The following is a 139941-nucleotide window of genomic DNA, read 5'->3' on the forward strand; positions in this document are numbered from 1 at the left end:
AATAGAAAGAAAAGAGAAGAAAAGGTTTCTCTGTTCTCAGCATTCTCATCCCAGGATGAGTTAGTAAGCCCTCCCCTATGCTCCTGTAACACTTGATTTGTCCTTTAATCATAACGCTTGTCATTCTTTTTTTTTTTTTTTGAGACAGAGTCTCGCTCTTGTCGCCCAGGCTGGAGTACAGTGGCACGATCTCAGCTCACTGCAACTTCCGCCTCCCGAGTTCAAGCAATTCTCCTGCCTCAGCTTCCCGAGTAGCTGGGATTACAGGTGCCCATCATCACGCCTGGCTAATTTTTGTATTTTTAGTAGAGATGGGGTTTCTCCATGTTGGCCAGGCTAGTCTCAAACTCCTGACCTCAGGTGATCCACCTGCCTCAGACTCCCAAAGTGCTGGGAATACAGGCGTGAGCCACCGTGCCCGACCCGTGCTTGTCATTCTGTTCTGTAACTGTTTGACTTGTCTCCCTTATAAGGCTATGAGCTCCTTAAGGGCCACCATGTTTTTATTTCCATTAATACATTTAGTACCTAATATAGTGCTTAGTATCTAGTAGGCATTCAGGAAACTACATGCTTATTAAGGAATTCAATGAATGAATAAATAGCACCAAACATTTACTGGATTCCATGTGTGAGGCACATGGTGAAGTCTTAAACTTAATCAATGTATTGAGTTTGTGAAAGGAAAATAAAATCTTGGGATCGCAAATTCACTATGCCAAAGGGAAAAGTTAAGCTTGGGAACTGAGTCATGCAGAAACTGCCTTCTTTTTGTTCCTAAACAGATAGCTGTAATTTCACAGGCTTACATTATCTTATGTAAAATGTAGATCTATTGAGCACTAGATAAATGCATAATTGACTGCCCCCCATTCCTTTCTTTTCACATGTAAAATATGAATTCACTGAGTGCTAATCAAAGCCTCCAAAGAATATAACTGTTTGCTTCACTGCCTACCCTCCCCTTTCTTTTTCTTTCCTCCCCCTCCTCCTGCCTGCTCTTTCTCCTTTAAATATTGAAGTCCTCGGCCAGGCGCGGTGGCTTATGCCTGTAATCCCAGCACTTTAGGAGGCCGAGGGGGGTGGATCACGAGGTCAGGAGATAGAGACCATCCTGGCTAACACGGTGAAACCCTGTCTCTACTAAAAATACAAAAAAAAAATTAGCCAGGCATGGCGGCGGGCGCCTGTAGTCCCAGCTACTCAGGAGGCTGAGGCAGGAGAATGGCGTGAACCCAGGAGGCGGAGCTTGCAGTGAGCCCCGAGATCATGCCACTGCACTCCAGCCTGGGCGACAGAGCAAGACTCCGTCTCCAAAAATTTATATATATATATTGAGGTCCTCAAAACCCTCTTTGGAAAAAGCAAGGCCACAGATCCTACTGCAACATGGCTCTTTTTCTCCAGGTGCATCCTCAGCATCCTCAACCTTGGCAAAATAAACCTCTAAATTGATTGAGATCTGTCTCAGGCACTTTTTGGTTTATAGGTGTCTATAATATAAATAGTATCTGGCCAGATACTAAAAAAATTAGTAACTCCAGGTGCAGTGGTTCATGCCTGTAATCCTAACACTTTGGGAGGCCAAGGTGGGATCACTTAAGCCCAGGAGTTCAAGACTAGCCTGTGCAACAAGAGGAGACCCTCTGTCTCTACAAAGAAGAAAGAAGAGAGGAGGAAGAAGAAGGAGGAGGAGGAAGAGGAGGGAGAGGAGGGGGAGGGGGAAGGAGGAGGAGGAGGAGGAAAAGGAAAAGAAAAGAGGAAGGAAAAGAAAGAATGAAGAGGCCTAGATTTGGAGAAAAAAAAAAAAAAAAACTCTGAGAAAGCACCTGCCTAACCTCCCTCAGGAGACTCTGGTGAAAAGCAAATGTGATAATACCTGTGAAACTATTTTATAAATTGAAAAACTATACAAAACATCTAAAGAGAAGCAATAATGTTATTTCTGCCCTTCTTAGGTTATTTCAGAACAGGAATGGTATAAACCTGAAGCCTACCAAATAATCACTCCTTTCCTGAAACATTTTATCAATTTATCCACTTCTCCAGGTGCCCCAAGTTAGGTGTCTCCTGAGATGTATCTTGCAGAACTCAAACTGTTAATAAAGTTATAATGTCAAAGTACCTATAACATACAGTAAAGGCCCTCCTCACTCACACACAAAGTCTCTTACAAGAAGCTTCTTCCCTGATATTGCACTGGCTTTCTGAACAATCCTCCATCTACAGTTTTTCCCCTTCATACCGATTCTGCGTTTTATCATTAAAATAATCTTCCTGGCCAGGTGCGGTGGCTCACGCTTGTAATCCTAGCCCTTTGGGAGGCCAAGGCAGGAAGATCACAAGTTCAAGACCAGCCTGGCCAACATGGTGAAACCCCGTCTCTACAGAAATCATCTGGGTGTGGTGGTGTGTGTCTGTAATCCCAGCTACTCAGGAGGCTGAGGCACGAGAATTGCTGAACCCGGGAAGGCGGAGGTTGCAGTGAGCCGAGATCACACACCACTGCACTCCAGCCTGGTGACAGAGCAAGATGCCATCTCAAAAATAAAGACAAAAATAAAATAGTCTTCCTGTATCATAGAATCATAAACTCTCTAGCTAGAGAAACTCCTCTACGATCACATGATCCAAACTTCTTACTGTATAGATGAGGGATCTAAGGTCCAGAGAAATTAAAAGAATACGTGGCCAAATCAAGGTCATAATATGAACATCATTACCCTTCTCAAAAACCTTCAGATAAATTCCAAACTCCTTAGCACGGCATTCAAAGCTCTTTACAACCTGACCTCAACCCACCTATTCAATCTCATCTCTCTCTCATATCCCCTACAAGCCCTTGGTTCCAATCTGTTTTCTTCCTATCCTCTGAACTTATGCTACTTGGCCTCATTCTGTTCTTTTTCTGGAGTGTCCTTCCACCTTCCTCTCCAATCTTTGCAGGTTTGCAACACTCACTTGTTCAGAAAGCCTTCCCTGGCTTAGCCCGTGGGGCAGCTCTCATAGCTCTGAACTCTCAAAGCCTTCATGGTCCATGACACTTGTTGGCTGATGTTATTGCGAAAGTTTCCCATTCACAATAATTGCACCTCAGATAAACCTCATTGGCTACAATAACACCATTGCGCACAACCAGCCGGTATTATGTTACATGCATTCCCAACATTGTGATTTACATGATTTTCTATCTTATTACCTCTCACCCCATCTAGACTGCAACCTCCTTAAAGGCAAGAGATTGTACTTTATATTTCTCCACAGCCCCCAACTGCACCTAACCTGTGACTGTGAGCATTTACTGAGCACCTATAATGTGTAAGTTGCTGTTCTAAGGCCTTTGTGTATGTGATGTCATTTGATCCTCATAATTCAGCCAGGCACAGTGGCTCATGCCTATAATTCCAGAACTTTAGGTGGCTGAGGTGGGAGGACTGCTTGAGCCCAGCAGTTTCAGACGAGCCTGGGCAACATAGAGAGACTTCATCTCCACAAGAAATTTAAAAATTAGCCAGGCATGGTGGCACACACCTGTAGTCCCAGCTACTTGGGAGGCTGAGATGGGAAAATTGCTTGAGCCTAGGAAGACGAGGCTACAGTGAGCTGTGATCAAGCCACTGCACTCCAGCCTGGTAACAGAATGAGACTCTGTCTCAAAAAAGATCCTCAGAATTTTCTCACAAATGAGAAAAGTGAGGCTCAGAAAAGAGTAAACTGTCAAGATCACACAACTTAACTAAAAAGTGTCAGAGCTATAGTGAAATGCAGGTTCCTCGGCTTCCAAAAAAACATTTAGCCAAAAACCATGCTGCCTCTAACCCAGTTGGTGACTTGAATGGGACAGGTGAGCCCGAACTGCTCAGTGACTGACCAAGCCATTCACAAGCCCAGGCAGAGGGCCAAAGTATACATGCCAAAGAATCAGAGCAGGCTTGATGCTCCCTTCCCCTGAAGCCCAGATTTGGGTTTCCCCAGGTCCCTGCAGGGTCTCCTTTGTTTCTTGGCACTGACTCTTCACCTTGTGCCAATTTAGGCAGAGGCCCCACTCTGTTCCGCAGGTAGCTTATCCAGGAGCCCTGACCAAATGGGTAAGACAGCAGGATACAAAAAGCCAGATTCCTCTGAAGCAGTGAGAAAAGTGATTCTTGAGCAACTGGCTCAGTGGAAGGGAGCCCTTTCCTATGGCCACCCTGGTCCTGTGTTTTCCTTTCAGGGCCTGTTAGGCAACTTTGGGATTAGAGACACAAGACTTTTGCCAACAAACTGTGTCTAACAGAGTTGGAGTGTAAAAAGCCCTGACATCTTGCAAACCCCGGGACAGCGGGAAGACCCGTCTCTCTCCTGCCTTGCCCTGACTGAGGGCCACATCCTCCACGTGCCCATGGGGAAGCACAGCTTGGAAAACAGGCTTTTCTACCCTGGTGGCAACAGCTGCCATTTACTGCCATCAGTTATTTAATAACTTATTGCCAAGCTCTATACCTGGTGCTTTAAATGCTTTGTGTTTTGTGGGGGCTTCCCCCCCCCCAAAATCCTTGTTAACATTCTGTGCACTATAGTCCAGTGCAGTAGTTAAGGACACAGGCTCTGAGGTCGGGCTTCCATGTTCAGAATCCCAGCTCCACAACTTAAGAATTGTGTTAATGTTGGCATGCTGCTTAACCTCTCTATGCCTCAGTTTTCTTATATGAGAAATGACAACTACAATAGTACCTGATTCCTAGAGATATATGGGGATTAACTGTATTAATAAATATAAAGTGCTCAATACACTAGCTATTATTATAACTATTACATGGTATCATCTTCATTTTACAAATGTCGCAACTGAGCCCTAGAGAGCTTAAGTCAGTTGCCCAAGATCACGCAGATAACAGAGAACAAAGTGGATTGAAATCCAGGTCCAGTCTGCCTGACTCCGAAGGCACCAAACACCCAGTGCTTGAAGTCTCTCTCTCTGTGTCTCTTTCTCTCAAGCTGAACTATACTTACGGAGCTGTTGGGGTGGTTAAGGAGCTACAATAGGACCCAAGTTAGAATTAAGTTCCCAGGGTTACCCTGGAGAAGTGAAAATATGAAGGGCCCAGAGCTGCCATTAAGAATGTGGGGTTTGGGGCCAGGCGTGGTGGCTCAGACCTGTAATCCCAGCACTGTGGGAGGCCCAAGTGGGTGGATCAGCTAAGGTCAGGAGTTCGAGACCATCCTGGCCAATATGGGGAAACCCTGTCTCTACTAAAAATACAAACAAAAGTTAGCTGGGTGTGGTGGTGGGCACCTGTAATCCTGGCTACTAGGAAGGCTGAAGCAGGAGAATCACTTGAACCCAAGAGGCAGAGATTGCAGTGAGCCGAGATCACATCATTGCACTGCAGCCTGGACAACAGAGAATCCATCTCAAAAAAAAAAAAAAAATGTGGGGTTTGGGCCAGACGCAATGGCTCATGCCTATAATCCCAGCACTATGGGAGGCTAAGGCAGGAGGATCACTTGAGCCCAGGAGCTAGAGACTAACCTGAACAATATAGCAAGACCCTGTCCCTACAAAAATAAGTTAAAAAGTTAGCCACATGTGGTGGCACACACCTGTGGTCTCAGCTACCCAGGAGGCTGAGGTGGGAGGATCGTTTGAGCCCAGGAGGTTGAGACTGCAGTGAGGTGTGTTCACACCACTGCACTTCAGCCTGGGTGATATAGCAAAACCCTGCCTCAAAAAATAAAAAATAAAAATAAAAAAAGAATGTGGGGTTTGGGCTGAGCACAGCAGCTCAAGCCGATATATAATCCTAGCACTTTGGGAGGCTGATGCAGGAGGATCACATGAGCCTAGGAGTTTGAGACCAGTGTAGGCAACAAAGTGAGACCCTGTCTCTACAAAAAATTAGCCAAGTGTGGTGGCATGAGCCAGCTGCTCTAGAAGCTGAGGCAGGAAAATCACTTAAGCCCAAAAGGTCGTGGCTGCAGTGAGTCATGATTGTGACAGGGTACTCCAGCCTGTGCAACAGAGTGAGACTGTGTCCCAAAAAAAAAAAGAATGTGTGGTTTGGAAAATTTTCACTCATCCTACCCCCAGTGATTTTACACAAGTGACATCAGGCTGAAATGATATCAAAAGCAGTATTAAAGGGGGAAAGAAGTCACAAAAGGGCATCATGAAGAATTAGAAGAATGGGAGAAAACAGGGAAGGAAGTCCCAGCTGCCACTGCCTTTGTGCCTCTGTGTGGTGGAGGGGACAGCAGCTTAATGTATGAGCCTCCGACAAAAATTTGGCACCAGTTGGTCTGAGCATGCCTTTTTTATTTTTTTTATTTTGAGACAGACTCTGCCCTCTGTCACTCAGGCTGGAGTGCTGTGGGGCAATCATGACTCACTGCAGCCTCGACCACCAAGGCTCTAGTGATCTTCCTGCCTCAGCCTCTCAAGTAGCTGGGACTACAGGCATGTGTCACCATACTCAGCTAAATTTTTTGATTTTTTTTTTTTTTTAGAGATAAGGTCCCGCTATGTTGCCCAGACTGCTCTTGAATTCCTAGGCTCAAGGAGTCCTCCCACCTCGGCCTCCCAAAGGAATGGGATTACAGGCATGAGCCACTGTGCCTGGCCTGAGCATTTCTTGTGCATCTTTCTCCACAAATGCCCATCCCTCCCTTTTTTTGAGATGGAGTCTCACTCTGTTACCCAGGCTGGAGTGCAGTGGTATGATCTCAGCTCACTGCGACTTCCACCTGCTGGGTTCAAGTGATTCTCATGCCTCAGCCTCCGGAGTAGCTAGGATTACAAGTGTGCCCCACCATGCCCAGCTAATTTTTGTATATAGATAGATACCTATATATATAGATATCTATATCTATCTGTCTGTGCATGCATGTGTGTATGTGTGTGTGTGTGTATAAATATATATATATATATATATATATATATTTTTTTTTTTTTTTTTTAGACAAAGTCTCACTCTGTCACCCAGGCTGGAGTACACTGGCAAGATCTCGGCTCACTGCAACCTCCTCCTCCTGGGTTCAAGCAATTCTCCTGCCTCAGCCTCCTGAGTAGCTGGGATTATAGGAGTATGCCACCTCGCCCAGCAAATTTTTGTATTTTTGGTAGAGATGGGGGTTTCACCATGTTGGTCAGGCAGGTCTCAAACTCCTGACCTCAGGTGATCCACCTACCTCGGCCTCCCAAAGTACAGGGATTATAGGCATAAGCCACCACGCCTAGCCTTAATTTTTATATTTTTAGTAGAGACAAGGTTTCACCAAGTTGGCCAGGCTGGTCTCAAACTCCTGACCTCAGGTGATCCACCCACCTCGGCCTCCCAAAGTACAGGGATTGCAGGCATGAGCCACCACGCCCAGACTTAATTTTTATATTTTTAGTAGAGACAAGGTTTCACCAAGTTGGCCAGGCTGGTCTCAAACTCTTAGAAGCAATCCTCCCACTTCAGCCTCCCAAATTGCTGGGATTAAAGCTATGAGCCACCGTGCCTGGCCCTGCCCCATTTAATAATGCCTAGCATCCTGGTCTGAATGGAGAGAAGTAATTATAGTTCCCTACGGACTCCGCAAGGCTCAAGTTGCCCTGCCATCTCCCTACTACTGTTTGTAAGAACAACTAACAAATCCCATTTCTGGTCCTCCAGGGAACATACACTCATTCTCCACCTCTGGGTGTGCTTGAGGCCATGCTGCTGTATCTGGAGAACTGAGGGGCAAGCTGAGAGATAACTGCAGTTGCCACCCCCACCACATTCCCGCCACAGCCTTTCTTAAAGAGCCCAGTGTCTTGCCTTCCCATGGACACTGTGTCCTAAAAGGGAGAGTCAGAAAGTGGCAAGGGGCTGGACTCACATCCCACTCTCCTGTGTCAGCTGCTGCGTGTCTGAGCTAGCCTGTCTGATTCTGAGAGCTCCCAAAGGCTTGCAAGAGAGACAGTTGGGTACTGTAAGAATTAGCCCCAGAAGGCCATGTTCAAGAAAAGACAAACCATTTGTTCCTGAGGAAAGAGATCCTATTTTATTTATCTGTTTTTTCTTTTTTTTCTTTTTTTGAGATGGAGTCTCACTCTGTCGCCCAGGCTGGAGTGCAGTGGCGCGATCTCAGCTCACTGCAACCTCCGCCTCCCGGGTTCAAGCGATTCTCCTGCCTCAGCCTCCCAAGTACCTGGGATTACAGGTGCCCGCCACCACACAAAGCTAATTTTTGTATTTTTAGTACAAGTGGGGTTTCACCATCTTGGCCAGGCTTGTCTTGAACTCCTGACCTAGTGATCTACCCGCCTCGGCCCCCCAAAGTGCTGGGATTACAGGCGTGAGCCACCGCGCCCAGCTTATTTTATTTATCTTTGAGAATTCAGCACCTGGCCGTTGTTAGATACGTGAAAAATATCAGTGAAATTTAATTGTTTTTAAAGGGCAGAATGCCTAAATGTTGGTTAGAAACAAGCCATAAATCTGACCAGTTTCCTGCAATGTCAACGTGTCGCCAGTTTTTCAGGAACAGGATGATACCTCTGTCACAGAAACGATCAAATCCTCTAGGTCCAACTCATAAATCCAAGAGTGTGATGGCTAAACAACCAACATCTGATTTCTGAGAACTGACCTTGGACTATTCAGAAGGTCTGGGAATTTCATCCTCCACCTCCTAATCCCTCACATGATTCATACCCAGGAATAAAACAAGGCGGATTTCAGACTGGATTAAGAAAATTTCTAACATCTTATCCAGCCTCTGACAAGTTACCAGGACATTGCACAAAAAGCAGAAACATAAAGACAGCAAGCCCAGCTCCTAAATCACTTCCTCTCAGCATCAGCACATCAGCAGCCACTGATCCACATTCTGACCCACACGCATGCACCAGACACATGTAAATACACTCACAAAGCTTCACCTTAAACTCTTAAGTAGCAGTGACATACAAGACATTATCACAGCACACAGAGTCTCACATGTGTTACAGGAGCTCCCCAGACAATACTAACCAAACCATAAGAATATAACTCCGCCTACCCTTCACCATATCTGTATGAATACTGGGAGCTGGAGCATGCACATGTGTCTCTCTGTGCCCTGGATCTGTCAGGTTCTATGGAAAAGGGGAAATATGAAACAGAGACCCTGATGGCTATGAAAAGAATTTCCTGCTATTTGCTTCAAAGACCTGTAGGCAGGAAACAGTTGGGAAATCTATCAAAACAATCATAGCCTACGCTAGAAACTGAATATTAGAGAGGTAGGCAGAACAGGGAGGGAAGTCATGTCATTACTGGAACATGAGAAGTCTGTGCAATGGCAGGGAAGCTACCAACTGGCCTCCTTCCCCAGAGCCAAAGGAAGCTCCTGCCTCCAGACTGTCCTCACCACACCCACAGTGGGCCTCTTCAGCCCTCAGAAACACAGAGCTATTCAAGAAAAAATGCAAATAAAACTCACAGCTTGTTCCTTTTGGGGGAGGGAGGCACATGTGACAGAAAAAGCAGCATTCGGGGCTCCGCCACACCTGCCACAACCTACCTACCACTGCTAATCACAGAATCAGAACTTGAGAACACAAAGATGATCTCACTCAAATCCAACGGTTTACAGATAAGAAAACTCCCGTCCAGAGTGAGCGAGTGACTTTCTCATGGTAACAAAGGAAGTTAGTAGCTTAGCTGACACAGAACAAGGCCTCCTCACTCCCAGCCCAGAGCCTTTCCCTCACTTCTGGATCTTCCTGAGGCCAGAGTGTGTGAACGTCCCCAAAACTGAGCTGCATAAAACTCTCTGATGTCCTCACCCAAGGCAGTGGGTATAACTGGATTGGCCCTCCAAACTTGCTAGTGGATGAGGTGGAAGCAGAAAGATTAATACTTCCTCCTGTTTGTCTGTCTTGCTCAGCTCAGGGCCCTAGGGGAGTCACAAAAGATGAGGACATATGAAGACTACAGCTGCAGGTAACAGGATCCCCGTTTCATATCCCAGGCTGCAATTCCACTGTCCCCCATTCACTGCTCTCAGCAGTCCCCACTCTTGAGCAGACTGAGGTGAAGCAGCTAAACTTCATGTCACTCCACCTCCATGGCAGAGCACGGCAGGCCCGAGAGAAGTCACAACTACAACTGCTCCCCTCCCAATGCTCATCGCCCAACCGAGCACCAAACCACATGGAGGTCCTTAGCTGGGAAGTTCCCCAACAGGACAGAGAGAGAAGTGAAACCCATCTCAGGGGAGAAAAACAAATGAAAGGCAAACGTAAGAGATGCTGCCTCACAGTGCCTCCTCTGATATAAAGGCAAGTGCAATTTTATCCATTCTTGGTCCTCCCACCCCACCCCTCCAAGAGCCCAGAGAAAGAAAGAGAGCATGGACCACATTATTGTTTTGGGTTTTGTTTGTTTGTTTGTTTGTTTGTTTGAAACGGAGTCTCACTCTGTCGCCCAGGCTGGAGTGCAGTGGCGCGATTTTGGCTCACTGCTACCTCTACCCCCTAGGTTCAAGCAATTCTCCTGCCTCAGCCTCCCTAGTAGCTGGGATTACAGGCATGCGCTACCAAAGCCTGGCTAATTTTTGTATTTTTAGTAGAGACGGGGTTCCACCATGTTGGCCAGGCTGGTCTCAAACTCCTGACCACAGGTGATCTACCTGCCTCGGACTCCCAAAGTGCTGGGATTATAGGAGTGAACCACCGTGCCAGCCTACATTGTTAATTTCACAGAGAAACAAGACCCAAACTGTGGTGACTGAAGAAGCCAAGATTCCATTTCCTTCCAGAACCAGACATTCAGCCTTAAATCAGTAGGTCTCAAACATCAATGTTTGAGAAATTCTTCTTTCAGTTGGCCCAAGTGACAACTATAGATCTCAGGGTTTTCTTTGTTTTGTTTGTTGTTGTTTTGAGACCATCTCACTCTGTTGCCCAGGCTGGAGTGCAGTGGCACGATCTCGGCTCACTGCAACCTCTGCCTCCCAGGTTCAAGCAATTCTCCCACCTCAGCTTCCTGAGTAGCTGAGAGTACAGGTGGACACCCCCATGCTCAGCTAATTTTTGTATTTTTAGTAGAGACAGGGTTTCACCATGTTGGCCAGGCTTATCTTGAACTCCTGACCTCAAGAGATCCCCCGCCTCGGCCTCCCAAAGTGCTGGGATTACAGGCATGAGCCATCGCGCCTGGCCTAGATCTCGGTTTTTTTTTGTTTGTTTTTGAGACGGAGTCTCACTCTGTTGCCCAGGCTGGAGTGCAATGTCACGATCTCGGCTCACTGCAGGCTCCGCCTCCCGGGCTCACGCCATTCTCCTGCCTCAGCCTCCCCAGCAGCCAGGACTACAGGCACCCACCGCCACGCCAGGCTAATTTTTGTATTTTTAGTAAAGACGGGTTTTCACTGTGTTAGCCAGGAGATTGGTCTCAATCTCCTGACCTTGTGATCTGCCTGCCTCGGCCTCCCAAAGTGCTGGGATTACAGGTGTGAGCCACTACGCCCGGCCTAGATCTCGGTTTTTAATAAACATCCTCAAAGATTCCAATACAGATGATCCAAGGACCACTCTATGAGAACTCCTACCCTGTTGCTTTCCCCAGCATTCCTGCTCTCAATCTGGGAGTCAACCTGAAAGTTGACACTTTCTGTACCTGAGCTGCATTTTATCTATGTCTTCGTTAGAGGTAAAAGGAAACAAAACAAAACAAAAAAACACAGAAAAGTCCAGGCGCGGTGGCTCACACCTGTAATCCCAGCACTTTGGGAGGCCGAGGTGGGCAGACCACGAGGTCAGGAGTTCGAGACCATCCTGGCCAACACAGTGCAACCCCGTCTCTACTAAAAATACAAAAATTAGCAGGGCGTGGTGGCACGTGCCGGTAGTCCCACCTACTCGGGAGGCTGAGGCAGGAGAATCACTTGAACCTGGGAGGCAGAGGCTACAGTGAGCCGAGATTGCACCACTGCACTCCAGCCTGGGCGACAGAGCAAGACTCCATCTCAAAAAAAAAAAAAAAAAAAAAAAAAAAACAGAAAAGTATAGAATGTACTGAACTACCCTGAACTGCTGAGTAATTAAGACCACATGCTATATAGTCCCCCAGGCGGCCTGGCTTCATATTCTGGCTCCAGCATACAAGCTGCAAGGCCCTGGGCAAATGACTATACCTCACTCCCCTCATCTGTAAAATGGGGCCAATAAAATCACCCGCCTCGTGCTGTTGTGAGGATCAATTGAGGTAATCTAGTTAAAGTGTTTAGCACACTGCCTGGTATGTACTGAGCACACAATATTTGTTGGCCACTCATTGTATTATTAGTACACAATATTAGTTACACTAGCTGTGTTAGATGTACTAATTGTAAGCATACAATATTTGTTGGCTATTAGCATTTAATATTGTCATATAAACATATAAAACTCATTACTCATTACACCCAGGCCGGGCACAGTGGCTCACGCCTATAATCCCAGCACTTTGGGAGGCTGAGGCGGGTGGATCACCTGAGGTCGGGAGTTCGAGACCAGCCTGGCCAACGTGGCGAAACCCCTCTCTACTAAAAATACAAAATTAGCTGGGTGTGGTGGCACACGCCTGTAATCCCATCTACTCGGGAGGCTGAGGCAGGAGAATCACTTGAACCCGGTAGGTGGAGGTTGCGGTGAGCCAAGATTGTGCCATTGCACTCCAGCCTGCGCAACAAGAGCAAAACTCTGTTTCAAAAAAAAAAAAGAAAAAAAAAAAACTCATTACACCCAAGAGATTGGATAGGCCAAGTAATTTTTAAGCAGTAGAGAGCCTTCCAAGGAGACGTCTAGATCTAGTAGCCTGGCTTTTGGCTTCATCCTTCTAAGCTACTTCTTCCCCTTTACCCTCCTAGTCTCACCTCTCCCCCTTCCAACCCACGGTCACAGTGTTCTCAGCAGAACTGTACATTTGCGTTGTGCTTTTTATAGTTTATAATGAATGCTAACATATTTTATAGCATGTGTTTCACCTGCCTCCTCTTCCCTATTATCTTTCTCCAAAAGTCGTTCCTTCACTCTCCTCTTTTCACCTCTCCATTCATTGATTTGCAGTCCCCACTGGTAGTAAATATGTGACCCCTGGGCTAATAATACCTATCCAGCCAAAACCCTGAAAAATCACTCTGATCAGAGAACAGGGAGGGAAAGAGTAGAACACAGCCATGAGCTTGATGCAGGAGAGCAGGTGTGAAGTTACCACAGAGGCAGAGACCCCCCCAGCTCACTCCCTCTTTCCTCTTCATCCTCTACCACTCCCTGGATCTAGCCCCAGCTGTATTCTTCCCACTCCCCACACAGTAGTTCCACCTGGATGGCCCATAGGCATCTTATCTAACATCCAAAACTGGGTTTAGCATTTCAGTCCCTAACCAACCTAGCCCCGCCCTTATCTTGGGGCTAATGACATCTGGTCCACCCAAAATCCCAAACTAGACACAGCTCAGAGCCATCTTCAGGCCCCTCCTTCCCATCTCCTCCCCTCTGGTCACTCACAAAGACCTCCAACTCTTCCTCAAATGGCTCATGCCTATGCCCGTTCTTCATGCCCTCTGATTTCTCACTTCAGATCTGAGTCTCTCATGTGGACTCTCCACAGCCACACTTCTCCTAGAGTATGTGTCCTGAGACACAGGTCACTTCCCACTTAAAGCCTCTGGTAGTTCCACACTCACAAGAGTCCAGACCCCTTAAGCTGGTGGTCAAGACTTTCACAGTCTGGCAGGACTCTGCCCTTCCTGCTGTCAAAGAGCACCAAAACAAGACTAGGACAAAAATATCCACCCTCTCCACTCTTGCCTAAAAGGCCAAAGAGCACATAAAGCCTGAGAGTTGGTCCCTTCTCATAAGGACATTAGCCAAATTGATTTCTTCCGAGCGTGGGTCCTTGGGCCCTGAAGGAATGACATAGATTTCAATGAGGAAGAGGAAAGAAAATGCATGGCCAGAGCAGTCAAGCTGTAAGGGCTTGAGTTCATCTCAAATCTCATTTTGCAGAAGGCACAGCTAAGGCCTAGATAGGCAAATCTACTCATTCAAAGTCAGAGCTCAGTCACCAACACCAGGACCCAGGTCCTGGCCCACAATTCTGCTTCTTCTGCCAACAGGCCTAGAAGACTCTCTCAAGAACAACTGTCTTGGATTCTCACAGCTTTCCCCTTTCTGTGGTCACAACTCAGGACTCCCTACCCTGCCCCACAAGCCTGCAGATTCTGAGATGACCTGGAAGGAACAGAACAGGAAGGTGTGAGCTTTGGCACCAGTTCAAGGTAGAACTGTACGGGCCAAACACAGGGCCTTTGATTATAGAAAAAAATAGGCCCATTGTCTTGGTGGGTGGAACCAAAGCATAGCAGCATCTAAGAAACCAGTTTCTTTGTGTCCAGTGACGAGGACTTAGCCCTAAAATATTAGGGTGGGGAGGGAGGAGGGGTGAAAGGGACACACACTTTAATAAAATAGATTAGCAAACTAATACAGGAACAGAAAACCAAATACTGTGTCTTCTCACTTATAAGTGGAAGCTAAATGAGAACACATGGACAGAAAGGGGGGAACAACAGACACTGGGGACTACTTGAGGGTGGAGGGTGGGAAGAGGGAGAGGATCAGAAAAAAAAAAAAAAACTGTTGGGTACTAAGTACCCGAGTGACAAAATAGTCTGTATACGAAACCCCTGAGTCACAAGTTTACCTATATAACAAATCTGCAGGCCAGGCACAGTAGCTCACGCCTGTAATTCCAGCACTTTGGGAGGCCGCGGATCGCCTGAGGTCAGGAGTTCCAGACCAGCCTGGCCAACATGGTGAAACCCTGTCTCTAATAAAAATATAAAAATTAGCTGGACGTAGTGGCTGGCGCCTGTAATCCCAGCTACTAGGCTGAGGCGGGAGAATTGCTTGAACCTAGGAGACGGAGGTTGCAGTGAGCAGAGATCGCGCCACTGCACTCCAGCCTGGGTGACACAGTGAGACTCTGTCTCAAAACAAAAAAACAAAAAACCTGTACATGGAGCCCTGAACCTAAAATAAAAGTTTAAACTATTTTAAAAGAAAGAAAAAAAAATAGAGGCAATTACAAGAGTTCTTATCCCTAGGTTGTCTTGTTTCCTCACATAGTGCTTATACAAGGTCCTCTGATTCCCCCAGGATCTAAGAGGGCTGGGGAAAGGTGTGGCTCCCTGGAGGATAGAGGAATCAGTAAGAGATTTAGATGGCTCCATTATGAGGCTATTAGTAGAGAAAGGAGCCACTCTATGTTTCCGTAATTGCTAGTAAAGAAAAACAAAAAAAACAAACTCAGGGCTATATACCCACCCCATCAACAAAGGAAACAAACCTTCCTCTTAAGTACAGGTGACCTGTTCCGGGACTAGGGCCCTGCCCACCTCAGCATTGTTAAGAAATAATAGGAGGAAAAAAGCAGAAAAGGCTGAGCCCTAAACAACAGATTTTAGGAGCACATTCTTCCCTGCCACCAAGTCTGCAACTACTTCACGTTGATTCCAGGCTCCCAGAATGTCTCAGTTTACCCCATAAGATGTGACTGAACATATTCCTTGATGACTAGTCATTCCTTTGAGTTTGATCCATGGAAATGATGGACCATTTAGATTGAAGGATAAGGCCCTCTCTTCCTGCCCTTGCAAAAACTGTGCCTATAACGTCACTCCTGTCCTTGGCAAATTCATCCTTACACTCAAAGATATGCCTTCTCAGTGATCTTCCAGAGGATTTAACAGGTACATTGAAATACTTCTATTTATAACATCGCAATGTAATTGTTACTCGTGTCCATGTGAAGACAGTCTACTATACAGGCACTTGGGTGCAAATGGGCTGAGTCTGAAAAGAGAATCAGCAAAGGGAGAATGGGGGGGACAGTTTTACAGGATATGGGTAGGTAGTGGAAAATTACAGTTAAAGGTGGTTTTCTCTTGTGGGCAGTTGTGGAGGTCACAAGGTGCACGGTGGAGAGATCATGAAACTCACTGTCCAGGAAAAAGAATGTCACAAGGTCAACGGATCAGTTAGAGTGGGGCAGGAACAAATCACAATGGTAGAATGTCATCAGTTAAGGCAAGAACTGGCTCTTTTTACTTTTGTGGTTCTTCAGTTGCTTCAGGACAGCTGGATGTATACGTGCGGGTCATTGGAGATATGATGACTTAGCTTGGGCTCAGAGGCCTGACAGTAATAACCTTTAATTTCTTACCTTTGAAAATTAAGACATAAAGTATGAAAGAAAAAGTAACTATCAATTGTATTCTATTTTCCACCCATAATCTAGACCTAATCATTGTTTAACATTTTGGCCTATTTTTTCCAGCCCCTTTTCACTATGTAGCAGACTATAACCTCCTGGAATGTAAAAATTACATACATTTTTCCCAGTTCTTATAGTTCTGGAGGTCAAAAGTCCAAAATAGATCTCTCTGGGCTAAAATCAAGGCATTGGCAGTGTTCCTTCTAGAGGTTTCCTTCTGGAGGTTTAAGGAATGGATCCTCTCCTTTGCCTGACCCAGCTTCTCGATGCCACCTGTATTCCTTTGCTTATGGCTCCCTTCCATCTTCAAAGCCAGCAGTGGCCACTGGAGTCTTCCTCATGCTACATCATTTTCACCCTGACTCTCCTGCCTCCCTCTTTCACTTATAAGGATCCTTCTGATTACAATGTGCCCACTCAGATAATCCAGGATAATTCCCCCATCTCAAGATTCTTAATTTCATCTTATCCGCAAAGTCTTTCTGCCAAATAAAGTAAAATGCACAGGTTCCAGGGATTAGGATGTGGATATTTTCAGGAGGCCATTATTCTGCCTAATACAGGTACCTTTTATAAACTTCACCCACAACAAAAATTTGCCTTGCCTTCCTTCTGTGTCTCACTTTTCTGTCTGAATCATAGGCAAGAGCACAAACTTTGAGGTGAAACACACTAGCTCTGCTATGAACTGGCTGGATGATCCTGACCACTCACCTCGCCTCCCTCAGCCTCTTCTCATTTGCAGCACAAAGGTGACTCTTACTCCATCAGAGGATGACAATAAAAGAGTAAATTAAGATGTGTAAGGCACTGGCCGGGCACAGTGGCTCACACCTGCAATCCCAGCACTGGGGGAGGCCAAGGCAGGTGGATCACGAGCTCAGGAGTTCGAGACCAGCCTGACCAACATGGTGAAACCCTGTCTCTACTAAAAACACAAAAATTAGTTGCGCGTGGTGGTGCACGCCTGTAATCCCAGCTACTCAGGAGGCTGAGGCAGGAGAATCCCTTGAATCAGGGAGGTGGAGGTTGCAGTGAGCCAAGATCACGCCACTGCACTCCAGCCTGGGCAACAGAGCAAGACTCCATCTAAAAAAAAAAAAAAATGTGTAAGGCATTAGACACACAGCCTGGTACCTGGTGACCCCTCAGTAAACATTACTTTCAGTCTTTTCCTTTCACCATCCCATTTCTCTCACCCTCACCCATCTTCTTGGTCTCCTTTCTTTTCAGTGACTTGCTCACTCTAAACTATCACTTAGAAAGCAGCCACACTATCCATTCTCTTGTGATTCTGCTGGAATGTTCTTATGATGGAGTCTGCTATCTACTCATGGCAGTCCACATTATTTATATGGAGAGGTCTGTTTAAAACAAGAAGTCCTTTTTATGTTCACATACAATTTTTACATGCTTCCTCTTCACATACACATACCAATCCCAATTCTGCCCTGCTAATGCATATATGTATTTCCTTATTTCACTCTTCTTCAGTCTCTTTTTTGAGACAGTTTCATTCTTGTCACCCAGGCTGCAGTGCAATGGCACGATCTCGGCTCACTGCAACCTCCGCCTCCTGGGTTCAAGTGATTTTCCTGCCTCAGCCTCCTGAGTAGCTGGGATTACAGGCACACACCACCACGCCCAGCTAATTTTTGTATTTTTTCGTAGAGATGGAGTTTCGCCGTGTTGGCCAGGCTGGTCTCAAACTCCTGACCTCAGGCAGTCCGTCCACCTCGGCCTCCCAAAGTGCTGGGATCACAGGCGTGATCCACTGAGCCCAGCCCAGTCTTTCTCTTTACATCTTGTAAATAAGGATAGTACAGGCAGGGCACGGTGGCTCACGCCTGTAATCCCAGCACTTTGGGAGGCCAAGGTGGGCGGATCACGAGGTCAGGAGATCGAGACCATCCTGGCTAACACAGTGAAACCCCGTCTCTACTAAAAGTACAAAAAAATTAGCCAGGCATGGTGGCGGGCGCCTGTAGTCCCAGCTACTTGGGAGGCTGAGGTAGGAGAATGGCGTCAACCTGGGAGGTAGAGCTTGCAGTGAGCTGAGATCCACCACTGCACTCCAGCCTGGGCAAAAGAGCAAGACTCCTTCTCAAAAAAAAAAAAAAAAAAGGATAGTACCAAGGCAAAAATAATGACCTGGGCCACAAGAAGGGATTCTTTTAGCACATAAATGCTTTCTTTTAACAAGATGAACATTTTCCTTTGGCAAGATGAATGCTAATTTGCAAGGCACCCCTGAAGCCTGTTTCTAGGCTTGGGTTTCACATTCCTAGACCCCAGGGACAATAATTGTGAAGAAGCCACACCCACTCTGCATATTCCTGCTGTTGGGTAAAGGTATTTTCACAGAATGTTATGCATGAGTTACTCCTTCCCAATCCTTACACTCCTGGAGGTTAAGCCTCCCCCGTCACCAGCTTCATCTCCAGCTGGCCTCCCAGGACTCTGACTGGAAAATACCTCCCCACTCTGGATGCCCCAGGTGGCACCTTTGTCTATTCCCATAATTATAATAACTCACATCGATGCAGCACTCACTATCCGCCAGGCACTATCCCAAGGGGTTTCCATGTAGCTCCAGTCCTCTCAAAGAATCCTGAGTGTCACCATCCCCATTTTTACAGATTAAAAAAACTGAGGCAGAGGCCGGGCATGGTGGCTCACGCCTGTAATCCTAGCACTTTGGGAGGCCGAGGTCGGCGGATCACGAGGTCAGGAGATCAAGACCATCCTGGCCAACACGGTGAAACCCCATCTGTACTAAAAATACAAAAAAAAATTAGCCGGGCATGGTGGCAGGCATCTGTAGTCCCAGCTACTCCGGAGGCTGAGGCAGGAGAATGGCATGAACCCGGGAGGCGGAGCTTGCAGTGAGCCAAGATCACACCACTGCACTCCAGCCTGGGTGACAGAGTGAGACTCCGTCTCAAAAAAAAAAAAAAAAACTGAAGCAGAGAAGTTTAGTAATGTACCAAGTGTCACTCAACTCCATAATTTAACCTCATCCTCCTCCCCATCTGGGCAGAGGACACCCTAAGATTTCCAAGGTCTCCTGAATGACATCCACCTTTCAGAATGATTTTTGTCCCCTCTACTCTCAGGATTTGACAAACAGCCAGCATTTTGTTTTCTGTCTCACCCTTCACTTACGTACCTGTTCCCTAATACCACACTCACAACTGCACAGCCCGGAATAAAAACTGGTGTTTATGGACCTCAATCTCTTTTGGCAAAAAGGAAGGCCAGGTTCCCAGTTCTCATAAAAAGTAATTTTTTTTTTTTTTTTTGAGATGGAGTCTCGCTCTGTCGCCCAAGCTGGGGTGCAGTGGCACAGTCTTGGCTCACTGCAACCTCCGCCTCCCAGGTTCAAGCGATTCTCCTGCCTCAGCCTCCTGAATAGCTGGGATTACAGGTCCATGCCACCACACCCGGATAATTTTTGTATTTTTAGTAGAGACAAGGTTTCACCACATTGGTCAGGCTGGTCTTGAACTCCTGACCTCGTGATCCGCCCTCCTCGTCCTCCCAAGTTCTGGAATTACAGGTGTGAGCCACCGTGCCCAGATGTAACTTTTACTGAATTGTTAACTATTTGTACAGCCATTCTCTGGCCATAAAAGGGATGCACTAGGAACAGATAGTGTGATGAGAAGGAAGCAGGAGGAGGGTGAGCCTCTGGAATGATCACAAAGGGGAAAAGATTTCAAATCCAGGAACAGTCATAAAACACACCCAGAGTATGTGGCCTTTGAGCAATGACAGCCCCACCTGCCTCTTTCCATGCCTAGTGGCCTCTGACTTCCTTCTCAGTTGCCCCTCCAAGGCTTGCTTTCTTAGGCCAATACTAATGGCCTGGGAGGTGGGGCCAGACCATAGCACATAGCACTGAGTGGTGAGGATGGGGGACCTGAAGAGGGAGAAGAATGATTGACTCATGGGGACCTGACTCACCCAGGTACACATCACCTGGACAGGGAATAGATTAGTGAAGGGCTGTTCAGGACTCATGGTTTAAGGAGTTGTACTAGGGAGTGGTACTTCCTCACTGCTGTCTCACTGACAGCAACAGAGTGGGTGTGGAAGGCATCACAGCTTTTTCCTACCTAAAAATCCAGTTCCTCCCTTCTCCCTCTTAGTCGGGTTACATTCCTCTGCCCTTAGGTCACTTATTTACTCAGTTGTGTTCCAAGGGAAAAAAAAAAAATCTCAGTTGAATTTCTTAAAGTCCCAAGCATTCAGTTCCATTAAAGAGCAACTGTCATCTTAGTGATGACCAGGTGCAAATATTTTTAAAAGGCTCTTTAGGAAATTTTGATAAGAGCCTTCACACCACCCACAAACTTTCTGGGAACCACTGAGCTATTAAAGTGATGAGGAAAGAATCTGCTATATGCTGTGCTGAGGACCTTTATGTTTGCATCTGATCTAATGGTCACAATGACCCTTTGATGCAGGTACTTCATTACCCCTCTATTTCAAGATGTTGATAAACTTGTCCCTTATCTCAGAACTGGTCAAAGGATTCAAACTCACATATTTCTGAATCTAAAGCTTGTGGTTCACTCCACACCATGGTACCTACCAGAATTCAAAGAAAGGAAGGATGATTGCTTCTAACAGGAATAACTATACAGGCTTCAATGAAGAGACAGGGTCTGAAATGGACCATAGGACAAAGAACAGCTCAGGAGGCTGAACAGGAAGGCAAGGGTATTATATAGGAAGGAGTAAAAGAATTAGAATAAGCTCAGGCATGAGAAAGTAAAATGTAGGTTAAGTCCTTCCACGTAAATCAATGGAGTAGATTGAGGCCATGCTATGGGGGCTTTAATTGGTAGCCTAAGGAGCAGGAACTTCATCCTAGATGACAGCAATCACTGGAAAGCTTTGAAAAGGTCACAAACATAACAATATGGTATTTCCAGGAAGATTACTCTTGACAGTATTATTAGGCAAGATAACTTAGAGAAGTGGTTTTCAGCTTTGGCAACTCAGTAGAATCACCTGGAAGCTTTCTTTTCCTTTCTTTACTTTCATCTGAAATAATTTCAGACTTTCAAAAAACTTCTACAAATAGTCAGGGTCTTCATATACTTTCACTCAGCCTCCCCAAATGTTAACATTTTAGATAACCACAGTATAATCATCAAAATCAATAAATGATCACTGATACTGTACAATGAATGAATCTATAGACCTTATTCAAATCCCCTTTATCTTCCCACTAATGTTCTTTTTCTGGACCAGGATCCAATCTAGGATCAGACATTGCATCTCATTGCTCTGTCCTCCCAGTCTCCTTTAATCTGGGACAGGTCCTCAGGATTTCTCTTGCCTTCATGACCTTAACATTTTCGAAGAGTATTGGTGAGTTATTTTGTATAATGACCTTTGGTTTGGGCTTTTCTAGTTGTTTCTCATGATGAAACTAAAGTTATATATATTGGGCAAGAATACTACAGAGGTGATGCTGCGCCTTCTCCATCCATTGTATTAAGATGCCCTAAGATGTCGATATCTCTGATTACTGGAGATGTTAACTTTGAGCACTGGGCTACAGTTCCCCCACTGTAAAATGGCCATTTTCCTTGGAAGCATTCATAAACAACCAGTGCTTGGGCCACATCATGCATCAATCAAATCACACTCTCTTGGGGGAAGACACAAGCATTGGTAGGTTTTAAATACCCTACAAGTGACTCTAATCAGTATCCAAGGTTGGAAACCCACAGCTTAGACAGTGAAGATTAGAATCCTGGAAATCTGCTAGGAAGCTGTCCTTGGGCTTTACTTTTTAAAAGAACATCCAGTTCTAGGCACAATAAATATATCTGAACATTGGCATGGACCCTTTACAGGAAAATGGGAAGGTTAAAAAGCCCGATTGGCCAGCGCGGTGGCTCATGCCTGTCATCCCAGCACTTTGGGAGGCTGAGGTGGGCAGATCATGACGTCAGGAGATCAAGACCATCCTGGCTAACACGGTGAAACCCCATCTCTACTAAAAATACAAAAAATTAGCCAAGTGTGGTGGCGGGCACCTGTAGTCCCAACTACTCAGGAGGCTGAGGCAGAAGAATGGCATGAACCTGGGAGGCGAAGCTTGCAGTGAGCCAAGATCGTGCCACTGCACTCCAGCCTGGGCGACGGAGCGAGACTCCATCTCAACAACAGCAACAACAACAACAACAACAACAACAACAAAAGCCCCTGATTGGGAAAGTGATGGCTGAGTAGGCTGCTGTCCAATAAAAAGAGAAGGCAGGACCCCAAGTAAAGGGTCCAGCCTTACTGGTCCATTTTCTCTCCAGACTTCAGAGAAACCTTTGCTCCAGTGAAAGTACATACTATACTTCTTCTTCTTCCTTCCTTCCTTCCTTCCTTCCTTCCTTCCTTTCCTTCCTTCTTTCTTTCTTTCTTTCTTCCTCTCTCTCTCTCTCTCTCTCTCTCTCTCTCTTTCTTTCTTTCTTTCCCTCTCTGGCCCAGGCTACAATCTACTCGGCTTGCTGCTGCCCGCGCCGCGGACTGCCTGGGACTGCCAGCGCGCGCCACCGCTGCCTGCCTTTTCTCCTTTGGATGCAGGCACGCGTTCGCCATCTTGGCCACGCTGGTCGCCAGCTCCTGACGCCGAGTGCTCTGCCCGCCTCAGCCTCCCGAGGTACTGGGACTACAGACGGAGTCTCGCTCACCCAGTGCTCGGTGTTGCCCGGGCTGGAGTGCGGTGGCGTGGTCTGGCCTCGCGGCAGCCTCTATCCCCCCGCCGCCTGCCTTGGCCTGCCAGGGTGCTGGGATTGCAGCCCCTGCCCGGCCGCCACCCCATCTGGAAGGTGGGGAGCGCCTCTGCCCGGCCGCCCCTTATGGGAAGTGAGGAGCGCCTCTGCCCGGCCACCCACCGTCTGGGAAGTGAGGAGCGCCTCTGCCCGGCCACCCACCGTCTGGGAAGTGAGGAGCGCCTCTGCCCGGCCACCCACCGTCTGGGAAGTGAGGAGCGCCTCTGCCCGGCCACCCACCGTCTGGGAAGTGAGGAGCGCCTCTGCCCGGCCACCCACCGTCTGGGAAGTGAGGAGCGCCTCTGCCGGACCACCCACCGCCTGGGAAGTGAGGAGGGCCTCTGCCCGGCCACCCCGTCTGGGAAGTGAGGAGCGCCTCTGCCGGACCACCCATCGTCTGGGAAGTGAGGAGCGCCTCTGCCCGGCCACCCTGTCTGGGAAGTGAGGAGCGCCTCTGCCCGGCCGCCCCGTCTGGGAAGTGAGGAGCGCCTCTGCCCGGCCGCCCCGTCTGGGAAGTGAGGAGCGCCTCTGCCCGGCCACCCATCGTCTGGGAAGTGAGGAGCGCCTCTGCCCGGCCTCCCATCGTCTGGGAGGTGAGGAGCGCCTCTGCCCGGCCACCCACCGTCTGGGAAGTGAGGAGCGCCTCTGCCCGGCCACCCACCGTCTGGGAAGTGAGGAGCGCCTCTGCCCGGCCGCCCCGTCTGGGAAGTGAGGAGCGCCTCTGCCCGGCCACCCATCGTCTGGGAAGTGAGGAGCGCCTCTGCCCGGCCACCCATCGTCTGGGAAGTGAGGAGCGCCTCTGCCCGGCCACCCCGTCTGGGAAGTGAGGAGCGCCTCTACCCGGCCGCCCCATCTGGGAAGTGAGGAGCGCCTCTGCCCGGCCACCCATCGTCTGGGAAGTGAGGAGTGCCTCTGCCCGGCCTCCCATCGTCTGGGAGGTGAGGAGCGCCTCTGCCCGGCCGCCCCGTCCGGGAGGAAGTGAGGAGCGCCTCTGCCCGGCCGCCCCGTCCGGGAAGAAGTGAGGAGCGCCTCTGCCCGGCCGCCCCATCCGGGAAGAAGTGAGGAGCGCCTCTGCCCGGCCGCCCCGTCCGGGAAGAAGTGAGGAGCGCCTCTGCCCGGCCACCCATCGTCTGGGAAGTGAGGAGCGCCTCTGCCCAGCCACCCACCGTCTGGGAAGTGAGGAGCGCCTCTGCCCGGCCGCCCCGTCCGGGAAGAAGTGAGGAGCGCCTCTGCCCGGCCGCCCCGTCCGGGAAGAAGTGAGGAGCGCCTCTGCCCGGCCGCCCCGTCGGGAAGAAGTGAGGAGCGCCTCTGCCTGGCCGCCCCGTCTGGGAGGTGAGGAGCGCCTCTGCCCAGCCACCCATCGTCTGGGAGGTGAGGAGCGCCTCTGCCCAGCCACCCATCGTCTGGGAGGTGAGGAGCGCCTCTGCCCGGCCACCCATCGTCTGGAAAGTGAGGAGCGCCTCTGCCCGGCTGCCCCATCTGGGAAGTGAGGAGTGCCTCTGCCCGGTCACCCATCGTCTGGGAGGTGAGGAGCGCCTCTGCCCGGCCGCCCATCGTCTGGGAAGTGAGGAGCGCCTCTGCCCGGCCACCTATCGTCTGGGAAGTGGGGAGCGCCTCTGCCCGACCACCCATCGTCTGGGAAGTGAGGAGCGCCTCTGCCCGGCTGCCCCATCTGGGAAGTGAGGAGTGCCTCTGCCCGGTCACCCATCGTCTGGGAGGTGAGGAGCGCCTCTGCCCGACCACCCATCGTCTGGGAAGTGAGGAGCGCCTCTGCCCGGCCACCTATCGTCTGGGAAGAAGTGAGGAGCGTCTCTGCCTGGCCGCCCCGTCTGGGAAGTGAGGAGCGCCTCTGCCCGGCCTCCCCGTGTCTAGGTAGAAGTGAGGAGCTCCTCTGCCTGGCCGCTCCGTCTGGGAGGTCTACCACGGAGGCCAGAAGCAATGTGGGGGCTGGACGTGGTGGCTCACGCCTGTGGTCCCGGCACTCTGGGGGGCGAGGCGGGTTGATCACTTCGGGCTAGGAGTTCGAGACCAGTCTGGCCAACTTGGGGAAACATGAAGAATACAACAGACAAACCAACCAACCAACTCAATGACAACAAAACAGGTCCACCCTGGAGTCATACTCTAATTTTTTCTATTTTCCTCCCTTTCTGATCCTTTATCCCACTTTCTTTTTCTTCCTCTTCCTTCTCCCTCTTCTTTGTCAAATAGAGGATTGAGTTATTATCACTGATCCATATAAAGTCCCTCTCTCATTTATTTTAACTCCCACCCCCATTTCTATTCTCCGACTTCCCATGTGCAACCTTCCTAATATGTTTGATACGCATCTTTTTGTTTGTATGTATTTTTAGAAAATGTTTATTGTTTTTGTATGCAAAAAAAATTAATAAAAAAAAGTAAAAAAACAAACAAACAAACAAAAAAAGTACATACTATATAATTTTAATATCCTAATCCTGACTGACATGAGCTCCTAATTGCCACTGACAGGGAGGGAATTATGAGTGATGTGATATAAATATATGACCACACATGCAAAGATGTACACTTCCAGATATGACTGAAAGAACAATTCAGAGAATCCAGGTTAGAGGTACATTAACTCCCCTAAATCACCCTGTCCTCCCCACTTGTTTTTTTTTTTTTTTCTTGGTCTATCACCCAGGCCAGAGTGCAATAGCGTGATCATAGTTCACTGCAGCTTTGAGCTCCTAGGTTCAAACGATCCTCACACCTCGACCTCCAGAGTAGCTGGGACTACAGGCATACACCACCACACCCAGCTAATTTTTTATTTTTTTGTAGAGATGGGGTCTCGCTATGTTGCCCACACTCCCACTTGGTCTTCTGTCCCCAATCTCTTCTGAAGTAAGAGAGTAAAGACTTGTAATTTTAATGAAACAGGAAAGTGTGTACACATCTCCTGTAACCAGGCTGTTTAAGCAATAAGATATTGGGTTCAACTTCCTCAGTCATTATCTTGGCATTTCCATAAAGAGGTATCATCAATCTCTCCCTTAGAGGGACCACTGATATCGTGCAAAAGGAAACACCAATTTAACCAAAACCCAGAGGCAGGAAGGACCCTGACAAGAGCAATCCCTAAGGTATTCACATGCCTGCCAGGGTCTGGTGCAGCTGGTGCAGGAGGAACTGCTGCTAGGACTAGCTGAAAAAAAGAAACGGCAGCTCTAACACTCAGTGGGTAGTAAGAAAAGAATTCACTCAATTAGCCTTCAATTCGCACACAGCCAGTACCCTTCCAGCCTCCCTATGGGGTCTCACTGAGAGGGCTGGCACATAATTAAATGCCAATACATGGGTAAAATAATTTATAGAAGCGAGGGATCAACTGGGTCAGGAATGGCTGGGAAAGGTTTCATGGAACAGACGAGATTCAGGTGAGGTCCTGAATGGTTCAACCTTAGGAAAGCAGAGACAAGGAGAAACACACGCCAAGGAAACCAGGTGGCAGGCACCACTGTAGATGCTAGCTTTGAAGAGGGTCTGAGGAATGAGAGTGGGTTTGCAGATGTTGTTTTACTTTTTTTTTTTAATTTTTACATTGGGGGTACATAGTAGGTATATATATTTATGAGGTACAGATGTTTTTTTATTTACTCCTCTCAACCACCACGTGGGGTTATTTCACAGGAGGATGCTGATCCTCAAAAAGGTGAAGTAACTTGCCAAGGTTGTTGGTGGATGTTGGATTAGAAACTCAGTGAGTTTAACACCAGAGCCCATGCCACCACCACTACCACTTAGAGAGACGAGAACGGAGTATGTGTAGGGAACAGGAAGGAGCAGGGAGAGTAAGAGCAGAAAGAGATGGTTTAAAACCAGGTAAGTGGCCAGGCGTGGTGGGCTCACGCCTGTAATCCCAGCACTTTTGAGGCTGAAGTGGGCGGATCACGAGGTCAAGAGATCGAGACCATCTTGGCTAACACAGTGAAACCCCGCCTCTACTAAAAATACAAAAAATTAGCCGGGCGTGGTGGCGGGCGCCTGTAGTCCCAGCTACTAGGGAGGCTGAGGCAGGAGAATGGCGTGAACCCAGGAGGCGGAACTTGTAGTGAGCCGAGATTGCGCCACTGCACTCCAGCCTGGGTGACAGAGCAAGACTCCGTCTCAAAAACAAAAACAAAACCAGGGAAGTTAGGTAAGCTTGCTAAAGGGGGATCATACATATGTTGTACAGGCATGAACACTGGACACAGATATTCAAACTTGATCTTGTGAATTACAGAAAAATCAGTGAAGGTTTTGAGTAAGGGGAGAACCAGTCAAAGTGACATGTTGAGCCAAGCCCAGAATGGGTGATAAAAATGGGGTTCTGAGTTCCTAAGCTAAAGAGATGCCACCAACAACAGTGAAGGGGCCATGTGATGCATGAGGCAAGGACTGGACAAAGAGGCTGAAGCCCTGGGTTTAAACGCAAAAAGTCACGCAGTGAGGGCATGGCTATGGAGGGCAAGTTCTTTTTTTTTTTTTTTTTTTTTTTTGAGACGGAGTCTTGCTCTATCACCCAGGCTGGAGTGCAGTGGCCCGATCTCGGCTCACTGCAAGCTCCGCCTCCCGGGTTCACGCCATTCTCCTGCCTCAGCCTCTCCGAGTAGCTGGGACTACAGGCGCCCGCCACCACGCCCGGCTAAATTTTTTTGTATTTTTAGTAGAGACGGGGTTTCACTGTGGTCTCGATCTCTTGACCTCGTGATCCACCCGCCTCGGCCTCCCAAAGTGCTGGGATTACAAGCGTGAGCCACCGCGCCCGGCCGGAGGGCAAGTTCTATTCCTCCTCCACACCTCAGTCTGTCCTCATCCATAAATCAGATGCAGTGAGAATTAATCTCTAAATGATACTCAAGCCTTGCTACTCAAAGTGTGGTCCACCAACCAGCAGCAATGACATCGTCCAAATGCTCCTTAGAAATGCAGAATCTTGTGAAAATGCCAATCATAAAAAAAAGAAATGCAGAATCTCAGACCCCACCAAAAGAATCAGAATCTGCATTTTTTTTTTTTTTTTTTTTTTTTTGAGACGGAGTCTCGCTCTGTCGCCCAGGCTGGAGTGCAGTGGCGCAATCTCGGCTCACTGCAAGCTCCGCCTCCCGGGTTCACGCCATTCTCCTGCCTCAGCCTCTCTGAGTAGCTGGGACTACAGGCGCCCGCCACCACGCCCCGCTAATTTTTTGTGTGTATTTTTAGTAGAGACGGGTTTCACCGTGGTCTCAATCTCCTGACCTCATGATCCGCCCGTCTCGGCCTCCCGAAGTGCTGGGATTACAAGCGTGAGCCACCGCGCCCGGCCAGAATCTGCATTTAAACAAGATCTTTGGGTGATCTGTGAGCACATTAAAGTTTGTGAAGCATTTCTATCCGATCTTTTTTATTTTGTATTCATTTTTGGAGTTTTTTGAGACAGAGTCTCATTCTGTCACCCACACTGGATGGAATGCAGTGACAGGATCATAGCTTAATGCAGCCTGGACCTCCTGGGTTCAAGGGAATCCTCCTGCCTCAAGCTCTCAAGTAGCTGGGACCACAGGCATGTGTCACCATGCCCAGCTAATTTTTTTATTTTTTGTAGAGATGAGGTCTCACCACGTTGCCCAGGCTGGTCTGGAACTCCTGGGCTCAAACCATCCTCCTGCTTCAGCCTCCCAAAGTGTTGGGATTACAGGCATGACCCACCGCACATGGCACTTCCAGTTCTAAAATGCAATTACTTCACAGTCACCTCAAATTCTGTTACTTCACAGGAGAAAAAAAGGAAAATAAAGTTTACCTTTAGCCTCATTCATGCCCTCCTTAATCCTAACAGCGTCTTAGACTGGCCCACCTCCGAGCAGAGGTCTTAGGAAACACCAGTGAGGCAGTGCTGCCACCTTGTGACCATCATCAGTAAATGCACTTAAACCTTGTCACCAGTAAAGGAAGTGGGAGGGCTGGCAAGAGCAAAGGGTGGGGGGCAAAGTCCAGGTTGCAAAGGAGATAAAATCACAATCGCCCACAAAGACAGGAAGTAACTGTCAGAGAGCTCAGGATGCATCATAGGGCCGTGTCTCATTGCAAATGACAGTTTGTATAATACCTAATATGTGGTATCAGTGGGAAACCTGGTTTCAAGCCAAGCTCTGCCCTTGTAACCTTAGAAATCACTCTAACAAGTATTTTCAGACACCCAGTTCAGGCCTGAACTCCACCAGTAAACTTGTAATTTCCCAAGGAAACTTACTTTACTGTGACAGTTCTTTTCCATCCTGAGCCAAAATGTGTCTGATACATACTCACCAATTCTCGTCCTACTCTCTGTAGGCCGAAATAAGTCTAACTTCATACCCCTTACCGTCTTCAATCTTCAGGAAAGGTAGAACGGACTAATGGTCTTTTAAAGACATACCTCACCAAGCTCAGTCTCCAACTTCAAAAGGACTGGACAGTACTTTTACCTCTTGCCCTTCGCAGAATTAGAGCCTCTCCTCGAGATGCTACAGGGTACAGTCCATTTGAACTTTTACATGGACGCGCTTTCTTGCTCGGCCCCAACCTTGTCCCAGACACCAGCCCTCTAGGCGACTATCTTCCACACTTACTTAAAAACCTTTCTCCTTATATCAACTCTACTCCCCCCATATTTGGACCCTTCACAACACAAACTACTATTCCTGTGGCCACTCCTTTATGTATCTCTTGGCAAAGACCCACTAGAATTCCCCTAGGTAACCTTTCACCTTCTCCATGTTCCTTGACTCTTCATCTCAAAGCCCAACTACACATACCATTGAAATAATTGGAGCCTCCCAGCTCCGTATTACAGACAAGCCCTCTATCAATACTGGCAAACTTAAAAACATTAGCAGTTACTATTGCCTAGGAAGACACTTACCCTGTATTTCACTCCATCCTTGGCTACCTTCCCCTTGCTCATCAGACTCTCCTCCCAGGCCCTCTTCTTGTTTGCTTATACCCAGTCCTGTAAATAACAGTGAAAGGTTGCTCGTAGACACTCAACATTTTCTCATACACCATGAAAATCGAGCCTCCCCCTCTACGCAGTTACCCCATCAGTCCCCATTACAACCTCTGACGGCTGCCACCCTAGCTGGATCCCTAGGAATCTGAGTACAAGACACCTCTTTTAGTATTCCTTCTCATCTTTTTACTTTGCATTTCCAGTTTTGCCTTGCACAAGGTCTCTTCTTCCTCTGTGGATCCTCTGCCTACATGTGTCTACCTGCTAATTGGACAGGCACATGCACACTAGTTTACCTTACTCCCAAAATTCAATTTGTGAATAGGACTGAAAAGCTTCCTGTTCCCCTCATGACACCAACACGACAAAAAAAAAAGGTTATTCCACTAATTCCCTTACTTGTCGGTTTAGGACTTTCTGCCTCTGCTATTGTGCTCAGAACTGGAATAGCAGGCATGTCAGCCTCTGTCACGACCTTCCATAGCCTCTGTAATGACTTCTCTGCTAGCATCACAGACATATCACAAACTCTACGAGTCCTTCAGGCCCAGGTTGACTCTTTAGCTGCAGTTGTCCTCAAAAACTGCTGAGGCCTTGACTTACTCACTGCTGAAAAAGGAGGACTCTGTATATTTTTAAATGAAGAGTGTTGCTTTTACCTATATCAGTCTGGACTAGTATATGACAACATAAAAAAACTCAAGGATAGAGCCCAAAAACTCGCCAACCAAGCAAGTAATTATGCTGAACCCCCTTGGGCACTCTCTAACTGGATGTCCTGGGTCCTCCCAATTCTTAGTCCTCTGGTACCTCTTTTTCTCCTTCTCTTATTTGGGCCTTGTGTCTTCCGTTTGGTTTCTCAATTCATACAAAACCGCATTCAGACCATCATCAATCATTCTATATGACAAATGCTACTTTTAACAACCCCACAGTACCATCCTCTGCCCCAAGATCTCCCCACAGCCTCAACTCCTACTCCATGTAACCCATCAGAAAATTTTCTTTAAGGTGTCCACGCAGCCCTTAATCCCACTTGAAGCAGCCCTGAGAAACATGGCCCATTATCTCTCCATACCATCCTAAAAACAATTTTTTCGCCACCCCAACACTTCAACACTATTTTGTTTTATTTTTCTTATTAATATAAGAAGACAGGAATGTCAGGCCTCTGAGCTCAAGCCTGCATGTATACATCCAGATGGCCTGAGGCAACCGAAAAGTACAAAAGAAGGGAAACAGCCAACTCCTGTCTTAACCGATTGACCAACCTTACAACATTCTATCATGACTTGATCCTGCCCTGTACCAATTGATCTATCAATCAACCTCGTGACATTCTTCTTCTGGACAATGAGTCTTATGATCTCCCCACCATGCCCGCAAGAGAAAAACCCCCTTTAACTGTAACTTTCCACTGCTTACCCTAGTCCTATAAAACTGCCCTATCCCTAACTCCCTTCACTGACTCTCTTTTCGGACTCAGCCCGCCTGTACCAGGTGATTAAAAGCTTTATTGCTCACACAAAGCCTGTTTGGTGGTCTCTTCACATGGATGCATGTGACACTAACATTTTTTTTTCCTTTTTTTTTTTTTTTTTTTTGAGATGGAGTCTGGCTCTGTCGCCCAGGATGGAGTGCGGTGGCACAATCTTGGCTCACTGCAACCTCCCCGTCCTGGATTCAAGCAATTTTCCTGCCTCAGCCTCCTGAATAGCTGCGATTACAGGCGCCCGCAACTGCGCCCGGCTGATTTTTGTATTTTTAGTAGAGATGGGGTTTCGCCATGTTGGCCAGGTTGGTCTCAAACTCCCGACCTCGGGTGATCTGCCTGCCTCAGCCTCCCAAAGTGTTGAGATTACAGGCATGAGCCAACATGCCCGGCCAAGTCTAACACTTTTTCATACAACCGACCTTCAAATATTGGTAAACAACCTTGGCCGGACACAGTGGCTCATGCCTGTAATCCCAGCACTTTGGGAGGCCAAGGTGGGCGGATCACCTGAGGTCGGGAGTTCGAGACCAGCCTGACCAACATGGAGAAACCCTGTCTCTACTAAAAATACAAAAAAAAATAGCCGGGCATGGTGGCGCATGCCTGTAATCCTAGCTACTCGGGGGGCTGAGGCAGGAGAATTGCTTAAACCTGGGAGGCAGAGGTTGCAGTGAGCCAAGATTGTGCCATTGCACTCCAGCCTGGGCAACAAGAATGAAACTTCATCTCAAAAATAAAAATAAAAAAATAAAAAAACAACCTCGGCCGGGTGCGGTGGCTCACGCCTGTAATCCCAGCACTTTGGGAGGCCGAGGCGGGCGGATCACGAGGTCAGGAGATCGAGAGCATCCTGGCTAACATGGTGAAACCCCGTCTCTACTAAAAATACAAAAAATTAGCCGGGCGTGGTGGCGGGCGCCTGTAGTCCCAGCTACTCGGGAGGCTGAGGCAGGAGAATGGCGTGAACCCCGGGGGGCGGAGCCTGCAGTGAGCCGAAATCGCGCCACTGCACTCCAGCCTGGGTGAAAGAGCGAGACTCCTTCTCAAAAAAAAAAAAAAAAAAAAAAAAACAACCTCTATGTGCCACCTACCCCATCTTCCCTCGGCCACTTCCCACATAGGGTCACCTGAAGCCCCACACCCTCTGCTCACTTTCCCATGGGCAAGTGAAATGCAGCAATCACAGCCAACACTCTGAATCCTAGGGGTGTCCCCCAGAACAGCAGAGCCACAGGAACCCCATCCCCATCCTGGCACCTCACCTCTATCTAGAAGTTGAACGCTATATCAGCTGATCTGAGGACGCTGACTTTTCCTGCTTCTGCTGCTGCTTAGCCATCCCACACCTGTGCAGGTGTCTACTTTTTATTCAGTTTTATTTTGTAAGAAATATTTATCGGAGCCTGCTGTGTACTGTCACCGGAGAGACAAAGGTGAATCACACCTGGTCCCTGCCTCACAGAGCTCCAGGCTATGGATGAAACCCACTCAAAGTCAGACCATTACCATTCAGTGAGAAACACCATGACAGACATCAGAAAAGGGTTTTCTTTTTTTAAAAAAAAAAAAAAAAAAAAAACTTTTTATAGAGACAGGGTCTCACCATGTTGCCCACACTGGTCTCAAACTCCTGGGCCCAAGCCATCCTCCCACCTCAGCTTCCCAAAGTGCTGGGATTACAGGCACCCATCCAAAACAGGCTTTTTGACGCATCTCACTAATCCCCTGTGAAAAATCTTCCACTCTTGGTTTCCTGGGATCAGTTTTCTTCATTTCAAGCTCAAAGTGAAAAAGAGAATGCAATATCCCTGATGGTCCTTTGTGTGGTCACAGCTGGACCTGGCATGTCCTCCTGGCTAATCCAGGGTGCTCAGGGCTCCCACTTCACTCTGAACGTCCTCTCTCCTATTGGAGCTCACCATGTCTGCACCTGCAGCAGCCAGGTAGCTGCACACTAATAGAAAATCCAGCAAGTCAGAAAACTTGATTTACTCCTGTAACTTTGAGGCTACTGACTGTGTTGTTGAACTAATCCTATAACTTCCCTGCACTTTAATTTCCATGTCTGTAAAGTGGGGCAGGTGGATTCGGTCACCCTAGGTGCAGCTGTATAGTGAGAGCTCCTCAGAGACAGCAGCACACCTGATCTCAGCATCCCCCATCTAGCAAATACCAGGCATACACTAGGTGCTCAAAGTCTCACTGAATGTATGTGTGAATAAATGACTCTATGAGAGCCATGTGGATCATGGACAAAGTCAACAAATATTTTTGAACGTCTTTGAACGTCTACCAAGTACACTGTAGAAGAGGGAAATAAGTAACCCAGGCAGGGCAGTGTTTTCTCCTAACTTCCCCTGACCTCCTTCCTGGGGGAGGGAGGGCCTCTGTACATCAGAGAGACTCTTGACACAAATAATGTTCTTGAGATGTGTTATAAGAAGCTGTTGTGTTAACAAGAAAAAAGTCCATTTGTCTTGGGGGTGTTTTATATTAATAGACCTAACAGACCAGAAGCCCCCTCCAATGGGACACAGGATGCAACACCCACCCCAAGTGCATGGAGGGGAAACCAGATGGAGTGAATTGACAGGGAGCAGGACCTGGGAGAACAGGGGGGTAAAGAGACTGAGGCACCCGGAGGAAGGTCTGAGGAGGAGCTCCCGGCCCCTGCGGTGGCCTCGGTGTGGACTGATGCAGAACTCAGCAGCGTAAGTAAAGTGTCCACACCAGGCTCCATTTGTACATGGGACGGTTTTTCAGTAAGAATTTCTTTCTGCTAATGGGCTACATTTTCGCACACTTTCTAATATATCAGGCCCAGTTAATGGGCTACAAAACCATCATTCCATTCAACAGTCATTTATAGAATACTCCCAAAGTGTCAGGCCCTGTGTAAGTTCAGGCAATACGAAAATGAACACAAACAGCTCCTGTCCTCTAAGATCCCCATCCAATGAGCTCCAGGGGCACCTCTCCTACAACACACCCCTGCTCTGCATGGCCCTCCTCTCTGCCCTCCACCAACCCAAATCCTCCCCGACCTCCAGCTCAAGTTCCACCCGGCCAAGTCCCTCTCAGTCCCCCTGCACTCCTGCCACTTTGAGAGATGACTGCACTCATATCTCTAGGCTTTATGAAATGGATGTCATCTCCCTGGTTTTAGAATTTTCCAGAAAGAAGCCACATCAGTGATTTGCATCAGAACAAGCTTAGGCCCACCCTGAGTCTTCAACTTGGACACAGGCTCAGTCCTAGCAGTCCCTGGCCCCTGCAGTGCTTTATAAACACTGCAGTAGCAAAGTCCACAGTCAACTCTGTGACAAGTCAACAGGCCGAGATAATTTGAAAACATGGAGAAAAAAAAATGGTCAAACAAAATCAAAGAGCTTTGACTCATGCCTTTCCTCTTTCCTCCTCTCAGGGAAACAAAGTCACACCCCCTGCTCTCACTCCTGCCTGGTGGCTTCCAAAAAAGGGCTCCCTTGTTAGCCTTCCCTTCAGCCCCCATGAGTATCACCCAGCATTCAAGCCCAGCCTCTCCTCTTCCTTCGAGCACATTTCCTAAAGTCTCAAATAAATGTCAAGTTTATTGAGTGCTGATATTCTATGCCCCTAATGTTAACTTCAAGTATTATTACCTTTCTTCTTTTGCCCGGGGCCATTTCCAAACAAGTGCTGGAGCCAGGCGCCCCAGCAGCTGGGCAAACACACTTCAGGGCTCCTTCCCTCCTGTGGCTCCTGTTTCTCAAACCCTCTGGGACCTGCAGCTCTGGGGGTCTCTTCCGCCAACCCAGTTCCCTCCCCTTTAGACCAGAACAACTAAGCCATGGCCACCTTCCCGATGGACACACAAGGAGGCCTGGTGTCACCCACTGCTCCAGGGGCGGTGTTCTGGGCAGAGGAGCTGCCTCTTGTCCTGGATCCTGCTCTGCTGCCACCTTACGTGGCTGCAGAATTGGAGGGAATTGTGAACAGAGAGAGGACAGGGCAACTTCCCAGGCAACAACACTACTATTGCCGATATTTTGCCAAGGATGGGAGCAGGAGCACAGAGGGGAAACAGACCTTGTCAAAGTCTCTTCTACCAACACTTATGCCCACTTTCCTGCCAAATATTCAGATAGAGAGGGTCATTGAAAGGTATAAGGAAATCCAAGTGAGAAAAAAAGATTTGAGGAAGAAATCATGAGGCATTGGGGTGTGAGGAGGCGGGAAAGAGTACAGGAGAGAACTGGCACGGCTGCCAAGTTATCAGTCACCTTCTTTTGTTCTTAAGAATGCTGAATTTCTTTTGTTTGACCAGTTTCACCTCCCAAATTCCCATAAAGCACATGGTCTAATCTGTTACCTAACAGCAAGACAGCGTCACCTCACCTGTTCTCGCCCTCGAATGGGAACGCTGGCCTGGGACTAAATCATAGACCGCCAGGCTGAGTACCCTGACCTGAGTCATCCCCAGCAATCAAGAGCCTCCAACAGGGAACCTTCCATTACACTCTTCAAGCAACGTACAGCTGCACCAACAGTTGCAATGAAAGTTCTAATCTCTTCCCTCCTCCTGTTGCTGCCACTAATGCTGATGTCCATGGTCTCTAGCAGCCTGAATCCAGGTAAACAAGACTCTATGAAGGGGAAAACGGGGGGAGGAAATGTGGCAAAATAGGCCACAGACACATCAAAATGCAGCTTCTCTTAGCTATGGGGGATTGGGGCAAGTGAGCCTTTCTCAATGCCAGTTTCCTCCTTTACCAAAAGCAGCAAACTGTACTTACACCCAAACGATGTTGAGAGAGTTAAACGAGATTTTGTATGTGAAAATATCTGCAACTGGCCGGGTGCGGTGACTCACACCTGTAATCCCAGCACTTTGGGAGGCAGAGGCAGGGCAGATTACAAGGTCAGGAGATCGAGACCATCCTGGCTAACACGTGGAAACCCTATCTCTACTAAAAATACAAAAAATTAGCCAGGCCTGGTGGCACACACCTGTAGTCCCAGCTACTCAGGAGGCTGAGGACGGAGAATTGCTGGAACCTGGGAGGCGGAGGCTGCAGTGAGCCGAGATGGCACCACTGTACTCCAGCCTGGGTGACAGAGTGAGACTCTTGTCTCAAAAAAAAAAAAAAAAAAAAAAAGAAGAAAATATCTGCAATTGTAGCTGATCTCCCTCACACACACACGTACGTATGTATGTATATACTAGCTCAACAAAGATTTGCTCCCATGCCTTCTCCCCCAACACTTTTCCAAAAGAGTAACATAATTCTCATGGCTAAATTTAATGATGGTGGTGGGAGGGTGTTGAAAGCAATGGTACCTTTATAAAAGATCAGGAAGTCCTTGCTTATATTCTTTACTGTGCACCAGAATGCCACCAACATGTCTTAATGCTATTTGCTGGTAACATAATAAACTAGAAAAAGTCTGTCACCAGGTAGTGTCCATATTTGAAGTTTTATCCATAGCAAGCCCTGCTGTAACAGCTCACATTTTGGGAAGCCAACCTTACTTAGCTTAGGGGTTCCAAATCTGCTCCAGCTTTCACTATAAAGTGGGCCAGCCCTTCACAGAGCAACCACGCAGAAGAGACCTGATCCCCATGTACATTTCCGCTTGTGAGCACCATCTCCCCAAAGGCCACTTTGAGGTGAAATGGCTTTGTTACATACTCAGCATCAACTTGGTCCTAAAATCAGGAGGTATTCTCCCTTCTCCACCCCAATTTCCAACATCCCCTCCTTTGTAGAGAGAGTGCTCCGGAAGCTGTTAAGCCCCATAGCCCTAGGGCCTAGACCACTATTCCGAAAGGGAAGACTTTTCCATCACTATGACAGACACACAGGCTAGAGTCCTCTGCCTGGATTCAAAGCTCTAGCCCCAACCTGCCTTTCCAGTGTACCTCCCTCTACTCACTAAAAAATACTATTTCTCCACCCAAACTAACCTGTTTGCCCTTCCCTGAACAGGTATTGTGTTTTTCCACCAGCTCAACTTTGCTCACACACCCAGCTCAAAACCACCTTCCCACAGCTTCCTTCAGTTCCTCCCACAGCCAGACATGTGGTCTCCCTCCTGAGAGCCGGCTTAGCCCTGCTGGACACTCTCTTCTTGCACTTATCATCTGCTGCCTTATATTGAGGGCCTTCATGTGCCTTTCCTGCCTCCACCCCCTGTCCTTCTAGGCTGCAAACTACTTGATGGCATAGACTGGTGCAGTTTCCATATCCCTCACGCTATCCAGCTCAGTACTCAGCAAACATGAGCTAACTGCAAGAATGCATCCTCAGGTTGCTAAATCAAACCAGGGCTTCATAGCAGCTCTACTGACATTTGGGCTGAACAGTTCCTTGAGGTGGGGGCTGTTCTGTGCATTGTGAGATGTTCAGCAGCATCCGCGTGGCCTCTCTCCACTACATGCCAATAGCAGCCTTCCCTCTCCCTCATCCAAACCCCTGTTATGGAAGCCAAAAATATCTCTAGACATTGCTAAATGTCCCCGGAGGGGGAACCACCCTCGGTCAACAACCACTGCTCTACACCAATAGTTCTCTGCATGGCCACACTTTTAGACTCACCTAGACCTTTACACTCAGCTTGGAAGTCAGGGGGACCTAGATGCTGGCTCTGCCACACACTTTGCAACCCTAGACAAGTCGCCTCATTTTTTTGAGTTTCAGTTTTATCATCTTAAAATGAAGAAAATACCACTTGTCACATACACTTGTGAAGATTAAATGATCCGCAGCGTGACCTAGAAAGGGTTTAATAAATGGACTGAGTAAAATTTCTAAGTCGCTCCTAAAGCACGAGGGTGAGGAACTGGGGAAAGCTCCCTGCGCCACCAGGGGGCGCCATCACAAACGACGTCGGGTGGGTGGCGGCCGGGCTCAAGTCTTGTTTCCCAGCCAAGCAAAGTTTTGCAATGCTGGCCTGAGTCTGAGCCACTTAGTCGCTAAAGGAAATAATAGCTCCTCCATCCCCAAAATAAATCTCAGAATAAAGTCTAATCTTATTTTATCTCTTAATCACATACATGCTCAATATGCTTTTCACAAGGTTAAGGGAAATAGAAATAAGTGAGAATATATGAGGTCATTAGGAAATAAATTACTTATAATAACAGATTATTCATTAATTGTAATATTAGTTATAAAATTACTTATAATATCAGACACATTAAGAACTCCTATATCACAAGCATCGTTCTAAGCACTTCACACTTATTATCTCATTTGTCCTCACAAATCTAATGCATTTCTTACTTTTTCTTACTTTTCATTTTTCAGACTTTGAAAAATACTGTAAAAATAGAGTTCCAGTACAGCCTTCATCCAATTGTTTTCAAACAATATCTTATGTAACCATAATACGATTATCAAAACCAGGAGATTAGCATCGATACCATAATATTAACTAATCTACAAATGTTCAAATCTTGCTAATCATCCCACTCATGTCCTTTTTCTGCTCCAGACTCCAATCTGGGATCCCACTGAATAAAATGTCAGATCTCCTAGGTCTCCTCCAACCTGGGAGAGTTTCTCAGTCTCTCCCTCTCTTTTGGGACCTTGACACTTTTGAAGCGTTCTAGCCAGTTGTTTTGTAGAATGCCCCCTGAATATGGGTTTGTCTGATATTTCCGGCTATGCATTTTGGGCAAGAATACTTCAGAAGTGATGTATCCTTCTCTGGACATCCCAGCAAGAGCCCCAGGATGTCGATATCTCTCACTACTGATGAAGTTCACTTTAAGCACTTGGTTCAGGTGGTGTCTGCCAGGTTTCTCTACTGTAAAGTTACTATTCATCTCATTGTAATTAATAAGTATCTTGTGGAGAGACACTTTGGAAATATGTAAATAGCCTGTTTCTTCTCATCATACTTTTTTTTCTTGTTATTCACCAGTTACAGCATCATCATACTTTTAACATTAACTTTTAGAATCTATGGATGATTGTTTCCTATAAAGAATTACTACTGTGGTGTTGGCCAAATAGTGATTTTCTACTTCCATTATTCCTTCTACATTTATTTAATCAGAATTCTGCCATAAGAAAGAGTTATTTATTTTTCTTTTTCTTTTTTTTTTTTTTTTTGAGATAGAGTCTCGCTCTGTTGCCTAGGCTGGAGTGCAGAGGTGTGATCTTGGCTCACTGCCACCTCCACCTTCTGGGCTCAAGCGATCCTCCCACCTCAGCCTCCTGAGTAGCTGGGACTACAGGCACACACCACCATACCCGGCTAATTTTTGTATTTTTAGTAAAGACGGGGTTTTGTCATGTTAGCCAGGCTGGTCTCTAATACCTGGCCTCAAGTGATCCCCCCACTTCGGCCTCCCAAAGTGCTGGGATTACAGGTGTGAGCCACCATGCCTAGCCTCTTCTTCCTTATTTATTTATTTGTTCAGTTATTTATTTATATCAGCATGGACTCATGAGTATTTATGGGTTGGAATCCATTGCTATCATTATTTATTATGTTGCTCATATTGTCCCAAAATTGGCCATTGGGAGCTCCTTCTAGTTGACTTCTGTGACCTTTAGACACATCTCCATCATTTTTTGAGCAGTTCTTTACTTTCTGACACCACAAGAAGCTTCGGGCTCCTCTTTTGTTTTTCTGCCCCAGCCCTGGATCAGCTATTTTTCCTGGAAGCCCTAGTTCCTTTCATGGGAGAATGATATTTACAGACCATGGGCACTGACTGATAGGCCCATTGCTAGTAGGTGCTGGTGCTCCTAGGCCCTCTAGTGGTCAGAGCTGGGAAATAACACACGCACACTCGTGTAGAGTAGTCCCACTTAATTGCAGTTTCAGTTACCCCCCAACAGTGGTCCAAAAATATTGTTATCTTGAGAAAGAAAGAGAGACAGAAACCACATTCACATCATTTTTATTACAGTATATATACGTGTGTGTGTGTGTGTGTGTGTATGTATATATATATATAATATATATATATATATATATATTTTTTTTTTTTTGAGATGGAGTCTCTTGTCGCCCAGACTGGAGTGCAGTGGTGCGATCTCGGCTCACTGCAAGCTCTGCCTCCTGGGTTCACGCCATTCTCCTGCCTCAGCCTCCCGAGTAGCTGGGACTAAAGGCGTGCGCCACCACACCCGGCTAATTTTTTGTATTTTTAGTAGAGATGGGGTTTCACCGTGTTAGCCAGGATGGTCTCGATCTCCTGACCTCGTGATCCGCCTGCCTCGGCCTCCCAAAGTGCTGGGATTATAGGCGTGAGCCCCCACACCTGGCCTATTACAGTATATTTTTAAAATTGTTCTATCTTATTAGTTATTGTTAATCTCTTACTGTGCCTAATTCATAAATTAGACTTTATCATAAGTGTATATGTGTAGAAAAATATATATATATATAGGGTTTGGTACTATCTGAGACTTGAAGTATGTTGGGGGTCTTGGAATGCATCCCCTGTGGATAAGAGAGGACTACTGTACTATTATTAACCACATCTTATAAATTAGGAAAATGAGGCACAGAAAAGTTACACAACTTTGTCCAAAATCACAAAGCAAATATGTAGTGGATCTGGGAAATGAAAACAATGACAGATGCACCACAAATCCTAACTAGTGGAAGTAACTTCTTTACACATCCACATAAGCAGAAATCCACAAGCCCAATATTCCAGCATAGATGCTCTCTTTGGAAAATAACCAGAATTCCACAGCAATAACCACGATGATAACCATCATGTACTCAACACTCGCCTGGGCACTGGGCTCCCACAGCAGCTCACTTATTCCCAGCAACTCTGCAAGGAGGATTTTACCATCCTCCTTTCACAAATCAGGGAATCAAGGATCATAGAAGCCAAGTGACTTGTCCAAGTTGACATAGTTAAGTGACAGAGCCAGTAGCTGACCCCAGGCCCATGTGGATATAAAGTGCATGCTTATGCCACTGTATCAGTGGTTCCCAAAACTGATTTTAGGTGGAAGGTAAATAAGCTTCTTTTTACTTTAATACTTATGTATTTTAATGTATGTTAGGAAAAAAACTAAGCATACATCAAACCTGTAATTTCACAGATAATATTGCATAGGATGAGGATGTTTTGCAAAATAAATTTGTTTAGAGAAAAAGTATAAAGTGGCCAGGCATAGTGTCTCATGCCTGCAATCCCAACACTTTGGGAGGCCGAGGGGAGCGGATCACTTGAGGTTAAGAGTTCAAGACCAGCCTGACCAACATGGTAAAACCTGCCTCTACTAAAAATACAAAAATTAGCCAGGCATGGTGGTGGGTGCCTGTAATCCCAGCTACTTGGGAGGCTGAGGAAGGAGAATCGCTTGAACCCGGGAGGTAGAGGTTGCAGTGTGCCGAGATCACAACACTGCACTCCAGCCTGGGCGACAGAGCGAGACTCCGTCTCAAAAAAAATAAATAAATAATTAAATTTTTAAAAATTAAACATTAGTACAGCTCTTCTGAAAGCAATTCTTAACTTTTGACCCAGTAATTCCACTTTGGGAACTCTCTCCCAAGAAAATAATCTAAAATTTGGAAAACAGTTACAAGAACAAAGAAATTTACCAACATCTAAAAAATAAAACTTTCTAAATATTCAGCAATGGGAAGGCAGTTAAATAATTTGGAACACATAATTATTGAGAGTACTATGCATTCATTAAAAATGTGTTATGAAGATGACACAGCAACATGCCTAAAAAGAGAATGTGTTTACCTGTTATGGTTATCACTATATTAATAAAAAGCATATGTAGGTAACAAATATGCCAAAATACCAACAGTCAGTAAGAATAATAATTTCTCTGTTTGTACTTTCAAAATTTTCTCCAACAGTTAAATTACATTTAGACTAAAAAAAAAAAAACTTCAGAATTAAGGAATTCAATTAAATAATCTCTAGGATTTCCTTCAGGGTCTAATATTCTGTGGTTTTTCTCTGGAACTAGGAGTAGAGGTCAGGCAAGAGTAAAAATGTTAGAAAAGTTTAGATGGCAGGGGCTATGCCTGCTTAAATTACTTTGATAACACTCAAAACAGCACATGAGAACATTGGAAAAGCAGCCCTTGGGGAAATGACGCAACCCCCTCCATCTGTGTGGCAGAAGTCTGGGAAGCAGGAGGCCTGAATTGAACCATATGATCTCTAAGGGTCCTCTCCAAACAACTTATCCAGCCACGTGTTGAACAAACATTTACCAAATACCTACCATGTGTCAGGAACCACGCAGCTGAATGACTACGGAACCAATGGTTCGGAGTCTAGTGAAGAAGAAAGATTTTATTTTAGTTTGCTAGGACTGCCATAACACAATACCACAGACCGGGTGGCATAAACAAGAGAAATTTATTCCTCACAGTTCTGCAGGCTGGATATATGAAATCAGGGTGCCAGCACAGCTGGGTTCTGGCAAGGGTCCTCTTCCAGGTTGCAGACAGTGGACTTCTCCTCTTATCTTCAAGAGGTGGAAAGAGAATGAAAGAGCTCTCTAGGATCCCCTCTACTTTTTTTTTTTTTTTTTTTTTTAGACAAAGTCTTGCTTTGTTGCCCAGCTGGAGTGCAATGGTACGATCTCAGCTCACTGCAACCTTTGCCTCCCGGGTTCAAGCAATTCTCCTGCCTCAGTCTCCCGAGTAGCTGGGACTATAGGCGTGCGCCACCATGCGCGGCTCATTTTTGTGTTTTTAGTAAAGACAGGGTTTCACTATGTTGGCCAGGCTGGTCTCAAACTCCTGACATTGTGATCCACCCACTTCAGCCTCCCAAAGTGCTGAGATTACAGGCGTGAGCCACCGCACCCAGCCCAAATCTCCTTTTCTTATAAGGACACCAGCCAGACTGGCATAGGGCCCACCATAACAGCCTGATTTTAATCACCCCTTTAGAGGTCCTATCTCCATATACAGTCATTCTGAGGTACTGGGGGTTACGGATTCAACATGTGAATTTTGGGAGACACAATCCAGTCCATAAAAGATTTCAAACAACAACATTACAGTGCAATAACAACTGCATTCAACAACAATGGGAACCATATGAAGGTATAATTCATTCTGAAAGGAAATATCAGAAACTACCACAAAGGAAGTATCATCTGAGCCAAGTTCTTACTTGAGAATCTCAAGTCTATAATCCATCATCCTTGATTGTCTTAGGAATTTTTTTTTGGGGGGGGGGGGCCGAGTCTCGCTCTGTCGCACAGGCTGGAGTACAGTGGTGCGATCTCAGCTCACTGCAACTCCCGCCTCCTGGGTTCAAGAGATTCTCCTGCCTCAGCCTCCCGAGTAGCTGGGACTACAGGCACCCGCCAACACGCCCACCTAATTTTTTGTATTTTTAGTAGAGATGGGGTTTCACCATGTTAGCCAGGATGGTCTTGATCTCCTGACCTCATGATCCGCCTGCCTCGGCCTCCCAAAGTGCTGGGATTCCAGGCATGAGCCACCGTGCCCGGCCTGTCATAGGAATATTTTAAGTATCAAAAAATGGAGATAAGACAGAATCAGAAAATAAAACAGGCTCGGATAGAGGCCAAAAGAAGAATGTATTTGTTCCAGAGGAACAAAGGTAAATACCATCGCTTAATAGTTGAACTGGGATTTTGGATTCAAATACAGCTACTTGGGGTTTGGGGTGGGTGTGGTGGCTCATGCCTATAATCACAGCACTTTGGGAGGCCAAGACGGGCAGATCACTTACGCCCATGAGCTCCATACCAACTCGGGCAACTTGGCGAAACCCTATCTTTACAAAAACTACAAAAAACTAGCCAGGAGTGGTGGTGCATGCCTGAAGCCTCAGCTACCCAGGAGGCCGAGATGGAAGGACCAACCAAACCCAGGAGGTCAAGGCTGCAGTGAGCCGTGATTGCACCACTATACTCCAGCCTGGATGACAGAGTGAGACCCTGTCTCAAAAAACAAACAAACAAAAAACCCAGCAACTTGGAGGTCAAGGGAAAATCTTGATTTAAGGAATAATCTCCTCCTCGCTCTCACTCTTTTAAGTCATGAGGATTTTAATGTGAGGTATGGGGAGAGGGCAGGAGGTTTCGACAACCCCCTGCCTTTTATCCTGTCTTCCATCTAGAAGCCATTCTTTCTCCACCTACCTTCAGCTAAGCTTTTCTCTAGGCCAGATTTTTTTAATCATTAAATTTTTGAATATGCTTATGTATAGGCCAGATTTTAAACCTCAATCCCTTATCGATTAAAATACCCCTCAGCTGGGCATAGTGGCTCACGCCTATAATCCTAGCACTTTGGGAGGCCAAGGCAGGAGGATCACTGGAGCCCAAGAGTTCAAGACCAGCCTAGGCAACATAGCAAGACCTTATCTCAAAAATATAAATAAAAATAAAATATTCGTCTCTTGAAGTAACCTAGATTCTTGAAGTAAAAATGGAAAAATGGAACTGTGCTGACCTAGGTAGCACAATGCTGGGAAGATCATTTCTGTTCCCTTTCCAGTGTCTGGATGTGACCTGTTTCCTTCCGACAGGGGTCGCCAGAGGCCATAGGGACCGAGGCCAGGCTTCTAGGAGATGGCTCCAGGAAGGCGGCCAAGAATGTGAGTGCAAAGGTCAGTAACTCAGCATCAACAACAGCGATGGCATCACCATGACCCCAGCTCTCTCCCTTGGGCCCCTCTGAGACCAACGCAGATGTTATCTCAGCTGACCTCACCCATTCCCCTCTCCACAGCCTGCCACATGCAGCACCTGTGCCCACTTTCTTCCTGACTCTCAGGAAAGAACTGGACTTCTCCAAGGTCTAGGGGAAAGCCAGCCAAATGTCAGGCTGCCCCCTGCCCCTTATCCTTTTCCTGAAGAACCCAGAGCTACCGTCCAAAAGGCTTTTTATTTTTTCCTGGCCTTCCAAAAGCTTCCTGAATCCTATTCTCAGCCTTATTTTACTCATAGGCAAGACTGAAAGCAGAGAGGCAAAATGGCTTCCCCAAGGGAAAGCAGCCACCGGAAGGCAGACACCCAAGCCTTACTCCTCATTCTTTGGAGTAATGACATTCTGATGCACCCTCCAAATCTGCCACCAAACCCTGGCCCAAACCCTTGCCCAAACCCTTGCCCAAACCTTGCCCAAAGTTGTCAGGAGAAACAACTCAGAAATACTGGCATTCAAATAGCTGGATGGACACTGTTCTCTGTTGACCCCTTTTCCCACCCCACTGCAGTGGAAATGCAAGGCACAGAAGATGGCGATTAAAGCTCTGTCCTACTCCCTCCTATCAAATGTATTAACTCTCCCATCTAAGCAGCAATGCTGTTGTTCCAGATTGGTTCCTGAGAGCCCCGAGAAGAAAACTCATGACAGTGTCTGGGCTGCCAAAGAAGCAGTGCCCCTGTGATCATTTCAAGGGCAATGTGAAGAAAACAAGTAAGTTTCCAAAGGATGATTTTCCTTATACCAGAGTCACTCCGTGAAATCACTAGGGATGAAGCACGGTTGAGAATAGAAAAAAGAGGTGAAATTAAGACCAGGATAAGCACACAACTCAGCCCTTTCTACTCAATGTCAACTTGTCGGGAAATAGGAAGAGCAGGAAAAGCAGGATATAATTTTCCTGATACTGGAAAGGTTTAACCAAATTCTTAGATTTTAAAACCTCAGTTTACCAAAGTGAAGGTAGATGGGGCTGTTGGAGACCTGGTCATTAATCTCTGAAGATTACACCAGTGTCAGCATCAAACAGAATTTGACTCCTCCCTGGTCTAGCAGTTTTGTGTTTGTTATTTTGTTCTGTTTTTTGAGTAGGGGGGTCTTGCTATGTTGTCCAGCTTGGTCTCAAACTCCTGGGCTCAAGTGATCCTCCCACCTCAGCCTCCCAAGGATCTGGGGTTAGAGGTACACACCACTACACCCAGTTTAGTCTACCAGTTTTTAGGTGTCATATAAAAAGTAAATTGGCAGCCGGGCACAGTGGCTCACGCCTGTAATTCCAGCACTGTGGGAGGCCGAGGCAGGCAGATTGTTTGAGGCCAGGAGTTCAAGACCAGCCTGGCCAACACGGTGAAACCCCGTCTCTACTAAAAATATAAAAATTAGCTGGGCATAGTGGTGCACGCCTGTAATCCCAGCTACTCGGGAGGTTGAGGCACAAGAATTGCTTTAATCTGGGAGGCGGAGGTTGCAGAGAGTTGAGATCACGCCACTGCACTCCAGCCTGGGCGACAGAGTGAGACCGTCTCAAAAAAAAAAAAAAAAAAAAAAACTAAATTGGCAAATGTTAAACTGATTGATATTATGATATTATCAAGAATGGGATATATCAGGATCCTTATACACTATTGACGGAAGTAAAATAAATTTGGCTGTATCAAAATTGTAAATGAGTATAATAACTTTAATCTAGTAATCTCACTTTAGGAAATCTCAACAATAGAATACTAGCATGGATGCTCAAAGATATAGGTACAAGAATATTAATTATAGCAGTATTTGTATTGACAAATAAATGGGGGAAATTTTCTCCAAAGCCAAATTGGGAAAAATTAATTACTGTCAAAAATAATTAGGTAAACCAGGGGCAGTGGCTCAGGCCTATAATCCTAGCTACTCAGGAGGCTGAGGCAGGAGGATCCAGTAAGCCAAGGAGCTCAAGACCAGCCTGGGCAACACAGCAACATCCTGTCTCTAAAATAAATATAATAATAATAATAATGAGATAAATCATTATGTGTTGGCTGGAGAGATATCAACAATATATTAATGAAAAAAAAACGATGTAGAGACCCCCTATTTCACATCCTTCATTAACATAAGTTTCAGGTGGATTACAGATCTAAATTTGAAAGACAAATTTACAAGGAAATACAGGAGAATATATTCACAACCTGGAGGTATGAAAGCCTTTCTTAAACAAAATACAAAATGCACAAACCATAAAGTAAAAGAGTAAATAAATCTGACTTCACTGAGATTAAGAAATTTTGATCATCAAAAGAATAAAATGACAAGCTGCCAAGTAGGAGATGATATATGTAACATACACAACCTTCAAAGGATTAGTATTCAGAATACATATATAAGGAATTCCTACAGACCAGTGAGAGGAGGGCAGGAAATACAACAGATAAACGGGCAAAAATACTTGAATAGCCACTTCACAGATTATGAAACCCAAACAGCTAATAAACAGATGCAATGGCACTCAATCTTATTATTACAAGGAAAATGTGAATTAAAACTAAAGTGAGGCCAGATGCAGTGGCTCATGCCTATAATTCCAGCACTTCGGGAGGCCAAGGCAGGGGGATCACCTGAGGTCAGGAGTTCGAGACCAGCCTGGCCAACATGGTGAAACCCCATCTCTACTTAAAATACAAAAAAATTAGCCAGGCATGATGGTGCACATCTGTAATCCCAGCTACTTAGGAGGCTGAGGCAGGAGAATTATTTGAAACTGGGAGGCAGAGGCTGCAGTGAGCCAAGATCACGCCACTGCACTCCAGCCTGAACAACAGAGTGAGACTCCATCTCAAAAAAAAAAAAAAAATGGGGAGAGACATAAACATTCAGACCATAATATATACATAAAGTTTAAAAATGAGCAAAAATAAACTAAATTATTTAGGAATCTATACACATAGGTGGTATAATAAAGAAAAGAAAGTAAATAATTACTATAAAAGTCAGGATTATCACTGTGAGGGGGAGAGGAAGCAGTGATCAGGAAAGGAGGGGTGCTGCTGGCAATATTCTATTTCTTTCTTTTTTTTTTTTTTTTTTATTTTTGAGATGGAGTTCTGCTCTTATTGCCCAGGCTGGAGTGCAATGGCGCAATCTTGGCTCACTGCAACCTCCGCCTCCCGGGTTCAAGTAATTCTCCTGCCTCGGCCTCCTGAGTAGCTGGGATTACAGGGATGCGCCACCACGCCTGGCTACTTTTGTATTTTTAGTAAAGACAGATTTCTCCATGTTGGTCAGGCTGGTCTCGAACTCCTGACCTCAGGTGATCTGCCTGCCTCAGCCTCCCCTACTGCTGGGATTACAAGCGTGAGCCACCGTGCCCAGACACAATATTCTATTTCTAAGCCTAGGTAATAGTTTCATGAATATCTGCTTTGTAACTATTTGTTTAATTGCATGTATAAGTTTCTATGAACTTCTATAGAAATATAATACTTCGGCAATAATAGATTCAGTTTTTTTTTGGGGGGGGTGCGTGGTTGAGACAAGGTCTTGCTCTGTCACCCAGGCTGGAATGCAGTGGCATGATCACAGCTCACCTCCTGGGCTGAAACGTTCCTCCTGCCTCAGCCTCCCCAGCAGCTGGAACCACAGGTACACGCCACCATACCCGGCTAATTTTTGTATTTTTTTGTAGAGATAGGGTTTCCCCATGTTGCTCAGGCTGGTCTTTAACTCCTGGGCTCAAGCAATCTGCCCACCTCGGCCTCCCAAAGTGCTGAGATTACAGGCATAAGCCACTATGCCTGGCCAGATTTCTTAAAGGTGCAGACTAAGGCAATATGTATAGTATAATCTCATTTTTGTTTTTAAAATAAACCATGGTATTTATATACCAGAAGGTATGGAAAAATATGTAGCAAACTATTAACAGTGGTTAGCCCTGGAAAATGTGTTGTAGAGGCTGGGGTGGGAGGGGTCGTTTTACTTTTTACTGGATTTTAAAAATTTTTTCCACTGAATGAGTCTTATTTTTATAATTTTTAAAACTCTCATAAAAATTAAATGTTGGCTGGGCACAGTGGCTCACACCTGTAATCCTAGCATTTTGGGAGGCCAAAGCGGGCGGATCACCTGAGGTCAGGAGTTCAAGACCAGCCTGGCCAACATGGTGAAACCCTGTCTCTACTAAAATACAAAAATTAGCCAGGCATGGTGGTGGGTGCCTATAATTCCAGCTACTCGGGAGGCTGAGACAGAAGAATCGCTTGAATCTGGGAGACACTGGTTGCAGTGAGCCGAGATCGCACCACTGCACTACAGCCTGGGCGACTAAGTGAGACTCCGTCTCAAAAAAAATTAAATGTTAAGGCGAGGCATGGTGGCTCATGCCTGTAATCCCAGCACTTTGAGAGGCCGAGGCAGGTGGATCACATGAGGTCAGGAGTTCCAGACCAGCCTGGCCAACATGGTGAAACCCTGTCTCTACTGAAATACAAAAATTAGCCAGCCATGGTGGCAGGCACCTGTAGTCCCAGCTACTCGGGAGGCTGAGGCAGGAGAATCACTTGAACTCGGGAGGCAGAGGTTGCAGTGAGCTGAGATCGTGCCACTGCACTCCAGCCTGGAAGACAGAGCAAGACTCTGTCTCCAAAAAAAAAAAAAAAAGAAATGTTAAAAATGTTTTTAACACTAGCCTCTCCCCTTTATTTGCACCCTAGGACCCCAAAGGCACCACAGAAAGCCAAACAAGCATTCCAGAGCCTGCCAGCAATTTCTCAAACAATGTCAGCTAAGAAGCTTTGCTCTGCCTTTGTAGGAGCTCTGAGCGTCCACTCTTCCAATTAAACATTCTCAGCCAAGAAGACAGTGGGCACACCTACCAGACACTCTTCTTCTCCCACCTCACTCTCCCACTGTACCCACCCCTAAATCATTCCAGTGCTCTCAAAAAGCATGTTTCTCAAGATCATTTTGATTGTTGCTCTCTCTAGTGCCTTCTTCTCTCCTCAGTCTTATCCTGTGCCCTCCCCTTACCCAGGCTTAGGCTTAATTATCTGAAAGATTCCAGGAAACTGTAGCTTCCTAGCTGGTGTCATTTACCCTTAAATACAATCAGGAAAGTAGCAAACAGAAGTCAATAAATATTTTTAAATGTAACAGATCAAATTGTTTCCTTCAAATGGGGTCTGCCAATTCACATCCAGATGACACATTTTACCCTATTCACTGTAGACTGAATCCAGATTCTACACATACTTATCCCCACCAAGACCCTCACTCTGTCTCCATTGGCCTACTTGTTTATCTTTCACTCATTCGACTAATCTTTCTGAGGTAAGAGCTAGGTGGGACAAAAAAAAAAATGTATACCAATGAACCAGACATGATCTTATTAAAGATAATATAGGTTTAAAAAAAAGAAAAAAACTTGGCACAGTTTCTTAGCACTTAGGCAGCCTTTGGTATTTATAACTACTATCATCACCGTTACCACTATCATTGTCAGTCATTATCTGTCATTGTCATCAGTGGTCACTGTCTTCTGTGAGTTTCCAATCTAGTACGGGATCATAGTTCAGGGCTAGAGAGATGGCATGGAGTATCTCAAATGCCATTCAGAAGGGCCTCAAGCTATAAAAATGGGAGGGCATGACATTAGTTTTTAGCATGAAAGTTAAATGATCAGAGTGACAATATAAGGAAATTAAACTGGCAACCTGGCTGGGCGTGGTGGCTCACACCTGTAAGCCCAGCACTTTGGGAGGCCCGGGGGCGGGGGCGGATCACTGAAGGTCAGGAGTTTGAGAGCAGCCTGGTCAACATGGCAAAACCCCATCTCTACTAAAAATACAAAAATTAGCCGGGCGTGGCAGTGCGCGCCTGTAGTCCCAGCTACTTGGGAGGCTGAGGCAGGAGAGTCGCTTGAACCCAGGAGGTGGAGGCTTCAGTGAGCCAAAATGGCACCACTGCACTCCAGCCTGGGCAACAGAGAAAGACTTGTCTCAATAAATAAATAATCTGGCAACCATTTGTAGGAATGAACAAAGAGGGAAATAATTATTACAACAACTACAGAGACTGCCCCCTGAATGACGCTTTCCTCAAACATCAGAAGGAGAGAGAAAAAAGGAACACTCATCCAGCATCTGGCTTCTGTCATCCCAGATGACAGGGAGGCCTAAATTGGGATGCTTCCCTTATGAGAGGAAACACTTTAACTGAGTGGTGGCTGGGGTGGGGCCCTATTTATGACACAAGCGAGCAAGCCCCTCCCTTCTTGTAAGAGAGTGCTGAGCACGTAGTCTCCTCCTATTCCTAATCCTCCCACCAAAGAAAGAGGCACAGAGTTCATTACTTAGTGGGGCCAGCTGTGATCGGCCAATTGCCAGCTGCCTTAAAAAGGAAGACCAGTGATGCCAGGATGGAGTGAAACCCAAGAGGAAGTGCCATCATGAGGAATCAATGAGAGATCTGTGAAGACAGAGGGCTGGGTGGGAGCCCAGAAGGATGAAACCTGGAAGATCAGTATCTCCCGTGAGGGAAATAACAATGGAGCCAGGTTCTAAGTCAGCATCTAGGCCAGACTGGCAACCGGAGCCACACCAGAGGCCTATAACCCAGCCAGAACCTGGGCCAGAAAAGACACCCATAGCCCAGCCAGAATCGAAGACTCTGCAGGGATCCAATACCCAACGGGAGCCTGCTTCAAACCAAAGACCCCTCACCCAGCAGGAGACCCCTGCACAACATGATGCTGAATCCCAGAAGGAACCTAGAGCCCAACAAAAATCTGCTTCACAAGAGGAATTTCTTGCCCCACAGAAGCCTGCACCACAGCAATCACCTCACATCCAAAGGGTGCTGCTCACTCAACAGGAAGCTGCCTCCCAGCAGGCACCTGGGCTAGGAAAAGAATCTACAACTCAACAAGAGCCAGCATTGAGACAAAGACATGTAGCCCAGACAGGGCCTGGGCCAGGAGAGCCACCTCCAGCTCAACAAGAAGCTGAATCAACACCTGCGGCCCAGGCTAAACCTGGAGCCAAAAGGGAGCCATCTGCCCCGACTGAATCTACGTCCCAAGAGACACCTGAACAGTCAGACAAGCAAACAACTCCAGTCCAGGGAGCCAAATCCAAGCAGGGATCTTTGACAGAGCTGGGATTTCTAACAAAACTGCAGGAACTATCCATACAGCGATCAGCCCTAGAGTGGAAGGCACTTTCTGAGTGGGTCACAGATTCCGAGTCAGAATCAGATGTGGGATCATCTTCAGACACAGATTCTCCAGCCACGACGGGTGGAATGGTGGCCCAGGGAGTGAAGCTAGGCTTCAAAAGAAAATCTGATTATAAAGTGATGTCAGGACACGGTGGGACGTCGCTACATGAGAAAACCAGTGCCCGAAATCACAGACACTACCAGGATACAGGTGAGTTTGAATCTGGAGGAATTGAAGCCTCTCAGAGCCAGTCATTTACTTAAGAAATACTAAAAACTTAACGGTGTTAAGTTTTCTGGTCATCCTTCAACAATCCTGAGATAAAGATCAACATCCCCAGTATTTAAAAAAAAAAAAAAAAAAAAAAAAAAAAAAAAAAAAAGCTGGGCGCAATGGCTCACGCCTGTAATCCCACCACTTTGGGAGGCCGAGGCAGGTGGATTGCTTGAAGCCAGGAGTTCAAGACCAGCCTAGCCAAGATGGTGAAACACCGTCTCTACTAAAAATACAAAAGTTAGCCAGGCTTGGTGGCAGGTGCCTGTAATCCCAGCTACTCGGGAGGCTGAGGCACAGAATCGCTTGAACCCGGGAGGCAGAGGTTGTAATGAGCTGAGATCGCGCCACTGCACTCCAGCCTGGGCGACAGAGTAAGACTCCATCTCAAAAAAGGAAAAAAACGAAGTCTCACTCTATCGCCCAGGCTGGGGTGCACTAGCATGATCATGGCTCACTGCAGCCTCAAACTCCTGGGCTCAAGCGATCCTCCTACCTCAGCCTCCCGAGTAGCTGGGACTACGAGTGCACCACCATGCCCCGCTAATTTTTACATTTTCCGTAGAGACGTGGCCTCGCTATGTTGCCCAGGCTGGTCTCGAACTCCTGGCCCCAAGCAAGCTCCCACCTCAGCCTCCCAAAGTGCTGAGATTACAGGCATGAGCCACCGAGCACCTGGCCAACATCCTCATTTTATAAATGAGGACATGAGGCAGAAAAATAAAGAAGTAAAGGTTCTTGCACAGGGCCATGCAGTTAGGAAGTGGCGAAGTCAGGATTTGAAGCCAGGGTCTTTCTCCCCTGGACTAGGCTGCCTCCCTACAGAGGATTTGGGGAAAATCAAATCCCAGAGTGGGAAGGCACTCTGGGCTAGGGACCAGGAGACCAGGAAAGCGGCCCTCTTACCAGTGTTCATTCATCCATCCACAGAAACTGACCGAGCACCAGCTCTGGGGCAGACACGGGCGTAAGTCCCAGCAATACAATACAAAGATGGTACCTTACCCTTCTGGAGTTTCCAGGCAGGCTAGGCAGAACATCGGGGCATCAACAGTCTCTCAGTTTACTAGGTCTGTCCTCTTCTGCCAGGAAGACACCTGCTCCCTGCCAGGCTGCCTCCATAGGGGACTCAGTCCAGCCAGGCGGAATGGCCTTGAGGCTTGTGTTCTCAGCAAGGAGGAGCCAGGAGGGAGGTGCGGGAGCCGCCAAGGTCTCAGGCAAGGTCAGGGACTGACGGCAGGAAAGTTGGGGGAGCAGCATCAGAGGATAATGGGCCCAAGGCTCTGGGCTCACCGCAGGCACTCCCTCGCCTTCTTCGCCTCTTCCCGGGGCCCAGTGCTGCCCCCTGCCTGCTTCACAGGAGCCCCAGGAAGTTCCGATCTTCCTTCTCTAGGCTCAAAACCCCTGCCATGGAGAAGGGGGGAGTGCAAGTTTTATCTACGGAACTGGAGGTTATTTGTTGAAGTCCCCTGATGTGGGAGGAAAAAGCAACGCAGTCCTAATCCTGAGGCTGAGAGCATCTGTGAGGCCCTGGTCCAGAGAGCAGGCAATGGCGGCCCCACCGCCCAGAGGCCAGTCTGTCTCCTTTCTCCCATAGCTGATAAGAGGGTAACGCGTTTCTCAGCGCCGGGACTGGTGGGTATGCTTTGAGAGGGAAGGAGGAGGGGTGGCAGGCAAAGACTGGGATCGAGGCCTGCTCTCCTCAGTGCTGAGGATAGAAAGCTGTTTCTCCAGGCCTCCAGAGCACAGTCTCAAAGGATGCCCGCCCCACACCACCGCGGCGGGCGAAGTTGCCTCTCAGGCCGTCCAGAAGCAGTTGGCTGTGTGCGTGTGCGCAAGCCTCGAGCCTCCTCTGTTTCCCGCCATTTCTCAGGCATGCGTCGTTCCCTCTACCTCAGCTCTTGGGCCAGCCCTCGGCCTGAAGCTAGTGCGCAGGCGCCGAGCGTTCTCCTACCACCATCCCCCACCCCCATTAGCGGGAGCATGGATTAGGGGGCGGAGACAGAGGGAGAACGATACCCCAGGAAAAGCGCAATAGGAGAACTAGGAGACAGGAGAGGGAAGGCGGGGCTCCCTCCTCCAACGGCTCTCAGGCACAGCCACGCCTCCAGCGCTGGCGCCCCGCCTCGTCTTTGAGTTGGCAGAGGACCTGGCCCGCCCCCACCCCAGGCAGAGGCTCAGAGGCGCCCCACTTTTCCCCTTCAAAAGGCGGGCCGAGCCGCGTTCTAGGGGATCCCTCCCTGGGAAGGTGAGTGGGATGGCGAGACTAAGCCAGCACATGGGAGGCTTCCCAGCACGTGGGAAGATCGGGACTTCCCTGCTGGGGTGCTCCCCGCGGGGCTCCGCACTAGTCCTGCCCGAAGGACGCTTTTCGTTGCCCCAAGGGTTGCCTTTTTGTTGGCCGCGAGCCCTTTAATGCGCAATAGCGGGCGGAGCCAGACCTTAAATTCTGGCGGTTGGGGGCGGAGCACGGCAGCGGAGGGAGACCAGGATTGGTTAGGGAGCTGGACCCAGAGAAGAGCAAGCTCGGGATTGGGTAATAGGGGGGCCCGACGGTAGTGTATAGCGAGGATTGGCCCTCCGGGCAGGGCCTCGCGGCTGGAATTGGCCCCCGCGCGAGGACCGCGGGGAATTGATGGAGTTGGCCGGGGAAACGGAGCCCGCCGAGGCCGCTATGGCCCCGGCCTCGAAGAATGCCAAAGAGGGCTCGAGGAGCCGCGGTCGCCGGCGGTGGCGAAAAGGCAAGGCCAAAGGTGAGCGCCCGGAGACCGGCAGCAGCCCGGAAGGAACCTCGTACATCCTGCGGGGCAGTGGGGACAGCGTGGACTGGCCCACTGCCACAGGGAGTTGGGGGGGTCCGCGGACTGGCCCATTGCCGCTTGCGGGGACAACGGGATGATCCATTGTGAGAAGGGGGTGATGTGAGAGCCGAGAGGCCCACCCTGGTACAGGGACTAGCTGACGCCCGGATCGGCTTGGGAGCAGAGTCCGGAATGCGACCTTCGTGGACCAGAGTTCCCGCTCGGATTCCGTATTCGCTGTGTGACCAAGGGCAACGGCTGCCCTCAGTGTTTCCCACCTGGGGAATGGTTCAAGCGCCGATATTCAGGGCTCCAGCGCTCTTGAGAGGATAAGGGGGAAGGAGGTTAGCAGGTGTTACTCAAAGAGGAAGTCTAGGGGTGAGTCAAGGAGAGGTAGGAGGAAGGGGTACCCATAGTGGAGAGTGCAGCGGGGCCAGTAAAGCTCATCGCAGTCCCGGCCTCCCACCCGGCAAATCAGTCCATCCATCCATCCATCCATTCACTGTCAGTCCACCTGCTTCAGCCGGCTCCACTGGGGCCTAGCCCTGACCCCTACCCTTTCCAGGACAACGGGCCCTGGCTTGGCTTCAGACCTCCACACCTGCCTCAGGAAAAGGGAAGGCCTGATTTCTCTAGGGTGTCACATTATTTTCAGGTCTCAAAAGGCGGAACAAAGGCTGACAGACCACCAGAAATGCTGCAAGCTTCAGGCAGAGGCAGGTCCTCAGTTATAAGGATTTATCAATCAGCATAGGGACCTGTGGGAAGTTCCCATGCAGGAAGGAAACTAACACCACCCCTCAGCCCCAGGGACCCCAAACTCATTGCTTCCCCTGCCGTAGAACACATCATTAGCCCAGAATAGACCTGGAGTTGGCTCCAGACACACGCAGGCTCAGACAGGCTCAGAGGGCAGACAGACTGGAGCCCAAGGGCACTCGCTGTCACAGCAAGATACTGAGCCTCACACCAGTATAGCATACCCAGAGGCAGTACAGACTGTAGTTAAGAAATGTGGATGTCAGAGATCTGGTTCCTCAGGCTGCGAGCTGTGATGTGCTGGGCAGGAGACTCCCTCTTTCCCTGCCTCAGCTTTCTGAGCTCTAAAATGGGTATGATGATAGGAGTACCTCCTTTTGTGAGGTTAGAATGAGTGTAGAGCGTTTGGCACAGGCACACAGCAAACCCTTAGGAGAAGTGAAGGTTATTGTTACTGTTAGTCCCCACTAGACAGTGAATATCCTAAAAGCAGGGCTGTATCTGCTCTGTTTACCCTGTATTTCCAGAGCCTGGTATGCCAGGCAAATAGGCACTCAAATATTTATTGGATTAATAAGTGAAGGAATGTGTGAACTGTAACAGAGATCATAATAATCACGCTTCCCTTAGGGTTGTCATGAGGAGTCAGAATCCAGTTGGGCAGGGCTCCCTGCAGAATGAGCCATTCACAAAGGCTCATTCCTGCAAACTCCAAGATTTGCCTGTCATTTCCTGAAGCCCCGCCCTCGTGCCAGGCTTTAGATAAATTAATCAGACCTCACTCCTGCCTCAAGGGCATCTGGGCTGGCCGGAGCAATCCTCGTCATCAGTTTCATCTTGCCAGTAACTGGATGAGGCTATTGTCCTTATGATCACCCCATTTCCCAGGTGACGACACTGGGGCTCTGAGGGACCAAGGCCGCCTGGGCTTCCTTACTTGGCCAGTGAGGGCAAAGAGATGGCTGCCTCAGCCTCCTCGGGGCAGGGAGTTTGTGGGCCCACAACTGCTGTGGGCCCAAACTTGATTCTGGGCCCAAGAGGTTCCAGTCACACAGATTCATTCAGCAGACATTCACTGAACACTGAGCTGTGCCAGGCCTGGGCTCTCAGTAGCAAAAAGGACAGATTCACAGTTGAGCTGGGGACACAGATATTACTCAGATAAGACTATGATTGTAAACTGTGATAAATACAACAGAGAAAAATACCCTGGGAAGATAGAATTGGGAGGCTTCCCAAGGAGGCGATATTGGACCCAAGATGGACAGGCATTAAGTGCTGTGCAGAGGGCAGGCACGGGAACAAAGAGGACAGGATGGAGAAAGACCCGAGGCTTGAGGAAACACTGAGTTACAGTGCAGAGGGAGCTCAGCCAGGGCCAGGAGGAAGAGGAAACAGGGCAGGCAGTTTAAGAGAGGAGGATGGTAGCTGGGTACAGTGACTCACACCTGTAATCCTGGCACTTTGGGAGGCCAAGGTGGGAGGATCCCTTGAGTCCAGGAGTTTGAGGCCAGTGTGGGCAACATAGTGAGACCCCGTCTCTACCAAAAATACAAACATTAGCCAGGCATGGTGGGGTGTACCTCTAGTCCCAGCTACTTGGGAGGCTGAGGTGGGAGGATCAATTGAGCCCAGGAGGTTGAGGCTGCAGTGAGCTGTGATCACACCACTCTACTCCAGCCTGGGCAACAATGAGACTTTGTCTCAAAAAGAGAGAGAGAGAGGAGGGTGCTACCTGGCTTGGGAGGCCAGGTCCAGGATTGGGGGCTTTATCCTGAAAGCGAGGGAGAGGGTGTGGAAGGGTTGGAAGTGTGTGAAGGATTTGTGTGCTAAAAAGATCCTGTGGCTGCTATGTGGACAACAAATCAAAGAGAACAAAATCAGAAATATATAAAGATCTGTCACAGTCACCCAGATAATGATGCTACAGCCTGGACCAGAGAGGAGGCAGTGGAGGTGGGGAGAAGGGCCAGGTTCTAGAGGCCTTTAGTAGGCAGAGTGGGCAGGACTAGGGGATGGAATACATGGGAGTTGGGGGGTGGGGAGGTGGCCAGGATGATATCCTGGGTTCCAGCTTGAGCAAATGGGGAGAGGTTTGTTCTCAACACATACACGGAGACCAAGACACGCACAAGCATGTATATCCATTCATACATAAACAAACACGCCCACACAAGCTCACAGGCCAAGAGAACCAGAGACGCAGATACATTCACAGGCATACAAACATTCATACCTTCAAAGGTACCAGTGCCGACGGACACAGGCCAGGACACACGCCAGCCATGACACATACCTGCAGAGGTACATATGTACACGTGAACCCCAGACACACTCACACCTGACCAGAAAGCATATACTTTGAAGCACAGACAGAGGGAGAAGCACACAGAAACAGCAGAGATCAGCAGCGCTGCCCTGGAGCTGCCCCCTGCTGGCCGTGTGACCCCAGGGGGTTATGTCACCTTTCTGTGCCTCACTTTTGTCATCTGCCAAAAGGGATGATAATGGTCCCTCCCTCATGGGTTGTGGGGCAGGTGACATGAGTCACTTCACATAAAACACATAAAGAGGCCGGGCGCGGTGGCTCACGCTTGTAATCCCAGCACTTTGGGAGGCCGAGGCGGGCGGATCACGAGGTCGGGAGATCGAGACCGCGGTGAAACCTCGTCTCTACTAAAAAATACAAAAAAAAATTAGCCGGGCGTGGTGGCGGGCGCCTGTAGTTCCAGCTACTCGGAGAGGCTGAGGCAGGAGAATGGCGTGAACCCGGGAGGCGGAGCTTGCAGTGAGCCGAGATTGCGCCACTGCACTCCAGCCTGGGTGACAGAGCGAGACTCCGTCTCAAGAAAAAAAACAAAAAAAACCAAAAAAAACACATAAAGAAATCTCATCACCTCCTTTGAGAATGAAAAAAAAAAAAAAAGAAAAGAAATCCCAGCACTTTGGGAGACCGAGGTAGGAGGATTGCTTGAGCACAGGAGTTCAAGACCAGTCTAGGCAACATAGCTAGACTCGATCCCTATTTTTAAATTAAACACACACACACACACACACAGAGAAAGAGACCAGGCACACAGAGGCTGTTGGTGCAATGTTTGCTCTTTTATGCAGACACTCTCGGGGATCCAGCCGCTCATTGTCCCCGCCTACATCTGATTCCAGGCTTCCTGGCTTCACAAGCCTTTGCTTCCTCCCGGGCCCCACACCTGGCCCTTCCTCCATCCCCCATCCACCCCCACACCACTTCCTTCCCCACCACCCTCCTTACCCCTGCTCAGTCCCCAGGGTCGGATTCAGCTGTCCAGAAACTCTTTAGGGCAAAGAAAGGTCCAGTGCCCAGTCAGTGGGACACCCCCCAAAGCTAAATCCCCTCTGCCCTACCTCTGCCCTAGTCCTTACCCACAGCCCCAGTGGGCCTGCCCCTGCCCCAGTGCCCTCTGCCAGGGATTCCTGGCGAGTTTCTGGCAACCTTAGCATCCCTTCCTGCCAGCTCCACCCAGCCCAGTCCTCAGGGAGCCGCCTGGAACAGGACAAAGGGCAGAGCTCTGGAGTCCCTAGGGCCTGGGTCCAGCCCCTTCCCCACTCCTTTGTGCAGTCACTTGTTTTGTCGGAAATGTCCCCTCTCCTCATCTTTTTATTTATTTATTTTTTGAGACAGAGTTTCTCTCTTGTTGCCTGGGCTGGAGTGCAATGGCGCAATCTTGGCTCACCACAACCTCTGCCTCCCAGGTTCAAGTGATTCTCCCGCCTCAGCCTCCCGAGTAGCTGGGACTACAGGCATGCGCCACCATGCCCAGCTAATTTTGTATTTTTAGTAGAGACAGGGTTTCTCCACGTTGGCCAGGCTGGTCTCGAACTCCCGGCTTCAGATGATCCACCCGCCTCAGCCTCCCAAAGTGCTGGGATTACAGGTGTGAGCCACCACGCCCGGCCCCCACTCCTCATCTTAAAAGATCCCTACCGGCATGGATGCTACCACTTTACCAAGGGGCGACAGTGCACCAGGCACTGCCCAAAGGCTGAATAAAACAGGCAAAAGTCCCTGCCCTCAGGGAGTTTACAGTCCAGTAGGGGAATCAGAAAGCAAACAATAAAAATTCAGGCATGATATTTGGGGTTCAGTTCCAGACCACTTGATAAAGCGAGTCACACAAATTTGTTGGTTTCCCAGTGCATAAAAAAGTTATGTTTACACTATCCTATAGTCTATTAAAGTGTACAACAGCATATGTCTAAAAATACTATGTACATATTTTAATTTTTTTTTCTATAGAGACGGAATCTCACTATGTTGCCCAGGCTAGTCTCGAACTCCTAGCCTCAAGTGAGCCTCCTGCCTTGACCTCCCAAAGTGCCAGGATTACAAGCATGAGCTACCACACCTGGCCCCTTACTATGCTAATGATCATCTCAGCCTTCAGCAAATCCTCATCTTTTTGCTGGTGGAGGGTCTTGCCCAAGTGGTGGTGGCTGCTGACTTACGAAGGTGGTGATTGTGGAAGGTGGCTGTAGCAGTTTCTTAAAATAAGGTAACAATGAAGTTTTCTGCTTCGATTAACTCACAAAACAGTTCCCTGTAACATGTGATGCTGTTTGATACCATTTGGCCCACAGTAGAACTTTCAAAATTGGGGTCAGGCCAGGCACGGTGGCTCACGCCTATAATCCCAGCACTTTGGGAGGCCAAGGTGGGAAAATCACCCAAGGTCAGGAGTTTGAGGCCAGCCTGGCCAACATGGTAAAACCCCGTCTTTACTAAAAATACTAAAATTAGCCAGGCGTGGTGGCAAGCACCTGTAGTCCCAGCTACTCAGGAGGCTGAGGCAGGAGAATCACTTAAACTTGGGAGGCAGAGGTTGCAGTGAGCTGAGATCGCACCATTGCACTCCAGCCTGGGCAACAAGAGGGAAACTTGTCTCAAAAAAAAAAAAAAAAAAAATGGGGGTCAGTCCTGTCAAAGCCTGCTGGTGCTTTATCAGCCAAGTCTATGTTATAGTCTAAATCCTTTGTTGCCATTGTTCCTGCTATCAAATGTATTTCTTTTTTTTTGTAGAGGGGGAGGGTCTCACTATCTTACCCAGGTTGATCTCAAACTGGCCTCAAGCTATCTTCCTGCCTCGGCCTCCCAAAGTGCTGCAATTACAAGTATGAGCCACTGCACCCAGCCTACAAAATGTATTTCTAAATGTATTTCTATTTTTTTATTATTTAATAAGACTTACAGCTGGGCATGGTGGCACATGCCTGTAATCCCAGCTATTCAAGAGGCTGAGGCAGGATGATCACTTGAGGTCCAGTGTTCAAGACCAGCCTAGGCAACACAGCCCTGTCTCTTAAAAAATTAGCCAGATGCAGTGATTCTCACCTGTAATCCCAGCTACTCAAGAGGCCAAGGCAGGAGGATCTCTTCAGGCCTAGAATTCAAAACCAGCCTAGGCAACATAGCAAGACTCTGTCTCTAAAAACCTGGAAAAAAAATGAACCAGGCATGGTGGTGCCCTCAGGAGGCTGAAGTAGGAGGATCACTTGAGCCCAAAAGTTCAAGGCTGCAGTGAGGTATGATCACGCCACTGCACTCCAGCCAGGCGACACAGCAAGAATCCATCTCTAAAACTAAAAATTTAAAAAATAATAATAACAAATAATAAGACTTAAAAGTTGAAATTGGCCTGGCGCAGTGGAGCTCGCCTGTAATCCCAGCACTTTGGGAGGCCGAGGCAGGTGGATCACAAGGTCAGGAGATCAAGACCATCCTAGCTAACATGGTGAAACCCCGTCTCTACTAAAAATACAAAAAATTAGCCAGGCGTGGTGGCGAGCGCCTGTAGTCCCAGCTACTCAGGAGGCTGAGGCAGGAGAATGTCGTGAACCCAGGAGGTGGAGCTTGCAGTGAGCTGAGATAGCACCACTGCACTCCAGCCTAGGCGACAGAGCGAGACTCCGTCTCAAGAAAATATAATAATAATAACAAATAATAAGACTTAAAAGTCGAAATTACTCCTTGGCTGGTGGGCTGCAGAACAGATGATGTGTTAGCGGGCATGAAAACAACATTAATCTACTCCACCAGGGCCCTTTGGTAACCACGTGCATTGTCATTGAGAAATATTTTGTTTTTTTCTGTGCAGTCCGTCTCAACAGTGGGCTTGAAATATTCAGTAAACCATGCTATAAACAGACGTGCTGTCATCCAGGCTTTGTTCCATTTAAGAGCATAGGCAGAGTACATTTGGCGTAATCCTGAGGGCCCTAGCATTGCTGGAATGATAAATGAACACTGGCATCAACTGAGTCACCAGCTGCATTAGCCCCTAACAAGGGGGTCAGCCTGGCCTTGAAGCTTTGGTGCCCAGGCACTGACCTCCCCTCCAGCTAGAAAAGTCCTAGATGGCGTCTTCTTCCAATACGTGGTGGTTTTATCTACACTGAAAATATGTTGCTTAATGTAGCCGTCTTCATCAATGATCTTAGCTAGATCTTCTGCATAACCTGCTGCGGCTCCTCCAGCAGCGCTTGCTACATCACCTTGCACTTTTTTTTTTTTTTTGAGACAAAGTTTCACTCTTGTTGCTCAGGCTGGAGTGCAATAGCGGGATCTCGGGATCTCGGCTCACCTCAACCTCCGCCTCCCAGGTTCAAGTGATTCTCCTGCCTCAGCCTCCCAAGTAGCTGGGATTACAGGCATGCGCCACCATGCCCAGCTTCTTTTTTGTATTTTAAGTTGAGATGGGGTTTCTCCATGTTGGTCAGGCTGGTCTCAAACTCCCAACCTCAGGTGATCCACCTGCCTCAGCCTCCCAAAGTGCTGGGATTACAGGCGTGAGCCACGGTGCCCAGCCATCACCCTGCACTTTTATGTTACAGAGATGCCTTCTTTCCTTAAACCTCATGAATCCACCTCTGCCAGCTTCCAACCTTTTTTCTGCAGCTTCCTCACCTCTCTCACCCTTCAAAGAATTGAAGAGGGATAGGGCTTTGCTTGGGATTAGGCTTTGGCTTAAGGAAATGTGGCTGGTTTGACCTTCTATCCAGACCACTCAAACTTTGTCCATATCCACAATAAGCCTAGTTCACTTTCTTTTTTTTTTTTTTTTTTTTTCAGACCGAGTCTCACTCTGTCACCCAGGCTGGAGTGCAGTGGCGTGATCTCGGCTCACTGCAAGCTCCACCTCCCAGGTTCACACCATTCTCCTGCCTCAGCCTCCCTAGTAGCTGGGACTACAGGCGCCCGCCACCACGCCCGGCTGATTTTTTGTATTTTTAGTAGAGCTGGGGTTTCACCATGTTAGCCAGGATGGTCCCGATCTCCTGATCTCATGATCCGCCCACCTCGGCCTCCCAAAGTGCTGGGATTACAGGCATGAGCCACCGTGCCCGGCCAAGGTTGGTTCACTTTCTTATCATTCATGTGTTCACTGGAGTAGCACTTTTAATTACTTTCATGAATTTTTCCTTTGCATTCACAGCTTAGCTAACTGGCAGAAGAGGCCTAGTTTTTAGCCCGTTTCAGCACTGGACATGCCTTCCTCACGAAGCTTAATCACTTCTAGCTTTTGATTTAAAGTGAGAGACATAAGACTCTTCTTTCACTTGAACACTTCGAGGTCATTGTAGGGTTGTTAATTGGCCTGATTTCTATTTTATTTTATTCTATTTTTCATTTCATTTCACTTATTTGAGACAGACTGTTGCTCTGTTGCCCAGCCTGGAGTATAATGGTGTGATCTTGGCTCACTACAACCTCCACCTCCCGGGTTCAAGCGATTCTCCTGCCTCAGCCTCCCAAGTAGCTGGGATTACAAGCACACACCACCATGCCTGGCTGATTTTTTATTTTTAGTAGAGATGGGGTTGGGGTTTCACCAGTCTCAATCTCCTGACCTCAAGTGATCCACCTGCCTCAGCCTCCCAAAGTGCTGGGATTACAGGCGTTAGCCACCGTGCCCGGCCTCAATATTGTATGTCTTAGGGAATGTGGAGGCTCAAGAAGAGAGATGGGGGAAATGGCTGGTCAGTGGAGCAGTCAGAATACACACAGCATTAATTGGTAAAGTTCGCCCTCTTACATGGACATGGTTGGTGGTGCCCCCAATTACAACAGTTAACACCAGAGATCATTGATCACAGTTCATCATAACAAATATAATAATAATGAAAAAGTGTGAAACACTGTGAAAATTACCAGAATGTGACACAGAGACACGAAGTGAGCACCTGCTGTCAGAAAAATGGTGCCAACAGACTTGTTTGACACAGGGTTGCCACAAACCTTCAATTTGTAAAAAATGCAGTATGTGCGAGGCACAGTGAAGCAAGGTATTCCTGTAGTAAACTGTATAGTATGCTAGATGGTGACAAGTGCCGCAGAGAAAAATCACCCAATACACCATCTCAGGAAGGCCGAGTGAGCCCACAAAGCAAACCACATGCAGAACATGCCGGCCATGGCCCCACTTATAAATTCTGTCTCCCACCCTGAGCCGGCAGAACGGCCAAGTGCAGTTTCCAGATGAGGAAAGCAGACTCATCCAGGGTCGCCAGCAAGTGCTTGGGCCATCTTTCTTTCCTTTTCTTCTTTTCTTTCTTTCTTCCTTCCTTCCTTCCTTCCTTCCTTCCTTCCTTCCTTCCTTCCTTCCTTCTTTCTTTCTTTCCTTTCTTTCCTTCCCCAGGTACAGTGGCGTGATCTCGGCTCACTGCAACCTCCGCCTCCTGGGTTCAAGTGATTCTCCTGTCTCAGCCTCCCAATGGACTACAGGCATCCACCACCATACCGCTAATTTTTGTATTTTTAGTAGAGATGGGGTTTCACCATGTTGGCCAGGATGGTCTCGATCTCCTGACCTCGTGATCCACCCACCTCGGCCTCCCAACGTGCTGGGATTATAGGCATGAGCCACCGTGCCTGGCCCACATCGTCCCATTTTCACAGCTGCAAGCCTAACACTGCCTCCTGAGGCCTCTGTCTATCCATCTGTCTGCCAGCCCTGGGGAGGGGCCATCCTCTCCTGAGCTAACTAGCCCCTCTGCCCTCACTCTGCCTCTTCATGCCTTCCTTCCTGCTTCAGATATCCACTGAGCACCTGCTATGTGCCAGGTCCCATGATAGGCCCCAGGGCCACCTGGGGGATGACAGTCCGGGACAGAAGACTCACTTCCGGCCAAGCAAATGACCCTGAGGCCTCAGAGCCCCTCAGTCACACAGGCCCCTTCCAAGGCCCTAATCTGTTTTGTTTTGTTTTGTTTTGTTTTAAGACAGTCTAGCTCTGTCACCCAGGCTGGAGTGCAGTGGCACGATCTTGGCTCAGTGCAAGCTCCGCCTCTCAGGTTCACGCCATTCTCCTGCCTCCGCCTCCCGAGTAACTGGGACTACAGATGCCTGCCACCACGCCTGGCTAAATTTTTTGTATTTTTAGTAGAGACGGGGTTTCACCGTGTTAGCCAGGATGGTCTCGATCTGCTGACCTCATGATCCGCCCGTCTTGGCCTCCCAAAATGCTGGGATTACGGGCGTGAGCCACCGCACCTGGCCCAAGGCCCTAATCTTGTATTTGTAATTCTGTATTTCTTCTTCCTAAAGGGCCACACCCCTGTACCTTATAAGTTTCATGGCTCCATAAAACCTAGTACTGTCCTGGGGGAGATGAACAAACATGTAAACAAATTATAAAGTGTCAAATGGCAGGATGGTACAGAACTAAGTATCATGGCAGAAAATAATGGGGGCGTGCATATCTTAGATGGGGAGAAGCAACTGGGGAGTACCTCTTGGAAGTGACAAGCTGAGGCCAGACAAGGAATCTGTGGAATGACACGGGTGAATGACATGGGTGAAGCATCTCTCTGAGCCTCTGTTTCCCTATGTGTGAGGTGGGGATGACAGTCACAGCAGGGTGGGCTGAGAGGGGTAAGTGGCAGATCCAGGGTACCCAGTGTGGTCACACCACCCAGTAGGACCAGCAGGCAGCTCAGGCTGCTAGCTGAGCCTGGCACTGCCCTTAATCGGCTTTTGTCCTTCCAGGAGGGACAGGCAGGGCTGGCTACCTCCTCTCTCCCCCCAACAGCTGGGGCTGGCTGTGCCAGGGCCAGACTAGGAGGCGGGAGCTGAGATCACTGGGCCTTTGGCTCCCTGAGTCCTCTCTGGGGACAGAGAGGGCAGCCTGGCTGGGTGAGAGGGGACGGTTTGTTCAGGACTGGGGCTGGGACTCCTGGGTCCTAAAGGATGAAGGGGCTGGGGACCTGGACTCCTGGGTCTGAGGGAGGAGGGGCTGTGGGTGTGGACTCCTGGGTTCTAAGGCAGAGGAGCCTGTAACAGGACTACCAGTTGAGCTGAGTCTGGGAGCAGGTGGGGGGCAGGGCAGGGAGCTGAGCCCTCTACTCCGTTTACAGCACGTGGTCCTCACTGATCTTTCTGGGTGGGAGGTGGCTTGTGCGGCTACACCCTGGGCAGGCCAGCCCCGCCCCCGGGTTTATTGCCCCAGGCTGCTACTGGCACAAGCCACAGACCAGCAGTCCCAGCCCAGGGAAGCTCGGAAGATGCCTAGGAGGGGTGAGTGTCCAGCCAGCTGAGAGACAGGAATGGCCGCTGCCAGGCCCCAGGACCTAGAAGGGAAAGGAAATACCTTCTTCTAGGGGAACAGGCAAGGTGCTGGGCTTTGGGAGGGAAGTCCCTGGAGCAGATGGTAGCATTCCACCAAGGGCAGCTTGTTCAGGACCTGGGTGACAGGGCATCCAAGAAACAGGGCGGCCTGAATGGCTGGGAAAGGATCTCAGAAGGAAGATCCTTGGGGACCGGGAAGTGTGGAGAGTCAGACGTAGTCCAGGGCGAGTTTTGAGATGTGGCTTCCAGAGTCCTAGCGGGGAGCCCCACATAAGTGGAGCTGTGGACCCAGAGAGCTGGGTTTACAAAAGCTCTGCCACTTGCAATGCAACTTTAACCTCTTCACTTAAAACCTAATCCTCAGTTTCCTCTCCTGTAAAATAGGGATGCTGGCAATAATAGAGATTTGAACCCAGGTAGTGTGGGTCCCAGAGGGTTAGCACGCTAAAGCAGCAAACACACAGAAAGCTCTCAGCACGGGACCTGCACGGATATGCTCAAGGTCGACACCAGTGATGAGTATCACTGTTCCAGGCAAGAGAGCAGGGCTGGCCATGCAACCCAGGACCAGTGGACAAGCCTGAAGGCCAGGGGACCCCGCTGGGGGAGAAGCAAGACTGAGTTTTGGGGATCTCACAGAGAAACAGGGAGGGAACTGGGATTTGGAGGGGGTTCCACAGCCAGACTTGAAGGACGAGGAATGACTCTTCAGTGAAGTCTAGAATTGTGAATTCCTGAGTTCAAGGAGAGCTGCACTTGGGGACCAGGGTCCCGAGAGATGGGAATGGCAGGGCTGGGGCTGAACTCTCCCAAATGTTGTTGGAGGGGAAGGGCCTGTGGGTAGCACTTGGGGCCTAAGAAGGAAAGATGGGATGAGGGACCCGGACTCCTGGGTCCTGAGAATGGGGACCAACTGGAGGTCTAGACTTCTTGGAATCTAGGAGAAGGAGTCTTGGGCCCCAGGAGAGTTCATGGAGACAGGTGACTGGACTCTTGGGTTCCTGGAAGGAAGAAAGAAGGACCGGCAGCCTCCTGGATCATAGGAGAGATGAATGAGTTAGGGAAGCAGAGTCGTGTGGGCTCAGGGAATGTCTGGATTCAGGAGGCCAGGGCAGCAAGTTTCTGAGTCCCAAAGAGGTGATAGCAGGGGCTCCTGGGTCCTGAAGAAGAAGGGTTTGGGGCTTGGACTCCTGGATCTGAGGGAGGAGGGAGCTGAGGGCCCAAACTCCTGGCTCTTGAGGAGGGACAAAGGCACTGGGAACTGGGGCCCCAAACTTCTGATTCCTAGAGACAAGAGGGTGACCTCTTATGTCTAAGGGAGGAGGAACCTGGGGTCCTGGGCCCCTGGAACTGAAAGAAGACAGCACTGAGGTCTGAAGGAGGAGCGGGTAAGCTATGGTCCAGACTCCTGGGCCCCAGCTGAGCAAGGCTTGATCAGCCCCGCCTAACAGGCCTCCCCCCCCCTCCGCCCACAGCCTCGAGGCTCATCCACAACATGGACCTGCGCACAATGACACAGTCGCTGGTGACTCTGGCAGAGGACAACATAGCCTTCTTCTCCAGCCAGGGTCCTGGGGAAACGGCCCAGCGGCTGTCAGGCGTTTTTGCTGGTGTGCGAGAGCAGGCGCTGGGGCTGGAGCCCGCCCTAGGCCGCCTGCTGGGCGTGGCGCACCTCTTTGACCTGGACCCAGAGACACCAGCCAATGGGTACCGCAGCCTGGTGCACACAGCCCGCTGCTGCCTGGCGCACCTCCTGCACAAATCCCGCTATGTGGCCTCCAACCGCCGCAGTATCTTCTTCCGCACTAGCCACAACCTGGCCGAGCTGGAGGCCTACCTAGCTGCCCTCACCCAGCTCCGCGCTCTGGTCTACTACGCCCAGCGCCTGCTGGTTACCAATCAGCCGGGGGTGCTCTTCTTTGAGGGCGACGAGGGGCTCACCGCCGACTTCCTCCGGGAGTATGTCACGCTGCATAAGGGATGCTTCTATGGCCGCTGCCTGGGCTTCCAGGTGAGCACCCTGCCCCGTGCCCCTCTAGGCCCACAATGAAGGCACCTGGTAGCCCCTGGCCTGGCCTATAGTACGGTAAAGTAACCAGTGGTCAGCATTATCGGACTCAGCAAACAGCAGGTACAGAAAGGGGAAGTTGGCTGGAGCTCAGACAGAGCTGCACCAGGGGTCTCAAACTCATGGTCCCTAGGTCATATCTGCCGAGTAGTAAGAAATGCAACTTGCAGAGCTTTTTTCACCAGGGTATCCACTACTCTCTATTGTCCTACACGCAGGAGATGCATTCACTCTTTGTTACCTGTCTGGCCCCTGAAGTCACTTGAGTTTGAGAACCCTCAGGGAGGGATCTGGAGCCATGTGACCCTGTAGTCCTTCTGGCCCTCTCTGGGCCTCCCCACACCTCAGCCTCCCCCTCCCACCCCACGTCTCCAGGCTTCCCTGCGGGCTAGGCTATCCTCAGCAACCCAGCCCAGACATTCCTGGAAACCTCCCCTCACCAGGGCTGAACCCACAAGTATTGATCAGCCCAGCTGGGCCAGCCAGCTCCTCCCTGTGTCCCAGCCGTGACCCTAGAGTCATGAGAAAGAGATCCCGGGGCTGCCCGAACCAGCATCCCAGCCACAATAGCCAGGCACTGAGGTGCCCTCTGGCCTACTGGGCACCCAGCCAGGGGCAGGGCCCAGCTCTGCCTTGGTGCAGGGCAGTCTCCCCTTTAAAATGTCAGTCCCCGGGAGGGCAGAGGCCTCCCCTGACTTGGTCACTGCTCCAGCCCGGTGTCTAGCATGCAGCAGGACCTTGGCCAGTACAGAGTGAACAGAAGAACCCACCAATCCCTTGCCTTGGCCTCCTGTGGCTCCATTTCTTCTAATCCTGTGTCCCCATTGTCTTGTCTTTTTTTTTTTTTTTCGTTTAGTAGAGATGGGGTTTTGCCATGTTGGCCAGGCTGGTCTCAAACTCCTGACCTCAAGTGATCCGCCCACCTCGGCCTCCCAAAGTGCTGGGTTTACAGGCATGAGCCACCGCGCCCGGACCCCACTGTCTTTCCTTAACTGCGTGTCTGCTCTGTCAGACGCTGTCTCCCCCTCCCCCTGTGGCGGCCGGCTGGTCCCATGTCTAGGCCTCAGTCTCCCTCTCTGGCTGTCCTTTTGCCTCAGGTCCCTGTGCCTCGGGGGCTGTCTCTGGCTATCTCCCTGTTCCTGTCTTCCAGTTGCCTCCTCTCCCCATCCATCTTCTCTCTGACTTTCAGGAAGTCCCTGCACCATCCTACTCCCCACCACACAGCCTACCAGTGGCACCACCCCGCGCTGAGAATGAAATCCAAATTCCTCTGCCCAGGCCCTATATGAGCCCCCTTTGCCTCTCTAATGTCACTGCCTGCCCCTCTCCCCACTGCTCACTCTGCTTCAGCCACACTAGCCCCCTGGGTCTCACTACCCAGGTCAAGCACCAAGCATGAGTTCACCTTTTTTTCTGAGACAGAGTCTCACTCTGTCGCCCAGGCTGGAGTGCAGTGGTGTGATCTCCACTCACTGCAACCTCCGCCTCCTGGGTTCAAGCAATTCTCCTGCCTCAGCCTCCTATGAGCTCATCTTTAAGCCTTCACGCTCTCTGTGCCTTGTGCAGGGAACACCCTCCCCTCACTTCAGTCAGATCTCTCCTCCGAGACCCGCTAAGTAGCCTGACCCCTAGTCATCACTCGTGCCCTCTCCACCTACTGCCTTTTTTTTTTCAAGCCATTCGTCATTCCTTGTCATGATACTGCGCATGGCTTTGCTTATATGCTGATCATTTGTTTTCCCTTTGAGAACATCAGGTCCGTGAACCAGGCGAGAGCTATGCCCAGCACACAGTAGGAGCTCATGAAACGTTTACTGAATGAATGTGTCTTCCCCGCACATCCCTGCGCCTCGCTCCTGCCCTGTCCCCATCCCTCTCTTGAGCGGTGGGTGACGCAGCCGCGTCTCTCCACAGTTCACGCCTGCCATCCGGCCATTCCTGCAGACCATCTCCATTGGGCTGGTGTCCTTCGGGGAGCACTACAAACGCAACGAGACAGGCCTCAGTGAGTCCCGGCCGGGTTCTACTTGCAGCCTACTCTCCTGACCCTCCTCCCCACTCCTGCCCAAGCAGCCTGACCCAGTGGGGCTCCCTGACACCCCTTCCGACCCCCAGGTGTGGCCGCCAGCTCTCTCTTCACCAGTGGCCGCTTTGCCATCGACCCTGAGCTGCGTGGGGCTGAGTTTGAGCGGATCATACAGAACCTGGATGTGCACTTCTGGAAAGCCTTCTGGAACATCACTGAGATGGAAGTGCTATCGGTGAGGGCCTGTTACAGATGGGGACACTGAGGCCCAGAAACTCATCTGAGGCCACAGTAGGTCTCTGTGGGGCTCCAGGCCCAGGGATGGCACACAAGGGCAAAGACTGGGGATCAGAGGGAGAGGTGAAGGGCACCCCTGTAGGCAGACCCTCCCCAGCACCCCTTCTGTCCCCTCCCTCCAGTCTCTGGCCAACATGGCATCAGCCACCGTGAGGGTAAGCCGCCTGCTCAGCCTGCCACCCGAAGCCTTTGAGATGCCGCTGACTGCCAACCCCACCCTCACGGTCACCATCTCACCCCCACTGGCCCACACAGGCCCTGGGCCCGTCCTCGTCAGGCTCATCTCCTACGACCTGCGTGAAGGACAGGTAGGGTTCCAGCCTCAGTCAGGGACAGGGACAGACCCGAGAAGCGTGGGCAGCCCCCACCTTGGCATCCCCGTGGACGGGTGCAGCCCTGGCCAGCTCTCCCCAACCTCACACACCGTCTCCCTCCTCACTCCCAGGACAGTGAGGAGCTCAGCAGCCTGGTAAAGTCCAACGGCCAACGGAGCCTGGAGCTGTGGCCGCGCCCCCAGCAGGCACCCCGCTCGCGGTCCCTGATAGTGCACTTCCATGGCGGTGGCTTCGTGGCCCAGACCTCCAAATCCCACGAGCCCTACCTCAAGAGCTGGGCCCAGGAGCTGGGCGCCCCCATCGTCTCCATCGACTACTCCCTGGCCCCCGAGGCCCCCTTCCCCCGTGCACTGGAGGAGTGCTTCTTCGCCTACTGCTGGGCCATCAAGCACTGCACCCTCCTTGGTGAGCCTTAGGCCCCAACGGCCACCTGCGCCTGCTCCCATCCCACCCAGCCTGCTTTAAGCTCCTCCAGCCTCAGCCTCACCCTCTGCCTTTCTCTTCCCCTGACACCTCCCAGCTCCTGCTCACCCAGGTCCTGCCCAGTCTTCCGCCTCAGCCACTTTATCCTCTGTCCTCGACTGTGGCACCCAGACTCTCCATCTCCTCCACTTCCACTTCTCACCCACCATCCTGTCTCCTCGGGCCTCTGTCTTCCCCCTCTGATAGCTCCAGGCCCTGCTCTCCTGTCCTGCCAGGCTCCTGGCCCACAGTCCAGCTTCTCTGACCTCCCTCTTCAAAGATCAGCATCTTGGGAGGACACTGAGGCACAGAGCAGTGTGTGGCCATGCCCCAGGGCACAGAGCCTGCAGCCCAGCCCCTCTGTGCTGAGCCTGAACCCTGACCTTCCATTCCCACCCTCTGAGGCCCCCCTCCTGCAACAGGCCTGAGCTCAGCTCCCCTTTCCCACCACCTGCCCTCCCTGCTCCCAACCTCCAGCCCCGACAGACTTTCCCAGTCCTTCCCTGGGCCTCTCCAGGTCCTGAGTCATCCTGACCCTCTGTCTACCATGTGAGCCCAAATCTGTGCCTTAGTCTGCCAGTCTCTAAAACTGCAGTCTGCTAGGCCTTGGAGTGCCCCACACCCCACCTTGGAGAGCCCAGTTCTCCCCGCTTGAGTTCCTCCCTGCCCTCCCTCCCCAGGCCCCTGCCCCTGCCAGGTTGCCACCAACCACCCCTCTCCCAAACCAGGCTCAACAGGGGAACGAATCTGCCTTGCGGGGGACAGTGCAGGTGGGAACCTCTGCTTCACCGTGGCTCTTCGGGCAGCAGCCTACGGGGTGCGGGTGCCAGATGGCATCATGGCAGCCTACCCGGCCACAATGCTGCAGCCTGCCGCCTCTCCCTCCCGTCTGCTGAGCCTCATGGACCCCCTGCTGCCCCTCAGTGTGCTCTCCAAGTGTGTCAGCGCCTATGCTGGTGAGGCCCACACCCTCAGCAGGGAAAAAGGACTGCAGGGATGTCTGAGTCCTGCAGGGACGGGCTGGGGACCGGGACTCCTGTGACTGAGGAAGGAGAGGCCAGGCAGAGGAATCTAAGACTCCTTGTCCCTTTTTTTTTTCCTGTGTATGTGTGTGTGTGTGTGTGAGAGAGACAGAGAGAGACAGACACAAGGTGTCATGTCGCTCAGGCTGAGTGCAGTGGCTCAAACACACCTCACTGCAGCCTCGACCTCCCAGGCTGAAGCAATCATCCTGCCTCAGCTTCCCAAGTAGCTGGAACTACAGGTGTGCACCACCGTGACCACGCCCAGCTAATTTTTGTGTTTTTTGCTATGTTGCCCAGGCAGGTCTTGAACTCCTGGGCTCAAGCCATCCTCTCGCCTTGGCCTCCCAAAGTACTGGGACTACAGGCATGAGCCACTGTGCCCAGCCTCCTTATCCCTTTTGAAGCGATTGGATATTCTTGGGTCCCTGGGACCACAGATGCCTGAAATTCTGGGCATTAAAACTGGGCCCAGAAAGGGGAAAACAACTCAGATACCCGCATATACCCTGCAGGTGCAAAGACAGAGGACCACTCCAACTCAGACCAGAAAGCCCTCGGCATGATGGGGCTGGTGCGGCGGGACACAGCCCTGCTCCTCCGAGACTTCCGCCTGGGTGCCTCCTCGTGGCTCAACTCCTTCCTGGAGTTAAGTGGACGCAAGTCCCAGAAGATGTCGGAGCCCATAGCAGGTGAGTGATTCACTCCCGTTACATGCCCAGCCAGGGTGAGCAGGAGGGACAGCCTAGCACAGCAAAAGTCCCAGGGAAGATGCTGGGCATGGTGGTTCAGACCTGCAATCCCAGCACTTTGGGAGGCTGAGGTGGGCAGATCACTTGAGGTCAGGGGTTCAAGATCAGCCTGGTCAACATGACGAAACCCTGTCTCTAGTAAAAGTACAAAGAAATTAGCCAGGTGTGGTGGTGCACGCCTCTAATCCCAGCACTTTGGGAGGCCAAGGTAGGCAGATCACTTGAGGTCAGGAGTTCAAGACCAGCCTGGCCAACACGGCAAAACCCCTTCTCTACAAAAAAATACAAAAATTAGCAGGGTGTGGTGGCATACACCTGTAGTCCCAGCTACCGGAGAGGCTGAAGCATGAGAATCGCTTGAACCTGGGTAGCAGAGGTTGCAGTGAGCCAAGACAGAGCCTCTGTACTCCAGCCTGGGTGACAGAGCGATACCTTGTCTCAAAAAAAAAAAACTAAAAAAAAGAGTACCCTTACTGGGCTGTGCTGAGGTCTGCCTCCAACCATTTGGGTCAAGTGGCCAGTACAATATGTGGCACCCAGTAGGTGCTATTAGAAGATGCCAGCACCCCTGGTGTGCCCATTCTGTTCCAGTGACCCTCTGGGCCACAAAGCACTTAAGTAGTTATTCTCACATTGTTTTGCACCTCGCCTTCGTAGATTTATAAAGACAAGTAAGGCTGGGTGTGGTGGCTCACGCCCATAATCCCAACACTTTGGGAAGCCGAGGCAGGCGGATCACTTGAGGTCAGGGTTGGAGACCAGCTTGGCCAACATAGTGAAACCCCATCTCTATTAAAAATACAAAAATGGGCCAGGCATGATGGCATGCACCTGTAATCCCAGCTACTCAGGAGGCTGAGGCAGGAGAATCACTTGAACCCAAGAGACGAGGTTGCAGTGAGCCGAGATCACGCCACTGCACTCGAGCCTGGGTAACAGAGTGAGACTGTCTCAAAAAATAAATAAATAAATAAATACAAAAAGTAACTGGGCATGGTGGCACGCCTGTAATCCCAGCTACTCAGGAGGCTGTGGCAGGAGAATTGCTTGAACCTGGGAGGCGGAGGTTGCAGTGAGCCAAGATCGCACCACTGCGCTCCAGCCTGGGTGACAGAGCAAGACTCCATCTCAAAAAAAAAATAAAAATAAAAATAAAGTAAAAAACTAAAACTGTAGCATCTTGGCCCTCATGGTAGGCAGTGTGGGTCTGATAAAATGAACAGAGCTGAGGCCAAGCTGGGCACGCCAGGTGGGCTGGAAGTGTATCTTTAGCATCGTTTGGGCACTTGCTTGCCTGGTCACGTGAAGGGATAAAACTGAAGAACACAAAGGAAATTTAGGGAAGCAGATCCGTGTGGCTACAGGTGCCAGACCCCTAGAAATGTGAGACACCCTGGAGACTTGTTAGCTCCCTGTGAACAGAGCCTCCCTTCAAGCCACTGGGCCTGCTTACTATTCAAATCATTTTGATCCATTTTCACCTTGTGGTAAGTGTAATCCCAGCACTATGGGAGGCCAAGGCGAGCAGATCACTTGAGGCCAGGAATTTGAGAACAGCCTGGCCAACATGGCAAAACCCCATCTCTGCTAAAAAAACACAAAAATTACCCAGGCATGGTGGCACATGCCTATAGTCCCAGCTACTCGGGAAGCTGAGGCACGAGAATCACTTGAACCTGGGAGGTAGAGGCTGCAGTGAGCCATGTTCTCGCCACTGCACTCCAGCCTGGGTGACAGAGCGAGACTTTGTCTCAAAAATAAATATATATATATATTATGATCCCCAGTGGGTAGCGGTACCTAATCCCACATCTTATCCCACTGAGTCCTGCCACCTATGAACCAAGGACTATTTTCATTTCCTTGATCTAGAAGAAAAAATAGGCTCCTAGAGGTAAACTGCACCTAATCTTCCCAGACACACACACACACACACACACACACACACACACATCCTTCACTAGGACACACAGCCCCACTGCCAAGACCCCCACCATGACTACCTGGGGCATCTGGAACTCCACCCATCCCCTAGGCAAGAGTCTGGGGAAACACAGCCTTTCACAGCGCTCCACAGGCGACTGCCCTTCCCATGGCATTCCCTGCCAGCCACTCACACACCTAAACTAACGGAGCCAGGCCTATCTGCTCCCCCTCTCTCAGAGCCGATGCGCCGCAGTGTGTCTGAAGCAGCGCTGGCCCAGCCCCAGGGCCCACTGGGCACGGATTCCCTCAGGAACCTGACCCTGAGGGACTTAAGCCTGAGGGGAAACTCCGAGACGTCGTCGGACACCCCAGAGATGTCGCTGTCAGCTGAGACACTCGGCCCCTCCACACCCTCCGATGTCAACTTCTTATTACCGCCTGAGGATGCAGGGGAAGAGGCTGAGGCCAAAAATGAGCTAAGCCCCATGGACAGAGGCCTGGGCGTCCATGCCGCCTTCCCCGAGGGTTTCCACCCCCGACGCTCCAGCCAGGGTGCCACACAGATGCCCCTCTACTCCTCGCCCATAGTCAAGAACCCCTTCATGTCGCCGCTGCTGGCACCCGACAGCATGCTCAAGAGCCTGCCACCTGTGCACATCGTGGTGAGCGCCAGAGGGGGCCGGTACAGGTGCATTTAGAGAGGAGCAGGGCACCCAGGGAGGAGCGGGACCGGGCACGGGTGCACCTGGGAAAGAGAGCTCCGGAGTGGGGAGAAAGGGACAGGCTGTCCCCAGAGGAGAACAATGCCCCGAACGAACGGGAGGAGGACAGGAGTCAGGGCTGCCTCCGTTTTACTTTGCAATTTTGAGTACCAAGAGACAGGATCAGTGGGGCAGCCCCTTGGGCTTGGAGAATCAAGAGAAAAAAAGGTGGGTTTGGCGGGGTGGGGAGGGAGAGGCTGGAGACAGGCCAGGGATCGCAGTTAAAGTCATTCTCCCATCCTTCCCACAACTCCCCCCCATTCCCTCCATTCTCTCCCCAACTCCTCACCCACCGTCTCCTGCCTCCGTCCACTCCCGTCTGTATCCATATTTCCCGCTCCCTTTGTTCATCAAACCCCTCCTTGCTGTATCCGACCCCGGTCTGTCGGTCCTCCACCCTCTCTCCACGTCCGTCCCCGCTGTCCCGTAGGCGTGCGCGCTGGACCCCATGCTGGATGACTCGGTCATGCTCGCGCGGCGACTGCGCAACCTGGGCCAGCCGGTGACGCTGCGAGTGGTGGAGGACCTGCCGCACGGCTTCCTGACCCTGGCGGCGCTGTGCCGCGAGACGCGCCAGGCCGCAGAGCTGTGCGTGGAGCGCATCCGCCTCGTCCTCACTGGGCCCGCGCCCGCCCCGCCGCCGGTGTGAGCCGCCCGCCGGAGCCGGGCCGCGCGGGGAGACGGGGGCTGCGGGGGGCGACACTAAAAGCCTGTTGTTCCCATCTGCGCCAGCCTCCGTCATGAATGCGTTCCGGGCCGGGCGGAAGGGGACGCGGGCTGTGCCTTACTTAAGTCGGGGGCGGCAAGGGGGCCCGGGCCCGAAAGCTGAGACCCCCGCCACGGGGAGGGGGACGCGCACACACACCGGTCACCGAGACGGCTGGACCTGCACGCCACCGCTGCCTTTTGCTGCTGCTGCTGCTGCGACCGCCGCAGGGACGGGGACTGGCCCTCCCTTGCAGGTCGGTTGGTTGGTTTGTTTCTTGTAAATAAAAGTATTTAATTAGTTTGGCCTCTCTCAAATACGGTGGGGTGTTTGCCCACCAGGGGGCAGCCTCGGACTCAAGCGGCTGGGAACTAAGAAACCTGGAATGAGGGGTATGGGGGCCTGGATTTTGGGGACCAGAAGGGAGTGGACTCCTTGGTAACCCAGACCCACCTCCCCTCGGACTTCATCCAGGTACACTGCCAGGAGATGCTGGGTCCTCAGCTCCTCCCCTTGAAGACCTTCGGTTAGCTGGACTCACCCTGGTCCCAGGGAGACCACGCTCAGCATCCATCGGGGGATATAAAAGTTAAAAATAATCTCTTGGGTCTCATAGGCTCCAGTGACCCAGACACCCTGCAGAACTGGAGCAAAGTTAGCAGGAAATCAGAAACAAACTGGCGCTCAAAATAGTGTAAATGCAGCCGGGCACGGAGGTTCACGCCTGTAATACCAGCACTTTGGGAGGCAAGACAGGAGGATAGCTTGAGTCCAGGGGTTTGAGACCAACCTGGGCAACATAGACCAGTCTCTACAAAAACATTTAAAAATTAGCCGGGCGTGGTGGCACACTCCTGCAGTCCTAGCTACTCAGGAGGGTGAGGCAGGAGGATCACTTAAGCCCAGGAGTTTGAGGTTGCAGTGAGCTATGATCGCACCACTGCACTCCAACTTAGGCAAGAGTTGGACCCTGTTTCCAAAAAAACAAAAACTGGAAATGCAAGCTCTGTCCAGCTGTGACAATCAGCTCTTGGACCAACTCTCTGGCCCCTTGTAAATCCTGAGTTTGGAGTTGAGATGATTTATACCCAGGTCGTGCCTTCAAAGGGCTTCTGATCCTGGATTCAGAGAGGGTGGAAGAACAGACACAGGGTGTCACAGTCCCCAGGGGTTCCACCTGTGGTAGTCAGGGAGGGCTTCACAGAGGTGGTGATCTGAGCTTGACACTAAAGGATGAACAAAAGTCTGCTAGGAAGAAAAAACATGCCAGGTTGTGAGAGCCAGCTGGCAGTGATCAAAGCTGCCACCTGGCTAGAAAAAGCTTCCACCTGACCAGAAGGTCAGGTGCAAAGTGGGGAGGGGCGTGAGGGGCCTGGAGTGGTCAGCAGGAGCAGGGCCTGAAGAGCCTGGAGTACGATTTGGACTAAACTGGAGGGCAGTGGGGAGCCACAGGAGCGCTTTGAGCAAGAAAGGGCCAGGGTCAGCTCAGGGCACTGAAAGATCCTGCTGGGACACTGGGGGATGGACAGAAAAGGGCAAAACTGGAGCCCTACAGGCCAAGGAGGAGGCCTGAGCTGGGGCAGGAGCCGTGAGGGTAAGGAGTGTAGGTGGAGCGTCCCAGAGCCATAAAAGGTGGGAAGAACAGCACCTACTGATGAGGTTACAGGACAGCAAGGGGACAGAGATGACACCCAGGTCTGGCCATGGGAGCAGGTGGACAGTGAAGCTGTCTCTTCAATGGGAGGAGGCTCAGGTGTGTGTGTGATAGGCGAGACCTGCTGAGGGCCATTCTGGACATGGTGAGCTGGAAGGTCTCAGGAAGACAATCCAGGAGGCAACAAGGGTCAGAAGTGCAGTATGGGGCTGGGTGTGGTGGCTCACGCCTGTAATCCCAGCACTTTCGGAGGCCGAGGTGGGTGGATCACCTGAGGTCAGGAGTTCAAGACCAGCCCAGCCAACATGGCGAAACCCCGTCTCTACTAAAAATACAAAAATTAGCCGGGTGTGGTGGTGCACGCCTGTAATCCCAACTAATTGGGAGGTCGAGGCAAGAGAATCGCTTGAACCTGGGAGGCAGAGGTTGCAGTGGGCTGAGACTGCGCCACTGCACTCCAGCCTGGGCAATAGAATGAGACTCTGTCTCAAAAAAAAAATATGCAGTCTAGGTGGAACCAAGGGACTGGAACATTTCCAGGAAGCCTGGGCAGGTGGGACAGCAACAAGAGGGCCAGGACAGAGACAGCCCTGAGGATCACGCCCCTAGTAAAGGGGTGGGCAGGTGTGGGCAGGGGTGGGCAGGGGTGGGCAGTGGAAGGCAAGTCTGGCGGGTTCTAAGGAGCAGCCGGAGAGGGAGGAAGCTAGCCAGGAAGGAGGATGTAGGGTGAAGGGAGTTTCAGGGAGTGGACCAGTTCAGATGAGGATTGAAATGTTACCTTCAGGTCTCAGCAATGAGCAGGTGACCTCAGTGACCTTGTCCAGAGCCACTGCAGGGTCATGGCCGTTGGGCAGCCAGACATAGTAGGTTGAAGAGGGAGTGGAAGGTAAGGGATTGAGCCAGTGGGCACCACAAGAGAGCTTGATACAGGGCACGTGTTTAGAGATGATGGACATGTTTGAATGCTGGAGCGGTGGGAGAGACTGAAGATGCAGAAACAACAAAGCGGTTTCCTCGCAGGATGCGAAGCAAGGGATCCTCAGCTCAGAGGTCCTCGTTCACCCAGCAAGTGACTTCTGAGTCAGGGCCTGTGCTGGGGCAGGGAGCTATAGCCCAGAACTCTTCCTGAAGGTCCAGATCCACTGGGCTGAGTCACCGCTCTCCTTGTCCAACTCATAGAACCCCCTTGCTCACTTCTGTCAAAACAGTCACTACCCATCAACCTGCTCCTGTTTCCTGTCCCCACCTCAAGGATGGCTCCACTGTCCTCCAGACTAGAGCTCTGGGTCTCATCCTGGACAACCCCTTGTCCCATAGCCCATCAATCCCCACTTTCTGTTCTCTCTGCCTCCTGAATCTCCTTATTTTTATTTTTCTTTTCTTTTTTTTTTTTTTTTTTTTTTTTGAGATAAGGTCTCACTCTTGTGCAGGCTGGAGTGCAGTGGCACCATCTTGGTTCACTGCAGCCTCAACTTCCCGGGCTCAAGTGATCCTCCTGCTTCAGCCTCCTCAGTAGCTGGGACCATAGGCATGCACCACCACACCTGACTAATTTTTCTTTTTCTTTTCTTTTTTTTTTGAGTCTCACTCTATGGCCCAGGCTGGAGTGCAGTGGCGCAATCTCAGCTCACTGCAACCTCCCCATCCTGGGTTCAAGCAATTTTCTGCCTCAGCCTCCCGAGTAGCTGGGATTACAGGTGCCCACCACCAAGCCTGGCTAATGTTTTGCATTTTTAGTAAAGATGGGGTTTCACCATCTTGGCCAGGCTGGTCTGGAACTCCTGACCTCGTGATCCACCTGCCTCGGCCTCCCAAAGTTCTGAGACTACAGGAGTGAGCCACTGCGCCTGGCCACACCTGGCTAATTTTTTGTAGAGATGAGGCTGTCACTATGTTGCCCAGGCTGGTCTTGAACTCCTTGGCTCAAGTGATCTTCCCACTGCAACTTCCCAAAGTGCTGGGATTACAGACATGAGCCACAGCACCAAGCCTTGCCTCCTGAATCTCTGTCTTATCCCCTCGGCCTCTTCCCTGATCCACGCTCCACTCTCTCCTACCTGAATCCCTGCCAGAGCCACCTCCTGGGCTACTGGCTTCCAGTCTCATTCCTCCAGTTCTGGACCAACTATGACCTTGTCCTCCGCTACTCTCAACCCTTCCGTGGCTCTCCACGACCCCCTCACCCTCAGGACAAAGTCCAAGCTCCTCAGCCTGGCCTCTACTCATCTCTTCGGCCACCTCCCCTGCTGGCCATACAGACTTGACTGGCCTTCAGCTTAGGCACCTGCACGCAGTACTGCTCCTGCATGCCTCCCTGTCTTTGGTCACGCTGAAACACCCTCCCCACACCCATTTTGCCTGGCATCTCCACTTTGCCTGGCATGTTCTGCTCCTCCAAGATCCAGCTCCAATGGCCCCTCCCCTGGAAACCCTTTCCCGACCACGCCAAACTAAAAAAGTCTCTCCTGGGCTCCCCACCGTCTCCGCACACCCATGCCCATCAACGTCCATCCTCCCATTTGACCCGGGCTCCTTGAGGGTACGGCCCAGGCCTGACTCATCTTGGTCACCAGCATCGCCCAGCACGAGGCTTGGCACACCAGAAGCCTCAGGAAATGTTTGTCTAACTAATAGGTGGGAGAGTGTGTGAGTGAGTGGCTAGACGAGGGAATCCGTGAGTGAAAGAATTGAGGGCAGGAAGGGCAGAACGGATGAAGGAGCAGGAAGGCAGGAGCAGACGAGAATCAGGCTTAGGGTGGGAGGAACGGATGGATGAATAACTAGATCCAGCATCCCGGTCTGAGTTTCTCCAAGAAAGCAAGATGGGTTCGCCGGGACTGAGCTCCCCACTCCGCCTCGAGCCTCACTAAGCCTCACAGTTTCCCAGCCGAGCTATGTGCAGAATCCCAATACTAGGCGTGCTGGAAAGGGCTTACCCGGCCAGACCCGGAGAACCGGTTCCGTCGCGAGCCTGCTCCGGCCTCTGCGGAGTGGACCTGGATTCCGATCCTTCAGTTTCCGCGTCTATTGGCCGACTGACGGGGCCTGGCAGAGACTGGCGTCTCCGAAAGCCTATCGCTGTCCGAGTTGGGCTGTGGGCCCCGCCTACCAGGCAAAGGGTCCTGAGTGGCCCAGGGAGGTAGAAGGCCGAGTGTCCATTGGCTGGAAGATAGTGACTGACGTCATGGATAGCTTTCGCAGCCAGACTCCAAAGAAGCGCCTCGCGTGTCGGACCCGCCTCCGGAGGGACTGAGTCGGGGTGGGAACCCTGGGCGTAGACGGTCGCAGAATGGTCGTGAATGGAGTTTCTGGCCCCACATGCCTAGGCTGTTTGCTGACCCGATCCTTGGGTCTTGAGGAAGGTTGGGGATTTGAGAGTTCAGACTCCTTGGTTCTGAAGGACGAGAAGTCTGGGACCCGAGGAAGGAGGGACTAGGGGCCCGGACTCCTGGGTCAGAGGGAGGAGGGGGCTGGAAACCTGAAGGTTTAGTGTCTAGGAGCGGGAACTCCGGGATCTTGAGTCACTCGCCCGCCCAGGGATGACAGGTTTGGGGTTCAGGATTTTATGAGGCTATTTATGGTAAGGGAGCCAGGCCTTACCCCCAGGCACGTGTTCTGGGTAATGAGGTGGAGCTTGGAATGGAGAGGGAGAAGGAAGAGGCTCAGGGGAAGCCCTGGCCTGGATATGCCCTTTCCTCATCCCGAAAAGGGAAGTCAGAGGCAGGTGCCGTCTGCAAAAGGAACCCAGAGCTAGAGGAGACTGGAGACTCACGTGAGACCAAGAGAAAAACAGAGATACCAAAGGGGAGATAGCAAAAATAAAACAGTAATAATAATAGAGCTCTCTTGTACTGAGTTTACTGTGGCCTGGTTCTGTGCTGAGCATTTTACATAATTATCTCATGTCTTCCTCGTCACAGCTCTGAGAGATTGGATTATTATTAGTAGTATTATCCCCAGTTTACAAGTGAGAAAATTGAGGCCCAGTGAGGGAGAATCAAGATACAGATGTAAAGATACAAGAGAGACACAAAACACAGATGGAGATAAACAAAGAGTTACAGGCCCAGAGAGAAAAAAGGAAACTCAGGCAACAAACAAAAGGAGAGGGGCTGAGAGGTGGGACTCCTGGGGCTGGGGGACTGGAGAGCGGGGGACCCGGACTCCTGGGTCCTGGGGAAAGCAGGGCCAAGGATGGGGTCTCCCAGATATTTTCTCCCATGAATCCATGACACTAAGCTTGTCCAACCCTTCTGGCTGTGGGCGTGAGCCTGGTTGGGGTCGAAAATAGTGATTAGGAGGTGCAGCTGCATCATGAGCTTATTAGGAGGTGATAAGAAAATGATTCATGGCAGTCCCCTTCGCCTGGAAGGGACCTTTCCCCCATGGCCTCTGTTCTTTGATCTGGACAGATCTGGCCTTCTCTGTCCCTCCCCATCGCTGCATCTCCATCACTCAGAACTGTCACTGAGGCCTATCATGGAGGCAGTGGGCCACCTCGGGGCAGCAACAGCTTTCCTGGTGGGCGTTCATCTCTGTGGGTCTCTCTGCTTTCCCCCAGACCCTGAACCGACCAGAGGTCCTGGCACATTGCAGGGGCTCAGGAAATGCTCATGGAATGAATGGACAGAGATCCCCATCTCTGGGCAGCTCTTCCTCTGTCCCCATCCAGCCATCGTTTTTCTGTGCCACCATCACGTCTCTTACCCTCTCCCTGGCCTCACTGGTCTCCTCCCACCTTCCCTTTCAATCTCCCGTTTCTCCTTGAGCCACTGGGCCCACTATCTCCATTAGGGAGAAACCAAGGCTCATCTTGGAAGGATCTCTCCCAGGGGTCACCTATGGGACGTTATGTAAGGGAGTGGCCTCACAGCTGAGAGAAGGGTTCTCAAGATTCAATTACAGACACACTCCCAGCACCTCAGAGTCAGAAATGCAAGATCACACCAAACACGTGCCTTCACAATTTGTGTTAGATTTGATCTTGCATTTGCACCCACACAAAGAGTCACACACACGCAGCAATATAATCACCTACAAGCACAAACACAAATATAGGCACACAATCAGAATCGCCCGTGATCACAGCACACAAGAAATATCCTGTTCCACATGCAAAACAGACACCCCAGCGATGCAATTACATGACCAGTCACTAAGAGCTGGACCAGTCATCCAGCTCCTACCAGGAGGACCATGAGCAAAGACCTGAGTTAATTCCCTACTGTATCCCCGGCAACCAGAAGAACACATCATCGTCATCAGCAGCAGCAACAAAAAATGTTTCCTATGTGACAGGCACAATTCCAAGCACTTTTTTTTTTTTTTGAGGCGGGGTCTCACTCTGTTGCCCAAGCTGGAGTGCAGTAGTGCGATCTTGGCTCAGTGCAACCTCTGCCTCCTGGGTTCAAGCGATTCTCCTGCCCCAGCCTCCCAAGTGGCTGGGACTACGGGCACACACCACCATGCCCGGCTAGTTTTTGTATTTTTAGTAGAGATGGGGTTTCACCATGCTGGCCAGGCTGGTCATGAACTCCTGACCTCAGTTGATCCGCTTGCCTCAGCCTCCCAAGGTGCTGGGATTATAGGCATGAGTCACTGTGCCCGGTCGCACTTTTTATTTAATGCTCTCAACAACCTTATTTGCAACAACCCATCTTATGGGTGGGAAAATTGATATCCAAAGAAGTTTAGTGACTTGCCCAAGGTTTCACAGCCACTGACAGGCGGTCAGAATTTGGTAGGTTTTTTTTTTTTTTTTTTTTTTTGAGATGGAGTCTCGCTCTGTCACCCAGGCTGGAGCACAATGGCACAATCTTGGCTCACTACAACCTCTGCCTCCTGGGCTCAAGCAATTCTCCAGCCTCAACCTCCCGAATAGCTGGGACTACAGGCACATGCCACCACACATGGCTTTTTATGTGCATTTTTAGTAGAGATGGGTTTTCACCATGTTGACCAGGCTGGTCTTGAACTCCTGACCTCACGTGACCTGCCTGCCTCAGCCTCCCAAAGTGCTGGGATTACAGGTGTGAGCCACCATGTCCAGCCAACAGTCAGAAATTGAACCCAGGCTGGGCACAGTGGCTCATGCCTTTAATCCCAACACTTTAGGAGGCCAAAGCAGAAGGACTGCTTGGGCCCAGGAGTTTGAGACCAGCCTGGGCAACATAACAAGACTCCGTCACTACAAAAAATTTGTAGAAATTAGCTGGCATGGTGGTGCACACCTGTGGTCCCAGCTACTCAGGAGGCTCAGGTGGGAGGATCACTTGAGTCGGGGAGGTCAAGGCTGCAGTGAGTCCTCCCATTCATTGCACTCCAGCCTGGGCAACAGAGTGAGACTTTGTCTCAATAAAAAAAGAATTTGAGGCTGGGCGCGGTGGCTCATGCCTGTAATCCCTGCACTTTGGGAGGCCGAAGTGGGCAGATCACCTGAGGTCAGGAGTTCGAGACCAGCTTGCCAACATGGAGAAACCCCTTCTCTACTAAAAATACAAAAAATTAGCCGGGAATGGTGGTGCATGCCTGTAATCCCTGCACTTTGGGAGGCCGAAGCGGGCAGATCACCTGAGGTCAGGAGTTCGAGACCAGCTTGCCAACATGGAGAAACCCCGTCTCTACTAAAAATACAAAAAATTAGCCGGGAATGGTGGTGCATGCCTGTAATCCCTGCACTTTGGGAGGCCGAAGCGGGCAGATCACCTGAGGTCAGGAGTTCGAGACCAGCTTGCCAACATGGAGAAACCCCGTCTCTACTAAAAATACAAAAAATTAGCCGGGAATGGTGGTGCATGCCTGTAATCCCAGCTACTCGGGCGTCCGAGGCAGGTGAATTGCTTGAACCTGGGAGGCACAGGTTGTGGTGAGCTGAGATCACACCATTGCACTCTGGGCAACAAGAGCGAAACTCCATCTCAAAAAAAAAAAAAAAAAAAAAAAAACGAATTTGAACCCAGGCTTTCTGGCTCCAGAGCCCATCACATAAGGCTGCCATTCAATAAATAATTGCTACCTTAATCCAACTGGAGTTACAGAATCACAATAACTGCAAACACACCCAAACAGCAGTGCACAGTATGTGGACTCACAGGAGGGCAATACAGACACACAAATAGAAGAGACCCTCTCATATCACACCGCAGACCACAGAAAAAGCACAGAGACACATCATGACAGTCAGGGATTGTCATGACAATTGGTCACAACCACACACAGAGACACAACACACCCAAACACGGGGCACACCCAGAGCTCCCCAAGTCCCTCCTGTTTCACTCCCAGCCCTGCTGGGCTGGACCTCAAGGAAATAGCAGGTTGAGGATGGGAAGGGGGGCCACCCCACTTGTCCGCTCAGCCCGACCAGTTCCACCAGGGCCACAGATGGCACAACCCACCTTGTGAAACCCACAGTGATGACTGACCCACATTGGGCAACTGGACTGAGACCTGGTCTGGATGCCTGGGTTCTGGGGAGAAAGGGGCTGGGAGCCTGGACTCCTGTATTTCCAAAGGAGGAGGGGGTTGGGTGCCCCATTCCTTCTAAGGGGGAAGAGGAGGATTGGGACCTGGACTCTCAGATCCTGAGGAGGGAAGGCTGGGGCCTGGACTCCTAGGTTCTGGGAAAAGAGGGGGCTGGAGTCCTGGATTCCTCTGTCTTTGATGGTAGGGTTCCAGATTTAGCAAATAAAACTATAGGAAGCCCAATTTAATTTGAATTTTAGATAAATAACAAATACTTTTTAGTATAAATATGCCCCAAATATTGCATGAAACATACTTATGCTAAAAAAAAAAAACTGTTTGTTGCTTATCTGAATTTCAGATTTTACAGGACAGCCTGTGTTTTATGTGGCAACCCTGTTTGAGGAGGATGTAGGCCGATGCCTGATGATTGGGGCACCATCACTCCTCAGCTCCCCAGGAGCTCCTCCTCTTTCTCACAGCCCTCCTCACCCCCAAGCAGGCCACCTCACAGATTCCCCAGTCTCTATTTCCTCCCCTGCATGAATTGCTAGATCTAATTGGGGCCCCCAGGCTGTGTCAGGAGTGAGAGAGGAAACTTGAGGACAACTCAGAGTGTCATCCTGGGAGCCCTAGGGTCCTCGGAGATGACTGACCTTGAGTCACCTACACCCTTAGTCTGGACAGCAGCGGGGATGGGGCCCTGTGGCTGCCTTCACGGGGCAGGTCTGGAGATGAAGAGAGATGGGAAGCGAGATTCAGAAGAGATTTTGACATAGGAGACAGAGACCTGGGATAAGGGCACAGAGACACAGAGCCTGGAGGGACCCAGAGATGGAGAGACAGAGATTTACAAAGAGATTTGCAGAGATGAGGAAAGAAAGAGAGATTCACAGCTGGAAAGGTGAAGATGCAGGGTGAGAGACGAAGATTCAGAGATGAGGAGACAGGGATGTTAGGACACAAGTGAGGAGAAGATGTCCCCCAGACATCCAGGCTCTAGGACCAATGATGGACGTGCACCGGCAAGACAGTGAGCGCTGCCGAGAGTTCTGGGGACAAGGAGACCCAACCATCTGGGTGGTGCTGGGAGACCAAGGCTTGGGTCCTAATGTGTTTGAGGGAGGGAGGGGATACCTGGGATCCCAGGCTAGCAGGGCAATCCACCTGCCATCACCCCACACCCAGTGGGGTGATGACACCACCTTCTCTGCAGGTGACACCCCAGTTTTCTAGTGCCTCCTACATTTTTGGGGTGACACCCGTGCTGAGAACCCCACCCAGCTCTAACGCTGCTTCCCTCACTGAGTCACCTCCCAACCCCGTCAGGCCTGTTGGGGGGAGACTTTGGCGACTCAGGCATCCAGGCCCCCAGCTCCTTCCCTGCTCAGGGGCCCAGCAGTGTGGAATCCCAGGACCCCTACCCTACTGAGGGATGTGCAGCCCAGCCTCATGAGACGCAGGAGTCCGGGGCCCCAGCCCATCCTCCCTCAGACCCCGGGGTCCAAGCCCCCAGTACTTTGCTCCATTAGGACCCAGGAGAACCGGGTGACGTCCACGTCCTTCAGGAACTGCGGCTTTTCAGTTCCCAGCCTTCTCCCTTCCCAGTTTGGAGCTGGGATGAGGTGTGTTTATTTACTTTGGTTCCAACATGAGTCATTCCCCAAAACACACTGCCCCCCATGTGTCTCCTGGCTTGAATGGGGAGGACACTGTCCCCCTCTCCCAGGAAAGTGGGGACGTCACTGAGAGAGATGACAGAGACCCTGAAAGGGGAGTCCCACACAGCACTCGCTCCTACTCCACCCGGCCTTTCTCTTTCCCCACCCATCACCTCTCCCCATTTCCCTGCCCTCTAAGCCTGTTCAGTGATCCCCCCACCTGCCTCTCCACTTTTCCATCTCCGTCTCTCTTCTGTCTCCCATCTCCCCTTTTCTTTCCTTTTTTTTTTTTTTTTGAGACAGGGTTTCGCTCTGTCACTGAGGCTGGAGTGTAGTGGCGGGAACACGGCTCACTGCAGCCTCGACCTTCTGGATTCAAGCGATCCTCCTGCCTCAGCCTCTCAAGTAGCCGGGACTACAGGCACATGCCACCATGCCCAGCTAATTTTATTTGTATTTTTTATAGAGATGAGGTCTCCCTATGTTGCCCAGGCTGGTCTCCAACTCCTGGGCTCAAGCGATCCTCTCACCTCAGCCCCCCGAAGTATTGGGATTACAGGCGAGAGCCACCATGCCTGGCCCATCTCCCCTCTTCCTGTTATTTCTTTTCACATTTTTGTGCCCTTCTGTTTCTTGGCACCTCACCACCTCTCTACATCTTCCTGCGTGTCTCCATCTCTCTGAATCTCCTTCTCTCTCTCCCTTCTGTCTAGAGGGATTTCCCTGCCTGCCTTTCTGACACTGTGTTTCTGTCTCTCCCTCTCTTTTGGTCTCTGCACATTGACCCAGCTGTGGCCCCCCCGCCCCCCCACTCCCCCATCCCTCACCGCCTTCTCTCCCCTCGGTCCTGGGAGCTGAGGTAGGAGGAGAAGTGGGGGGATGGGAGTGGAGAGGGAGGGTGGGAAATCCCAGTTCGGGGAGAGGGTCGATCAGACCGGCTTGGCTCCCTGGGCACCTCTGTCAGAGCCCCGCCCAGGGCTGCGTGGCCGCCCATATAAGTGGCTCTGGGCTGAGAGGGAGAAGTCAGTGCCCGTGTCTCCACACGTCTGTCTCCATCACTGCCATCGAGGTCCTACAGGTAGGAGCATCCCCTCCGCAGCCCTTTCTTTGAGGTTGGGCGCCTCTACTCTGTTCTCCCTCCTCCTCATCCCACTCATATCACTCTGTCTCCTTTCATATCTCTGATTGTCTGTCTCTCGGAACATCTCTGTCCTTCCCAATGCCCCCAAATCCCTCCTTCTTAACTGGGGTGGGCTGAGCTGAATTTAGAAGTCCTGGGGCCCAGCATCACCTCTACGAACCCCCTTGGCCTGGGCCGTCAGATGTGGGCCATTCCTCCTCATGTCTCTGAGCCTCAGTGTTCATCTGTGAGATGGGCTTGCAGAGGAGTCAAAGTGCTGGGCACATGTGGGCGTTACTGGTGACATCTCTACGGGCACCTGGCTCTGAGCTTTCTCCCCTTGGCTCTGACTCTGTCCATCTCCATTTCTTGTTCTCCCTCAAGCTCTATCTCGGGTATGGGGAGGGTCCTCTGCAATCTGTCGGGCAGTTGGAAAGAGATGGGCGAGTTTCTCGCCCCCACCCTATCCATTCCCTATTCCATGTCTCTCCTGGCCGCAGGCTGACTTGGCCTCTTTCTCCCCAGCTCCCCTCCCCCTGAGACCCCAGCCCCCAGTGCCCCAGTCCCTTGCCCCCCACCTTCCCAGTATCCAGCGTCCCTTGGACAGACTCCGCCACTGTCGCCGCAGCCACTTCTGCCGTCCCCAGCACCACTTCCTCAGGGCCAGCAAGATGCAGTTTGAGATGCACGACAACGTGAAAGGCAAAGGTGGGATCGCTGGGTGGACCAGCAACCCTCTCGGTACTGGAACCTGGCCGCCTCCCTCCCCTGGGCACCCTTGCTTCGAAGACAGACGGCGCCTGCTTCCACCCCAGAGGCCCCAGAAATGCTGCAACCCAGAACCCAGGCCCAGACGTGAAGGAGGAGGCGGCACCGCCAGGCCCCACCCAGATGTGGTTCCCATCCTTCCTCAGATGTGCAGGAGACCCCCACCCCCAGCCTAACCAGACGTGCAGGAGCCAGCAGCAACAGGGACAGACTGGGGTTGCCAGTGCCCAGATGTGGCAGAAGGGAAGGGGGAGGCACAGTGGTGTCCCTTCAGTGCGGGCCTGGCGGCCCCACCCAGACTGCCCGGCAGAGGCAAGGGTGGCAGAAGTGGGGTGCCCAGGAGGTGCTGCGAGGCTGCCAGCTCACCCCTACCCTCCCACCTCTGCAGCTATGTCCTACCCCGTAACCAGTCAGCCCCAGTGCGCCACCACCAGCTGCTACCAGACCCAGCTCAGTGACTGGCACACAGGTCTCACGGACTGCTGCAATGACATGCCTGTCTGTGAGTGCCTGCCTGCTCCCTCTCCAGGCCTGGTGGAAGGCGGGTTTGGGGGGAATCAGGAGAGGGAAGCTCACCTCCAACCTCCTCCCACCGCTTGCTAACCCCACTCCCACCTCCCTTCCCTGGACTTGGAATTCCCACTCTGACACTCACCCTTTCCTCAGACCCCCAACACTCCTTAGGATACTACCTCATGCCTTCCTACACTCAACTTCTCGGGCCCTCAACCTCCCCTTTGCATGCCCAGCTTTCCTCACTGTGACCCCCAACTCCCTCTTCAAACCCTAGCTCCTGGCCCAGTGCAGTGGCTCATGCCTGTAATCCTAGCACTTTGGGAGACCAAGGCAAGACAATCCCTTGAGGCCAGGAATTCAAGACCAGCCTGGGCAACATAATGAGATCCCCATCTCTACAAAAATAAAAATAAAAAATAGGCCGGGCTCAGTGGCTCCTGCCTGTAATCCCAGGACTTTGGGAGGCCGCGGCAGGTGGATCACGAGGTCAGGAGTTCAAGACCAGTCTGGTCAAGATGGTGAAACCCCGTCTCTACTGAAAATACAAAAAATTAACCGGGCGTGGCGGCGGGCGCCTGTAAACTCAGCTACTCGGGAGGCTGAGACAGAGAATTGATTGAACCCGGGAGACAGAGGTTGCAGTGAGCCAAGATCACGCCACTGCACTCCAGTCTGGGAAACAGAGCAAGATTCCGTCTCAAAAAAAATAAAAATAAAAAATAAAATTAGCCTGGGGTGGTGGCACACACCAGTAGTCCCAGCTACTCGGGAGGCTGAGGCGGGAGGATTGCTTGAGCCCAGGAGGTCGAGGCTACAGTGAGCCGTGTGATCACACCACTGCACTCCAACCTGGATGACAGACTGAGACTTTAATTTCTTTTCCTTTTTTTTTTCTTTTTTTTTTTTTTTTTGAGACGGAGTATTGCTCTGTCGCCCAGGCTAGAATGCAATGGCACAGTCTATGCTCACTGCAACCTCCGCTTCCCGGGTTCAAGCGATTCTCCTGCCTCAGCCTCCTGAGTAGCTGAGATTACAGGCGCACACCACCACGCCTGGCTAATTTTTGTATTTTTAGTAGAGACGGGGTTTCACTATGTTGGATAGGCTGATCTCAAACCCCTGACCTCGTGATCCGCCCGCCTAGGCCTCCTAAAGTGCTGAGATTACAGGCGTAAGCCACCGCGCCCAGCCTCCATTTTCTAAAAAAAAAAAAAAAAAAAAGAAAAAAGAAAAACCCTGTCTTCCAATCGCTAAGCCATCCTCTCCTCGGACCTCTAATTCCCTCTGGGACCTCTCCTTGGCTGGGTCCCTCAATGCCTCCGGGGCGAATCAACCGCGCCCCTCCCCGGGGCGGAGCCGTCGGGAGGCCCCGGCTGGCCCCGCCCCTGAGCTCCTGCGCCCCGCCCAGGTCTGTGCGGCACTTTTGCTCCTCTGTGCCTTGCCTGCCGCATATCCGACGACTTCGGCGAGTGCTGCTGCGCGCCCTACCTGCCCGGAGGCCTGCACTCCATCCGCACCGGCATGCGGGAGCGCTACCACATCCAGGTGCTTGCGGGCTGGGGACCCGCGGGAGCGGGGAGCTGGGGACTGGCCTCCTGGGACCCACCGCAGGGCTCCTGACCGCTCTCTCCCACCCTCTAGGGCTCCGTCGGGCACGACTGGGCGGCCCTCACCTTTTGTCTGCCCTGCGCCCTCTGCCAGATGGCGCGGGAGCTGAAGATCCGAGAGTAAGGAAGTTCCCTGTCTTCCCCGTCCTTTTCCACCAGTCTCGCCTCTGGCCTTCTCTGGCCACTCCTGGGAGGGACTGCCTCACCACCCCTGTCCCGCTGCCAGAAATGCACCCACAATAAAAACCTGAAAACCAACTCCGCCTACATCCATTTTGTCCCAGGGTAGGAATCTGGGTGGAGAGAGAGGATTGGTGAGAGAGGTGGGGACACGACAGATGCCTACGTGTGACCCCGCCAGGCAGTGTGTGACTTTGGCAAGTTATCCCTCCCAAACCCCAGGCGCCCTCACCCTAACAAAGTAAAACCACTAACCCTTTAGCTGCTGACTCCCTGCCTGAAGCTGCCTGCATTCTGAAAATAAGCAAAACCAGAAAGTCAGTCTTGGGAGGACGGGGGGCACTGAAGTTCAAAGAAAAAACAGGAGAGCGCCCTTGCTTGTTCCATACCTATGGACTGTTGGCCTGCACACAATTCGAACAGGCGTGGGGGACTTTTGTCTCCAAAGCAGAGAACTTCCAAGCTTAAGGCTCTCTGGAGCTAAAAAGGAATTTTTTTTTCTTTTTTTTTTTGAACGGAGTCTCACTCTGTTGCCCAGGCTGGAGTGCAATGGTGCGATCTCGGCACACTGTAAGCTCCGCCTCCCGGGTTCACTCCATTCTCCTGCCTCAGCCTCCCGAGTAGCTGGGACTAAAGGCGCCCACCACCATGCCCAGCTAATTTTTTTTTTTTTTTTTTGTATTTTTAGTAGAGACAGGGTTTCACCATGTTAGCCAGGTTGGTCTCGATCTCCTGACCTCGTGATCCGCCCGCCTTGGCCTCCCAAAGTGCTGGGATTACAGGCGTGAACCACCACGCCCGGCCTTTTTTTTTTTTGAGACGTAGTTTCGCTGTTGTTCCCTAGGCTGGAGTGCAATGTCGTGATCTCAGCTCACTGCAACCTCCACCTCCTGGGTTCAAGCGATTCTCCTGCTTCAGCCTCCCTAGTAGTTGGGATTACAGGCATGCGCCACCATCCCCAGCTAATTTTGCATTTTTAGTAGAGACGGGGTCTCTCCATGTTGGTCCAGCTGGTCTCGAACTCCTGACCTCAGGTGATCCTCCCGCCTCGGCCTGACAAAGTGCTGGGATTACAGGCATGAGCCACTGCGCCTGGCCTAAAAAGGAATTTTTAGGGACTGTCTACTTCAATCAACCCTCTTTCCTGCAAAAGCAACCAACAGCAGATCAAAAAATGTTCAGGTCTCAAAATTGGACAGACCTGGGATCTAATCTTGACTCCTCACCATTTAGCTGTGTTATCTTAGTGAATTCATAAACCTTTCTGAACCTGATTCCCCCTCTGGGGCTAACAATCCCTAGCATGTCATATGGCTATTGTGAGAACAAGAGATGGAACACAGGGAAAGGCCAAAGTGTGAACTCGAATCACTGTGGGCTGGATGTGGTGGCTCCTGCCTCTAATCTCAATGCTTTGGGAGGGCTGAGGCAGGAGGATCACTTCAGGCCAGGATTTGGAGGCCAACCTCGGCAACACAGCGAGACATCTCTACGAAAATTTTTTTTTTTTTTTTTGAGATGGAGTCTTGCTCTGTTGCCCAGGCTGGAGTGCAGTGGCACGATCTTGGCTCACTGCAAGCTCCGCCTCCCGGGTTCACACCATTCTCCTGCCTCAGCCTCCTGAGTAGCTGGGACTTGTACAGGGGCCCGCCACCACACCCCGCTAATTTTTTGTATTTTTTAGTAGAGACAGGGTTTCACCGTGTTAGCCAGGATGGTCTCGATCTCCTGACCTCGTGATCTGCCCACCTTGGCCTCCCAAAGTGCTGGGATTACAGGCGTGAGCCACCACGCCCGGCCTATTCTAATATTAATATATTACTATTATTTGCTGTTATCTCTCTCTCTCTCTCTCTTTCTGGAGCTGTATCCACTCGTGGAGTGACATCTTCCCTCAGGATATCTAAGAGCCATCTCAAATTTAACATATATAAAACCTAACTGCTGATGTACCCCAACCCCCAAACTGACTCTGCCTAGTCTTTGCCATGCCAGGAAACAGCAAACTCTACCAGTTCCGTTGCTCAGTCACTTTCTCTCTCACCCAATCTGTCAACAAATTCTGCTGGTTCTGCTTTCAGAATATATCCAGAATCTCACCACTTCTCCCCGGTTCTGCTTTCAGAATATATCCAGAATCTCACCACTTCTCCCCGCTCTGCTATCCCGACCTTGTTCCAGCCACTCTCCTCTTCAACACGGACACAGGCCTTCCTCAATGGGCTTCCCACCCTCTCCTACCACTTTAGCCTCTTCCTCCCAGGGGAATCCTGTGAACACCTATGTCAGAGCTCATTCTTTCCAAGCTCAGAATCCTCCCATGGTGCCATCTCTGACAGAGTGGAAGCTTGAGTCCTCACCGTGGTGCAGGGACCTACAGGACATGGCTCTTGTTCCCTCCGTGACCTTGTCTCCCTATCTCCCCTTATTCCTTCTTTGCTCCGACCACATGAATCTTGTTTCTCTGAAATGTCAGGCACACTCCAACTCTGGGCCTTTGCACTGGCTGTTCCTTTGGCCTGGAATGCTCCTCCCTCAAATGTCCCTCTGGCTCACTCCCTAATTTCTGCTCGTTTATCGTCTTACAAGAGAGGCCTTCCCATCCCACCTATGTTAAATAGCAAGTCCCAGACCGGGTGCAGTGGCTCATGCCTGTAATCCCAGCACTTGGGGAGGCCGTGGTGGGTGAATCCCCTGAGATCAGGAGTTCATGACCAGCCTGGCTAACAGAGTGAAACCCTGTCTCTACTAAAAATACAACAATTAGCCAGGCGTGGTGACAGGCACCTGTAATCCCAGCTACTTGGGAGGCTGAGGCAGGAGAATCGTTTGAACCCGGGAGGCGGAGATTGCAGTGAGCTGAGACGGCGCCATTGCACTCCAGCCTGGGCAACAAGAGCGAAACTCCATCTCAAAAAAAAAAAAAAAAAAGCAAAATAGCAAGTGCCAACTCCCTGCTCTCTCACTGCCTTTTCTGATCACTTTCCAGCATGCAGCATCATTTACTTATTATTGGCACCACACTGGCTTATCAGCTCCATGAGGGCAGAGACCTTATTCACTACTCTGTCCCCAGCTCCCAGCACAATGCGGGGCCCATTGTAGGTAATCAGAAGACATCGGCTTAGAAAAGGGAAGCAACTTTGGAGGTAATGTGTGGGGCAACAGAGACAGGCTTGCGTCACAATCTGGCTCGTCTCTTAATTATTATTATTATTTGTTTTTTTTTTTTTTTTTTGAGACAGAGTCTCGCTCTGTCACCCAGGCTGGAGTGCAGTAGCGCGATCTCGGCTCACTGCAAGCTCCGTCTCCCGGGTTCACGCCATTCTCCTGCCTCAGCCTCTCCGAGTAACTGGGACTACAGGCGCCCGCCACCACGCCCGGCTAATTTTTTTGTATTTTTAGTAGAGACGGGGTTTCACCGTGGTATCAATCTCCTGACCTCGTGATCCGCCCGCCTCGGCCTCCCAAAGTGCTGGGATTACAAGCGTGAGCCACCGCTCCCGGCCTTCCTCTCTTAATTAGCCCTGAGTTCTTAGTCAACAGAGCTTTCGAATGGGCAAAATGGAAAACGAAGCTAGCACCTCCCAGTGATGATGTTGGCAAGATAAGATTCACACCAAGCACTCACTCAGCACAGTGCCTGGAGGCCTGTAGGCCCTCCGTAAAATATTCCCTCTATCCCTGAAATCCCCAGGGGGTTGGGAGCCGCACATAGCTAGAACCAGGCATCCAGCCTTCTATGCCCAGACTCTCTCCCACTTCAGCATACGCCACTTACACTCAGGTATGTGCAGGGAGAAGTGATGGCGGAGGGCTGACATGGAGGGAGGAACACGTACCATAGAGCATTTGTGAGAGTCGGAGGGAGCGTGGCTATGCATCCCAGAGAAAAGGCCCAGTCATGGTGCAAATCATCTGCTTAGGAGGCCAAAGTCACAGGATGACTGCTAGGAAGACACTTCACCTGAGAGGTCCACGCATAACACGGAGGAGTCCTAAAGAACCTTAGCTCCTTTCTGCTCATGCAGGAGGAACTCCGTGGCCTCAGGACTCCCTCTCTCAGGGCAGCACATCTCACACTCCTTAGCTCTCTAGTTGGCATATTCTGCATTATCCCTAGCAGAAATTGGCTATTGTTTTTGTTTTTTGAGACAGAGTCTCGCTCTTGTTGCCCAGGCTGGAGTACAGTGGCGCGATCTCGGCTCACTGCAACCTCCACCTCCCGGGTTCAAGTGATTCTCCTGCCTCAGCCTCCTGAGTAGCTGGGATTACAGGCGTTCGCCACCGCACCCAGCTAATTTTTGTACTTTTATTTATTTATTTTTATTTTTATTTATTTTTTGAGACAGAGTCTCGCTCTGTCGCCCAGGCTGGAGTACAGTAGCATAATCTTGGCTCACTGCAACCTCTGCCTCCGGGTTCAAGCAATTCTCCTGCCTCAGCCTCCCGAGTAGCTGAGATTACAGGTGCCCACCACCATGCCCAACTAATTTTTGTATTTTTAATAGAGATGGGGTTTCACCATGTTGGCCAGGCTGGTCTCAAACTCCTGACCTCAGGTGATCCACCTGCCTCAGCCTCCCAAAGTGCTGGGATTACAGGCGTGAGCCACCGCGCCCAGCCGAAAACTCAGCTCTTTTGGACACCCTGCCCCAGTGCCTGCTCTGTGCTGGGACAGCTTTCAGCTATGTCAACCTAATTTAAGGGGTCCTTCCTTGGGAGGTGGAAGAGCCTGGTGGTCAGGCACATGGATCTGAGAGTCAATTGACAGCTGTCATGCAACAGCTAAACCATGTCTATGACCTTTTGTTTTCTCCTCTGCAAAAGGGGATTATGGGTTACTGACCTCATATGATTGCTGGAGAGACCAAATGAAACCACAGCAGTATGTTACCCAAACTGTCCAGCACGTGCTGCTCAGTTCATATAAATGCAAGTTCACGGTTATATCCTGGAGGGTAGGTGCTACTATTAGCTCATAAAGGCAAAACTCACGTGAGGTCAAAGTAACCCCTGGAAATCCCTTAAATTGCCCACAAAGTATGAAGATACCATGTTAAACCTGGGCAATACAGCGAAAACCTGTCTCTACAAAAATACAAAAAAAATTAGCCAGGCCTGGTGGCGTGCATCTGTAGTCCCAGCTACTTAGGAGGCTGAGGTGGGAGGATCACTGGACCCCAGGAGGTTGAAGCTACAGTGCGCCAAGATCACATCACTGCACTCCAGCCTGAGTGACGAAGCAAGAGCATCTCTGAAAAAAAAAGAAAAAGAAAATACAGTGTTATTCCTGGCCCATAATGGAGACTCACACACGCTCTGGGTCCGACACATCGTCCTCCGCCGAGCACCTGATGAAGCAGCCAGCTTGCACTTTGGAGCCGGGTTCTGCAGAAAAGATACATTGTTTAACACACCCAGCAAGATGCCTATGCTGCTGAGGCTGATGGAGAGGACAGAGATCTCTAGCTCCCACCTGGGAGGAATCAGGGATTTTGTTTGCCTAGGTGCATGCCACGTAAAGCAGCTCTCATGATGCTTTCGGTTTTGACTGTTACTCTAATCGAATTAGAGAAAGCTCACTGGGCTGGGCGCGGTGGCTCACGTCTATAATCCCAGCACTTTGGGAAGCCGAGGCGGGCGGATCACGAGGTCAGGAGATCAAGACCATCCTGGCTAACACGGTGAAACCCTATCTCTACTAAAAATACAAAAAATTAGCCGGGCGAGGTGGTGGGCACCTGTAGTCCCAGCTACTTGGGCTGAGGCAAGAGAATGGCGTGAACCCGGGGAGCGGAGCCTGCAGTGAGCCAAGATTGCACCACTGCACTCCAGCCTGGGCGACAGAGCGAGACTCCGTCTCAAAAAAAAAAGAAAAAGAGAAAGCTCATTGTGCTGGGGTCTCATTTCATTCTCGGCCCTGTCTGGTTTGAACCCTTCTATCGGGGCCCAGAATAAAATCTGTGCCTGGGCTAGGCATGGTGGCTCACACCTATAATCCCAGCACTTTGGGATGCCAAGGTGAGAGGATCACTTGAGCTCCAGAATTCAAGACCAGCCTGGGCAACATGGTGAAACCTCATCTCTACCAAAATTAGAAAAATTAGCTGGGTGAGGTGGTACACGTCTGTAGTTCCAGCTACTCGGGAGGCTGAAGTGGGGGGATCGCCTGAGCCCAGGAAGTTGAGGCTTCAGTGAGCAATGATTGCATCACTTCACTCTAGCCTGTCACAGAAAAAGAGACACCCTGTCTCAAAAAAAAAAGGCCAAGTGCAGTGGCTCATGCCTGTAATCCCAGCACTTTGGGAGTCAAGGTGGGCGGACCACTTGAGGTCAGGAGTTTGAGACCAGCCTGGCCAACATGGTGAAACCTTGTCTCCTCTAAAGATAGAAGAAAATTAGCCAGGCATGGTGGCACGTGCCTGTAATCCCAGCTACTTGGGAGGCTGAGGCATGCAAATCACTTGAACCTGGGATATGGAGGTTGCAGTGAGCCAAGATCACACCACTGCACACTAGCCTGGGCAACAGAGTGAGACTCTGTCAGCTCAAAAAGCAAAACAAAACAACAACAAAAAGCCATAGCTGGGACCAATGCAGCCTGTTTTCCCTCCTGAGCCAAACTGGGGTCTCCCTGAGGAAGATCTAGGGAAGAGTCAAAAGCCACCACCCACGTCTGCCCTCAGCGCATCCCTTCTGGGAAACAAGAGCTGTGTATTGGTGTTTATTACGCTTCTGTTGTGGCATACCCTTCCCCCTTCCCCCTTTAAGAGGGGCAGCCAGGAACAAAGCCACCCTGGCTTGGAAGTGGCACCATCGTAAGGGCAATTATCCAAGTTATCCAGCATGTGGGGCTGGGTCAGAGTTGAGACCTAGCCCTGCTGGGACATGTGCAGATGCACTCAGACACCTGGGTCTTCCCCATACTTTTTATTTGTTAATTTCGTCGCCCCCCTCTTCTTCCAATGTGGTCCCCACCACCTCTGACATGCATGCATTGGCAGGGCCTCTCACACTGAGGCTCCACGCGAAGGGAAGATGCAGAGTCCAGTCCCTCCAGGAGCTAGTGATGGAAGTCTTGGGAAAGAAGAGTCCCAAGTTCAAGAAGACAGCTAGGGTAGAAGGGAGGGAGGTCCTCAAAGGGGTAGAGGACAGGAGTCCAAGGAGGTGGCTCAGGTGCGGGGTGGCTCCTCGGGAGAGCCCAGAAATCTTCCAGGCAGCACTGTCTGGAACAGGGCTGTGCACTGACGGTACCGGCATTTTCATCCCCAACCTCAGTGGCCCCCATGCCCACCTGGGGTGGGATCTCAGGCAGAGGTTTTGTCCCCTCTGAGGCTCCCCCACAACACGCCTCTGTTGTTCCAGCTTCGCTGCGTGACCCTGGTCCCCGGTGAGGTAACACCACCGCTGAGCTTTGTCCCTGCAGCCTGGGGGTCCTATTCACCTCTGGGCTGTCTCATGGTGCCATTTGTCTCTTCCCAGCCGCTTCCCTCGCCAGCGCTATCAATCCCCCCACTCAATTTCTGCTGTTGAAATATTCAGTGTTTCTGTATCCCTAGTTGGACCTGAGTGAAGAGATGTCTGAAGGGCATCTCATGTCAAGAACCAGACTCTGATCTTCCTCATATACCCCAGTCTGCCCCATTCAATTAACGACCCCCTCAGCCACCCGCAGTTCAGGCCACAAAGCTAGGGGTCATCGTGGTTTTGTCTCCTCCCTCACCCTGACGTCCACACCATCATTATATTCTTCCACACACAGCCTGCATCTGAGCCAGACTCCCTCATTACCAGCACCCTACTCCAGCCCACCATCCCTGCTGCCCCTCTTGTCCCTCCGGTCCATTCTCCACAGCACAACTGAGTGACCTCTTAAATTGTTTTTTTGAGATGGAGTCTCGCACTGTCACCCAGGTTGGAGTGCAGTGACGCAATCTGAGCTCACTGCAACCTCCGCCTCCCGGGTTCAAGCGATTCTTCTGCCTCAGCCTCCCGAGTAGCTCAGACTACAAGTGTGCACCACCATGCCCAGCTAATTTTTGTATTTTTAGTAGACATGGGGTTTCACCACATTGGCCAAGCTGGTCACGAACTCCTGACCTTGTGATCAGCCCGCCTTGGCCTCCCAAAGTGCTGGGATTATAGGCATGAGCCACCGCGCCTGGCCCTCTTAAATTCTTAAATAGGTACATCGGATCCTGTCACTCCCCTTCATCAAACCATCCAACAGCTTCCCGTTGCCCTGAGAATAAAACCCAAAACCCTATGTGGGGCCCACAAGGCCCTGGGTGATCCAGCCCCTGCCTGTCCCCAGCCTCATCTCCTCACACTTGATCTGGGTCACACTTGCCAGTTTTCTGGTCCTTCCAATAAAAGCCTGCTCCCACCCAGGGCCTCTGCCTTCACTTCTCGAAGCTCTTCCTGTAGCTGGTTCTTCTCAGGCGTTCTCAGTCTAGCTTCTCTGAATGCCCAGCTGACTCACCCCATCGTCCCTCACTGCCACGTCCTCTGGAGGCCTCATGGCGCTTCTCCCTCTCTGAAGCCATCTTACTCGTGTGTGCACATGTGCATGTGTTCATGTGTGTGTGCGTGTGGGGTGTGTGCGTCTGCACTGATTGTCTCTCTTCACTAGAATCTAAGTCCCATGAGATTAGGGAACCTCGTCTCTTGGTTCCTGCTTTGCCCCATGCCTATGACAGTGCCTGACAGAGTAGGTACTCAATAAATAGCTGCTGAATGCCGAACAAAGGAGGCCCCATCTGGGCACCCCTGAGGGAAGGGAGCCAGTGGTCTCCAGGTAGACAGTGTCCAGGGGCCCCCAGGTGGAGGGACCCCAAGTCCAGGGCGGCCCCATCAGGTGACCCAGCTGCTGTGGATGAGGACCCTGGGCACGTCAGAGGGACATGCTGGTGAGGTTGTCCTGGCTCAACAGTCCCTTCCGGCCCACACCAGTCCCATGCCCACTGCCCCCAGCACCCCCACTGCCCCCACAGTACTCGTGCAGCCTGTGCCGCAGTGTGACGAGGGCTGACCCCAGGCAGGCGCCGTTGGGTGCATGGGGCCCGCCAGGCAGCTGGAGCAGCAGTGTGGCCACGCCGGCCATGCCATCTTCCGTGGGCTCGAGGGTGATGGGCCCAGCTCGCAGCCCAGCAGTGGTGGCGGGGATGGCTGGTGGGCAACAGCCCCCTCCCATGGGTCCCCAGGGCCCACCGGCCCCTGTCAGCAGCAGGGGTGCCAGAAAGGGCTCAGAGCGGCGGAAGGCGGGTGGTGGGAGCCCAGCCGGCTTCCAGACGGGGGCCGGGGCAATAGGGTCAGGTGGGAAGCAGACGGTGACCTTGGCGAAGGGGCGGCTGGCCATCTTGGTCATCTCCTGCAAGTGCCGGCGCTGCTCCTGCCGCTGGTCCAGGGCCTGCTTGGCCTTCCAAAGGAGCACACAGAGTGAGAGGAAGAGGAAGAAGCAGGAGAAGAAGACGGAAAAGAAGACAAACAGGTCGATGTGGGCCTGGTCCTGCCGGAAGAAGAGCAGGCCCTGCGAGTCGGCCGAGCCGTTGGCGCCGGGCCCACTTGGGTCTCCCACGCCCAGCAGCAGCAGGTAGAAGCGGCTCGACTTGAGGGCATGGTGCTCGTGTGGGTAGGTGATGACCAGCCGGTCCCGCACGCTGCGGACCACCAGCACTGCTGACGGCTCCGTCACTGTCACGTAGGTAATCAGGCCCCGCGGCCATACCTCCCGTACCCGTGGCTCTGCTGGGGCGCCCGGCCCACTGCTGGCCCCTGCTCCTCCTGGATCCCCGGCCCCCCGGGGCCCACCATCTGCAGGGGGTGGTGGAGGTGGTGGGGGTGGGGGTGGCTGGATGTGTACAGTATGGACGCCAGTGTCAGGGGCCACACGGACCACGAAGGTGTCATAGGAGGTGGAGACATAGAGGTCCACGGCCCCGAAGGTCACGTCCAGCGTCAGGCGGATGTCCACATTGGTGAATTTGGGCTGCACGCCAAAGAGGACAGTGCGGCCGGGGCCTAGTGCCCGGCGCTTGGGCTCATGGAAGCAGTTGGTCTGGGACGTGGGGTCCAGGCAGCACTCCTGCTCCACCGAGATGAGGCGGTAGCACTGCTGGCCGCCCAGCGGACTCCCGTGAAACGATTCCCGGCACTTGGCGCACTGCAGGCAGGGTTAGAGGCAGTGGCTATCAGGGCTGAGCGCGGCGCCAGCCTGTCCCCCAAGCAGCAGTGACCAATACTCTATACCCACTGTTAAGTAGCCATTGCCCTGGGCCTCACCCCCACTGCCCCAGTCACTTCCCTGTGACCCCCCTGGACCTTCTCTGCCACAGTGTAGACCTTGCCAGGACCTGACACTCCAGCACTGCTGCCCCTGGTGCCACCCTAATGACCTGAGCACCCTGATACTGAGGCCTCTGGCACTCTGAGGCACAGCAACGAAGAACGCTGCTGCATTCCGGCTCTACCTCCTTGCTAGCTGTGTGGCCTTGGACTAGTGACTTAACCTCACTGAGCCTGAGCACACAGACTTAACCCATGAGCTCTGCACACAGGGAGTAACCACGGCTCGCTCACAGGACCACTGATCATGTGCATGGCACTTGGCACGGGGTCAGCCAGCCTCGCCTGCCTGCCTGGATGCTTCTATACTGTGCCAGGCGCTCTCCCACCCTGGGGCCTTTGCACTGGCGGACCCTCTGCCTGTATGGTTCTCCTGTCACTTGTCAGCCTGTCAAGCCCCCTTGCCTCCTTCGGGTCTTTGCTCAAGAGGCTCCTTCTCACCTAGGCCTTCCCTGGCCACTGTGTCTACCATTCCCACTCCGCAACAGCCCTAGCCTCCGCTTCCTACTTAACTTTCCTTAGCGCTCATCACTGTCTAACACACGAGCGTCTGACTTGTTTGTTCATTTCTGATGCCTCCATGAGAATGCAAATGCCTAAAGACAGAACATTTGCCTGCTTTGTTCCATACTGTGTCCCCAGCAACCCGCACAGTGCTTGCCATATGCTAGGTGCTCAATGACTGTGTGCTGAATGAATGTGTGGCTGGATGGATAATGGCTATGATTCCTGTGGCTTAGTGGAAACCACTCAAGTTCTGAGATCAGTCCAGGGTCACTCCAGGCTCCAAGCCTAACTGACCACCTGATCTGGAGTGAGATTTTTGTTTTTTTTTTTTGAGACAGAGTCTCGCTCTGTTGCCCAGGCTGGAGTGCAGTGGCGTGATCTCGGCTCACTGCAACCTCTGCCTCCCGGGTTCAAGCGATTCTCCTGCCTCAGCCTCCCGAGTAGCTGGGATTACAGGTGTCTGCCACCACACCCAACTAATTTTTGTATTTTTAGTAGAGAAGGGGTTTCACCATGTTGGCCAGGCTGGTCTCGAACTTCTGACCTCAAGTGATCTGCCCGCCTCAGCCTCTCAAAGTGCTGGCATGAGCCACTGTGCCCAGCTAGGACATTTAATGTCTCTGAATCTGTCTTCCTCTTAAGTCTGTACCCCACTGAGGCCCCAGCACAGTCTTGCAAAACTTTTCATATCTATGCTGTCACCACTGTCTACACGGCACAGCACCCAGCTCTGTGGCAGGCGCTCCTGACATTCTAGTTATTACTGCAATCACTATTAGAACCAAGAGAAAACAGGCGCAGTGGCTTATGCCTGTAATCCCAGTGCTTCGGGAGGCTGAGGCAGGAGTGCCACTTGAGCCCAGGAGTGCGAGACCAGTCTGGGCAACATAGTAAGACCCTCATCTTTAAAAAATTGTTTTTAATTAGCCAGGCATGGTGATGTGTGCCTATAGTTAGTTACTCAGGAGGCTGAGGCAGGAGGATCACTTGAGCTCAGGAGTTCAAGGCTGCAGTGAACTATGATTGTGCCATTATACTCTAGCCTGGGTGACAGAGTAAGCCCTGTGTTAAAAAAAAAAAAAAAAAAAACCCAAAAGCCCGACCAGGCACGGTGGCTCATGCCTATAATCCCAACACTTTGAGAAGCCAAGGTGAGTGGATTGCTTGAGCTCAGGAGTTCAAGACTAGCCTGGGCAACATGGTTAAAACCCCACCTCTACAAAAAAAAATTAGCCAGGTATGATGGCACATGCTTGTAGTCTCAGCTACTCAGGAGGCTGAGGTGGGAGGATGATGGAAACCAGGGAGGCAGAGGTTGCAATGAGCTGAGATTGCACCACTGCACTCTAGCCTGGGTGAAAGAGCCAGACCGTCTCAAAAATAAATACATTAAAAAAAAAGAACCGGCTGGGCGTGGTGGCTCACGCCTGTGATCCCAGCACTTTGGAAGGCCAAGGTGGGCAGATCACAAGGTTAAGAGATCAAGACCATCCTGGCCAACATGGTGAAACCCCGTCTCTACTAAAAATACAAAAATTAGCCAGGCGTGGTGGTGCGTGCCTGTAGTCCCAGCCACTCGGGGGGCTGAGGCAGGAGAATCACTTGAACCTGGGAGGCGGAGGTTGCAGTTAGCTGAGATCACGCCACTGCACTCCAGCCTGGCGACAGAGCGAGACTCCGTCTCAAAAAAAAAAAAAAAAAGAACCAAGAAAAACTGCTACTTCTAAGCAGCCAACAGACCTGGTAGAGGAGGAGGTCTGATTTAATCTCTGAGACTCCCTGGTAAAAGCCAATAGGCCTTTCCCTTATCAAGAAAGCAGAAACTCTGGGCCGGGTGTGGTGGTTCACGCCTGTAATCCCAGCACTTTGGGGGGCCAAGGCAGATGGATTGCCTGAGCTCAGAAGTTTTGAGACTAGCCTGGGCAACATGGTGAAACCCCATCTCTACTAAAATACAGAAAATTAGCCAGGCATGGTGGCATGTGCCTGTAGTCCCAGCTACTCAGGGAGCTGAGGCAGGATAATCACTTGAACCCAGGAGGTGGAGGCTGCCACGAGCAAAGATCACACCACTGCACTCCAGCCTGGGCAACAGAGCAATACTCTGTGTCCAAAAAAAATTAAATTAAATTAAAAATTAAAAAAATAAAATGAAAAAGCAGAAATTCTGGCCCAGGATAGAAATGTTAGGGGTCAGTAAGGCTTGTAAAACTGTTGTCATTTGGGATGGGGTTGCATCTTTGCAGCTATTATGTTTCTATAGATGGGTAAGGGAGACTGAGAGCAAGAGACTTTCTCTTCCCTCTGGGACTAGAGACAGAAGGTGGGTGGGGGGGGTGGTGGGAGCTGCCCTCTGAGGAGGGAGCCTGGGACATCATGGAGGCAAGTCTGGAACACAGCAGCCAGCCAGGTGGCCAGTGCAGGCGCTCCAGAAGCCTCTGTGCAGAAGAAAAAGGGAAACGCACTCGAGAGGAATTTGAATCTGGGTATTAAATGATATGAGATCTCTGCTAGCCTCAGTTCATCAGAGGGGGGCCTGCTAACTGGGAAGAATCTGCCTGAAAATGAAGCCAATGCAGAGAAAAGCAGAGTCAAGACGCAGAGAGACTTCTGATGGCATTGTATGAGCACCTGGATCCAGCCAGTCCTGAAGGCAGATCACAGACCCTCAGTTCTAAGAGTCAATACATTTTCTTTTCTTCTGTTTTTTTTTTTTTTTGTGTGTGTGTGTGTGTGTGTGTGTGTGTGTGTGTGTTTGTTTGTTTGTTTGTTTTTGAGACACAGTCCTGCAGCCTCGACCTCCTGGGCTCAAGCAATCCTCCCACTTCCACCTCCCAAGTAGCTGGGACCACAGATGTGCACCACCATGCCAGGCTAATTTTTAAATATTTTTCAGAGATGGGGTTGCACTATGTGGCCCAGGCTAGCCTTGAACTCCCGGGCTCAAGTGATCCTCCCGCCTCAGCCTCCCAAAGTTCTGGGATTACAGGCATGAGCAACCATGCCCAGCCCATTTTCTTTTTTCGGTTGAGCTACCATGAGATAGATTTTCTGGCATGTGCCACCTTTAGCTGTGACTACCTGTAATGGAGACTGTCTCCCCACCAGTCTGAGAGTCTCCCAGAGGCTCATATCTTGGTCCCCAGCATCACTGCCCAGGGCCTGTAACTGAATGGGGCTCAAGAACAGTCTGTCAAGCTGCACTGGATCCCAAAACCACTGATTCGGATCCCATGTTGTCAGTCCTGCCTGAGCCTGGCTACCTCATCCCAGCCCTGACCTCCATAAGGTGTAGGGCCCTCGGCCCACCGCTAGCTTCTGCAGCCGCACCTGGTACTTGTAGCAGTCTCGACGGTCACTGGGGGAGCTGCCCTGGCATGTGCCCGTCTCTGTGTTATTCTGACAAGGACAGCCCGTCCCATCCTGCTCGTTACATGTGTCCGCGTGGCCATTACACTGGCATCTGGGGAAGAAGTTGAGGGTTACGGAGCCCCCATGGCCTGCAGTGGTCCAGGATGGACACCCCATATGTGAGCTCAACTCTGTGCAACAGGCCAGAAGAGGAAACTAAGGTTCACAGAGGTCAAGCAGTTTGCCCAAGGCCACAAAGCAGTTAAATTGCCATTGGGATTGGAACCCGAGTTGCACAGACTCCAGCACTCACTGAACACTCAGAAAGAAGGAGATGGAAAGGGGAGGTTGTTCCAAGGCCTCTGCCCTCAGCCGCCCCATCTTGTTCTCGATCGGGCCGCTCTGTGGCCTACACTTCAGCACTAGACTTGGAGGTAGGGAGTGGCATCACATTCCAGCTCCTTCCCTACCCCGACCCCAGCCTGGGTGCTCCCTGGGGGTCTCATCCTCTCCTGACTGGGGGTGGAGGACTAAAGAGGGGGTCTGGCTCCAGAGCTACTCCCAGTGAGAAGGGTGGGATCCCCGGCCCCCCATTCCTCTTACTTGGTGCACTTCCCATCCAGGAGGAAGTAGCCCTGCAGGCAGCTGTCGCATTTCTCCCCATAGCTGTTATTCTGGCAGTTCACGCACACAGCCTCATCTTCACTAGGACCCTCTGTCACCCAGTTTTCAATCTGGCCAAGGAAAGACAGTGTGATCACAGAAAGGCATGGACCAGCCACCTCCTCCCTCAGACCCAGGAGTCCAGTTCCCATCCCCTCCCTCCTCAGACCCAGGAGTCCAGGCTCCCACCCCCTCCCCCTTCAGACCCAGGAGGCCAGGCTCCCACCCCCTCCTCCCTCAGACCCAGGCCAGGCTCCCATCCCTTCCTCCCTCGGATCCAGGAGTCCAGGCCCCAGCTCCTCTTCCCTCAGACCCAGGAGTCCAAGACCCCCGCCTCTACTCTCTCAGACCCAGGAATCTAGGCCTCCAGCCCCTCCTCCCTCAGACCCAGGAGCTCCCCAGCCCCTCCTCCTTCAGACCCAGGCATCTGACCCCTCTCTTTCACCTCCTCTGGGTCCAGTGAGTACTTCTTTGGCTCTCCCTCGGACATTGCTAACTCCTTCCTGGAGATGCAGACGTGGCTATTTCCACGACAAAAGGCATGGCAGGGCCGGCAGGTCCCGCCTCCGACAGCTGAACCCACAAACAGCGGGAGGCACTGCTCACAGTGGCTGCCCTGAGAACCCAGGACAGGATAGTTAGAGAGGCTGGAGAGTCACCAGGGGTAGGAGGGTGTGGGGGGCACAGGGGCAGGTTCTGAGAGCCCACGGGAGGGCAATAGAGGCTCGGGTACCTGGTTTGGACAATCTCAGCCTCCCTGGGATTTAGCCCCCGCCTTCCCTTGCACACCTGCAGCCCAAAGTGCTGAGCTCAAAAGCCCTTCTCTCTATTATCTCAAATCCTCCTCCACGTGCCTGTCCTCCTGGCCCAGCACCCACTCCGTCCACTATTCCAGGGCAGACCCTCTGGGATCCAAACCCAGGCAGCATCCCCCAAGTCTCCACACATCTCCCTGGGACAGGGCTCTGGCTTATCTGTCCCTGGCTTATCAGGGCTCAGAATGAGATGCGAGACGCCTGAGCGTGGGATGAAGGCAAGCGAGGGCCTGGGTTCCAGGGTCGGCGGTCTGAGGCCCCGGGCGGCCCACCTTGGTGTGGTTGCGGCAGAGCAGGCAGTGGTCGCGCGCCCCGACACCAGCGCATTCACTGTGGCGGTTGCAGCGGCATTCCGTGGAGCAGTTGCGGCCCACAAAGCCAAAGTGGCAGCGGCAGTGGTCGGGCTCCACGCATGAGCCGTTCACACAGCCCTGGGCGCACACAGGGCGGCACAGCCCTGTCATGCTGCAGGGACAAAGTAGGGCTCAGGGCAGGTGGCCACCCTCCTCGTGGCTTCATGGCCTAGCACCCAACCAACTACCCCACCCTTTTCTCAACTGGTTGCTCATCTCTGCTCTGTCCTGTCAATATCTCCTTTTCAGGATCTAGCCCACCACCCCCTCCAGGCGTAGCCCACAACCCTATCTCCTCTTTTGAGGGTACCCTATTTTCTTTTTTATTTTTTTGTAGAGATGGGGTCTCCCTGTGGACTGGTCTCGAACTCCTGGCATTAAGTGATCCACCTGCCTCGGCCTCCCAAAGTGCTGGGATTACAGGCATCAGCCACTGTGCCTGGCCATTGGGGTACCCTATGAAACTCATTCTTCCCTGCTCAGTCTCACCACTCTTGACCTTCAGGAATCAATCCCACTGCCTTCACGCCTCAAGCTTTCTTTTCTTCTGTGCTGCTTGGCTCTAGGCCTCATCCATTACTGCTCCCCACAGACTCTCCCACCCTAGCCTGTCTGGCCCCCACGCCGCCTGTGGCCTCACTTGTCCATGGTGTAGCCTGTCTTGCAGCTGCACTCATAGCCGTGGGGCTGGTCGTGGCAATTCTGCGTCTCGTTGCAGTCGTGGTGCCCGTTTGCACACTCGTCCTCGGGGGGGCAGGACAGGAAGGCCCAGGAGGCCCCTGGATGCCCACACGTCAGCCCTAGCACCGGGGATATAGCATTTTACCTGGACCTCTGTACCACCTGCCCCAGTTGCCTAGGCCCTCCCTCCTGCCTCCTCTGAGCCCCACCTCTGGGTCTGGCCCAGTATCCCTTTGTTCACTGTATCAGACCCCAGCCAAGGGCCAGCCCCTCTCCCCCCATGCCCAAAGCCCTCTCACCATCACGGGGGCCGCTGAGTCCACCCTCCATGCAGCGGCCACCCCCATCCTGGCCCCCCCAGGCACACCAGCCGCAATGGGGGCGCCGCAGGCACAAGGCGCACTGGGTTGCCTGAGCACAGCCCAGGGAGCAGCTCTCAGGTCCCCGGAGCAGCCGCCCACAGCCTCCGGCCATACATCGCAGGGGCAGGTAGGAAGGGCTCAGACACTGTATGGGGGGGAGGGGATGGGGATGCAGGGAAGAGAGAGATGGGGAAATAAGCTTAAACAAACACATTCTGGGTATCTTCCCAGACCATACCCTCTTTGAGGTCTCACCCCTCCCTGGCCACAGACAGGTAGAGCAAAGTGGACACTAGCTGGGGTCATCATGTTTTCCCTCTCAAGCGTTTGTAACTACACACCAAGGCTGGAAGCCGGGCTGGGGAGGATCTTGAAACTGGAAGGTTGCCTGGCCGCAGTGGCTCACACCTCTAATACCAATACTTTGGGAGGCTACAGTGGGAGGATCACTTGAGCCCAAGAGTTCCAGACCAGCCTGGGCAGCACAGTGAGACACCATCTCTACAAAAAAATAAAAAATTAGCTGGGCGTGGTGGCACACATCTGTAGACCCAGCTACCTGGGGGGCTGAGGTAGAAGGATTTTTTGAGCCCGGGAGGTTGAGGCTGCAATGAGTCACGACTGCACCACTGCACTCCAGCCTGGACAACAGAATAAGACTGTCTCAAAAAAAGAAAATAAACTGGAAGATTGCGCAGACTTGGGTTGAAGGGATTGTTTAGATAAGCAAATGATGATCAAATAAAGAGGGCACAGACAGGCAGGAACAGAGCAGGCTGCAGAAACAGACAGAGATGAGAACCACGTGCCCTAAAGACAGATGGAAAGGCAGCTTTCCAGTCTCTGTCTCCAGTTCCTTGTGAGGCCCTGCTGTACTTTCTACCCTGGGTTCCAACAGGTACCATTGTATTGGTGGAGGGAGTTCCCCTCCTCACTAAGGGCACTTCTGTTTCTTCCAGGTAAAGGAACAATGACAATGATCCCAGAAGGAGACAGAAAAGAGTATCAGGAGTGGGGTTGCAAACCACAGTTTCTTAGAAAAATGTAATCCCAGCACTTCGGGAGGCCGAGGCGGGCAGATCACGAGGTCAAGAGACCAAGACCATCCTGGCTAACATGGTGAAACCCCGTCTCTACTAAAAATAGAAAAAATTAGCCAGGCATGGTGACGGGCACCTGTAGTCCCAGCTACGCAGGAGGCTGAGGCAGGAGAATGGCGTGAACCCAGGAGGCGGAGCTTGCAGTGAACGGAGATCGCGCCACTGCACTCCAGCCTGGACAACAGAGCAAGACTCCGTCTCAAAAAAAAAAAAAAGAAAAGAAAAGGAAAAGAAAAAATGTGGCTGCTGAGGCAAAAAGGCTTCTCCCACCCCATACTGAGAACCTGAGAGTCCTTGGTTAGGGGCTGGGTAGCAACTCACAAGCCATATTTGTATGTCAGGACCCCAAAAATGTGCACAATGAGATTCAGGCTCTTGGGAACTTACCTCAGTATATAAGGCATTTTATTTATTGCTTGGGCCATAAGTGAAGAATAAGAGGAAGGAGGTTAATTTGGGCTGGCTGCCTGAAAGCACTTAGGAAAAGGCAAAGCAACCATGGAATCCTGAAATAGAAAACCCTGACTGCTGTGGCTGGAGCTCGGAGCCCACTGAGGGGCCTGCAAATCACTGAGACTTGCTGAACTGCCAGAGGCAAATTCTCTGCTGGGCTGGGCTTCCAGATCTAAATTTAGGGCACTTGTTGGCAGATGGTGGGACAATCTGGGAGGGGTAGAGAACCCTGAATCCTCAGTCCTGCACAGCACTTTCTGCTGTGATCTCCCTAGTGACCAAATGCAAAGATGCCCAACATCATACACTGCATTTCCTGAGTTCATGGAAAAGGTGTATGAACATAAGTTCTGAGAGCAGGACTCTAGCTCATCTGCTGACATTCCCCCCTGCCTAGCAAACCACCCAGCAGAAAGAAAGTGCTCAATGATAAATTCGCTGAAGAGAGGGAGGGAGGATGACAGGAAGGAGGCAGACCAGAGAAGGAGTGTCTCCGCTGCCTGCTCCAGACTCACAGGTCAAAGCCATTAAAAAGAACAATGCTGGGCCAGGCGTGGTGGCTCACGCCTGTAATCCCAGCACTTTGGGAGGCCGAGGCAGGTGGATCACAAGGTCAGGAGTTCGAGACCAGCCTGGCCAATATGGTGACACCTGGTCTCTACTAAAAATACAAAAATTAGCCAGGTGTGGTGACGTGCACCTGTAGTCCCAGATACTCGGGAGGCTGAGGCAGGATAATCACTTGAACCTGGCAGGTGGAGTCTGCAGTGAGCCAAGATCATGCCACTGCACTACAGCCTGGGCGACAGGGCGAGACTCCATTTCAAAAAAAGAAAAAAAGAACAATGCCGGATGGTTAGAATCAGGCAGCCCTTGAGCCAAATCATAACAGGTCTCACCTGCACGCCTATTATGTTTGATTTGTGTGGTGGAATCTAAGCCAACACTTCTTTTTTTTTTTTAGACAGAGACTCACTCTGTCACTCAGGCTGGAGTACAGTGGCGCGATCTCAGCTCACTGCAACCTCTGCCGCCCAGGTTCAAGCGACTCTCCTGCCTCAGCCTCCCGAGTAGCTGGGATTACAGGCACCTGCCACCATGCCTGGCTAATTTTTGTATTTTTAGTAGAGACAGGGTTTCACCATATTGGTCAAGCTGGTCTTGAACGCCTGACCTCACGATCCACCCACCTCAGCCTCCCAAAGTGATGGGATTACAGGTGTGAGCCACTGCACCTGGCCTAACATTTTTTTTTTTTTTTTTTTTTTTTTTAGAGACGGGGTCTCGCTCTGTCACCCAGGCTGGAGTGCAGTGCTGTAATCATGGCTCACTGCAGTCTCAACCTCCCAGGCACAAGTGATCCTCCCACCTCAGCCTCCCAAGTAGCTGGGACTACAGACACACACCACTATGCCTGGCTAATTTTTTTTTTTTTTTTGTAGAGATGAGGGTCTTGCTATGTTGCCCAGGCAGGTCTCAAACTCCTGGCCTCAAGCAATCAATCTGTGTCAGCTTCTTGAAGTGTTGGGATTACAGGCCTGAGCCACCCCACCCAGCTAAGCCATCACTTTAAAGCTAGGAGGTTTCATAGAAAGTCTGGCAAAAGTCCCCTCTCACATTCACATACACCATCAACACTGCGCTCGTCTGGCCCCTGGGGACAGGCTGTGCTCTCCAGTTCACTGGCCCCACCTCTTCCCCTTGCCTCCCTCCTGGCCACTCCCCCATCTCCTTAGCACCCCCAGCTCTTCAGGCATGTGAGAACTTGGCAGGCACCGAGAGGCTGGGGGAATAGCGCATGCCCACAGGACTGTGGGTATGCCTTCTGCTCCCTGGAGCTCCCACAAAGATAAATGATGGAAATCTCAATAATATCCAGGGAGAACCCATACTACCAGTAGGACTCCAGGCTTGGAGACGAGAGGCCTCTGCTTACCACAGACCAAAATCACAGGGACTTCTGCCCTTCTGGCCACATTGAGAGCCCCCATGGGGAACTCCCGCAGCCACCCTCTTGGTGTGTCCCGTACAGTGGAGACTGGGAATCCTCCCAGTGGCAGGACTTGGGTCAGCCAGATTGGCCCTCTCACCACTGCTCATTACAGTAACAATGATCATGATCATTAGCCATTTTTTAGTCCTTCCTGAATGGCAGGCATTCCTCTATGCTCTAAGTAAATTCCCCCCATTTAACTGGTACAACCTCCCTAGGGGACAGGATCTAGTGAAATGATTCCCATTTTAGCAAACTCTCCCTGAGGTCTCGGAGAGGGGAAGTCACTCATCCAAAGTCAAACAGCCAGGAAGTGGCCAAGTTGAAGTCAAACCCAGATCCCACTGACTTCACAGCCTGAGCTTTTGATCGCAAGGCAAACTACCTCCAGGTGAGAGCTAATGTACCACTCCCAGGCAGGGCTCCTGGTCTGTGGGATTCTTGGTCCTCCACACCCTGCCCTCCTGGTCTTGAATTTCCACGAAGTGCTGTTGGTTTCTTTAGTTCACCTCTCAAAATGGCAAGTGTCCCACATCCCTGCACTGTTGTCTATTAGTGTCTGGGTGGTGGCTGGACTGATCACTTAGTTCATGGGTCGTCGGATGGTGAGTAGTTTTGCCTCGAGTGGGTCTTGCATAATCGAGGTATGAATGAGGAGTGGGCTCTGGCTGAGTGACATTGCTTCCACATGTGACAGTGGGAGGTGAATGTGTCTTATCTCCCACTGGGGGGCAGTGGGGTGGGGTGCGAATGCCTTTGTCTGCCACCGCGACAGTTTAATCATGTCAGGTGGAAGCATCTTTGGAATGGAGTTTCCGGAAACAAGAGAGCATGTGCCAGGCAGTCGAAGGGGCGGACTGTCACGGGTACACACATGCCTGCCTAGGCCACACCCACCTTCAGGAATCATCTCTCCACCCCACAGCCTAGGAGAGGCCTAGATCTGACCTGCCACGTTTGAACCACGTGCTCCTAGCCCTCCCTGGCCACATCCCACCACACCAAGGCTGGACATGTAGCTCGTGCACTAAGTCAGAGTTTCTCCTCGAGAATGTGAGCTAACTGACAAACACAGAGATGAACGTGGTCTCTGGAATTAGAAGGCATCTAGACTGGGGGTCAAGGCTGCCATCTGCGGCCATGTGTGTTGACTATCAGGCCAAGAGAAACCGGACAATGGAGAAGTGCGGAGAACAGCTGAGATTACGGGTCGTGGCCTGAGAGCGACAGAGCAGAAACACTTCCTGCTCTCAGAGTCCATCAAATACCCACACTTCCTTGAGGGTAGTGTCTGTTTCTTACAACCAAAAGTTCCATAAGTAGAGAGAGAAAGAGAGAGGAGGGAAGCAGAAAAGGTTTGGGAGGTTGAAGGGAGAAGTATTAAGAGTCATGGATGTGAACCTATGAATTATATCGACAAATTAAAAACAAAAAATTAAATTAAAAATTTTTTAAAGTCATGGAAAGGATGAGGAGACCATGATACCATGGACAAAAGTTGGAGAGGCAGAGGCCAGGGGCTGGGAAAGCGGCACACACAGAAGCATGGCTGGAGGACACAGCAGGGACCCTCATGAGGCAACGAGGGAGGAAAGAGATGGTGGCACGAGAAAGAAGCAGGACTGAGGCTAGAGCCAGGGAGATGGAAGGAGGCGGGTGGAGGAGATGGTGGAAGAAAGGTCCCTGCCAGGGCAGAGAGGAGGGAGACCTGCACAGGCCCTTGCCTAGCACGGTCCTGGCCAGGTGCAGTACCTGCTGCAGGCTGCTGCTCCAGACACAGTGCTGCCAGCCCCCATCCGCTCCCTTAGAGTCCAGACAGGAGGTGCAGTTGGATAGGAGGTGACAAGGGGTGGGGCAGGGCAGTGGGGGTGATGATTCCACCGGCATGGGGGACACATTCAGCAGAGAGTGGCTGAAGCACGTCCAGTCATAGGTGGGCTGCACGGAGAGGATGCGGCGGGTCTCCCCTGGGGGTGGGGCATGGGGATTAGAACCTCAGACCCAGGAGATCACAAGCCCAGCCCCTCCTCCCTCAGACCCAGGAGCTCAGGCCCAGCCCCTCCTCCCTTAAACCCAGGGGTCCAGCCCCAGCCCCTCCTCCCTCAGACCCAAGAGATCAGGCACCCAGCTCCTCCTCCCTCAGACCCAGGAGTCCAGGCCCCAGCCCCTCCTCCCTCAGACCCAGGAGACCAGGCCCCCATCCCCTCCTCCCTCAGACCCAGGAGTCCAGGCCCCAAGACTCCCCTCTCAGGAACTAGGCCCACTGCTCACCCGTCCTCTTGAACTGCCGCGTCCACATGCACTTGCCCTCCCGTGTGCACTGCTCGCAGTCAGCAGCCCCGCACGCAGCCTCGGAGCAGTTCCCTGCCCAGAAGACCTCTCGCTGGTTGATCCGACAATCATTCTCAGAGGTGCAGGACCCATTGCGTCCAATGCAAGCACCTTCGGGGCAGTTGGTACACCACTTACAGCGGGGGGCTGATGCCTGGTGAGGGAAGACAGGCTGGATGAGACCCTCAGCACCCCTCCTGAGCCAGCTGAGAACTCGGTGGTTCCTGAGACCCTGGGGTGGGTGGGACAGCTGACCAGAGTGGAGACCAGGACCTCCCTGCCCTACACCTGCTGCTTCTCAACCCTGCCTTCCCCACCACTCACCTCTCCATCTCCAGGTTGCAGGGTCCGAGGATGGCGGGCCAGGCACTCACTGCAGGTCCGGAGACGTCGACATTCCTCCGGGGAGCGAGGCATTGGGGAGCAGGGGGAGCCCCCACAGCCCAGCCTAAAGGGCATGAGGCCTGGCTCACTCACACCCATCCAGACCCCCTCCTTCTGCCTCCCAGACACTGTCCTGCAGGCCCCCAACGCTGCATCCCAAGCTGGACATAGCACAGGCCTCCTGAGCCTGGCTGTCCCCACCCCCATTTGGTAATAGATGGTCCCACATCCACCTGTCACCCAGGCCGGAGACGCTGGACCACACCCAGGTCCTCCTGCCCATGCAGCCACCAAAGCCTTCTGCCTCCTGGATTTCTCTCTGACCGTCCTCTCCTCCCCACCCCTGCAGCCCCTTGCCCAACCTGGTGCCCACCTGCAGCGTTTCGTCACTCTACCCCTCACAACAGCGCCAGGAATCTCACTGCCCAGGCCTGTCCCTGCCCTGTCCTGCTTAGGCCTTCCATGGCTCCCTGTCCTGCACAATGGGGGTCCACAATCCCTTACCCCAAATCCCAAGAAGTACACACGTTTCAGACTGTTCTGGATTTTAGAAAAGCAGTAGGTGTGCCCACTGTTACACAACACCTCCAGTGAGGTCTGGGGGAAGGAGCACCCCAAAATCAAACCATTAACATTCTTGTAGTAACTGACAACACACCCATCGGGCAAATAAGGTCAACTAATAGCCTCACGTCAGTGAGGGTGACTGGGCAGCGAGGTGAGTCTGTGCTAAGCCTAGGAAAATACTTTCAGTGTCCAGGATGTCTGCATTCCCGGAACCGCAGCTGAGGGGTCTGTGGAGCTGGACAGAGCCAGTGCCTCTGCCAGGCACGGGAAGCCCTTTCTGAGCTGACCCCCTCCAGCTTCCAGTCTCAGCCTCACTTCTGAATCGCTGATGGTCTCAACTCTACCGTTCTTTTAGGGCCCAGTTCAGACCCAGCTCCTCCAGCAAGCATTCTTGCATGAGACCCCAGTCCCAGGCAGGGGTCCCCACTCAGAGCTCCCCCAGCCACCCTGCTTGCAGTGATTCACCCCTTTCCTGAACCAGGCGGTATACTCCTGAGGCCTCCATCCTGGTGTGGCCTAGCACAGGACCCCCATTAGAGGGCTCCACTCCCCACTGCCTATCATGATCGCCATGGTTACCTGTGGGCCTGATCCCCGGACAAGCAGGCCCCATGGCACCAGGTGCAGGCCCCAGACTGGTTACAAGCTTCAGGTGAGGACAGCAGGCGGCAGGGGTCAGGGGGCAGGGTCAGTGCCAGCAGGCGGCCCAGGGCCACTCCCCCGAAGCCCCCAGAGATATACAGGCGGCTCCCGACTGCTGCCACAGCATGGGCCACAGACTCCTCCATTGGGGGCCCCACAGAGGCCGGGCCTGAGGAAAGATGGCGTATTCAGACAGAGAGCAGGAGACTCCAGGAAGAGACCCACACCATGATGCCAGTCAGAGAAGGATGCAGGGAAAGAGGAGAAACACAGGGTCAAAGGACAGCAGAAATAAGGCCAAGTGCGGTGGCTCACGCCTGTGATCCCAACACTTTGGGAGGCTGAGGCAGGAAGACTGCTTGAGCCCAGGAGTTCAAGACCAGCCTGGGCAACATAGAAAGACCCCGTCTCTACAAACAATAAAAAATTAGCTGGGCATGGTGGTGCACACCTGTGGCCCCAGCTACTTGGGAAGCTAAAGTAGGAGGATCACTTGAGCCCAGGAGGTTGTGGCTGCAGTGAGCTGAGATTGCACCACTTAACTCCAGCCTGGGCAACAGAACAAGACCATGTCTCCGATGTGGCGGCTGGACAACTCTCTGAAGGCACTAAATGCCAATGCATTTTTTTTTTTTTTTTTTTTTTGGGAAGGAGTCTTGCTCTGTCACTCAGGCTGCAGCCAATGCATTTTTAAGATGGTTAATTTTATGTTATGTGACTTTCACCTCAATTTTTTTAAATCCTCAAAAAAAACTGAGAAACACAGATATGAAGTAGTCTCTGTCTACCGAATCTGAAAAGACAGATGAAGAGAAAAAGGGAATTAAATCCCAGTACTTTGGGAGGCTGAGGCAGGTGGACTGCTTGGGCCCAGGAGTTCAAGACCAGCCTGGACAACATAGCAAAACCCTGTCTCTACAAAAAAAAAAAAAAAAATTATCCAGGCGTGGTGGCGTGCCTGTAGTCCCAGCTACTTGGGAAGCTAAGGAGGGAGGATCGCTTGCTTGAGCCTGGGAGGCAGAGGCTACAGTGAGCCAAGATAGCATCACTGCACTCCAGCCTGGGCAACACAGTGAGACCCTGTCGCTAATAAAAATAGAAAAAGAGACAAAGGGTCAGAGAGAGAAGCAAAAAGAAAAGGAGACAGACCCAGAAACACACTCACAACAGTGAAATAAAAAGGCAAGTGACAGGCATGCTTCTAAGCTATGAACAGCAAAGACTGGTAGGAAACACCCCCATGTCTAATAGTGGTTGTCTCTAGAGAGGGGGATTATGAGTGTTTTTTTCTTTCCTATTTTACAAATTATATACAGTGAACATTGTTATTTTTACAGTCAGAGTAAAAAATAAACTTCTCTAACAAAAAAAAAGGAAGGAGGGCATCTCCTGGTGTTTAGATAATCCAGAAGGGCGGGAGCTCTGCCAGTGGGTCTGGAGGGGCCCAGTGACTCCAGAGGAGTGGGAGTCCCAGGATGGGGATGGGGTTCCTCCTGGATGTCCCTCAGCCTCCTGGGAGCCACAATGGGGACTTACGGGTGAGGTCGGGCAGAAGCCAGGCATTGCAGTTGACCTGGTAGAGCAGAACGTCGCTGCTGAACTCGTCAGGGTCCGAGCGCCCCCCAAGAACCACCATGGTGTCCCCTAACAGGGCTGAGGCGTGGAAAAGCCGGGGGCGGGGCTGTTGGGGAGACGGGGGGTGGGGGGCAGGATAGCCTGTCAGAGCTGTCCTCTGCTCCCTCTTAGCCCTCCAGCCACCCCTGTACTTCCCTACCTGTCCCCCAACCAGCCCACCCAATCCTAACCTTCCTCAAAGCTCACCTCCTTCAGGTGAGGTGAGATTTCCTCCAGGAAACCTCCTGTACCAGCAAGAGCAGCCCACAGAGCCATCTCCTTCCTGAGTTCCCGGAACCCCCATGACCCAGGCTGCTCCCCAGGAACTTGGCCCAGACCCCTTGAGATGAGCCACGCACATTCCTCATACGATCTCGCTAGTGACAGTGGGGACGTTCTGGGGGTGAGGCTCCTCGAGTCTCTTGCTTCTAGCCCCCTGCCTCCAAGATGGGCTTGGAAACGTGTGGACTGAAACCGCCAGCCTCTCTAACCAGTGCAGACAGGGCTCCCTGCCCTCACACACACATTCTCCTTGGCCTTGAAGGCAGAAAGAGCGGGGAGCCTCTGTCCTGCTTTGTTAGAGTGGAAAAACCCAGGATGGGGAAGGGGCCTGCCAGGGCGACACCAAGACTGAGGGCAGAGCTGGGCAGAACTCATGCCTCTGACCTCCTGGCCTCAGGTTCTCTCCTCCAAATCAGGGATGGAAGCAGGGGAGATGTAGGGGTGTCAGCTCAGTTAGGGAACGTAGAAAGGAGGGGAAACAGGAATCTGGGATGGAGCCAGTCCCTGCGGCACTGGGAAGGAGGCCCCCTCCCTCCTGCCCCATACATCCTTGGGTCTGAGCCTCTTTTCCTGACCTTTGCGCCCTGAGAAGGGGCCAGCAGACTCCAGGTGCGGTCAGGACAGTGCAGGGAGTAGAGCTCGGAGGATGGGGCCGCCAGCTCCACATGGAATCGGAACCCCCCAAACACGTAGAGGGAGTCGGTGGCCTCGTGGTAGACAGCAGAGTGACCATAGAGACCTGGTGAGGGGCAGGGTGACAGGCTGGGGGAGGGGCTGACAACAGCACTGACCCTGCCGACCTCCCGGCCCCCCTGTTCAGTGACCACTCCCTTCCCCGGCCCTGAGACTGGAGGCCTGGGAGCCCCTCTCCACCCATCCCTCTCAGTTGGGTTCGAATGGACAATCATTAGAGACTCTGGGAAAGAGAAGGGAACCCTCAACTGGCAGTAAGTTCTGCCAGGCTCTCGGGAGGGAGACACGGCGTCCAGAATGTCTAGAGGACAATGATCAAAGAAAGGAGGCGAGATCGAGGAAGAACCCCTGAGGAGCAGGGAGCTCAGAGCCTGCGGGCGGGGGATGGCGGCCACATGTGGCCGGGAGTGGGCAGTTAATTGTGGAGTCTAGGAAGGACAGTCAGAGAACCTGAACATTCGAGAGGGTGCCCTGAGAATCTGCATGGGGGCGGGAAAGAGAGGGAGACAGGTGGCCACAGAGCACAGGAGTGGATGGAGAGCCCACAGGAAGCCCAGATGCCCGGGAGGTCCATGGAGGCTGTCCCCTCCCGATCCCCAGCCCCACCTGTGGGGGGTGTCCCACTCTGGGCTCCTGACACCCAGGTGCCGGTTGCCAGCTGGTACTCGAGCAGCTGCTGGTTGAAGCCATTTTCTGGGGAGTAACCACCCACCAGGAGCAGAGACAGGCCTCGGCGGGCAGTAAGGGTGTGACCAGCAACGGCTGGCAGCTCCACGGTCTGGGGGGCCTGAGGGATGGAGGGGCAAGGTCACCGATGGGGCTAGAGGTCAGGGGTCACCTTGTGGGTAGAAGCGAGCCTCAGCCCCCCACAGTCCTCCCTGAAGTACTAAGGAGGGAGTGACCCCCCAGGGGCCAGTCGGACCAGCCTGGGTCCTGGCAGGGGCACAGTGGACCCCTTGGCATTTCCACCTGCTCAAGCCTGGTGTGGCTTTGGGAAGCCCTTGCTCCCCTGGCCTCTCTCTGCTGCTGAGTGAAGCTGTGTCCCAGCCCAGGACTGGCTCAGGACAACAGTGTGACCCAGGATGGCTGAGGAAATTCAAGTCTGGGGCTTCTGTTTCCTCTGGGGGTAGAGCTGGCAGGAGCTACCACAGCTGTCTCTGTCAGGGCCCAGCGTGAGGGCTGGGGAGTGGGCTGGGGAGAGATGCTCACCTTCTCCTGCCGCCATTGCAGGGTGGTGAGGTTGAGGACCCAGAAATCACGGGTGACGCCTCCAGCGGTGAGTCCCCCCAGCAGATACATGGCGCCACGGCCAGCGGGCACATATGCGGCTGCATGGAAGGAGCGGGGCGATGGGCCTGGGCCCCCGTCCTCGGCTCCCGCCAGCATCTGTGTCCACCGCCGCTCACTCACTGAGTACCTAGGGCCAGGGTGCAAAAAAGCAGCCTCATTACAGTCATCCCAGCATCCTTCAAGGTGACCCTGCCTGACAGATGTCCCCACATCCCCTGGGGTGACCTTCCTATGACAGTCCTCTCACCATTCCCTGGGGTAGCACCACCCAAATAAGTACCCTGGTCCCCAAGTGTCCCTGGGTGAGCCTCCTGTGACAAGCGTCCCAGCATCCTTTGGGCTGTGACTCTTAGCATCCCGAGGTGACCTTCTCTTATTTGCAAATCCCACCTGCCCAGGGCAGTCCTCACCTGTACAGGTTTCCCAGCAGCCCCTGGGGCAGGCCCAGGCCCCCAAACATCCACAAGGTGGCATCGGGTCCATCCACCATGGTGTGGCCCAGGCGGTGCAGGAAGCGGCTGGCAGTGTCCTAGGGATGGGTGCGGACGTCGGGGATCAGGCTAGGGTCAGGACAAAGTGCCAGGCCTGGGTGTAGGGGTGGTCCCAGAAGTGGAGGTGGGAGAACGACCTGGGGGCAACCATCCCTAGACAGCGGGTACCCACAACTCACGGCTGAGAGGCGGCTGTCCATGAGGGTCTCCCAGACCAGCTGCCCGCCGTCCAGCTTGGTGGCGCAGTCGGGGCCCCCGAAGCCCTCGGCACAGATGCACACGCCCAGGCTCTGGGGGACGACAAGGGACTCAGGGGAGCCCTGATCACCAGCCCTGTCCCACCAGGCTTGACCTCTCCCACCTGTACCTGGTTACAAGTTCCTGCCCCAGTGTGGGCATTGCAGTTCTCAGGACACAGAGCCATGCGGCAGTGTGGGCCAGCCCAGCCCTGAGGACATCGGCAGAGCCCGGCACCTGCAGCCCCGTCCTGGGGCACGCATTCCTGGGGGACGGGGCAGCTCCCGGGGCCCCCTGACCCACAGCGGGCGGAGCCCACCGAAGCATTGAAGCCCCAGGATGAGGAGCCATTGGCCTCCCAGTGCAGCACGAGCAGCCCTGTGGGGAGAGAGGCCAGAGGCTGGCAGCAAAGCCACGGTCCTGGCCCCTTCCACCCCCAGATGCTGAGAAAACCCAGTGTGACTGGGCAGAGAAGGAAGGCACCATATTATTCATAATCATCGCCAGGATGAACCATTCTGCACCCCCTCCCTCAGCCAACCCATCAAGATTGATCTTCAAGCCTAAATCTCTCACCGACCACTAGCTACTTCCTGGAGCTACTATCCAAGCCCAAGTCCTGTCTTACCTGGACACCGGCACCCATCCCCTACTGGTCCTCCTGGCTGCCTACACTCCCCACTCAGGGTGGCCCAGCGATCCTCAAAACGTGAATTGGGCCGTGTCATCAGCAAGCTCCAAACCTTCCACAACTCCTACTGCCCTTACATGAGACTAGATCTCTTTAGAAAAGATACTGATTTGGGGGTAGGTGGGACAGGAATTATTTGATATGTTAGTATACGTAAAATATGCCTCAGTAAAGTTATATATATATATATATATGCCAGGTGCGGTGGCTTATGTCTGTAATCCCAGCATTTTGGGAGGCCAAGGTGGGCAAATCACTTGAGGTCAGGAGTTCAAGACCAGACTGGCCAACATGGTGAAACCCCATCTCTACTAAAAATACAAAAATTAGCCAGGCATGGTGGCATGCGCCTGTAATCCCAGCTACTCGGGAGGCTGAGGCAAGATAATCGCTGGAGCCCAGGAGGCAGAAGTTGCAGTGAGCTGAGATTGCGCTACTACATTCCTGCCTAGCTGGAAAGAGTGAGTGGTGTGGGGTCCTCACACCAGCCACATTCTATGTGCCCCAGAGACATGTCTCATTCAGCCCTTCTCTCTGCAGACGTAGCTCAGCTGGCGCAATCCTATTTTCCTCTCAACTAAGGACACTGAGGTCCAGAGATGGTGAGGGACTACATCACCCCATAAGCAGCGGCAGAGCTGGGTCCTGAGCCCACTTCAGGTGGTGAGTTCAGGGGCAAGGGATACATAGCCCAGGACTAAGAGGTCCCACTTCCCCTAGCCCCCGTACCAGACAGGGCCTGAACGGTGAGGGGCCTGTCCCGTCGCTGGCCGCAGAAGGCAGCTATGAGGCTGCGGTCCGACTGGACAACACCAGTGTCCAGGAAGCGTGGGAATCCATCAAAGGCCAGGACGTAGCTCAGCTAGAGGGGTGCAGAATCGAGGATTAGGAGACAATGAGGATGAGAATGACCCCTGGGGTCTGGGAGGAGGAGGGGTTCAAGAGGGGACGGCAATCTGAGACTGGAAATGGGCTGTTTGAACATCCAGGGAAGACTGTCAAACTATGGCATAGAGGCCACCACTCCCCTTCCTGTGTCCAAAGTAGACACGGCTCATCTATCAGGCACTCTTGCATTGAGCCCCTTTCTCAACATGCAGCTCCTGGCAGTCAGTACCAATCAGTCAGAGTTGGTGCGCAAGGTGTAACAATTTACCATTCCTGGTCTGGGAATGGGGAGATTGAGGATCTGGAGAACTGGAGATGGGAGCTGAGGAAATAGGAAGCTATCTGGGAAATGGGAGGGTCTGTCTGTGGGTCTAGGAACAAAGTACTGGGAATCTGGGGAGGAGTTTGGGTTTTGAAGGATTAAAAAAACAAAAAAAAAACCCAGCAATACTGGGGTCAGGGGTCTGGGGATGCAGGCTGGGTCAGCGGACATGGTTCTGGCTCATGGGCCTGAACCCTCGTTTCCTCAGTGCTCACCGTGCAGGGGGTGCTGCTGTCGGGGGAGAAGGTGAGGGTGAGTGGGGGACAGAGGGTCCCGGGAGCACAGGGCTGTAGCTCCTCAGTGGCCGAGACAACCCACACACAGTAGGACAGGCCAGGCCCGGCTCTTGCAGCCCCACCACCTGGAGGCAGCAGCCCCCCAAACCGGCGTGAGCCCAGTGCCACTGAGGACACATTGGTGAGGAGGGCGCGACCCCCACACTCTCGGAAGCAGGAACCACCAGCCCTGGGGAGATGGAGAAGAGCCAGTGTCAGACCAGTCCTGCCCCTCCCCACTGTGTCCCCAAGCACACCCTACCCAGCCCTGGCTGGCCCGCTGGCTCACCGGGGATCCCCATAATAGCCTGGGGAGCAGAGCTGGCAGTGGGCACCCTCGGTGTGGTCCTGGCAGAAGCAGAGCCCACTGAGGTTGTCGCAGTGGCCACGGCGTGGGTCTCCGTGCCCGTTGCACTGGCAGGGCCGGCAGCCCCTAGAGCCTGTGGCATTGCCGAAGCTGCCGGGCCGGCATCGTTCGCAGTGCTCCCCCCATGTCCAGTCTGTGGAGGCCCCAGCAGGTGGGACAGAGTCAAGTCAAGGGTGGAAACAGGCCCAGGCCTATTGGCTCAGCTAAACCCTGACCCCACCCGGCTGCTTCAAAGGTGAGAAACCAAGACCCAGATCAGGGGAAACAGCAAGTCCCAAGAGGGGGAACTGAAGCCTAGCCAGAGCGATGGGTGGCACTGAAACCTGTTTGAGTCAGGAACAGGAATGGGGCAGGGGACCTAGAGCTGCATGAGAGGACACTGAGGCCCCCTCCAAGAAGAGCAAACTGGAGCCCCAAGAAGGGAGGAGGCTCCCTGGGTCCAGGCTGGGCCCAGGACGAGGGCTGCTTACCCTGGCACTCGTCGCAGAAGCCAGGGCCCCGCTTGCGGCAGTGGCTGTGGAAGCTGCAGCCACAGTCCCGGGAGCAGCGGGGGGCTGGCGGACCCGGGGCGGGTGTGGGCGGGGGCAGGTCTGATGTCCAGCCCAGGTCACACACGCAGGTAAAGTCCGGGGGGCCGCTGCACACGCCATGGCCACAGTCCTCTAAGCACCTGAGGGGCCGTGTTGGGGGTGGAGAAAGCGCCAGGCAGGCCCAGAGCCCCTAAAGCACCCCATCACCTCCACCCACCATGACACCATCAAAGCCACTGGCTGTTTCCATGGTTTTGGGCTATGTGGGTGACCCTGTCTCCAAGGTAACTCCATGCATCACCACGCCTGTCTCTATAGCAACCACACAGCACCACTGTGAAAACCTCTTTCAACTAGGTCCTCCTCCGCCTCCATGGCAACGCTGAAGACTATGGCCCACAGCCTATGGGTGCCCCATTTCCATGGTAACCAGGGTTACCCTGTCACTCTAACAAGGACCTAGTGTGCAAGGTAAAAACCGCTGGCTAACTGGGGATGCTGGTTCCACAGGAGGGGACCCAGTGCCATGATGGCTTCCTCCCTCCACCTCCATGTGCCCCAGCCTGGGGCAACATCTCCATAGCAACCCCCGCCTCACTCACGTGCGGTTGCAGTGTGAGATGCCATCACCCTGGTAGCCCCGCTGGCAGTGACACTCGTAGCTGAGGGGCGTGTTCAGGCAGGTCGCCCGCGGGTGGCACCGGGCCAGGCCCAGGCGACACTCATCCACGTCAGGACAGCGGGCGTATGCCCAGCGGGCAGGGAGGGCCACGGGAAGCCCCAGGCCCTCCCCCACCCACAGGGAGCAGTTACCCCCACCAAGGGGCCCGGAGAAGTCCCCCTGTAGGCACCTGCAGGGTGGGAGAGTGAAGAAGCGGGGGACAACATAGAAACAGGAGCCATACATAGAAACAATGACAGGGAGAGACAGAGAAACCAGGAGAAGTCGCAGACAAAAACAATTTTGGAAGACAGAAGAGAGACATAGACGGAGATGCAGTGAAAGGGAGAGCGGAGAGACAGAAACAGACAAGGAGAAAGAAAATGAATCGCAGAGACCCGGAAAAGGAGGAAAAATGGAGAAAAACAAGCAGGAGGGTAAAATAAACAACAGAAAAACAGTACGGAAAAGGAAGGTGGCCATGGGATGGGGTCAGGGCAAGAGGGCAGAGAAGCAAAGAGGCCATTAGAATGACCAGTCATGGAGGAAGGACACAGCCGGGCACCCTGCCCACCCGCCTGCCCGGGCTCACCGTCCCAGTGTGGGGTTGTCCTCATTGCCACACCAGCCACACTCGTGGCTCTGCAGACACTCATGGCAGGTCAGGAAGCCATCGCAGCTCCGGCACCGTGGCTCTGAGTGCACACTGCAGGATGGCAGGGGTGGGGGTCAGAGCCCCAGCCCCTTGCCGGTGGGGATCTTCCTCTGTTAGCCCTGCCCCAGGGACCATACCTGTCGTCCCAGCCTCGACAGCCCCCGTGTGGGTACCGGGCCAAGTAGGCAGCAAACAGGAAGCAGGTGTGGGTGGACTGGCACCAGGCGCACTGGCTAGAGTTGGCCAGGCAGTCCTCACAGGTCAGTCGCCTGGGGCGGGGAGCAGGGGGCCAGGTCACTCCACAGCCAGCCCACATCCCTGGGCACATCCACCCACCCACTCCCTGGACCCAGCCGGACTCACTGGCTGCAGAGTGGGGGACACTCCTCTGGACTCTTCAGGGCACCCCGACCCCGGCCCCGCCGGCTGCATGCCGCGTCTCCTTTGCGGTTGGTACTCTGATGCCACTCACAGAAGGGGTCCTGGGGGTCAGTTGGGCAGAGGAGTCAGAACCCCACTCAGCCCTTTCCTTTGGGCTCCCAGTGCCTATCCCAGTGCCTATCCCACCCCCTGCCCCACCCTGCAGACTGTCCCTGTAAGGCCATCTCCCTCCCCAGCTGCCTGCGTCTCTGGACCCCTCCCTTCGGCCACAGACACCCATGGGTCGGCCTGCCCAGCACCCACTGTCTCCTTTGGGCAATAGTGCCCCTTCTGTGTGGTCCGAGTGGGGTTTATTCAATCCTCAGGATCCAGAGGTGGGCAAGGGGCCACATTCCCTCCCCCCAACTCCAGTCATTGGCCCAGGAGCCTGTACGAGGCCCAACCAGAGTCACAGAAGTGCAATTCTGGGACTTCTGTTGAGCTCCTGGATGGTGGTGGGGTGGGGTAGAGAAAGAGGAAGCCTCACTCTGTTTGAGACAGAGCAGGGACTGAGAGCCTGGAGCCTTAACAGCTCCCTTGCCACTCACAAGGAAACAAACCCTCCCAGGGAACAAGAGGAAGCAGGGTGTCGAGGGCTGCCTGACACCTCTTGGAGCTGGCAGGCCTGAAGGCCTACTCCTGGGCTCCAGTGCCTATGCTGAGAAACTCCCCGCTAGTGGAAAAGGATGGAGTTGCATTCTCTGGCCCCTGCATCAGGGAGGATCCTGACTCCCAGATGCCTCTCTCTCCAGCTCCATCTCACCCTCCCCACCAGGCTCTGCAGATCAAGGACCAAAGCCCTTGCTGTTTCCCCCACGCCCCCCAGCAGGGGTTCCCTTGACTGTCCATTGCCTGCTCTGGCTCCATCCACCTTGTGACCTCCCCTGGTGGCCCCACAGGCACCTGGGTGCAGGCGTGGCAGTCCCGATGCTCCTCACAGAGTGGGCAGAGGGTAGGCACCAGCACCAGCAGGGACCCACCAGCCCCGTCATCCCCGCAATGGGCTCCGCCCTGGCGCAGGTGGCAGGTGGCACTGGTCAGGCACCAGCCACAGCCCTGGTCTGCCAAGCAGCCCAGGCAGGAAGAATAGGAGGTGCAGGCCGACGAGCGGTAGGGCTCCAGGAAGAAGAAGGAGATCTCCTGGGGAAGGGGTCACAGGAAGGCAGCAGTCAAGGTCTGGGGCAGGGGTCAGAGTCTGGCGCTAACTGAAAGTAAGGGTTTGCAGCCCAGGTTGAGAACTCAGGCATATAGGAAGTCAGGATTTAGGAAATCAGTAAACAGGTCCAAGGTCTGGAGGAATCTGGAGATTACTATAGGTCAAAGTATGGAGGGCAGAGGTCAGGGTCAGCAGGGTCAAGGGTGAGGAGTCAGAACACAGGGTTCAAAATATGGGATCAGGTCAGGGTCTATGGGCAGAGGTCAGGGGCCACAGGGTTCAAGAGGAGGTCCAGAGTTCAGAGGCCAAGAGTTAAGGAGTCCGAGGCCAGAATCTAGGGATTTCAGAGTTTGTGGCCTGGGGTTCAGAAAGCCCAGGTGATCTGAGGCTGGGGCCTGCGGCTAGGGTTGGAGGTAGGTCCTGGGTACTCACGCTGCCTCCTGGCACACCAGTCCGATCCCACAGCAGAGTTAGCTCACTGTGCCCAGGGCCTGCCGAGCCGTTGAGCTGGCCCCGGATCTCTACTGCATACTTGTGGTCCCGCCCAGGCAGGGGGAAGAGGCGAGCAGACCCAGGGCGCTGCAGCCGCCGCGTCTCCTTCTCCTGATGAGCCACCCAGCGCCCCACCTCCTCCTGGGGTAGGTGTGAGTGATAGGCAGGGGCCTCAGAACCCTTCTCATTCCTTCCTCAGACCCCTGATACCTCCAAATCCACCCTGTACCCCACCCCCTCCTAAGAAGAGGGCCTCAGAGCTCCTTAGATCCTGAGAACCTCTGAGGTGAGACCCCCAGGGACCCTCCTCCTCCTCAGGGGCTTTTTTTTTTTTTTTTTTTGAGACAGGGTCTCATTCCATCACCCAGGCTGGAGTGCAGTGATGCGATCATGGCTCACTGCAGCCTCAACTTCCCAGGTTCAAGTGATCCTCCCACCTCAGCCTCCCAAATAGCTGGGACTACAGGTGCATGCTACCTTGGCCAGCTAATTTTTGTATTTTTTGGAGAGATGATGTCTCGCCACATTTCCCAGGCTAGTCCCAAACTTCTGGGTTCAGGCAATCCACCTGCCCCTACCTCCCAAAGGGCTGGGATTACTGGAATTACCTCCACGCCCGGCCTTCAGGGACCTTTCAAGTCTGACTCAGACCTTCCTCACCTGCTTCAAAGTTTCCCTCAAATTCTGCTCACAATTGAAAACCTCAGCACCCTCCCTCCTCTACTAAAGATCCATTTCCAGCCGGGCACAGTGGCTCACGCCTGTAATCCCAGCACTTTGGGAGGCTGAGGCGGGCGAATCATCTGAGGTCAGGAGTTCCAAACCAGTCTGGCCAACATGATGAAACCCCATCTCTACTTAAAATGCAAAAAAATTAGCCAGGAGTGCTGATGCACATCTGTAATCCCAGCTACTTGGGAGGCTGAGGCAGGAGAATTGCTTGAACCTGGGAGGTGAAGGTAGCAGTGAGCCAAGATCACACCATTGCACCCAGCCTGGACAACAGAGTGAGACTCTGTCTCACACACACACAAAAAATCCATCTCCTGCCTCTAATTTCTCCCCAGTCCTTCCCCAGAACCTTCAAATCACCACAGAGGCCCTATACCACACCCCTAGCTCCCATATTTACTATAAACACCCCCCTGAATGTCCCAGGCGGCCTCACCATGTTCTCTGTGTCAGGGCCACGGGCCATCCGGGCCAGGACGTGTAGGCGCTGGGCCCGCGCCCACACAGCCACATCCTCAGCCCCTGGCCCACCTGGCCCTCCAGGCAGCATTGGGTAGATGAAGCCACGGTACACCAGGGACACATCTGTCTCTGCACTGGGTGTCAGGGTGATGGTCGTGCTGCGGACAATTGAGACCTGTGCCACCAAGGATGGGTGTATGTGTGAGTCCCTTTCTGGACTCACAGGCCACATCAGAGCCAGAAAAGACTGGTCAACCCAACCTTCTTCCTCGTTTTACCAAATGAGAGACTGAGGCGAGGAACAGGGGTTAGGTGGCTTGTCAAAGGTCACTCTGGGAAAAGACGCAAGACCTAAATTCAGACAATAGACGACAGGGTCCCAGAGCCCACCTTCACCCCTGGCCTCTCGCCATTTCCATCTCACATTAAAACTCCAGGACTGGACACTTCAGTGTCTTCTTATCCAATTCCTCACCTTTCCAGCTAAGCACTTCAAAGCTCAGATCTGATATTCAAAGTGGCAGACAAAATGCAAGACTTATTTTCCTGTTGTGTGATTTTGTAATAGCAGAAGAGTGGAACAGTCCAAGTGTTCACCAGTGGAAGGCTATTTAAATAAACTACAAACGTAAATGGAATATTATTATACAACTTAAAAAAAAAAAAAAAAGAAGAATGAAGGCCGGGCACGGCCAGCACTTTGGGAGGCCGAGGCAGGCAGATCACTTGAGGTCAGGAGTTCAAGACCAGCCTGACCAACATGGTGAAACCCCATCTCTACTAAATACAAAAAAATTAGCAGGGAGTGGTAGCATGCACCTGTAATCCCAGCTACTTGGGAGCCTGAGGCAGGAGAATCGCTCAAGCCCGGGAGGCGGAGGTTGCAGTGAGCCAAGATTGCGCCATTGCACTCCAGCCTGGGCAACAAGAGCAAAACTCCGTCTCAAAACATACAAAAAAAATACAAAAACCAGCCAGGCATGGTGGTGCATGCTTATAATCCCAGCTACTTGGGAGGCTGAGGTGGGAAGACCACTTAAGCCCAGGAGGCAGGGTTGCAGTGAGCTGAAATTGCTTGCCACTGCACTCCGGCCTGGGCAATAGAGAGAGACTCCATCTCAAAAAAAAAAAAAAAAAAAAAAAGAATGAGAGTGTTTCTTAAGTTCTGTTATGGGAAGCTTGCCAGGAAGAAAAAAAGGAAGCAGTCGTATAGTGTTCATAGTATATTACTTTTGTGTGAAAGAAAAATGATATGATGTCATGCTTACTTGCATCTGAATAGGTAAATTCTGGAATAAGATCAAAGAAACCCAAATGGATCTTCCAGGGAGGTATAGTGGCCTTAAGTTGCAGCCATGCTGGAGATAGATAATTTTGGAACACTTAAGGGGTGGGGAGTGGGGTAAATGAGAGAGACTGTCCATTTAATGACGTTTTTTCTTTTTCTTTTTTTTCTTTTTTTTTTTTGAGACAGAATCTCTCTCTGTCACCCAGGCTGGAGTGCAGTGGCGCGATCTCAGCTGACCGCAAGCTCCAGCTCCCGGGTTCACGCCATTCTCCTGCCTCAGACTCCTGAGCAGCTGGGACTACAGGCGCTCACCACCACACTCAACTAATTTTTTTTGTATTTTTATTAGAGACAGGGCTTCACTGTGTTAGCCAGGATGGTCTCGCTCTCCTGACCTTGTAATCTGCCTGCCTTGGCCTCACAAAGTGCTGGGATTACCGGCGTGAGCCACCGTGCCCGGCCTTTTATTTATTTATTTATTTTTAATTAAAATGGAGTCTCACTCTGTTGCCCAGGCTGCAATGCAGTGGCATGATCTTGGGTCACTATAACCTCTGCCTCCCAGGCTCAAGAGATTCTCCTCCCGCAGCCTCCCAGGTAGTTGGGACTACAGGCACGCATCACCATGCACAGCTAATTTTTGTATTTTTAGTAGAGATGGGATTTCGCAATGTTGGCCAGGCTGGTCTCGAACTCCTGACCTCAAGTGATCCCCCCACATTAGCCTCCCAAAGTGCTGGGATCACAGGCACCCAACATCACACCCAGCTAATTTTTGTATTTTTAGTGGAGACAGGGTTTCGCCATGTTGGCCAGGCTGGTCTCAAACTCCTGACCTCAAGAGATCTGCCCACCTCAGCCTCCCAAAGTGCTGGAATTACAGGCGTGAGCCACCGTGCCCAGCCCCAATGACTTTTGATATCACTGTGATTTTTGAACCATGTGAACACATGAGCTATTTTTAAAATCAATAAAGAGGCCAGGCGTGGTGGCTCACGCCTGTAATCCCAGAACTTTGGGAGGCTGAGGTGGCGGATCACGAGGTCAGGAGATCAAGACCATGCTGGCTAACACGGTGAAACCCCATCTCTACTAAAAATACAAAAAATTAGCCGGGTGTGGTGGCAAGTGCCTGTAGTTCCAGTTACTCAGCAGGCTGAGGCAGGAGAATCACTTGAACTCGAGAGCTGGAGGTTGCAGTGAGCCAAGATCGTGCCACTGCACTCCAGCCTGGGCGACAGAGAGAGACTCTGTCTCAACAACAACAAAAAATCAATAAAGAGGTACTGTGGAAAAGTTTGGACATTCCTTAATAAGACGAATATGGAATCACCATATACCCCAGCAATTCTGCTCCTAGGTATACGCCACAAGAGTTGAAAACAGATGTTCAAACAAAAACGTGTACACAAGTGCTCATAGCAGCATTATTCACAATACCCAAAAGATGGAAACAGCCCAAATGTCCATCAGCTGACGAATGGATAAACAAAATGTGGTACATCTATACAATGGAATATTACTCAATCATAAAAAGGAACAGAGGTCCTTTCTGAATGAAGTTATAAAATGAATGAGCCTTGAAAACATGCTGAGTCAAAGAGGCCAGACACAAAAGGCCACATATTACAGGCCTCCATGTACATGAAATGTCCAGAACTGGCAAATCCAGAGATGGAAAACAGATTAGTGGCTGCCAGGGACCGGGGGAGAGAGTAGAATAGAGAGTGACTACTTAGTGAGTCCAGGGTTGTCCTCTGGGGTGATGAAAATGTTCTGTAACAAGATAGTGGTGATGGTTGCACAATATTGTAAATGTGCTAAATGTCACTGATGAAAAATTGTATGTGTATTTTACCACGATGCAAAAATTCTTTTTAAAATCTATAAAGAGGCCAGGTGCAGTGGCTCACGCCTGTAATCTCAGCGTTTTGGGAGGCCAAGGCAGGTGGATCATTTAAGGTCAAGAGCTCAAGACCAGCCTGACCAACATGGTGAAACTTTGTCTTCTACTAAAATAAAAAAATTAGCCGGGTGCAGTGGCGGGCGTCTGTAATCTCGGCTACTCAGGAGGCTGACGCAGGAGAATCGCTTGAACCCAGGAGGCAGAGGTTGCAGTGAGCTGAGACTGCGCCACTGCACTTCAGCCTGGGTGACAGAGCAAGACTCCCTCTCAAAAAAATAAAAATAAATAAAAAATAAAGTCCATAAGGAAAATAAGACCCTTGAATGTAAAGACTTTTGGAGTAAACATAAGAGTGATAAAGATGCATTTGAGAAAAAACAAACCCTAGGATCAGGATCATCAACACCCCACCCACGGCCATGCCTCCTACCCACCTTGTCGGGCTGGGAGGTATTGGGCGGCTGCTGGAAGGTGAGCAGGTGCAGGCCAGGCAGGAAGCTCTGGGTGACGCAGGCCTCCAGGGACGTGACAAAGACAGGCGCAGGCCCCCACCAGCCCACAGTGCCTGAGATCTGCTCCCCTCGGCAGCGGGCCTGCTCTGAGAGGACAGGGGGTGGGGGCTGGTGGGTCAGTGTGGAGTGCTCTGGCCCCCTCCCCCCAGCCCACTGCTGCGGACACTCACCAGGCCGAGGGAGGCAGCTCTCATTGTGCACGCACCAGCCCAGGGTGCCGGGTCCCCGCGGAGGGGCTGTGGGGCTGCTGAAGGCCAGGCAGGCCTGGCAGTCACCCAGGAGGCGGCCCAGGCCCAGGCAGCTGGCGGCTGGACACTGCGAGGAGGAGAGGGGAAAGGGCTCACTGTCGACTGGAGCTCAAGAGATCTGGGAAGGAAGGGCTGTGGATACAGGGTCCTGCAATGGAAAGGGCCAAAAAACTGAAGAACGGGGAGTTGACTTGGAATGTGGGAGATCCAGAGGACGGGGGATGCGGGGATGGGGTCAAGGGCTCCAGAGGGTTGGGCTGGGTGGGATAGGCAAAGGTTCAGGGCTCCGCAGTCAGGAATCAGGAAGGAGGATCTTCGGCATGAAAACAAGTCTCTCAGTTGAGGGAAAGTTCTTGTCCACCTGGTTAGGCAGAGGGAGACACTGAGAGCAGGTCTCTGTGCTAGGGAACAAAGGGTCTAGGGCTGTCACTCACAGCCCCCAAGGGGGTCCCAGGAGGGGGTGCAGCTTGGCAGGCTCCTTGGCACCAACTGCATTCTGGGTCCCGGGAGCAGACGCTGTGGTCTGTGTACATGGAGCAGTAGTCCAAGTGGTACTGCAGGAGGCAAGGGGATGGAGGAGGAGGCCTCTCAGACCTGGGCCGGCCTCCCAAGTCCCCACTCACTTTAGCTATCCCAGAGGACCCTGAATGCTCAGCATGCCCATCCATTCCTCCCCCAGGCCCAGGGACTTCTAGCTCCTCTTTCCTCTGCCCCAGGGACCTCCTTCCCTTCTCTCGTGGCCCTAGGGATCCCCACTCCTCCCAGGGATCTCCTCCTGCCTTTCTCCTCACCTGTGGAAACCCTGCTACCTCCTCCCCCAGCCACCCTTTCCCTGTCACCCCGGTGCTCACGTCAGGGGCAGGTGCCTGGAACACAAAGGGGGGCACCTTGTACGCCATCAAGTCCCCACGGGGCCGGCCGCTGTACCCCCCAGCCACCAAGAGGACACTGCCACCAAGCACCGCAGCTACATGTGAGTACCGACCACTGGGAGGCGCTGCTCGGCCTAGGGGAATAGAGACCCCAATGACATTATTAGACCCCCAGCCCCTCCACCACCTCCATGGCTCCTGATTCTCCTGGGCCACAGCCCAGCCTTCTATTCCGGTGGCTGCTTCAACCTCACCTGCCCAAGGACACTCTCCCAGCCCACCTGGCCCTGAACAAGCTGAGCTCCCTCACCCCTACCCAAATCATCTTTCTGATCTTTAGGGTCAGAAAGACTTGGGTTCAAATCCTGGGTCTACCACTTGCTTGGGTTCAAATCGTGGATCAACTACTGACTAGCTGTGTGACCCTGGACAGGAGACTGAACTTCTCTGAGTCTTGGTTTCCTCCTCTATAAAAAGAACCATCATCTCATCCTCAGGGAGCTGGGAGGACTGAAGAATCTGCTGAGCCCCCAGCAGGCTGCCTCTGTCTCCCATTTTTGTCTGTCTAGCACCAGCCTCTCTTCTGGTGATAGCGCCTGATTTTCCTCTGGAAAACCAACCTTTCCCTCTCCCAGTCCATGAGACTTAGGTGGAGTTGTCCCTGGTTCTGGCAGAGGTGAGGCCTTAGCCCAGGCCCATCAGTCTCAGTGACTGGCTCAGGGACGGGTACAGGGCCTGATTCTCAATTCTTGGGGCAAAGACACTCTCTTCTTTCTGGGCATTTTATGGCAGAAGATAATCCACGAGCTGCCTGTGACCATCTACACAAGGCAAGAGACTGAAGTGAACCCAGCTGAAAAATCGAGTGAGAAATGGCTGCTGATGCCGTTGTGTGAGCACCTCGATCCAGCCCAGCCTGAAGACAGCCCCTATAGTTTTCACTCAAGTGAGCCAGGAAATTCTCCTTTTCTTTTTTTTTTTTTTTTTTTTTTTTTGAGACAGAGTCTCACTCTGTCGCCCAGGCTGGAGTACAGTGGCGTGATCTCAGCTCACTGCAAGCTCCGCCTCCCGGGTTCACACCATTATCCTGCCTCAGCCTCCCGAGTAGCTGGGACTACAAGCACCTGCCACCACGCCCAGCTAATTTTTTGTGTTTTTAGTAAAGACAGCGTTTTATTGTGTTAGCCAGGATGGTCTCGATCTCCTGACCTCGTGATCCGCCTGCCTCGGCCTCCCAAAGTGCTGAGATTACAGGCGTGAGCCACCGTGCCCAGACAGAAATTCTCCTTTTTGCTTAAGCCAGCTGGGTTGGGTTTCTGTCAGTTACAGCCAAGAATCCTGACTGACAGGTAAGTGGTCAGTGAATGGTGACTTTCCTACCCTCTTACCGACCTGCATGCACTGTAAACCTGTGGGACTTGGCCCAGGGAATCACAAACTGCGAAGCAGGAAGAGGCCTCCAGAAACATCACACTCCTGACTCCTGCCCAGTGAAGGGGACCAAGGAATAGGCAGACGAGTCCTAGAATGAGGGCCTCAGACACCAGGCCTGAACTTTATTCCTGATGGTCACACAGGGTTCCTCTGGGGCCTTTCCTCCTTCCCATCCCTTAAGTGCTAAGGTTCCTTCCTTACGCCTATCCTCTCCTCTCTCTCCTTTTCAGGGAGGAGGAGTGAACAGATGGGACTCCGGGAAGCCCACATGTCCCCGAAGTGATACGCCCAACTTGTGGGTATAAGCATCTTCTGAAGAGAGGGCCTGTGGCTTTCATCCGATTTCAAAGCAGTGTCTGATCTAATGAAAGTGAAAGGTTTCTCCATATCTCCTCCCTGGTGACCCCTGTGGGCCTGAGACAGGACCCTCACTGCTATAAGAAAGAAAATATGGCTGGGCGTGGTAGCTCACATCTGTAATCCCAGCACTTTGGGAGGCCAGGTCTCACGAGGCTCGCTTGAGGCCAGGAGTTCAACACTAGCCTGGACAACACAGCAAGACCCTATCTCTAAAAAAATTTTTTTTTGTTTAATTAGCCAGGCGTGGTGGTGTGTGCCTGTGGTCACAGCTATTTGGGAGGCTGAGATGGAAGGATGACTTGAGCCTAGGAGCTCAAGACCAGCCTGAGCAACATAGTGAGGCCTCATCTCTAAAAAAAAAAAAAAAATCTGTTTGTTTTTTTTTTTTTTGGAGATGGAGTCTCCCTCTGTTACACAGGCTGGCTGGAGTGCAGTGGCGCGATCTTGGCTCACTGCAACCTCCGCCTCCTGGGTTCAAGCAATTCTCCTGCCTCAGCCTCCTTAGTAGCTGTGACCACAGGCATCCACCACCATGCCAGCTAATTTGTGTATTTTTAGTAGAGCCAGGGTTTCACCATATTGACCAGGCTGGTCTCAAACTCCTGACCTCATGATTTGCCTGCCTTGGCCTCCTAAAGTGCTGGCATTACAGGAATGAGCCACAGCACCTGGACAAAAATTTTGTTTTTAATTAGCTGGCAAGGGTAGCATGGGCCTGTGGTCCCAACTACTTGGGAGGCAGAGGTGGGAGGATTGCTTGAGCCCGGGAGGTCAAGGCTGCAGTGAGCTATGACTGCACCACTGCACTCCAGCTTGGGCAACAGAACAAGACTCTGCCTCTAAAATAGTAACAATAGGCCAGGCGCGGTGGCTCATGCCTGTAATCCCAGAACTTTGGGAGGCCCAGGCAGGCAGATTACTTAAGGTCAGGAGTTCGAGACCAGCCTGGCAAACATGGCAAAACTTCGACTCTACCAAATACACAAAAATTAGCCAGGAGTGGTGGTGCACATCTATAATCCCAGCTACTCAGGAGGCCGAGGCAGGAGAATAGCTTGAACACGGGAGGTGGAGGTTGCAGTGAGCGGAGACTGTGCTACCGCACTCCAGCCTGGGCAACAGAGCAAGACTCCATCTCAAGTAAAATAAAATAAAATAGTAACAACAATAATAATAATGCCTGGCCGGGCATGGTGGCTCATGCTTGTAATCCTAGCACTTTGGGAGGCCCAGGCGGGCAGATCACAAGGTCAACACAGTGAAACCCCATCTCTACTAAAAAAATACAAAAATTAGGCCAGGCGCAGTGGCTCACACCTGTAATCCCAGCACTTTGGGAGGCCGAGGCAGATGGATCACTTGAGGCCAGGAGTTCGAGAACCACCTGGTCAACATGGCAAACCGCATCTCTACTAAAAATACAAAAATTAGCCGGGTGTGGTGGCACACGCATCTAGTCCCAGCTACTCAGAAGGCTGAAGCATAAGAATTGCTTGAACCTCGGATGCAGAGGTTGGAGTGAGCCGAGATCATGCCACTGCACTTCAGTCTGGGCAATAGAGAGAGACTCTGTCTCAAAAATAAATAATAAAAATTTTAAAAAAGGAAGAAAATGTGTGGAGCACTTCACTGGGCATCATTCTTGAAGGATCATCTCAATTTACTCTTACAGCTGTCCAATGGCATAAGTGTTATAATTTTCATTTCACAGATGAGCAAACTGAGACACAGAGATTAAGTAATAGTTTTTGTTTTTGTTTTTGTTTTTTTGAGGACAGAATCTCACTCTGTTGCCCAGGCAGGAGTGCAGTGGTGCGATCTCGGCTCACTGCAACCTCCGCCTCCCAGGTTCAAGCAATTCTCCTGCCTCAGTCTCCCGACTAGCAGGCGCGTGCCACCATGACCGGCTAATTTTTTGTATTTTTAGTAGAGACAGGGTTTCACTATGTTAACCAGGATGGTCTCAAACTCCTGACCTCATGATCCGCCCGCCATGGCATCCTAAAGTGCCGGGATTACAGGTGTGAGCCACTGCGCCTGGCCTTAAGTGATAGTTTTATACAGATTGTTGTTTGGGGATAGCCATGCTGGCTCTGTCACTTATCTACTGTGATCTTGAAAAAGTTGCTGCTAAAGATACTATCAACAGAGCAAAAAAACAATGTACAGAATGTGAGAAAATATTTGCAAACTATGCATCCAACAAAGGTCTAATATCCAGAACCTATAAGGAACTTAAATAAACTAACAAGCAAAAAACAACCCCATTAAAAAGTAGACAAAGGACATGAACAGACATTTTTCAAAAGAAGACATACACATGGCCAATAAGCATATGAAAAAATGCTCAATATCACTAATCATGAGAGAAATGCAAATCAAAACCACAGTGAGACACCATCTCACACCAGTCAGAATGGCTATTATCAAAAAGTCAAAAAATAACACATGCAAGTGAGGTTGCAGATGGGAATGTAAATTAGTTCAGGCATTGTGGAAAGCAGTTTGAAGATTTCTCAAATAACTTAAAACAGAATTACCATTTGACCCAGCAATCTCATTATCAGGTATATACCCCAAGGAATATAAATTGTTCTAACATGTGTATGTTCATCGCAGCACTATTCACAATAGCAAAGACATGGAATCAACCTAAATGCCCATCAATGATAGACTGGATAAAGAAAATGGAGGCCAGGCGCATTGGCTTATGCCTATAATCCCAGAAATTTGGGAGGCCGAGGCAGGTGGATCACCTGAGGTCAGGAGTTTGAGACCAGCCTGGCCAACATGGTGAAACCCCGGCTCTACTAAAAATACAAAACTTAGCCGGGTGTGGTGGTAGGCACCTGTAATCCTATCTACTCAGGAGGCTGAGGCAGGAAAATCGCTTGAACCTGGGAGGTGGAGGTTGCAGTGAGCTGAGATCGCGCCACTGCACTCCAGCCTGGGTGACAAGAGCGAAACTCCATCTCAAAAAAAATATATAGAAAGAAAAAAAAAAGAAAATGTGGTACGTATACATCAAAGAATACTACGTGGCTATAAAAAAGAATGAGATCATGTTCTTTGCATCAGCATGGATGGAGCGGGAAGCCCTTATCCTCAGCAGACTAATACAGGAACAGAAAACCAAATACTGCATGTTCTCACAAGTGCGAGCCAAATATCAAGTGCACATGGACACAAAGAAGGGAACAACAGACACTAGAGGGGCCTACCTGAGGGTTGGAGGAGGGAGAGGATCAAAAAACTACCTACTGGGGCTGGGCGTGGTGGCTCACGCCTGTAATCACAGCACTTTGGGAGGCTGAGGCAGGCGGATCACCTGAGGTCAGGAGTTCGAGACCAGCCTAGCCAACATGGTGAAACCTCGTCTCTACTAAAAATACAAAAAAATTAGCCGGGTATGGTGGCATGCACCTATACTCCCAGCTACTTAGGAGGCTGAGGCAGGAGGTGGAGATTGCAGTGAGCCAAGACTGTGCGACTGCATTCCAGCCTGGGCAGCAGAGTAAGACTCCAACTCAAAAAAAAAAAAAAAATACTGTTGGGTACTAGGCTTAATACCTGGGTGATGAAACAATCAGCACGCCAAATCCCCATGACACACAATTTACCTGTATAATAAACCTGTACTTGTACCTAAATTGAAAGTTAAAAAGGCCAAGCACGGTGGCTCACACGTGTAATCCCAGTACTTTGGGAGGCTGAGGTGGGCAGATCACTTGAGGTCAGGAGTTTGAGACCAGCCTGGCCAACACAATGAAACATTGTCTCTACTAAAAGTACAAAAAAATTAGCCAGGCATGGAGATGCATGCCTATAATCCCAGCTACTCAGGAGACTGACACAGGAAAATCGCTTGAACCTGGGAGGTGGAGGTCGCAGTGAGCTGAGATCACGCTACTGCACTCTAGCCCGGGCGAAGGAGCGAGACTCCCTCTCAAAAAAAAAGAAAGTTAAAAAGAAGGAAAAGTTGCTGCCTCTTAGGCATTTCCCTGGGGCAGCTGGAAACTGGCAAAACCTGGATTGGAACCCACACTGGATATTGCGGTAAGGGCCTCCCATCTCCGTGGTGACGATGCCCTAGTCCCATCTCCATCCCAGGCTTGCCTCCTGAGGCTGGCACCAACTGGCCTGGATGTCAGGCTCACCCTTACGGACTGAGGTGGCTTGAGCCCAGAATCACTATGGAGGGAGGTGGGACCCTCAGGAGCCCCTAGGGAAGAACAGGGACCACTCACCCTCAGGGGTTCCTGGGGGGGCAAGCTCAGCTCCTGACACCCACTGATGGCAGCCAAGGTGGTAGAAGAAGATGCCATCTTCGTAGCACTTTTCCTCCTGGTAATGGGTGTGCACATTGCCCCCT

The 139941-nt window shown here is 51.6% G+C and overlaps 4 protein-coding genes and 1 long non-coding RNA gene across 15 annotated transcripts in view; 3 read left to right on the plus strand and 2 right to left on the minus strand.

Moving 5' to 3' along the window:
* The first annotated feature begins 2469 nt into the window (after nucleotides 1–2469).
* CXCL17 (C-X-C motif chemokine ligand 17) lies at nucleotides 2470–50669 on the plus strand. 2 transcript variants are annotated; one of them, XM_055250392.2, is made up of 6 exons: nucleotides 2470–3318; nucleotides 9880–9935; nucleotides 35871–36125; nucleotides 45014–45094; nucleotides 45805–45906; nucleotides 49881–50669. In XM_055250392.2, exons 3-6 carry the CDS (start codon nucleotides 36047–36049, stop codon nucleotides 49976–49978), a joined length of 360 nt encoding a protein of 119 aa, XP_055106367.1. In that variant the 5' UTR covers nucleotides 2470–3318; nucleotides 9880–9935; nucleotides 35871–36046; the 3' UTR covers nucleotides 49979–50669. The 2 variants fall into 2 exon arrangements, with proteins under 2 accessions (XP_055106367.1, XP_055106368.1); XM_055250393.2 differs by lacking the exons at nucleotides 2470–3318; nucleotides 9880–9935 and adding an exon at nucleotides 14149–14256 and having other exon boundaries at nucleotides 35819–36125.
* Nucleotides 50670–51413: 744 nt separating this feature from the next.
* On the plus strand, nucleotides 51414–77472 carry LIPE (lipase E, hormone sensitive type). Of its 10 annotated transcripts, XM_055250297.2 has the most exons (11): nucleotides 54834–54905; nucleotides 55246–55410; nucleotides 68293–68828; nucleotides 70800–70890; nucleotides 71001–71146; nucleotides 71331–71516; nucleotides 71654–71948; nucleotides 72734–72961; nucleotides 73543–73719; nucleotides 75943–76367; nucleotides 76897–77472. In XM_055250297.2, the coding sequence occupies exons 2-11, from the start codon at nucleotides 55293–55295 to the stop codon at nucleotides 77113–77115; spliced, it is 2421 nt and encodes an 806-aa protein (XP_055106272.1). In that variant the 5' UTR covers nucleotides 54834–54905; nucleotides 55246–55292; the 3' UTR covers nucleotides 77116–77472. The 10 variants fall into 10 exon arrangements, with proteins under 10 accessions (XP_055106266.1, XP_055106267.1, XP_055106271.1 ...); XM_055250291.2 differs by lacking the exons at nucleotides 54834–54905; nucleotides 55246–55410 and adding an exon at nucleotides 51414–52594 and having other exon boundaries at nucleotides 75919–76367; XM_055250292.2 differs by lacking the exons at nucleotides 54834–54905; nucleotides 55246–55410 and adding an exon at nucleotides 51416–52594.
* Nucleotides 70307–81859, minus strand: LOC134733025 (uncharacterized). The gene is made up of 2 exons (XR_010116587.1): nucleotides 81763–81859; nucleotides 70307–70864 (listed from the first exon to the last, which is right to left on the minus strand). It is a non-coding gene; the product is annotated as an uncharacterized lncRNA (long non-coding RNA).
* Nucleotides 81860–90214: 8355 nt separating this feature from the next.
* Nucleotides 90215–92220, plus strand: CNFN (cornifelin). Its single transcript, XM_055250231.2, has 3 exons — nucleotides 90215–90341; nucleotides 91764–91900; nucleotides 91997–92220. Exons 1-3 carry the CDS (start codon nucleotides 90230–90232, stop codon nucleotides 92084–92086), a joined length of 339 nt encoding a protein of 112 aa, XP_055106206.1. The 5' UTR covers nucleotides 90215–90229; the 3' UTR covers nucleotides 92087–92220.
* Nucleotides 92221–99060: 6840 nt separating this feature from the next.
* MEGF8 (multiple EGF like domains 8) overlaps nucleotides 99061–139941 on the minus strand; it is a 52429-nt gene continuing 11548 nt past the window's right edge. Inside the window, 36 exon segments of the mRNA XM_055250273.2 lie at nucleotides 99061–102307; nucleotides 106327–106459; nucleotides 106951–107081; nucleotides 107456–107626; nucleotides 108098–108290; nucleotides 108819–108978; nucleotides 109159–109366; nucleotides 114520–114734; nucleotides 115039–115252; nucleotides 115423–115546; nucleotides 116629–116860; nucleotides 118228–118372; nucleotides 118513–118650; nucleotides 118653–118682; nucleotides 119163–119326; nucleotides 119887–120067; nucleotides 120490–120697; nucleotides 120981–121099; nucleotides 121241–121351; nucleotides 121429–121676; nucleotides 122719–122851; nucleotides 123415–123664; nucleotides 123764–123974; nucleotides 124312–124511; nucleotides 124974–125222; nucleotides 125625–125738; nucleotides 125825–125956; nucleotides 126051–126169; nucleotides 127011–127247; nucleotides 127696–127896; nucleotides 128924–129124; nucleotides 132578–132741; nucleotides 132826–132970; nucleotides 133338–133457; nucleotides 133755–133909; nucleotides 139817–139939. Coding sequence (XP_055106248.1) covers nucleotides 101039–102307; nucleotides 106327–106459; nucleotides 106951–107081; nucleotides 107456–107626; nucleotides 108098–108290; nucleotides 108819–108978; nucleotides 109159–109366; nucleotides 114520–114734; nucleotides 115039–115252; nucleotides 115423–115546; nucleotides 116629–116860; nucleotides 118228–118372; nucleotides 118513–118650; nucleotides 118653–118682; nucleotides 119163–119326; nucleotides 119887–120067; nucleotides 120490–120697; nucleotides 120981–121099; nucleotides 121241–121351; nucleotides 121429–121676; nucleotides 122719–122851; nucleotides 123415–123664; nucleotides 123764–123974; nucleotides 124312–124511; nucleotides 124974–125222; nucleotides 125625–125738; nucleotides 125825–125956; nucleotides 126051–126169; nucleotides 127011–127247; nucleotides 127696–127896; nucleotides 128924–129124; nucleotides 132578–132741; nucleotides 132826–132970; nucleotides 133338–133457; nucleotides 133755–133909; nucleotides 139817–139939 — 7148 coding nt within the window. The 3' untranslated portion in view covers nucleotides 99061–101038.

This window comes from Symphalangus syndactylus, chromosome 17 (genome assembly GCF_028878055.3).
Source record: "Symphalangus syndactylus isolate Jambi chromosome 17, NHGRI_mSymSyn1-v2.1_pri, whole genome shotgun sequence".
Classification (NCBI taxonomy): Eukaryota; Metazoa; Chordata; class Mammalia; order Primates; family Hylobatidae; genus Symphalangus; species Symphalangus syndactylus.

Bases quoted from the DNA above. Each gene is read 5' to 3' on its own strand.
- LIPE (XM_055250291.2), top strand. From the start codon at position 51,670: ATGAAACCTGGAAGATCAGTATCTCCCGTGAGGGAAATAACAATGGAG. The intron at 68,829-70,799 runs GTGAGCACCCTG...GTCTCTCCACAG, and splicing joins GCCGCTGCCTGGGCTTCCAG to TTCACGCCTGCCATCCGGCC. The intron at 73,720-75,918 runs GTGAGTGATTCA...TAACGGAGCCAG, and splicing joins GATGTCGGAGCCCATAGCAG to GCCTATCTGCTCCCCCTCTC.
- CNFN (XM_055250231.2), top strand. From the start codon at position 90,230: ATGTCCTACCCCGTAACCAGTCAGCCCCAGTGCGCCACCACCAGCTGC. The intron at 90,342-91,763 runs GTGAGTGCCTGC...CGCCCCGCCCAG, and splicing joins CTGCAATGACATGCCTGTCT to GTCTGTGCGGCACTTTTGCT. The intron at 91,901-91,996 runs GTGCTTGCGGGC...CCCACCCTCTAG, and splicing joins GGGAGCGCTACCACATCCAG to GGCTCCGTCGGGCACGACTG.
- CXCL17 (XM_055250392.2), top strand. From the start codon at position 36,047: ATGAAAGTTCTAATCTCTTCCCTCCTCCTGTTGCTGCCACTAATGCTG. The intron at 36,126-45,013 runs GTAAACAAGACT...TCCTTCCGACAG, and splicing joins CTCTAGCAGCCTGAATCCAG to GGGTCGCCAGAGGCCATAGG. The intron at 45,095-45,804 runs GTCAGTAACTCA...CTGTTGTTCCAG, and splicing joins CCAAGAATGTGAGTGCAAAG to ATTGGTTCCTGAGAGCCCCG.